At 34.7% G+C, this 144,179-nt stretch overlaps 2 protein-coding genes across 5 annotated transcripts in view; both read right to left on the reverse strand.

Moving 5' to 3' along the window:
• Nucleotides 1-452: 452 nt before the first annotated feature.
• On the reverse strand, nucleotides 453-64,102 carry POLD3 (DNA-directed DNA polymerase). 4 transcript variants are annotated; one of them, XM_089819647.1, is made up of 11 exons: nucleotides 63,898-64,102; nucleotides 57,976-58,047; nucleotides 42,107-42,162; nucleotides 41,887-42,011; nucleotides 3,182-3,341; nucleotides 2,512-2,897; nucleotides 2,234-2,332; nucleotides 1,975-2,067; nucleotides 1,228-1,803; nucleotides 1,008-1,107; nucleotides 453-837 (listed from the first exon to the last, which is right to left on the reverse strand). In XM_089819647.1, exons 1-11 carry the CDS (start codon nucleotides 63,964-63,966, stop codon nucleotides 693-695), a joined length of 1,881 nt encoding a protein of 626 aa, XP_089675773.1. In that variant the 5' UTR covers nucleotides 63,967-64,102; the 3' UTR covers nucleotides 453-692. The 4 variants fall into 4 exon arrangements, with proteins under 4 accessions (XP_089675773.1, XP_089675774.1, XP_089675775.1 ...); XM_089819648.1 differs by lacking the exon at nucleotides 57,976-58,047; XM_089819649.1 differs by lacking the exons at nucleotides 1,975-2,067; nucleotides 2,234-2,332.
• Nucleotides 64,103-140,160: 76,058 nt separating this feature from the next.
• Nucleotides 140,161-144,179, reverse strand: part of LOC149566234 (protein SKU5 SIMILAR 14-like) — a 6,756-nt gene continuing 2,737 nt past the window's right edge. The window contains exons 5-8 of the mRNA XM_089819652.1: nucleotides 143,467-143,812; nucleotides 141,862-142,227; nucleotides 141,690-141,768; nucleotides 140,161-140,505 (exon numbers count right to left, since the gene is read on the reverse strand). Coding sequence (XP_089675778.1) covers nucleotides 140,302-140,505; nucleotides 141,690-141,768; nucleotides 141,862-142,227; nucleotides 143,467-143,812 — 995 coding nt within the window. The 3' untranslated portion in view covers nucleotides 140,161-140,301. The remainder of the gene's footprint in view (nucleotides 140,506-141,689; nucleotides 141,769-141,861; nucleotides 142,228-143,466; nucleotides 143,813-144,179) is intronic.

Here is a 144,179-nt window from a genome sequence, read left to right on the forward strand (position 1 = left end):
TACTTGATTTAGACATTTTATTCTAGGTTAATTTAAAAGTTATATACAATTCATTAAATATGGTAAATTTGCCTTCGCTTATCCCAATGCATAAACCAAAGGTAGTATTCTGGTGCAGGAGACCATTTGAAGCCATTAATTTAGGCCAGAAAGCTGATAGTTGAAATAGATTCATCCCATGATGGTAAGACTTGGTTGGCAGATGTACTTGTTTCAATAAATTGTCACAGAAACAGTTCTTGACCAAGTAATCTATGAGCCCAATCATAGATAAATTATATAATCTAAATAAATTTTAGTGCCACTGTCACAGGCTCTTCATGTTTGACCAAAAGTTCATGCAGCCATAAACCCATCCCTTGATAGAGATTGCAAGTGTCATCAGATAAAAGTAAATCATGGTTTAAATTTTAAAACGAGTATTTAAAGTCTAGAACAGTACAAATAAAAAGTAAAACATAAAAGGGAGTATTTTCCCTCAAACTTTAAACCTTCTTATTTTCACTAGTTAAAAACATCCTTCCAAGTGTTCGGTAGTTTCATTCTGCATTTATCTCAGTCCAGAAATCTCAATGAACAATATACACTGTTTTAACACCAAAGCTTTATATCAGGTAAATCAGCTTGTGTTACATAGCTCTAACAATTTACATGTCCACTGTGGTCAACTATGCATTCATGTTGAAAACCTTCTAACTCTTCTTGAAAAATGAGAGAATATTTCCTTGTCGTATGTCTTTCCCTGCACCCTTTTGTGTGTGTTTACTGCTAGGCTTTGTGGTTGGATTGGCCAAAAGAGAAGGATCTACAGATGGTACTTTGCCAGTTTCCTTTGGCCTGAAAATTTTTCAACATAATATGGTATTAAATACTATAGCACTTGCAAGCTTAATTATTGCAAAGGCTGTCCCATCAATGTTGTGGATTAGGCTTCAATACTAGAGACTGCATATAGAATTGTATGGTGTATAGGAAAAAGAAAAACAGAATAATAGAAGAGGACTAACTTGTTATTAGGATTCCTAAGCACAGAAGAATTTACTGTATCATGGACATCCTTCGCCTCTTCTTCTTCAAGACCATCAACCTCCCATGTTACCTCAGTAACTGACATAAAGCAATCAACAAGATACTTAGAAACATATTTATAGTTTGCAGTTTGCTAATAAAGGAAAAGCTTCAATAAGGAAACGAAGGACGCAGCAAAAAAACTTATGTTCAATCTACCTTCACGGCCTCGGCCATCAATATGTGTTTTGAGAACTTTCCTTTTCTTAACACCTGCCTTGGATACACATGCATCATCAGATGGGATGCACTCTGACTGGCAAGTTTTAGTTTCAGGACAAATATTTTTCTCTTCCATATCAGACCCAGGTTTAGTATCATTGTCAGCAGAATGATCAACTTTGCCTTCCATTTGATCATGTGTCTTTCTAGACGGCATACCTTTTGCAGACTTGCCAGACACCGTTGATTTACATGCAGAGGCAATCTTGACTTTTTCTTTTCCCTGTGCTCTGACATTTTTATTTTCTTGAACTGCATCTTTGTTTTGAAAATTCTTAGGCTCGTCTTTAGCTTTAGATGTTTGCTTTGGAAGCTCTGGAGAGCCCAAGCTTGCAGCAGGTTTGGAACCAATTACATCATCTTCATTTTCATCATCTGACATGTCAAAAACAAAGCGCCGCTTCCTTCCACTGCCATTGGCTGACTGTACTCTTCTTGTCCCAAGAAAATCTTCATCTTCATCACTGACATTGCCTGCATCTTCCCAAGCATTTATCTGGGCATCTGCATTCACTGATTTGAGAAAAAATATATGAGTATAATAATCAGAAGAAAGAAAACTCTGATTGCCAATACTCAACATGAAATCCAGGTGCTAGTTACGTAAGGAAAGCATGCTACCCAGAAGAAAGACACAAAAGGACAAAAAATTAAGCATAAAGCATGAAGGAAATCAATTCTTGCCATGATTTGTAGGAGGTTGAGGGGAGCTAGGCTTTGGCTTGCTTGATACTTTACTGGCATTGCCTGCATTGTCTGAAGCATTTATCTGGGCATCTGCTTTCACCAACTTATGATACTCAGAAAGGAAAAATCTTCGATTGACAACACTCAACATAAAGGCCAGGCATTAACTAAACAAGAAAAAGTATGCCATCCAGAAGAGACAAAAGTAATGCACTCAAATCTGACAAAGTAAAGCATGGAGGAAAAATATCCTTGCCATGATTTGTAGGATGTGGAGGGGAGCGAGGCTTTGGCTTGCTTGACGCATTACTAGCACACCCTGCAGCTTCCCAAGCATTTTTTTGGGCACCTGCGACTGATTTGTGATAAATGTATGATCATGATAATCAGAAAAGAGAAATCTGTGATTGCCAACACTCTACATAAGATCCAATCATTAGTTACACGGGTGTGCTATCCAGAAGGAACAGAGAAAGTGGAGCACTCAAATTTAACAAAAACTAAGATAAAATCATTAAGAAGAAATGTCCTTGCCATGATTTTCAGGAGCTGGAGAGGAGCTAGATTTTGGCTTGCTTGATGCACGACCCCACATACTTGCTAATGTACCTTCAGAAGTTTTACCATTCTGCCCCTTCTTTTTGTTTGTGGCAGCTGTTGGAGCGTTTACACTCTTCCCTGCCAAAGCCTCTTTCACATCTGTTGCTGACACAGATGACTGCGGTGCAGCTTTTGGAACTGTTTCCAAAGATTTCTCTGTAGTCGAAGGTACATGTACTTGAGGGAGAGACACATTTTGTTTGGGCAATCCATTTACAGCTGGTGCTGAGGCCAGTTGCGGTTGAGAGATGGGTGGGCTAATGCGTGTAGTTCTACCATTTAAGTTGCGCTTCACCAGTGGATACGACACTGCACTAAATCTGCACATTCAATAGGACACATGCAAAGACAGATTCAGGCTAGCTTTCTAAACTTATGCATGTTGTACTGATTGCCAATCATGTTCACATTCAGACATGTCTGAATCAATATCCACTTTGAAAAATGTATGTCATGCACGAACACAATTTGCCTCTCCTTCAACATACGTATATTATAGAATCAAAGCTGTATGGTATAATTAATAATTATTGAATAATACTCATTTATATATTCTAAACAGGACTGAACATGCCAAATTAAACCATTTTATATAACATTTTACCTATTATCCCAGAGACAGTTGTTCGCACTTGATGGCTGATTAAAGAATCCTTCTGCTTGTACAAACTCTGCACCCCACAGCTCTGCAGGATCCTTAGGAAGGCAAGATTGCACACTGTAGATATGTACCGAAAAGTTGTCCTTAAACTCTGCCTTCGCTTCTGCCAATCAATGGAGACATCAGGTTCATGTGCAGGGAATAATTCTATTGTACAAATCATATAACAAAGCTCAGTACAAGGATAAACATGGTCAATAGCTACATTTGTGGAGCTCAATTCATGTGAAAATTACTTCTGAAACACTGTTTCTTATACTTAATTATTCTTAAAACTTTAAGAAACTCTGAAAGCTAGGGAAAAGGGAAAAAAAAAACATTTATGAGGGAGAATGCATACTGCATAGATAGTCTAACTTTAAAGCTAACAGTTCCTCAGAAAACAATACAGAATTGCTTTTTGCAGATTTTTCCTTCTTACATTATAAATCTGAAATAAACCTGTACTATTTTCAAGATCAACTTGCTTGGTTAAACGATAGGAAGCTTGATCAGTACCCGGTTACCATTGACATTGTAAACCACAAACAAATGGCTAATATTTTCCCTTCAATTTTACTGCTACTAATGTTCTTTGATTTCAAATTCTTTGAATATTGTTTGATATGATTGAGCACGTTCACTGATTTCATAGCATTCAAGCATGATGAGAGCACAATAGAATGATGCTTTCAAGCTAATTCTAAAGATTTGCTACATTGTTTCAATATAGTTAATTGCCAACCTGTTACCACGTGCCAAACTGCTCTCAAAATGCTTCATGATATTAGAAATAAATGTGTTGATGCTAGTTAAATAGGCATCCTCACGTAAAATAGCCTGATACTTTGAAGCAAAATTAAAAAAGCAAATGTTCTTTGTAAAACTATAAGCAAATACAACATCAAAACAGTCTACATCTTCCTCTTCCCCTTCCTAGCAACTGATCTAGTAAAAACTGCCAGAGGGGTAGGGGGTCTAATCCTAGGAGTCTATTATGGTTGTTCATCGCTCAGCACAACTAGATGTGACTCGACTTTCATTCTGAATGTGGATGGTGCTAGCATTAGAAACAACCCATCCTCAACCTCTTCATCTTCCTCAATGCCATCCCGTCCTTATCCACCTCCCTCCACATATCTCATCCTCCGTAAACAAAGGAGGCTGTTTCTATGATGTCCAATCACTATAAGAATCTATGTCATCAAAATCAAATGGACTGGCTGGTATTTTGCCTACCTTCCCTTGAGTGCCAAGGTTATATTCCACGAAGACAAGGACATTGAGGCATTTCTATGCTAACTTGTTCCTCTTCTTTATGTGGATGGCCTCAAACAAGCTTAAATAGCACTCACAATTAGATGAACTACAAGGCTGGCATAACATTTGAAGGGCAAAATTTTGCAAATTTAGGGCATTTCTGTTAAGAATGTTAGCATTTAGTGTATTGAAACATCTGCTATTTAATCTTAATAGTTAACATTATATATATACAAATCTGTCATTAGATTTATACTGCAGAATACCAGTTTAAAGAGTCTTGATTCATCACTCTCACACATGATAAAAGGCATCAATCATTCTTACTGAAGATTATGTCTGAGATGATTTACTTCTCCACCGATAAGCAATCAGGTGTCATTGTTCTACACACCGATTGTTATCGGATGTCATCTTGCTCATACTGATTGATAATATCGGGAGTCTTTATCGAGTGTCCTTCACACCACTTGGTTATTGGTTTTAAGACTTATCTCATCCTCTGTAAACAAAGGAGGCTGTTCCTATAATGTTCAATCACTATAAGAATATATGTCATCGAAATCAAATGGACTGGCTGGTATTTTCCCTACCTTCCCTTGAGCGCCAAGGTTATATTGCACGAAGACAAGGACATTGAGGCATTTCTGTGCTAACTTGTTCCTCTTCTTTATGTGGATGGCCTCAAATAAGCTTAAATAGCACTCACAATTAGATGAACTACAAGGCTGGCATAAGATTTGAATGGCAAAATTTTGCAAATTTAGGGCATTTCTGTTAAGAATGTTCGCATTTAGTGTATTGAAACATCTGCTTTTTAATCTTAATAGTTAACATTATATATATACACACACAAATCTGTCATTAGATTTATACTGCAGAATACCAGTTTCTAGAGTCTTGATTTGTCACTCACACATGATAAAAGGCATCGATCATTCTTATTGACGATTACGCCTCAGATGATTTACTTCTCCACCGATAAGCAATTGGTTGTCATTGTTCTACACACTAATTGTTATCGGGTGTCATCTTGCTCATACTGATTGATAATATCGGGAGTCTCCATCAAGTGTCCTTCACACCGCTTGGTTATTGGTTTTAAGACTTATCTCATCATCACTGATTAGCAATCGGGTGGGTTATGATTAATTATGAACAGGTGCAATTATATATATGTTAAGGCATGACCACATAGGGTCATGCCCCCACATGGTTATGTTTCAACATATATATACGTGTTCCATTTCCTATCTGCAGATCATATCAATAACACTGGCATATCGATCTCAGATTATATCAGAATACTACTTCAATAAATATATTGAATATGTATTAAAATACACATAAGAAGAAGTCAAGCAATCACATAAAGAACTCAAAGATCTCCAGAATTAAAATATCAAGACTGAAAATATAGTTGGTTAGTCTCCACCAATAAAGATCTATTAAAATTTACATGGTATCAAAGACAAATTGGTAGAGACAAATTGGTAGAGACTCTCAAATTTAAATCTTGAATCAAAAGTGACAATATCTCAAATAATGTTAGAGTAGAGGACAGACTTGAAGGAGCAGCATATGTTTTTTCTTGGAAAATTCAGATTACTGCAATTCTTGAAGAATTAGAACTAGAATCTTTTATTGAATCAGACATTTCGATACTTGAAGATGAGGCAGAAAAAGCCACTGAGAAAAGAAGAAATAATAAAGCCAAAAAAATCATTGTGGATTCAGTAAAAGATCATATTCTTCCATCCATCTTAAATCTTAAAAAGGCATTTGAAGTATTCAAAACAATTAAGGATACATTTGAAATCAACGACTCAAGTAGACTGATTACATTAAAAAATCAACTAATGAATACTAAAATGAATAAAGGTGAAACAATCTCATCCTATTTGGGAAAGATTTCTGAAATTAAAAATCATATATCTTCTATTGGAAGCAAAGTAGAAGACCAAGAACTATTGATAATAGCACTTAGAGGATTGCCCTTATCTTGGGAAGCATTCATCCAAGTCGTCAGTAGACCTTCAATACTAGCCTTTGATCAACTAAAAAATGATTGCACATCAGAAGAATCAAGACTAATCTCTAGAGGGATCATCTCAAATCAAGAGGGAGAAAATAAAGCTCTCTTCTCAATCTCTAACAACAAAGGAAAAAAAGAGGAAATTCGAAGGAAAGAAATATGACAGAAGGAAAGAATATTAGTTACAAAAGAAATGACTTCTCCAAAGTTAAATGTTATAAGTGTGAGAAATTCGAACATACTTTCAGAAATTGTCCAGAAAGGGAAAAAATCTTAGCTTCCTTAGCCGAAACAAAGAAAGATGAAAATCTATTATTCTACTCCGCCTTACCGAGTGAGATGAATTCAAATGAAAATGTGTGGATAATAGATAGTGGTGCTTCCCGACATATTATAGGATTCAAAGATAAGTTCGAAACTTTTGGAAATTATCTCACTGAAGAAGTCACCATTGGAGACAATTCCACCTATCCATTAAAGGAATTGGGACCTGTTCTATACAACCAAGAAATGGAGTCACACTAATATTAAAAAATGTTCTCTTTGTAGCAAGCATAAAAATAAATCTAATATCAATTTCTGGACTAGCTAATGAAGGGTTTCAAGTCACCTTAAATGAAGACAAAGTTTTGTACTCGCCTAAAAACTCATATCTAAAAAATGTTATCACCATAGGGACTAGAGATGGGACCCTATATAAACTATGCAACATTCAAAAGCAAGCTCTTAACCACAAAGTAACAATTTCTAATGAAGTATGGCATAGAAGACTTGGACAAATTGGATTTAGTTCACTTCCAAATGTAGAGAAAATCACCACTGGAACACCTAGCCTAAATTCAAAACATATAGGCACCTGTAAAGGATGTGCTCCAAGAAAAAACATTAAAAGACCTTTCTGGTGAAGACAAATCTAAATCAATTCTAGAACTAATTCACTCTAACTTATGTGGGCCTATGCCAACACTCTCTCTAGGAGGTTACTCTTACTACATAATATTCATTGATGATTACTCTAGGAAAACTTGGATTTATTTTCTAAAAGTCAAAGAATCAAATGAGGTTCTATCAAAATTTAAAGAATTCAAAGAAATTGTGGAAAATCAAACGTCAAAAAGAATTAAAACCATAAGATCTGACAATGAGGAAGAATAGACTTCTAGAAATTTTAAAGTTTTTTGTACCTCTGTTGGGATCAAGAGGGAGTGTATAGTTCCTTATAATCCTCAACAGAAAGGGGTAGCAGAAAGGAAAAATAGAACCATTGTTGAAGCAGCAAAAAACATGCTTCATTATCAAAACCTACACAACTCATTCTGGGCGGATGTCACCAATACTATTCTATACATTCAAAGCAAATGTCCACACTGAATACTAGAAAACACAACACCTGAAGAAGTCTTCACAGGAACTAAACCTGACTTAAGTCATCTTAGAATTTTTCGTTGCCCTATTCATATTCACATACCTAAAGAAAAAAGAACTAAGTTAGAATCATCTGGCAAGAAAGGGATATTTGTTGGGTACAGTGAAAACTCTAAAGGGTATAGAGTCTATGTACCTAGACAAAGATCAGTTGAAGTAAGCAGAGATGTCATATTCAAGGAAAACACTACGTTAAAACTATCAACAAATGCAAAAGATAAGCCCATTACAAAATTAGATGAAAATCTACAAACTGAAATTCAAAGGGAGAACATATCAAAAGAGAATGAACTATTACCAGATATAGAAGATAGAGACATCCCAACATCAAGAAAGGCCATTATGGGAAAGAAAAATGATTGAAGAAAATAATGTTGAGTGAGATGAAATTTCCAGGTAAAGCAAGAAAACCATGAACAAATCTTGTTATAGTGCATTTGTAACTGAGCTTACTAAATCTGAACCATTAATTGTTGAAGAAGCCCTAACTTGTCAAGCTTGGAAAGAAGCTATGGTTGAAGAATATCAATCCATATTGCAAAATGATGTTTGGGATATTGTAGCTAGACCTAAAGACAATCAGTTGTTTCTTCAAAGTGGTTATATAAAATCAAATATACTTCTAATGGCAGTATTGAAAAACATAAAGCAAGGTTTGTTGCTCAAGGTTTTTCTTAATAGACAGGTATTGACTATGAAAAAACTTTTTCGCTTGTTGCTCGAGACACTTCAGTGAGAACAATTATTGCGATTATAGCAATCAAAGGATGGAAGATACATCAAATGAATGTCAAGACCGCATTCCTAAATGGGGTCATTAATGAAGAAATATATATTGAACAATCTGAAGGTTTTGTTATAAAAGATAAGAATCTATATGTGTGTAAACTCAAGAAAGCTCTTTATGGCCTCAAACAAGCACCTCAAGCTTGGTATGAAAGGATACATAGCTACCTCACCAAATTAGGATACTTAAAGAACAAAGCTGATCCTAACATATATTTCAAAATCTCTAACGATAATATGTTAATACTTTTTTTATATGTTGATGATCTATTGATTACAGGAAATGATCACCTAATTGAAAGATGCTAACAAGATCTCGTAGCTGAATTTGAGATGAAGGATCTAGGCCTACTACACTATTTTTTGAGTCTAGAAGTATGTCAAAAGAAAGATCATATATTTCTAAGTCATAGAAAATACACTCAAGGCGTCTTGACTAGATTTGGAATGATGGACAACAAACCACTTGCAACTCCTATGGAAACAAATTTACACAAACTAAAAGAAGAAGCAGTACATTCAAAATCTATTGATCCTACCCTCTACAGACAAATCGTTAGTTCCCTCATGTATTTGGTAAATACTAGGCCTGATATCTGCTATGCCACAAATGTCTTAGGTCACTTAATGTGTAAGCCAAAGAAGATTCATTTAATGGCTGCAAAACATATCTTGAGATATCTACATGGCACTATTAGTCTTGGATTAAAAAAAAGAAATGTTGAAATCAAACTTGAAGGTTATATTGATTCTGATTGGGTTGGTTGTTCCATAAACTGCAAGAGTACAACAGGATGTTGCTTCAGTCTTGAGTCAGTGATGATATCATGGTTCAGTGGAAAACAACCTACAGTTGCCTTGAGCTCTACTAAAGCTGAATACATGGCAACTTCCATGGGAGCACATGAAGCAGTATGGCTCAAAAAGCTATTATTTGGATTATTTGGAAAGAAATTAGATCCCATAGTGATTCATTGTGATAACTAGAGCTGCATCAAGCTTTCCGCTAATCCGATGTTTCACAATCGCTCAAAGCACATCGAAACTCCATACCATAATATCAGAGACATGGTTAACAAGAATGTGATCAAGCTGATCTACATCAGCACTAATGATCAAAATGCTGATATTTCCACCAAGCCTCTTGCAAAGATGAAAATAGAGTACTTCAGAGGTAAACTTGGTATGACAAAATTGTAGATACATTTGTAAATTTATATATATTCGTGAATATTGAAAATTAGATTGTTTGCAAACTTGTAAAATGAAAGGTGGCAATCTTTCATGTGTTTAAAGTCACTATTGTAAGGTGACAATCTTATCAATAGTTGATCAACCTTTTGACACCAAAAGTGTTGAAGGCAAGTGTTATCATTGTTCTTCGGGCCGGATTTTGCTAGACACATTGATAACCATCATGGTTCTTTGGGCTAGATTTTTCCAGACACCATGAAAATTATTGTTATGGTTCTTTGGGCCGGATTTTGCCAGACACCATGAAAATTATTATTATGGTTCTTCGAGCCAGATTTTGCCGGACACCATAATTGTTAAGCCGCAGTTGAGTGGTATTTAAACTTGTATATATATTTGTTTCAAACCCTCATTGCTAAAGAGGGAGTGTTAAGAATGTTAGCATTTACTGTATTGAAACATCTATTGTTTAATCTTAATAGTTAACATTTTATATACGCACACACACACACACACACAAATCTGTCATTAGATTTATATTGCAGAATACCAATTTCAAGAGTCTTGATTCATCACTCTCACACATGATAAAAGGCATCAATCGTTCTTATTGAAGATTATGTCTAAGATGATTTACTTCTCCATCGATAAGCAATTGGGTGTCATCTTGCTCATACTGATTGATAATATCGAGAGTCTCCATCGAGTGTCCTTCGCACTACTTGGTTATTGGTTTTAAGACTTATCTCATCATCACAGATTAGCAATCAGGTGAGTGATGATTGATTATGATAAATTATGAACAGGTGCAATTATATATGTTGAGGCATGACCACGTCGGGTCATGCCCCTACATGGTTATGTTTCGTCATATATATACTTGTTCCATTTCTTATCTACAGATCATATCAATAACACTGGCATATCAATCTCAGATTATATCTGAATACTACTTCAATAAATATATTGAATATATATTAAAGTACACATAAGAAGAAGTCAAGCAATCACATAAAGAACTCAAATATCTCCAAAATTAAAATATCAAGACTGAAAATATAGATGCTTAGTCTCCACTAATAAAGATCTATTAAAATTTACAATTTCTACCCTAATTTCACCACCAGACATCTACAAAATAAGATATTGAAGATTTCGAAAGCAAGGTGAAAACATAATTTAATTCTTATCTACTTATCATGCATGTGAAAAACTCCACATTTCCAAATTGCAAACTTGCAATTTGAGTGGATCTTCCTCTCTTGCCCAAGTTTGAAGAGAATAGCTAGCCCCTTGCATTCTAGTACATGTCCAATTCAAACACAATAAGGTCTTTCACCTCAACCTCAAGTATCATCCTCTAAATACATCGAGTGAGGCCCTCTATGACTTCTCCATTGGGATCCAACAAGGATGGTGAGAAGCGAAAACAATGGTTGAGGAAGTACCTTGTTGCACGAATGGGTTGGTGGAGCCGATTGTTCCACTTCTCAATAATTTCCCATATGGCGTCAAATTTGAGGTTGTCTCCCTTGTAGTAATTTCTAATAGACTCCTTGGCCCTATCCATGGCCTCATAAAAATACCCCATTGGGGTTTGATCCCCATCTACCAAGCAGAGAACTCTAACCAAGGCTCTCACAACCACAATTGAAAAATATTAAAAACAAAATCATTAAAGTTACAAATTAATAAGGAAAGACTAAAATACAAAAAAAATATATTCAAGTTTTCAACTACCTTCATGATCTTTGTAACTCCTAGTGCAAATTGGTTGTCAAAGACAATGAGTGCAACACTCTCTCTACTAGGCTTTGACTAACTTGAGTCTAGCCATGCTTGACTCCCAAACATTTGCTTTAAAGCCAGCAAAGAACTAAACATACTTCGCAACATTAAGAAACCCTTGCAAACCTTGTATGACACCCACTCTTACCAACACCTTCCCTAAGATGTGTTCTCCCTTCAGCCGAAGAACCAAAGGGTGATTGTAGATGTATTTTGTGATCTTCCTTCTATCTTCTACAACTGGTGTCACCCAATCTAGTTTCCTTATGTCCTTCAAAAGGAGGCCAAGGACATGTGTTGTACAAGGTGTCCAAAACAGTGTACTATGTTTGTCCTTGAGGCTCTTACCGGCTGCCACATATTTTGTTGCATCATCAGTTATTATTTGCATCACATTCTTAACTACCATCTCCATGACAACTAGCTTTAACAAAAGAGACGAATTTTCACCAGATTTCACCTTGTTGGAGACAATCATGGATTTCAAGGACACCACATCATCCTTGCAAGAAATCAAATTGTTTCCATTCTATTCTTTGCTCTTCCACCACTTCTTTTGCTCTAATAACTGCATTGTGAGCAGCCTACAAGTATAAAGCTAGGTAGAATGGGCAGATGTACCCACAACCTTGGTATGTGTATCCAAGTACCGGTGCATGTACCCAAAGTACCGGGTACTCAATGGAGAGCATCATAGCTAAGGACCTTAATTAGAATTTCTGATTTTTTATTTCAGTTTTTTGTTTGCGTATCAGCTTGTTCTTTATCAAGCTTAATTCAATACGTAATCAGTTTAAAACTTTGATACAATACTGATTAACAGTAATCTTTTAACACTGTTCAAGTTAGAGGCTCATCGTTTGCAATATGTTAATGTTATATGATTTATCATCTTCTTGTCCATGTTGCCCTCTCCGTTTATCACTGGTCTTGTTTTGAAAATCTGTAACTGAAAACTGATACATTACATTCACAAACATTATCACTGGTCTTGTTTTGAAAAACCATTGACATGACTCATAATTTCAAATTTTCTATAAATATTAAATTATAATAAAAAATAAGTTTGAAATAGCCAAGTACCCTCATCCCCCATTGAAAAAATAGTCGAACCCATACTTGCACTCATAAACTAAGTACCCAATTACCCTCGTCCTCATGCAACCTTGGTATAAAGTAAAATGAGCATTGAACATGCAATTTTGATAAAAAGATAAATTAACTAGTAATCAATCTAAATAAATATAAAGAACATAAAATTACTCTACACTCTAAAAAACAAAACTCAACATAAGTTATCAAGATTCAAAACTAAAATTTAAAATATTTTTAAAATGAAACAAGTGAACTCAACTTGGTTGCTTTTGTATGTGACTCAACTACTTAAGGCTATAGTTTCGGCTTTTGGCCAATGACAATGCATTCTACAGGAGACGCTATGGGTGAAAGGGTCAAAAAGTTGTCCTAAAGGAATGTTGACCGATAATTGACCCCCATTGCACCAATAATTATTCACTCAAATCAAGTAGTGGTGCACAAATGAGCCAATCATTGGTTACCAACTATTGGTATATAAATGATCACTATTGATGACTATATTGCCTGAAAATGAGTAAACCACTATTAGACCCCAATTCACTATTGGTTCCTTTCCCCTAGTTGAAACTTGAAAAAAATCAAAAAAAAAAAAGTTAGGATATGAAAGTTTTAGGAAAAGTTGAGACTGCTGAGAAACTAGTGAAATAAGCAAAAAAGAAAATTGTTAAAAAAAATTGCAAAGTCTTGTTTATTACACTCTAAAACAATTTAAAGTACTTAGAATGTGCCATTATTGAGTTTCTATAAACCTAGATGCAACAAAAAGGACACAAAGCTAATTCAAAATATATATATATCTGAAATCCCTAAGTCCAAAATCTTAGTTTCCAACATCTGAGTCTTGTTGATCTTCGACCAAAATGATGTATGAATGTTGATCTTCGACCAAAATGATGTATGAATGGGCCACTTCCCAAAGTGATCTCTTGGGGACTTGAGAATCTGATTTTGCTTCAAAATACTCTTCAAATCAAATGAAATTCTTGCAAATGACCTTGCAATACGTTCGACAAGGCAAGCAAGCAATTTCATCTGTTTCTCCAGCCATAAAGCATGCTTATATAAATTATAGAACCTTAACAAATAATGTTTGTGTTAAATAATTTAACTTTAGAGTTAACATGAGTGGAAATCAAGCAAATTATCAAAACCAAAACATTAATTTTATATGACAGCCAAGGGAAAGGTTCCGGAAGTTTCCGAGACATCCTAGAAACAAGGACAGGTCAAATTTTGTTGAAAACATGTCCCCAAGTAACACAAAAGATAGTCAACACATTCATTTCCTTCATATCACTGATCAAAAGCACATTATGTTGAATACTAATTATAAGACTTTCTTAACAATTTAATAACCATCCAATATCTTATTTAGCCTCATATAAAGATTTCAAAGAGGGAAACTTATATAAGTCAAGAACCCCAAATTCCTAGAGTTATCCTCCCTAGACTATCCCCCCTACGAACTTGAGGTAACAGGGGCATCCTTAATAGTTTAATTAATGTTTAACCTCGAGGAAATCATTGTTGATGGTGGTCTAGAAACCGTAACTAAACTCATCATTAGCAAACTATACTATAACAATTCCTTTACAAATATCGTCCTCGAATCAAACTTTGTCTTTTGTTATTCATTATTTACTTGAAAGTCATGTTGTGAGGTTTTCACACCATCGCCCCTTCAAAAATGGGGACCCCCTTCTTTTGTCCATAGTTGTTAGGTTTGTTAAGTTTTGGTTGTAAAGTTAGCAGTTCAATTATTTAAAAGATAGAGGAAGGACTAAAAATTTAAGTGGTCAAGTTACGGTTTTAAAGTGGGAATGCTAAAATTGAAGTTCTCCTAGGTCAAGTTATAGAGGGTTGGATCTTAAATCCTAAGTTACTTAAATTTTGGCTAGTCAAATAGTCCAAAATATATTATAAAGTCATAATTATTGCATAAGGACCTTAAATCCTTATAGAAATTGATTTTTCATACTTAAAATTGTCAAATCCTAAGAAAAAACATTTTTTCTTTATCAAATAAACAAATCCATACTTACTACGAATTTATCCACTTAAATTGATCAAAATCCGGACTAACCATGAATTGACCAAAATCTAGACATAGCATGAAATTTCGCCACTTTAAATGGCATTGACTTTAAAAAAATTCTAAGTGTTGGGGACAAGTCCAAACATAGGTGTCATTTTTCCCCACACGGGATCTAGATATAAGAATGAAGAATCCATATGCAAGCCAATTTTCTAGTTTTATACTAAGTAAAATTTTGGTATGCAAAGTGTGGCTTTGTCCTTTAATGGGTTGTTTCTCCCTTTGGATATGACTCGAAAGTTGAAAAATTTTCCAAGTTTAGAAGTAGAAACTACTTGTCCACATATAGGTTGAAATTCCCCCATTAGTGAGCAAACAAAGATGAAATAATCTTTACATGTGGGAAGTGAACTTATCCTTGCACAAATTGTTTTCTCAGCCTGGGATGAGAGGAAACAAGGTGTTGATATCCTCTTTCAAGTCCTTGAATGTCTTACTGATTTTGAGCTTTCTAGCAAGAATCATTTCCAGAACAAAAGTAGGGATAGTCGCAAGGAAGTGAGCAAAGGAAGGTCGAGGAAAAGTTCAAACTCAAGGCCAAGGATAGAAATGAAAGAGGACTAGTCTAAAGCAATCAAGATCTAAGGAAGACGACACTTCAGACAATGCACTTCAAAATTAGGACAAAGGGAAGAAAATTCAAGAATCAAGTTGAAGGAATTATTTCAAGGTCAAGCCTTCATCAACCAAGGGCATTGGGACAAGTTCAGATTTAAAGAAGTTCATCGACAAGTTCAAGGATTCAATTCATGGACATTCATGTGTCCCTATGCAAGTTAACTTTCACGTGATTAAATGTTGGAAGAATAAGGACTATCTTACAAGGAGATCAACGTATCCCTATTCACATTAATTTTCCACAAGGATCAAACAAATACACCACAAAATGTTCAAGGATGATTCGAACACCAAAGTTAGCATAGGAACAAAGACATATGGACAAGTTTGAGGTTGAGTGGATTAAGGAAGATTTGATATGCCAAGGAAGATGTTAATGTGTTAAAGGGATTACCCCAAGGATCAAGTACCCCGATGAAAAGGACAAAGAAGAATTCCAAACAACAAAGGTGAAAATACGAAGGGTTCAAGTATTACAAAGTTACAAAATCCAAGGGAAAGAATTCCAAGAATAATGAAGGATTCATAAGGATAAGGTAGTAGAATTAGGATAAAGATTGCAAGAGAAAAGAGGCATATATAATCATAATTATTTGTATGATGACTTGGCAACTTCCTTGCTTCCTATTGGTCCTCAAGCCTTTGAATTTTCTGATTGGCTAATTTATGGTGCTTCAATTCTATTGGCTATTTTGGTTGCCTTAATTAGGGTTTGTAATGGATTAATCTAGGTCATTGATTTCAAATCAATCTTGGTCGTTCATAACAATTAGGGCTCCTATATAAAGTTTAAACCACACCCCTCGGATTTGTAAAGCACAACTTATTGAAATTGTTTCTATGATACTGCCAAATCATTCTTAGTTCATTGTTGGGCTTCACAGTGAATTGTTTGTATTGTTTTGGAGTATTTCATGGTTTCTTCATTTTCCTCACTTAGATTGGGATTTTAATTCATGTTAATTAGAAGTAGATATAAATGGATGGAAGATATTATTGAATGGTGATTAATGGTTAAGCTAGTGTCCATACCTTTTGTTTCTTGTTGAATGTAAGTAAAGGTGTAAGGTCAGTTTGGGGCCTAAATTGCAACTGTTTAACTTCTACTTGAGATGTTCATTTAGAATGCACCTTCATAGGATATTTGGATTAGTATTGACAATATAAAAATAATTGTTGCATCCATAGAAGATAGTACCCTCCTATGCCTAGTTGGTTTGGCAAAGCAAGGGTTCGTTAAAGGCTTACCCCATCATCAACATTGTCTTACATTCTTATAGTTAGATAGCTTTTATTTCCTTGCAAATTATTTGATTGGAAGTGTTTGAAGAAGTTAGAGTTGAGTTGATATCAATTGAATGAATAATGTAAGTACCTTTGTGATAACCAACATATCACATCATAAAAATTGATGCAAAAGGCCACAATTAAGAAGGAACCTTGAGGTTGTCTCATTTGATCACACAATTCAGATACGTTGCTTAGCATACGAGCAACCTTATTCATGAGTGGATTTAATATTTGGTATTTCATCCCGAAATACCAAGTGACCTCACCCTATATGTTGTAGTGGAACAAAACTCACATCAACACATCCCAAATCTATTATAAGTTCATCTCATTATTTGTACCATCATTACCAACTTATGATAAATCCAACAGAATATCAAATTTCTCTATTACATCATTTCATACCAACTACTATTAACATAACTAGAACTAATATCAAGATGTGTGTTGAGGATTTCATCCACCAGATTAAAACATACCCTTTTCCGTGTTAATGAAAATCTATGTAGTTAATAGACACCAACATTTCTATCACTACATTGTGTGAGATATAGGCCTCAAGGTCTACCAACCTTGGAAAATAATTACCTCCAAAAAGAAAATCCAAAGCTAGTCTTAATAAAGGAAAATGTGTAAAGAAAATACGAAAGACATTATAATGAATTAGTTAAATGTGCAAATATGTGTATTACAAGGATCAAGGTCCCCAACCTTCCATATATTCAACGATCACAATTGTTAACCATCTTATAATTAGCCAAGTATTGAACCATCACATATCTTTAATGACATGCCTTACATGGTAGGCACTGATAAGGACAAATTGCTCCAATCAGATCTCTAAATATATATTAGGTATGACATCATCCTTAATATACAACAAATCTAGTTTAATTATAGTACCCTTGCCTTAGTTGACATGGTAATTCCTACATCCACGATTTCATATTTAAGGGGTTGATAGACCTTTCAAAACCAATGGGTTACATGTGTTACCAAGTTGTGACAATAATAATATATTTACAAAAGTGTGGTTATTGTACCACAAATAGAAATCACCCTTAAAATATTATACAATAATGAGCCAAAGCTCGTATAAACAATAGTTAACTTATCATGTTCTAACAAAACTATAAGCACTCAAGTTTAGTTATAATTTTATAAATATATAATAAGCTTTGTCTAATTTATACCAATTACCTTTATCTAATTTATACCATGCAATAGTAATCGAAGATGTAGTAGTCTTGCGAGAATAAGTCCAATTTCTCATATTTAATTAACCTACATTCAGTATACTTCAATTTGGAGTTCAAATAGTAATAAAGAATCATACTGACACTTAGATAATGGAATGACACCTCATCATATGTCAATTCAAAACATTGATTATTAATTACAAACATATCCCAAGCAGATGTTAGATTGCATCCTTTAATAGAATATTATCAAGCAATTATCTGAGGTTGGACCCACTATTTCAGTATTTAATTAATGTGAAATAAATTACAATATGAGCTAACATTTAAGGTAGTATTTTTTTCTCATCTATCTAGCAAAGACACCATATTCACACTGAAAGATATCGTTTGTTTGGATTAATATTGTCTACAAAATATAGAATGAAGAGTTATATAGCATAAAACATCTATGTGACACTATTTCTTGTATTTATTACAAAGTAATTGGAAAAGATTTGCTTGTTATTAATAGTAATCAAGAGATCAATTTATACAAGAGATTGAACAATGTTTCCTTAAGAAACAATCGCAAAGAATAGAAACATTCTAAAATTTACAGAAGATTACAATAGATGTAACGTTCCTTCCGTGGGGGTAACTAGATTAATGAGTCACAACCACTGAAAGACAACAAGAAGACCTACAGGCCGGCCGTACAACAGAATAATGTGTGTTTGTACAAGTCTGAAGGAAGCACAGAGGGCAAATGATAAGGGTCGTACAACATGTAGTGTGCACTCTGTACGGCAAGAATGTGGGCACCGTACGGTGTAGGGAGGAGGGAAGGTGTACAGACACTGAGGCCGTACGGTGGGGGAAATGCAGACCATACGGATGGTGAGGAGGAAGTTGGTAAGTATGAAGTAAGATGCCAAAAGTGTGAAGGGGTGTTGGTAGGGATGGAGACAGGAGGTTTACGGATGATGGAGAGAGGTACGGAGATGTTGTAATGCCAAAGGGGCAAAGCCAACACAGAACCAACACACAAATACTACCAGCTTGAAGTAACCAAAACACAGTGAAAATATATATATCAGATAATAAATATCTTGCAACAAGAATAAAGCTTCGACTTGCCAGATCCGAGCGAAGCATTACAGGCGATGGAATAAGGTGAGGGGGAATCCCACCGAAACCAGAAATAGCCAAGTAGGGAAGATCTTTCACTTCCGAAATGGCGAATTACAGAGAATCCCAACAGGGATTTGCAGTACACAGAAATAATCCAAATAAAATGCATACCTAAAGACTACCTACAAACCGTGCTTAAATACCCATAGGGAAACTTTCCGAGGGTGTACAAAGATAGCCGACGGCGACACAAACTATAGAATCAAAAATAAAATGGGTCCGAGATATATTAAATCAATCGGCCCATTAACAATAGTTTGATAGTTCATTTATTTTATAACAGGAACATTACAGTCCTCCCGTCTCAAATTTTGCTTGTCCTCAAGAAAATGCAATGCCGGGTGCTGAAGAATGTGCTTGCCCTCCCACGTCGCGTCGTCCAATGATAAGTGTTTCCAATGTACCATGTATTCCTTCACTATGTAGTTCCGCAAAATCTTCTCACGTACTTCAATGATCTCGATTGGTTCCAATATGAGCTTTCTTTCTTCATTGAGTGGTGGGAGATCTGTGGCTACCGAGACGTTCTTCCCTACAGCCTTCTTTAGGCATGAAACATGAAAAACGTTATGTATATGACTTCCCTCCAAAAGTTCCAACTCGTACGCAACTTCACCAATGCAACGAACTACACAATAGGGGCCATAAAATCGTGGCTTCAATTTTTCTTTTCCCTTTTCTTTTAATGAGGATTGTCGATATGGTTAGAGCTGGAGATGGACCAAGTCCCCTACTTCAAAACTCCTTTCCATTCTGTGTCTATCGACGTACATCTTCTATTGATTTTGTGTCTGTTGTAAGTTTTCCTTCAAGCATCTCAGTATGTCTTGTCCTTCCTGAAGCTAGTCCCTCGCCCTTGGTGCGCGACTGTCACCTAGAACTGTGTTGATGAAGGAAAGGGGTTCGTACTCATACAGAGCTTTGAATGGTGTCATTCCGATGGACATGTGGTACATGGTATTGTAGCAATATTCCCTAAATGTATCCATTTGACCCACGCCCGTTGTTGTGCCGAAACGTAGTTCCGAAGGTAACCTTCGAGCCACTTGTTCACAATCTCCATTTGTCCATCTATCTACGAGTGGCAACTAGTACTTGGTGACAATTATGTCCTTGCCATCCAAAACAGTTTTGTCTAGAAGATACTATGAATCGGCCATCCCGATCACTGACAATGTTTCGGGGTAACCTGTGCAAGTGGAAGACTTCTCTAAAAAACAAATCGGCAACTTGTGCGGCCTAAAAATCTTAGGGGATGGCAAAGAAGTAAGCGTACTTTGTCAATCTGTCAACCACCACAAAAATGCAATCCTTATCGTTCACCTTGGGAAGCCCTATTATGAAATTCATTGAGAAACTTTCCCACTTATGTTCTAGAATCAGCAGAGGTTGCAGTAACCCAACAGGTAGAGTATGTTCGAATTTGTTCTACTGGCAGACCGCACACTCTCTTACATACTGCAACACATCCCCTTTGAGTCCTTTCCAAGAAAACCTCTCCCAGAGACTTTTGTAAGTTTTGAGGAAACTCGGGTGTCTTGCCAAGGGTGTCATGTATTTCCTTCAAAATTTTCTACTTCAATTTGGATTCCAACACTAAAAATATCTTATTCTTATAGTAGATGATGTCATCCACCATCCTGTATCGATCATCCTAGGTGTTGCCATCCATTAGCTCATAGGCAAATGTGTTTTTAGAGTATTCTACCAATAATTATGCCTTCTAGTCAGCTGAAATCTAGTTTAGTGAGCAGATGGCGGATTTCCTGGACAAGGCATTTGCAACTGCATTGTTCCTCCCTTTGACATATTCAATGTCAAAATCAAAAGCTTGAACCTTGCTTACCCATTTTTGTTGCCTTTCATTCAAGTCTCGTTGCTCCAAAAAATCTCAAACTATTGTGATCCATATGAACGACAAACTTGGCACCTACCAGATACTGTCGGAACTTGGTTAGCGCATGTACGATGGCCAACATCTCTTTGTCATAGATGGAATATAGACATTCTATCTATATAAGCTTCCTGCTCTCATAAGCTATGGGGTGTCTAACTTGCATCAGTATTGCGCCAATGCCTTCTCCGGATGCGTCGCACTCCAAAATGAACAATCAAGTGAAATCAAGTAATGCAAGTACAAGACAAGTGCTCATTGCCTCTTTCAACTTATCAAAAGTGAGTTGTGCCTTTTCATTCCACTGGAAAGACCCCTTCCTTGTCAGATCTGTTAAGGGTGCATTGAGCTAAGAGAATCCTTTAACGAACCTCCAGTAGTAACTGCATAGTCCAAAAAATCCTCGCAATTTCGAGAGTGATTTTGGGGGAGGCCAACCAAGGATAGCCTGAATCTTCTCCTAATGAACTTGAACTCTGTATTTACTGACAACATGCCCCAAGTACAATATTTTTGTCATACTGAATTCACACTTGGATTGCTTGGCAAACAAAGACTGCTCCTCCATGATCCTAAGGACTTCATTCAAATGCTTCAGGTGCTCCTCCCATGTCCTACTATAAATAAGATCATCAAAAGATACCAATAAGTACTTACACAATTGTTTGTTAAAGATGTGATTCATGCATGATTGGAATGTCGCAGGTGCATTTGTTAATCCGAACAGTATGACCAGAAACTCATAATGCTCTTAGTGACAACAGAAGGTCGTCTTTTCTACATCTTCCTCCCTCATGTGGATCTGATGGTATCCGGAACGGAGATCTATTTTTGAAAAATAGACTACGCCATGCAATTCATCCAGCAACTCATCTATCCTTGGAATGGGATATCTATTCTTTATTTTTTTTTGTTCAAAGCACGGTCCACACGCATGCACATCGTTTCGTCCTTCTTCTTGACCAAAACTACAGAGGATGTGAAAGGGCTAGAAATGGGATAGATCCATACTTTCTCCAATAGTTCCTAAATAGCCTTTTCGATCTCATCTTTGAATTTCTTGGGATGACGGTAGGGTGTACTTATGACCGGCTTGGCTCCAACTTCCAACTCGATAGTATGTTCAAACTCTCGATGAGGTGGTATACCCAAAGGAATGTCAATGAAAACTTTATCATGTTTACTCAAAATATCCTGGAGTTCATCATCTTGGGGAGGTGTTTGTTGCCCCTTTATAAGTTCCACCGAGATAAAACACTGTGTAGCCCACGCAACATCATCATACCAAAAAATTGCCTTCATCCAATGTGCAAAATCTTCCTTCGAACCGTCATTTGGCATTTTGCGGAGAACAACCTTCTTTCCATCAACAACAAAAGTGAAGTCCATCCGTTTCAAACTCTGAGTGTATTTATCAAGTGTCTCCATCCACTATATGCCTAGAAGAACCTCCATGTCATCAAGGTTCACTATGAAGAAATCTTCAGTCACCGTGTGATTCGCCATTGTGATACTTAGCTAAGGAACAAGGTGCGTACAGGGCAGAAGAGTCCCTCCGGCAACCTTGACCTGAAAGCCTACATGCGTCTCCGTAGGTAGACCTCTTTGCTTCACCAGAGATGAGTTAATGAAGTTTGGAGTGGCTCTGTTGTCAAGCATCACCATAACCCTTTGTCCTTGAAGGGTTCCCTGTACATGAAAAATTGTGCACCTCGGGCTACCGACTAGGGCGATAGTCCCTCCACGTTGTACCAACACTGCAATCCTTTCCATACGGTTCAGACTAACCATGTTGATGTCGTCATGATGTTGGTTGCCTTCGGTGAGTGTTTCTTCCTGTTCGTCCTCATCATCGGACACGACCTCAATGTAGTGTATTTTTCCTTTCCCGAGGCATTTGTGGCCAAGTTCCCACGGTCCCTTGTAGTTGAAACATAATTTCTTCCTTCGGAGTTCTTGTCTAGTAGCTTTGTCCAATGATGGCTTCCTAGGCAGAGGTTTATTATCTGTCCCTCGGAAACACTGACGGTTTGGGGTGTAACTTCGAGAGGATGATGTCGATGATGATGCCATGCTCTGTGCCTTCTTAATAGCCTCCGAAAGAGTGGCAGGATTGAACCCTTTGACCCAACCTTTCAGTGGTTCTGTCAATCCGTCCATGAAGAGCACTATTTGTCTTCTTTCAAAAATGTCTGTGACCAAAACAGAGAGTTTTTGAAATTCCGCAATGTACTGGTCGACCAATCCAATTTGTCTCAACTATGCCAAATCTTTGAAATTGAGTTTCGGATCTTTACCATCAAATCGCTCTATCAATCTCTCAGTGAATTTCGCGTAAGTAGTTATTTGATCATGCCCCAGTGTGATGGTACCATGATACCACCATTCATGCACAACTCCTTCCAAGTGCAACGCCGCAAATTTGATTGCTTCTTCTTCTGCAATAGGATTCAACTAGAAGTATCGGCCTTCATTACCCACGCTTACGAAGGATACTCAACTTTCTTCTGAGATCGTCATTAAAGTATCCTTAGTTTCTGCCTCTTGAATATCTCATTCTCAAATCCACGTAATCTTTGTAGGATATATCCTCCTCAAAATTCGCATTCTTCTAGTCTACTCTCAATTGTTCTTACATCTCTTCAAAGGTTGGTTGTTTCCCTCCATGTGGTGCCTGAAAAGATGGCATGGAAGGTCGAGAGCATGCTAGATGAGGGTTTGTTTTACCCGACACCAAGTCTGCGTTGTGACTATTTTGTTCTCTGGATATTTTATTGTCTGCTAACTTCTTGAGAGTCTCTTCCATGAGTCGTTGAGTATTGATGATCTATGATTGATTCTTTGCAAGTTCTCTTAGTAGTGTCACGAGTTTGACAGTTGTTGGTTCCGGTTTGGCTGCCATTCTATCAACAAAATGGGTTCTTTGTCTCTTTCGGCTATAAAGTCTCATTCATTGTTCACAGGCTAGCAGGATTGAAGCGCTCTAATACCACTGTAATGTTCCTTCCATGGGGGTAACCAGATTAACAATCACAACCACTGAAAGACCTAAGACCTACAGGTCAGTCGTACAATGGAATAATGTGTTTCTGTACGGATCTGAAGGAAGCACGGAGGGAAAATGATAAGGGTCCTACGACAAGGAGTGTGCACTCAATACGGTAGGAATGTGGGCACCATACAGTGTAGGGAGGAGGGAAGATGTACGGACACTGAGGATGTACGATGAAATGGAGGCCAAGTTGATGGTCGTACGGGGTATCCTAGAGAGTCATACAGTGGGAAAATGTAGGTCGTACACTTGGAAATTGCAGGCCGTACGAATGGTGAGGAGGAAGTTGGTAAGTATGAAGTAAGATGCCAAAAGTGTGGAGGGGTGATGGTACAGATGGAGACAGGAGGTTGTATGAATGATGGAGAGAGGTATAGAGATGTTGTGATGCCAGAGAGGGGTGAAGCCAACACAAAACCAACACACAGATATTGTCAGCTTGAAGTAACCAAAACACAACGAAAATATATATATCAGATAATAATTATCTTGCAACAAGAATGAAGCTCTGACTTGCCAGATCCGAGCGAAGCGTTACAGGCGACGAAATAGGGTGAGGGGGAATCCCACCGAAACTAGAAATAGCCAAGTAAGGAAGATCTTTCACTTCCGAAATGGCAAATTACAAAGAATCCCAACAAGAATTTGCAATACACAGAAATAATCCAAATAAAATGCATACCCAAAGACTACCTACAAACCGTGCTTAAATACTTGTTGGAAAACTTTCCGAGAGTGTACAAAGATAGCCGACGGTGACGCAAACTACAAAAACAAAAATAAAATGGATCCGAGATATATTAAATCAATCGGCCCATTAATAATAGTTTGATAATTCATTTATTTTATAATTGGAACATTACAATAGATAACCATTAGATACTAAATAGAGATAATAGAAACTATCTATTATCGTAATACCCTTCCTTAATGGTTAATCTATCCAGAGCACAAAGCTGTCAAAAAGTGTGTAAAGAGCCCCAACTATTTAACATTGCTGAATATAAGATTTCTCCAAAAAATTGAAGACAACCGTGAATTATCAAGTAGACTTCTTGCAACTAATTATGTCCACCAACATATTTAAATTTTCTTCCCAAATTCATTCTGCTAAAAAGATAGCATACATGACATATTGCGTTTTAATTTTCAATAACAGCTAGCAACAGAGTATTCTGATAAAGTTATTTCTTACTTCAATTATATGTCTCAGCTCATGCAATACCAGAATTTTGTAGAAAAAACAAGGAATGAGCAATCACTATTTTATCTAATTATTTTTTTTCCTTGCTTGTAAAACATATACTGAATAACCAAACAACCCAAGAACCTGATTTTGTAGCAGTTGTTCCAATACCAATTAATGCAAATCAATAATCTGTCCAGAATTCAATTAATTTGACCAAGAAAGGTTGCTTCCCTCAAACAGTCACAAGCCACCTTAGATTCTAACCTGTGCCTGCTATTATTAAGCCACCAGCAAAGACCAAATCCCCAATTGACTGTAAATTGATGCACAGCAGCAAACACCTGATGTGGCACCCAAAGATCAGACAATAGTGCCGCCAAAATGAAGAGAAGAGGGTACTCGATTCCAGGAATGTAGTCACCTGAACAAAGACTCCCAATGCCTGAATGCAGTTACAATACTGTCCAGTTTGCATTGAATTAATTTGGCACCGATTTGCTGCAGGAACTTAGTGTCTATAGACAAGGGTTTGGGCGCCCGATTTTGAAACCAAAATGCAGCTTGAAATCCACGCCCAGCTGCAAGTAATTTGGCATCTCAGTTGGCATGATACCCCTTATACAACCTTGGGTACCAATCGCACCAACAGATTTATATACTTTTCATAATAACAACTTAATGAGTCACCAATAATCAAACTTCTGAAATACCAATAATCAGTAATAAAATTACCAATTCCCTCGGCATACATTTACCTCTCAACCACAATCAATACAGTAAGAGAAGACATTGAGTTATTCCAACCAACAATCGCTCCTCGACCACAGGAAATACAGTATGAGAAGCCACCATGAAAATCTCAGAATTCACAAGAAACAAATCTCCACTATACATCAGCAATGCAGCAAAAACCTCAGAACAAACCCTTATACTTCAACAAGGGCACAAACTTCAGAACCTCAGAAAGCCACAAAGGCAACAAATGAAAATAAATATTCAAGCATGCTTTTCTTAACAAATGAGCTTGTATTTATAACCTCCAGATTCCCTTTTGTTGACAAAATGTAACTTCACTCAAGAAGCTTCACCACACAACATTAATTAAAAACTTCCATTAGATTCTCTCACTTGACTTGGCTTAACTAATTAATAAAAGGCTCTTTCCAATGATAACTCAACCCTCAAATGAAGTGAAATTATTAAATTAAATTATAACTTTATAATAAGCCATTTAATAATTTTAATTTTAATTTGGCCACTAAAAATATAATAACTCCCAAAATACTCATCATTTAACTATGTCATCTGAAATACGAGTCATACCTATTATTTCTCCATGTGACCAAATGCACTTTCCAAAAATAGAAAGGGTCCATCTCAATCAACACCAACTTATCACAAATAGTAAGTACACAAAACTAAGCCCAAACTGAGTCCAATCTGAGCCAAATGAGGACCAATTTGTAGCTTGCTGAATTGTGGAGGAGATAAGACCCTCCCAAGTCAAGCCACTGCCTCAGAAGACCCTCTATCCACAATAATTAGCGTACAAGGATCACAATAATAGGCTGATCTCTAAAACTCTAATGCTAGCAAAATGGGGACATTGCAATCCTCCCTCCTTGAGATTGCTTGTCCTTGAGCAATCCGACATCACACTAAAACCTCCACCAGGATCCCATAAGAAGCAAGTGACGTCCTTATCCTCACTAAACCAACTGCATATCGGTACCATCATCAGAACCAATAACATAACCTACAACATAGCATCGAACACCAGTGTTGATGATATAAAAGTCAGAACATCACTAGCAGACAAATCAATAGGAGATCTCAGCACACTCTCCTTCACTGTATCTACCCAATCATCTTGCAGACAATCCAACTTAGGCACAAACCAACTATGCACCCAATGCAAATCCTGAACATGCGAGTCAAATACCAAACTATAAATACTCATCACCATATAAACTCTATCACCATTATGATCATTTCTATCATCGTCATCATTTTGTTTTGATGACTCATCCTCAATCAAATCAGTGTAAACCCACATAGCATGATTCGTTGCTCCCTTCGGCCTCAACGCACAAGTATGACCTTTAGAGAAGGGCCCCTTGCACCAATAGCAAGGTTGTCGCCTCCTCAAATCCTCTCTAGAAGTGGCATTAAATCTCCCCACTAACTTGCCCTTGTCCTCAACAATTGGTGAGGACTCCTCATCCTCAGTCGGAAGAGCAGAAGATTTCAAAGCAACCTTGCTTCGAGAAGAGGATTCCAAGTCCTGTGCCTTCCTCATCATTGCCTATAGAGAAGATGGGTCCAATGACTTCACCCATCCACGAAGCGGCTCAATCAATCCAATCCATAAATAATATCATTTGACTGCGCTCTGAAATATCATAAACCATGACTGAAAGCCTCTGGAACTCACTAATGTAACTCTCCAATCCACCAAACTACTTCAGCTGAGCCAACTCACGAAAGTACACCTTTGGATCCTTCCTATCAAATCTCTGGATCAGGCGATCCACGAAATCCTGATAGGAAGTGATTTGATCATGTTGCAATGAAACTAACCCATGGTACCACCAATCATGGGCAGCTCCATCCAAATGCAACACTCCAAATCTAATAGTGTCCACCTCTGACATAGGACGCAAAGCCAAATATGTGTCAAGCTTATGAATCCAAGCTCAAGCTGTAACTCTCCCAATACCATCAAAGTGCTCCAACATCATCTTACTAGCAACTTGTTGTAACTCAGTTTGTCGAGGTCATTGTCTCTCAAGTGCCGACCTTGCTCTGGAATGCTCCCATTTTTTAGTCAGGAACCTATCAAGATTCAAATGATCTTTAATAGCCTGTGGTAAAGCATCCCACTTCGTAAAGTGTACCACCACGTCATCAGCAAAAGGAGTGGCCTCAAACTCAATATTGACTGCATCCACCTCAAGTCTAAGAAACGTGGGCATCTGCGGCCTATCATGAGTGCCAGAATGTATGTCAACTCTGTCAGCTAATCCACCATGATCCTCAACTCGAACCCGATCTGCATCTCTATACCTATCACCAACCTAGGTTGTATCCTTGACTCGAGATCTATGAGAACCAACAGTAACATCTCGAGCTCTCTCCCTACTCCGTCCTCAAGGAAGTGTTATCTACTGCAGAGTGTTAGACAACTGTTGCAGTACACCTATCATCTGTTGTTGTCCGATTGCCAGGTTCCTAAATGTTTGCATAGCCTCTCTGTCAACATCAGCATCTCTAACTCATGACCTGCCTATACTACCTGGACTACCAACAGAACCAAACTATATCTCAAGTTCACCTGCCCTAGGTGGAGTGGTACACCCTCTTCGGATATAGTGCATACCCGGCACAAATCTCCTATCATCGACCATGAAACTGAATAGAAAAAAATGAATTAAATACAGACTGCAATTCTAACCAAGCACTAACCACTATCAATTGATTCGAAGCCCGATTCCTGTAGGCTGGCAAAAAAATGCTCTGATACCACTGTAAAGAGCCTGACTATCTCACATTGTTGAGTATAAGGTTTCTCCAAAAAATTGAAGACAACACTGAAATAAGCAAGTAGACTGCTCGCAACTAATTATGCCCACCAACATATTTAAATTTTCTTCCCAAATTCATTCTGCGAAGGAGATAGCATACATGATATATTACATTTTTATTTTCAATAACAACTAGCAACAGAGTATTCTGCTAGAGTCATTTCTTACTTCAATTATATGTCTTAGCTCATGCAATACCAAAATTTTGTAGAAAAAACAAGGAACGAGCAATCACTAATTTATTTAATTATTATTTTTCCTTGCTTGTAAAACATATATTGAATACAACTGAATAACCAAATAACCCAAGAACCTACTTTTGTAGCAGTTGTTCCAATACCAATTAATGCAAATCAATAAGCTGCCCAGAATTCAGTTAACTTGACCAAGAAAGGTTGCTTCCCTCAAACAATCACAAGCTACCTTAGATTCTAACCCGTGTATGCTATTATTAAGCCACCAACAAAGACCAAATCCCCAATTGACTGTAAATCGATGCATAGCAGCAAACACCTGATGTGGCACCCAAAGATCAGACAAGAGTGTCGCCAAAATGCAGAGAAGAGGGTACTCGATTCCAAGAATGCAGTCGCCTGAACAAAGACTCCCAACACCTGAATGCAGTTACAATACTGTCCAATTTGCATTTAATTAATTTGGCACTGATTTGCTGCAAGAACTTAGTGACTACAGACAAGGGTTTGGGCGCCCAATTTTGAAACCAAAATGCAGCTTGAAATCCATGCCCAGCTGCAAGTAATTTGGCATCTCAATTGGCATGATACCCCATATATAACCTTGGATACCAATCGCACCAACAGATTTATATACTTTTCTTAATAACGACTTAATGAGTCACCAATAATCAGACATTTGAATTACCAATAATCAGTAATAAAATTACCAAATCCCTCAGCATACATTTGCCCTCTCAGCCACAGTCAATACAATAAGAGAAGACACTGAATTATTCCAACCAACAATTGCTCCTTAGCCACAGGAAATACAGTACGAGAAGCCACCATGAAAATCTCAGAATTCACAAGAAACAAATCTCCACTATACTTCAGCAATGGAGTAAAAACCTCAGAACAAACCCTTATACTTCAGCAAGGGCACAAACTTCAGAACCTCAAAAAGCCACAATGGCAACAAAAGCAAATAAATATTCAAGCATGCTTTTTCTCAACAAATGGGCTTGTATTTATAACCTTCAAATTCTCTTTTACTACCAACATGTAACTTCACTCAAGAAGCTTCACCACACAACATTAATTAGAAGCTTTTATTAGATTCTCACTTGGCTTAACCAATTAATAAATGGCTCTTTCCAATGATAACTCAACCCTCAACTCAAGTGAAATTATAAAATTAAATTATAACTTTATAATAAGTCATTTTATAATTTTATAATAATTTGGCCACAAAAAATGTAATAACTCCCAAAATACTCATCATTTAAATATGTCGCATGAAATACGAGTCATACCTATTATTTTTCCATGTGACCAAATGCACTTTCCAAAAATAGGAAGGGTTCATCTCAATCAACACCAACTTACCACAAATAGTAAGTACACAAAACTAAGCCCAAACGAAGTCCAATTTGAGCCAAACTAATTTGTGGAGAAGATAAGACCCTCCCAAGTCAAGCCACTACCTCAGAAGACCCTCTATGCACAATAATTAGCCTACAAGGATCACAATAATAGGCTAATCTCTGAAATTCTTAATGCTAGCAAAAATGGGAACATTACAAAGCGTAAAAGGTAGATTTTGTCTGCTCAAGGTGCTCTACACTATTCGTTGTGGGTTGTGAACCAGATTGCTTAAGATAGCGCAGCTAAGCGCTTCTGACATTTAACCTTCATGTGCCCATACTTGTAGCAATAGTTGCATTGAATGTTCTTTTTCCTGGAGCCTTTTGAATCTAGAGCAGAGGACGTCTGTTGAGAAGACTATTGTGAACCAGAACCAAATTATCACTGTCACGATATTCAAACATGGTTAGCATCCATTGTTTCCACATGCCATAATGGCAACCGTTGAACTTTTGATTTCCCTCAAGCAAAATATTAGTCAGAGATGTCATAGCACGTTTTTCAGTGAAAAAGAATGAAAATCTGTGTAGGCACATTCATCGACCCAAAAAAGTGGAAGACCTAGAAAATTTGAAGGGTGACCCAGAAGAGAGTTCGAAAAACCCAAAAAGAATATGTTGTCAATTTCTGAATCAATTGGCTCGAAAATCAAGACACCTAGAAAAAAAAGACAACACAATTGAGATCTGAAAAAATCTACCAAAAATCTAATAAAAAAAATTGATCCGGTACAGCAAATTAGGGTATTGAACTAAAACGGCCCTGCTGCAAAAAATACCACAAAAAATGACAAAAATGTGTAGGAAAAAACAGACGAATCTGGGCAGCAATGGATTATAGAACCTAACTAGAAGTTGACGGATTCAGATCTCTTAGAACAAAAACCCTGGTCGGATTATAGAGAGAGTTGGAAGCAAATATGCATGTAAATAATTTTGAAAATAAAATGCAGATAATTTTAACCAAGAAAATATAATTATTTTTGAAAAAATTTACAATATTGGCTCTGATAATATATTATGAAGTAATTGGAAAATATTTGTTTGTTATTAACAGTGATCAAGAAATCAATTTATACAAGAGACTGAACAATGTTTTCTTAAGAAACTTAAGGAAACAATCGTAAAGAATAGGAACATTCTATTAGAAACATAAAACTAAATATTAGAAACATTCTAATATTTATAGAAGATTACAATAGATAACCATTAGATGCTAAACAGAGATAATAGAAACTATCTATTATCGTAATAATATTTTCTAACCAAATTATACCATACCAATATTTAGAAAGCATAAAAAAATAAGAGTTAAGACCCAAGATTGTAGTATAAGAACATAAACATAGACACAGCAACATTTGATTGCATCTTCTTGTAAGTTTTTGTAGACCAACATAGTACGTGTTTAAAATGATGGTTGCCCAAAAGCTTATAGTTCTCTGCACTGTAATTACAGTCATAGCATCTAAGAAAAACTCCTTGATTCCTTATACTGATTTAATACCTTTATCATAACTTGGTAAACCCCTTGTACCCATGCACCACTCTATTTTTTTCCTCTAACGACCTTTGTAACTCCATTAAACTCTAGGACTCCAATCAAATCATAATCCTTGCTTGTTCTCCTCGCGTTTCTATCATTACTTCCTATGTGGTATTTGTATCTTCCAACTACCTCCTCTTCTCTCGTCTCTTCACATCATTCTGCCTTCTCAATTCTTCTCTCCTTTATAAGCCCAGCGGTGTCCTCCGCTTATTTGAAGTCTCACATTGAGGCACATGCAGTAATAATGAGGGAACTTTTTTTTTTAATTTTTTCTTTTCACTACCAATTGTATTTCTCTATAAGTTTCTACTAACCAAGCCTTTTCTTGCGCATCCAACCATCTACCTACCATCCTCATGGAATTGTCCCCAAATTGGAGTTTGCATGTTTTTACACAAACAACAATTCCAACAATAACACACAAAAATAAAATTTGTTAATTATAAACAATTTTGAGAAATAATGAGCTAAAAAATCAAAAAGTGACTAGCCAACTATCTCAAAAACAATTATAACTTAGTCTAGTAGGAAACTCACAAGGGCGCCAGTAAACTAACCAATCTAACTAAGCCCAAAAGCACACATATTCACATCACAGCGACTTCCCACAAGCAGTAGGAAAGTTCAACTATGACCAATTCCACCCCTTAGGGTTATCCATTCTCCTCTCAGACCACAAGACACAAGAATGTCCAACTAAGGCCAATTCCATCCCTTGTATTAATTTTGGGGGAGCCTGTAAGGCGCGTCTCCCTAACTTACTTCCTCCAACTTTGCATTTGATTGATTATGGGATATTTACATGTTTTTACATATAAACATATGGAGAAATATAGCATTAGTAACATAATCATTGTAACCAATATTTATACAAGCAAAATGTAATAAGTACTTAAAAATCAATATCTACAAATGAACATGGGCAGATTGATTCCATATAGTATAAATCATTATACCAAATTAGAGATATAGTATTCAGATTCTATATGTCTAAATAAGATTGTTGTAAGTCAGATCTGATTCCTTCGATCGTAAAATGTTGTTGAATGATTCATATCCATATGAGTGATTGATTGATTGAACGAATTCCTTCAATTTCATAATTTGAGGTCTCTGAGAGTTATGATTAAGTGATTGTTGATTATATAATTGCCAAGTGACAATAATAAGCTAGTTTGATATATTGGTGGATACTTACTAAATGAAAGTCGATTTAATAGAATGATGCTTGATTGCTGAATTGTATGTTTTCTTGATCCCAAGATTGTGTACTGATTGATGTGGATTTGATGATTGTTTGCTTGATCTTGTTGTTTGGTTGTTTGCTTGATTTCTTGAGGAATTGATGACTACTCAATGAATGATAATTGACAAGTGCTCCTTCAATGCTTGGAATGAAATCTCCCTTTTACTTTGTTAATGAAAGGAGCACAACCTTTCATAAGAATGGAGTCACCACCTTTCATTGTTGCCTTAAAGAATAATATATTATTCTCCAAATTGATCTCTCGTGGATGTCTTCCTCAAATGAACCTGTATCCCCTTTACATCTTCCAATGTGAGGACACCTCATCATCATGTCTGCCCCTTTGCAACGGTCACAACCTTTCATAAAAACACCTTCTTGAGTCGCAACATTTCATCATTTCTGCCTTTAAGAGAGTCGCAACCTTTCATAATTACCACCATTTGAAAGAAATGCAACTGTTCACAATTTCTGCCCTTTGGGAGAGTTGCTACCTATCATAACTACCACCTTTTGTAAGAATCGTGACCCTTCAGCATTTCTACCCTTTGAGAGAGTGACAACTTTTCATGATTACCACCCTTCGGAGGACTCACGGCACATTCACCATTTCTGCTCTTTAAAACAGTCATAACCTCACATAATTACAACACTTAAAAATAGTTACAACCCTTCACCATTGCTGCCCTTTGAAAGAGTTGCTTCCTTATTTCCTTCCCATTCCTTTCATCTTATCTTAATCTTCTTTTGATTCCTATGCTCCCCTCTTTCTTCCTTCCTCTTTATCTCCCTTCAAATGAACTCTCCTCCCTTTTCTATCTTGTGTTAAGGGAGTCACAAGTGTTTATTGCATATCTCTTGACTTTTCATTAAACTTAATTAACTTTTAATTATATTATTTTATTTTATTATTATTATTTAATCCTATTTCAAAAAGGGGACATTAAAAATTGGGATGTGTTGTGACTTTTTCACACATTGCCCCATTGCCAATGGGGGGGGGCCTCTTTTTGTTGTAGGTCTTGTCTTTGTTCTTGGTAGTTTTTGGCTAGTTCCCTAAGGCTCCCCATGTTTCAAATGAGAATTGGTGGAATTGGCTAAGGGTCCATTTGGTTGGTGGAAGATGACGGGATTGGCTAATTCATAATCCGGATTTGAAAAATTTTGCATTTGTTTCAAAATTGGCTTATTTTGAGTCAGGAAGTACTTATTATTTATAGCAGTATCTATTTTTAGTAAGTCTAATTTTAGTTTGTTTTAATGTGTCTTGAAATGGCCTTATTTTGAGTTTGGAACTACTTCTCGATTTTAGCAGTATCTATTTTTAGTAAGCTTATTTTAAGTGAGTTTCATTTTGTCCTAATTTGCCTTATTTTTGCATTTAAACAAACTTCTATTATAGTAAGTCTTATTTTGGCAGGTCAAATGAGCACTAGTTGAGGAAGAGGAAAACAGGTATCCAGGAAAATAGGCATTCGGTTTTATATCTGAAAAGTTGAACAGGTCTGGCAGTTGATCAAAAATTTATTGTCTGAAACAGCATCTTCTGGAAAGGGGCACCCAAAAAGCATCTCCTATAAAGGCAACTCTTGAGGAAAAGTAAAAAAACACCTAAGCAAGAAAAATGAAAAAAGGCATCCAATGCCAGATCTAACAAGACAATCAGAAAAGCATCCATCTTCAGAAGAATAAGCAAAAATGAATAAGTCTGAAGCATCAAAAGGTCAAAAAAACACGAAAAGTTGTGAAGATTTCTGATTTTAAGCCAAGAAAAAATATGAAAACTCTTGGAAAATCCTTGGTCCAATATAAAATTTATTAGAACCAATCAAATATATATATATATATATATATAATTTATTAGAATTCTTGAAAAAAAGTTATGAAAACAAACACTGATGGAAGCATTACTTATACCTAAATGTTATATTTTATATGCAAGCAAAGTTGATAAAATGACTAAGCCGTGAAAAAATACAACACATGCATGGATTCATGCCCAAAGGAAGAAATCCTCCACACTCAAGAATTGGTGCACAACGCATGAAATCCTTCACTAGGTCTAAAATGAGCCCAAAAGCACAAATCCATTAGAGACAAGGCATTTTGCTGAAAGTGAAAAATCCACTACTCAGTCTTGGATGCATGATCAACAATCAAGGGTTAGCATGGAATTATACTAAAAAATCTTACACTAGGTCCCATATGCGCCTAGTGGAATAAATTCCATGAGGCCAAAGAAAATGAATAAGGTAACGAAAAATCCTTCGTGGCCACTCAAATTTGCCAAGTTTGGGAGAAAGTAATGTGAAAAGTGATGTGCCCATTGGAATAAATTCCATGAGGCCAAAGTAAATGGCTAAGGTAATGAAAAATTCTTCACGGCCACTCAAGTGTGCCCAAGTTTGGAAGAAAGTAATGTAAAAAGTGATGCGCCCATGGGAATGAATTCCATGAGGCCAAAGAAAATGGCTAAGGTAATGAAAAATTCTTCATGGCCACTCAAATCCACCCAAGTGTGGGAGAAAGTTATGTGAAAGTGACAAAGTATAGACCAAAGGGATAAGACAATGCAAGAAATGGTTAAGTGTGGGTTAAGCGTGGATCCAAGGAACATGAAGTTGGTGAAAATGACAGTTACAAAAATTCCATGACATCCTTGAGAACGCTCAAAATTGGAAGTGTGAGGAAAATGGTGAATACAGATCAATATAGTTATCAAGATGACAAAAATTAAGCTATGGAAAATTCCATGATACCCAACGAAATGTGCCCAAAGTGGAAAATGGAAAATCAACCAAAATGATTTAAGTGTTGGATAAGAAAGAAGTCAAGAATAGGAAAAATGGTGAAGTCTGTAATAATTCCTTTACAAGCCTTAATGTGCATCCATGAGAGAAGGAAAGAAGAGGTATAAGTTTCTAGACGGAAAGGGTGTGAATTTTGAAGAGAGGAAAAATTTTAGAGAGAGGAGAGGCACAAGAATTTGATGAGAGAGAACATGTCTTTGGGGAAAGAGGGCTTGAGCTTTTAAGAAGAAAGAGGTAAAATCACAGAGAGTTGTAAAAGATATTCCAAAGAAGTAATATTGAAAGAATTTAAGAAAGAGGCGTGAGAATTTTGGAGAGAATTTCTTTTAGAAAGGATTTTAGAGAGAGAAATATGGAAGAGTTTTCATGTGTTATATTCCTTGCACAATTCTTATTTCAATTATTTTATTTTGCAGAAGGAAGAATTATAGTCATTAGTGTTCAGGGAAGACATTCAAGTCACAAAATTCCAATTCCAATTTTCAAATGAAGATCAAAGTTCAAGTACATTGTGAATTTCCTTTGGAAACCCAAGATCAAAGTTTAGAAGGTCCAATCTATCTCAAGAAGATGAACTCCCAAGAAAGTACATGGAAGGAAATAAATGATCAAAGGGAGAGATAATTTCAAAAGCAGCAATGAAAGTTGGATCCGAGTAATCAAAGGTCTCCTAATCAAACTTCATTGATTTAAGGAATGAAATCAAGAATAATCTATTCAAGGTTGACGACAGTTAACACATAGTGGGCATTCATTTCACTCCACTCTCTTGCTTAGTGGACTTACATAATAGGCACTTATTACCCCACTTTGATAGACGTGTATTTCTATCGGTCCTTGTAGACTCTTACCAATTGCAGATTATCTTTCCTTTCCGTAACACTAGTTAGGGATGAGATGGCCAAATCTTGGTTGTTTATTTTGATCGACTCATGGCCACTCATTGTAATCTGGGAGCTATATAAAGGCCTCATTTTTCATTTGTCAGGGGGCAAACTTTAAGAGTGCTGCTAAGAGCTACCAAGATAATAAATTTTTCATTGTTGGTTTAATGGTGATTACTTGAAATATTTTGGTGCTTGTATGGTTTCATTGTTCCCTCACTTTGAGTAGAATAGTTCGAAAAAGTGCTTTAATTCCAATAGAGAAATGTAGTGGTGCCTAATGAATTTTTTTGGCCCATGCTTTTGGTAGTTTGTTGATTGTAAGTTGTTGTGTAAAGTTAGCCTGAGCCTCTTTTTATAGATGCTTAACTTCTATCATTAAATGTGCATTGTTCATTATGATGGCGTTCGTTGTGATATGAAATTTTTTTGCATTGCCCTTAAAAGATTGTGCCAATTCTTGCAGAGTTATACTTGAACTTGGCAAAACAGAGCTTGGTTAGTGGGAGTTTGTCCATTGGAGCGTAATCCATTGATTTCATTGCCCTCAGAAGTAGCTTTCGATCCATCTAACCCTTTCCCCTTTAAATTCAGCTAATTTCACTTCTGCCTATTCAAAGATAAACATCACAAGGCTGCAATATCCAACATTGAATTCGAGCCAGCAAAGGTGAAGAACAATTCAAATGTTAAGTCCCTTCGTGATTCCGACATATCACATCAACCATTGAGCTTACCGACAAATCAAGACCTGGCAGAAAATAACCTTGGAGTCACCTGTATGATATTTTGCAATCTTAGTATACACAGGTGTATTATTCTGTTGTTGATGCGATCATAAGACAAACATCAACAGGATGTCATCAACCCTAATGGCAAGTTTGCCTTACTATCTGACTTGCACCATTCCTCCCGTTCTCTCCACTTTAATGCACAAAGACAATCCATATCATACCCCATGCCTCATTAAGTTGGCAATTCACTATGCTTTCTTATTTTTTAAATGTTTAGCATCTCTTTACAAAACTTATTTCCCCAGCACCCATGCTGGAGGAAACTAACAGAGATGTGACAGAGATACACCTTAGAATTTGTACTGTGACAGACCAAGTTGCTAATATTTTTAACAAGGATCCTTGGCAAGCCATATTTGTAAAATACAAATACATTTTAAGATTGAAAAAAAGTTGTCTATATCAGCTGTCAAAGTAATGTCCATATCAGCTGTTGGCTTAAATAGAACACAGAAAACTGCCTCTTTCATAAGGGTTGTCAATAGCATTTTCCAAGCTATGTCGAAAGTAGCTAGCAAAGAAGTTGGTAAAGATAGACCAACAATCACAGCAAGATAATTCCAACATAAAACACAAAACACTGCTAAGCCCCATCACGACCCATAGAAGTGTGAGAAGAGACTTATTCCAACTTATAGACCAACAATCACAGCAGGATAATTCCAACATATAACACAAAAAATACTGCTAAGCTCCATTACAACTCATAGAAGCGAGAGAAGAGACTTATTCCAACTTATGGTCTGTTGTATAACAGAAATGACTGTTGACCGGGTTAGTCCTTCATGCTAAATTAATTATTCATACAATCACAAAAATAAAGGCCTCCAAAGGCGGGTTGCCTAATGGTAAAACATGATGTTATGAGCCCATCAATCCAGGGTAATTCACAGTGGCTTCAATAGAAGTTGTTTGCTTTGGGTCTGCGAGAGAACTGGATGACTTTTGAGGCATGTATCCTTAGCTTTAAACCATTCATAAAACAAATAATTGTAATGTCATGACCCAATATTGGTATATGAACGATATAATTATACATATATTTAACGCATGTATAATAAGCAAAAAGAATTTTAGTCAATATTAATAATTATAAAAAGCATTAATATAATATAAATTAATAATATTAATCACCATAATATTCAATATTGCATATAGATAATAAATTATAATCAATATATAATATTAATTATATTGGTATTATAATCAATACTATAAATCAAATATAATATACTATATATATATATATATATATTTTTTTTTTTTTTTCTTTTTTTCGTTTTTTCTTTCAGTAAGAGGCCAAAGCCAAGATTAATTATCATGTGTTGTGATTAATTATTATTACTTATTAAGTGTGAATAGATTCGAAACCAAGACCTCTTCGATAAGAGGCTCACAATTTCCCATTGTGTTGTAGGCTCTTGCCTAAATATAATATATTATATATTGACATATAAGATTGATGTAATAATCAATATAATCTAATATCGTTTCTGTATGATCCTGATGATGGATGGATCACGTAGTGTGATCCGAAATGTTGATGTAAAAATCTGTTCACACAATCAAATCCAGAAATAAAATGCGCACAATAATCTAATATCATTTTTCAATATTAATAATATAATATTCAATAATTATAACAATTTTTAATATTATATTTATGTAAATTCTCGATATTAATATTCATTCCTAAATATATGCAGTTCTGAATTGACGTGGCTAAAGGCAACACTTAATAATAATTAATTCTAATACATATGCTAAAGGAAATTGATAATCTGAAAGGCATAAGGAATGGGCCATCGGTTCAAGACAGGAGACACGTCACTTGACTCTTGCAAATATAAAAAGAAAATAGGAGTACAGGAGTAAGGGTGGAGGATGGAGTAATGTACAAATAATATAGAGCCAACACAGGACAGCATAGTATGAACAGTCAGCACTGAATAGACAGTGCAGGAAACAGCAACTCAAAAATTAAAAAATTCAACCTTGTAGTAAACGATATCTATACCAATTCAAAGCATTGACATAGATACTAGTAAATATGGCTAATGAATAACGATATTCAATGTCTCTATTGCAGATAAATGGCATTCAAAGGAATAAGGTTCAGAATTATAATATTTAATGGATACAAAAGAAGGGGTCAGAGATTATTACAGATATTGATAGGAGGGATTATTAATTAAGCCATATTAATGGAACTCAATGTATAGTCCGAAATTGATGAGGCAATGAGGAGTGAGAGGAATAGAAATACAAGTTATATTTGGTCTTCATCGAATGGATTGGAGAATTATATAAATAGTATTCATATCTAATAATAACAGTGAACTCAGATTTTATATATATATAGGTATATAAGTGTATATAAATATTATTATTAATAAACAGAATTCTATATTATATTATTATTGATAATCAGAAATATATATATATATATATATAATGGATATTCTAAATAAGTCAGTGACTATTCTGTAAGCATAGTGTGACGGCAAATAACATAGCTACGGAAAGTATAATGAACTAGTATATGGTGAAATTTCATATCAGGCATATATAACTGAATTAAATAATTAAAAGATCAAACAATCTGAATGATCTGTAATCGATGCCTAAAGGATCTAATATATCTGAACTATAAGAATTTATCTAATACAAATAATCATGTTGAGATCAGAATCATAAATTCATAAAAATAGAACAGCAACAATTAATTAGTATATATGCTCATATATATATAGACACACACTCAGCACTATTACTATTTTAATTTGAGAAGGAAAGACAGAGGTGTGTCTAGGTAGGGTCTTGTCTAAATCCAAGCAATGGCTACAGTCCCAAAATAGGGTAGGGATCAGCAACCCTGAGTATCTTGTGGATAGTCCCATGCTAGGCTAAGGACTTGGATCTGTAAACTTTAAGGGAGCCCATTGCAGTTGGTCTCTAGGCACCTTAGTTATACACTTAATCCTTTCCTTCAGCAAGTTGGAATAGTAATAAGTTTAGTACAAACTTAAATAACTTAGTTAGATTAAATGAATGAATAATCCATTCTACTTGATTAAATTAATATATCTTTATCCATTTGGCTTGGACATAAATATTAGAATTGGGTTAAACTAGAAATGTCAAGTCTAAGCCTAATAGGGGACATTAAATGTAATGAGATGAGAAATGACCACCCATTCAATAGATATTCCATTAGGCAGGACATGTCCTTGCACATAATAAGAAATTAGGATAATTATTGGGATATTCTATACCATCTCACTTCAAATTTGGATATTGAAATAGAAAATTATCGTAATATTCAACTTTCTTACTGGCAGGAGGCACTCTTAGAAAATAAAAATCAACTTATAATCATTGGAACCCTAAGACACAAGGTAGTAATTGTTTCGTCCTGGGTTTTGAATCCCCAGACCCCTCCAGGATGCCTGGTAATGGAATATTCCCCAAATGAAACTGATGGAAAGAATGGGATTGGAATCATACGATGATATATAACCAGGCAAATTGTTATCTTACTTTAACAAGATATTGACATCAATTTCAAGCTTAACATTGTTTGTAAGTTTTCTTTATGCAACACATTTTGGTTTTGCCTTGGCCAAATTCAGGATATCTAACAACTTATCCTATACTCGAGAAGATTATTTTTCTAACCTATTATGTTTCAATCTACCTAGTAACATTTGATAAAAATACATCTTCCCTCCATGTCTTCTGTAACCAGCAGAATGTGATACAGATCAATAATAATATATCAAATTATTCAAAAATGAAAACAGAAGTTCCAGAAAAAAATCCATATGATTCATAAGATTTAAATCATAAATAGAAAAGGACACCAAAATTAGCAGAAAACAGACATTAGAATAATCTCCCAGTTTAGAAATCAGCAGTGATGAAACTCTTATAATTGTAGATATTTTTATGCTTCACTACTTGTTCTATGAAAGAATTTCCAGAACCTGCAAGGAAATCGTGAATGCATATAAATGACAGAATGTAAATCTCGTTCAAAAATTCCAATATTCTCTAATGCACATATGAGTGGCATGCACTTAAAAAGTTAAGGTCAGAATTTTAACCTTCGAGCTTAGATTTTTGAACAAGTTGTACAGAGTAGCACCCTGGTTCTGTTTTGGACCACCCAGATATAGCATATACAACTTCAAGACCATCGCCATGGTGCTCAACAAACTCCTGAAGCAGCCTACCCATATTGGCATTTACAATATTAAAGACAAAATTGTAGTTAAAAAACTACAACTAGAAATAAACAGTATGCTAACTATTTCTACCAACTACCTTTTGGCTGAATTTGAAGGAACTGAAAAGTTACGGCTGAGCCACTTGTAAGATACCTGAACACGAAGAGCGCAGAATTCAAACATTGCATGAAAATTAATCAGAATAGTATTTTGTAGGCAAATCACCTTAATCTTTGTCGCTCTACTCTCAATGCTAGTTAATCTGTTATAATCCAAGAAGACATTACAATGTAACTTCTACATCCAAGACCTGTGGACACACACACAGATTTTGACAGATTCTCTATTCGACTCAAAACTAGCAAATGCAAGGAACAGCATGCTGTAATAATAAGTAATCATTTAACAATTCTAAGACAAGGTGAATCCATAGCAAGATTGCAGGGGACCACATCTGACATCTTAAAACAGAAAGCCAAAATGTCTTCCTTGATTTTTTTGCATGAAACTTCTTCCTTTGGATATATTCTCTTCCACAATTATTTTTCCTTTTCCTGCAGATACAACCTAGTGATTTGTGTGTACATTGCAAGGGATCCAAATAACAAGCCATTTGATTTAAAAGGTGCTATGGCATGCAACTTTGAGTCTTTAAAGTCCAACACACAGTTTTACAGGAAATAAGAGGGTGTGCAACAGAGAACGTGGATGAGCTTATTCTAGACAGATTGTACTTGAAGAACATAACTCTACATTAATGATCTCATTTTCAAAATATAATCACTGGATAATTGTGGAGGAAACGGTCTGACAGGAAGAAAGCACAAATTGCTGAAAAAACTTTCCATGAAAAGTGTTAAAACGGTGACAGAATTAAAAAATGAGTTTACAAACATAAGTCAATCCAAAAATTTCTCAAAACTAGTATAACTCTTAATGCATGTATCAAGTAGCATATAACAATAACCAGATATGGTAGACCCATCTTTCAGGCGTATGAAGAGTTATATCCAGAGAGCAACAGAAGATTTAAGTTGATTCCAAAACCAATTGTAAATCACAATTCCAGAATAATTTTATTATTAGAGATTTCAAGCTTCTACAGTACATAATCATTTAAACGACAATTTGAGAAAAACTATGTCAGTGAATTTTCAGTATTTATATGAAAGAAAAAAACTTTCATGGATTTTCAAGAAAATCAAAATGTGATTTCAAATATTATTATTACTTCACATATTTTACTGCATCTCTGAAGTGATTTGTAATATTTTGGTTGTTATTTAAAATCATGCTAATCTTGAACAGGCACTTCAAACCACAATAATTTATTTACAATTTTTTTATTGATCATTTCTTCTCTTATCTTTCAAAGGCCTGTGTATAGTAGTAGAGTTTAAGGCTGCAAATGGTTTCTTGCCCCCCTGTTACAGATATCAGAATCCAGTTCTGCATATTTACATGTATATTAATTTGAAATATATGTTATAAACCTCCATTCGGTTATAGGTCTTGGTTATTACTTAGTATTATACAAGGTGCATATGCTTTGTAAGTCACCCCTTCGGTGAATTAGAATAAGATTATAAAATTATTTATACCACAAGCATGGCATAGTAGTAGTTGTAGTAAGACACTCATAGTTTCTTCCCAACTGAAGGCATCTTGATTATTGCAATTGAAGTCTATGCTCTATGAAAGTTCCCCCCTAGAAAGTAGCAATACAAAGATAACATAAAACTTCATTTTGCTCTCTTTTCTGCCTATATTTGTGTAAACTGTCTCCATATCTCTTGTAAGTTCCTTGTAAATAATTTTAAAGCTCTTTCCAGGGCCATTTTCCACAGTGACATTGCGAGTTTAGGGCTTTCTAAAACTGTCTGCTGTATGCTCTTGTAGTATGCTGCCCTGTTTGCTTTTGCATTTTTTATTTTTGTTTTGTGTTTTTGAGATTTATTGAGACAGAAGATAGAAGGGCAGAAATGTACTGCAATAGATTACAAATTTATATCAGCAAAATGACAATGAAATAACTTGCAATGTCTGGTCAACTTTCCTACCTTCTTTTGAAAGTTAGTTATGTCCTCTTCCACCAGTGCAAGATCTATGTTTCATTCTGCCATCAATGTAGTCTCTCAATAAGATAGCAGCCTAGAACAGAGGACCTCCACTCTCCTGATTATGTCAGAACTGATCCTGCAAATCTGTTATCTGCGGCTCACTGTCAACCTATGCTGGTACCCTAGTTAAGAAGATAGGCATGAGAGGCCTCAAAGTTGATGGTTCCTATTTGCCAACCTGTATTTCCACCATGAACTGAGACCTCTCCATTATTGCCTCCACTATTCCCTCCATTATTAATGTTTGCACTAACAGCATCTTTCGCACCAATGTTCACTCCCATTTGACAAGCCATTATTTCTATTAAAAGCTCTAGGAATCTAGATGCTGATTTGGGGCTCTTTGTTTTGCAGCTTGCTGCCCTCTAACCAAAGCATCCAACAAATTCATATTACCCTGGGTCTTGCATTCCTATGACCATATTTTGTTCCGTCTCTCTAATGCCCTTTGGTCTTTGGCAACAAAGTTTGGAGCAGACATGCTTCTGCATTAATCTAGTGGAAAAGATGATTGTTGCCAGCCTGAAATATCATTCCTCTGTCATATTGTACACTCCTGGACCACACACACTGCTATGATACCACTGCAGTATGTTGCACAATTTTCCTTAGTTTTTTGTTGTTTTGTTTTGTTTTGTGTTTTTGATAAATAATTTGTTTTGTTTTGTGTTTTTAAAAATGTATTGAGACAAAAGACAGAAGAGATAGAAGAGCAGAAATGTATTGCAAAAGACTGCAAATTTATAACAGCAAAGTGTGACAATGAAATAACTAGCAATATTCAAAGCTCAAACCAAGTATAATGTGAAAGTACAACGTAGATATAAAAGTGGAGAAATACAGAGCAGTGGAATCAAAAACCAGCAAATGAAGTTCTCAAAGACTCAAACCCTAGTTGCTCTAACCAAACAGCTCCAGAAAGGAAGGCTTACAACAAGAAAGGATAAACGAGAGAGATGAAGTGAAAAAGTGTGAGAAAATCCCCCTCAAACCCTAGTCAACTCCTCTAGTAACCGCCTTGAGAAAGTATGACCAACAAGAAATAGACTTAATTTATCCAATGAACTCTGAAAATCTCCTCAATCAGCCCTCATGAATAATCTCTAACACTCTACAACTCTGAAAAACTGAAAAAAAAAAAAGATCAAACACCATTGAAGCTCAATTATGAACTCTCTGTGCAATCACCAAGAGATTCTCTAGATTGTGTCTTTCAACAACATAAAGAATGTTGCATTTAAGGGATTTCATCCTCAGAAACCAAAGGAAGAACAATTCTTCCAAAACAAGAAGCAATATCAAATATACAGTTCAGCTACACAAATGAGCTCCCAATCTCTTTCTTAGAGTCTCCCTAGAAAGGGTTGGCTTCTTCTATTTTGTTTTTGAAAATATTTAAAATTAAAATCACCATATTAACTATAAAATATTAATTCATCATTATATTCTTCAAAATTACCAAACTATATTAAATAGAAAAATATTGATATCCACAACTCCCACCAACATATCTAAAATAGTAACCCTACGAGTTGGCTTAGTTAATGCCTGAAACTGACCAACTAAAATTACATAATGGAGAACTTGCCTAAATTCACTTCAGAAAAGAGCATTATGTTCATAATAATTGCCAGAACTCAACTAAACCTCTACTACTACCATTTCACTAGATAAATTGCCTCCAAAATCCCCCAACCCTAATACATCAGACTGCATAAACCCACTAAATAGGCTAACTGTCCACCACCAAACAGAACTCAATTTGAAGGCGAACATTACAATCCAAACTTCCCAAAATTGTTTGTCCTCAAGCAAACTCAACCCTAGATGTTGCAAAACATGCTCAATTTTTCCACGGTGCATCCTTTACTGGTAAGTTCTTCCATTTGACCAAAACCTCCTTAATGGCTCCGCTCTAGAGAGTATGCTCTCTAGTGTCTATAATAGTATAATGGCCTTTGGAATCAATCTCAACTTCGCCTGCTCATCCATTAATGGCAACTCAAATGAGGGAATTGTGTTGTATCTAAGTGCCTTCTTGAGACTAGATACATTAAAGATATTATGTGCCTTGCAGCTAGTTGGTAACTCAAGCTCATAGGCAACCTCTCCAACCCCCTTGGTCTATGGCAAGTGGGGCACTTTGTCCATTCTTAGTCCAGTGGCAAGTAGGACACTTTGTGACATACTTAAGGACATCATTCTTATGTTCTTTCCAAGTAAACCTCTCTCAAATTAGTGTAAAATTTCTGCAAATTCTAATGATCAGATCTGTGGTAGTACCTTTAATATACTTGCTGTTCTGATCTTCCTTATCTCTGATCTTGAAAATTGGATAACAATATTGATTGTCCTTTCTGAAATATATTTATTACAGCAAGTATCGATTTGTGGCAGAGTTGCTTATAGGAGCAGACTTGGTGTTCAATTGTGTGTCCATTAACTACAACTTCATCCCCCCCCCCCCTTATATACCATAACCAAAGGGCATGTCCCTTAAAGGGACATGACTCTATCTAGGTCGGCCCAAAACACCTTCTCATTATCGGCACCTAGAAAGAAGAAGTTAATGTTAACTAACATAACTAATCTAGTTAATGTTAGAGCTAACAGTCATTTACCAAGGATCGCCAATTATGCCTAATAAAGGTGCAAGGTATTAATAACCAATAAAATGGTATTCCATAAGAAGAAGAGGATTGTGTGATCTGCACATTCAGAACAATATGAGGATCCATGTTACAGTTTTAACAATTAGTTTGTAGGTTTTGAAGAAACCCGTATGACCAATCATAGATGTCCATGAAAAGTCTTTAGTATCTTCACCTTAGTTATGAATAAGGCACCAAAATCTCTCCTTGTAAATAATCAACTCATTAGTCATTGTATACCTATCATCATGAATTGTGCCTTCTGTTAATCCTGCTGCCCGTGAATCGTTAGCATACTTTGTTATTATAAACTCCATCCAATCAGTGAAAATCTCCACCAAAGAACACGTGTGAGGCCTCCTATTAAAGCCATCAGCGACTACATTATTTTTCTCTTGATATACACAATGTGAAAGTCATATGCTTGCAATCTACTAACCCACTTCTCATGCCTATCATTGACATTCTTACATCTCAAATTTTGCCCTAATTTTTAATCTAATCATAACTATTGGTTTAACGAATTATTTTTTTTCTTTCCTAATCATGTGAAATGAGTTAGTTATTTATATACATTGTATCAACTATTAACGAATTATTTCTTTTCCTGATCATGTGAAATGAGTTAGTTATTTATATACGTTGTATCAACTATTAACGAATTATTTCTTTTCCTGATCATGTGAAATGAATTAGTTATTTATATATGTTGTATCAACTATTAACGAATTATTTCTTTTCCTGATCATGTGAAATGAGTTAGTTATTTATATACGTTGATGAAATGACCGGTAATCTATAACTGTTATTAGATGATTAGCAATTGTTTGATTTGAATTAATGATCAATATATTTTGTTTTGAAATACTACGGAATTAATGTTTTGGCGAAAATGTTTTACATGGATGATTGCAGGACTGAAGAGAGGGGAAGCATTGCTAAGCAGGATCATCGGAATGGAATGTTCGTTTGGTTCAGTCATCAGGATCGACAGGTATGACCTAAGACTTCCTTGGAAAGGATACAAGGACTTGTCTACAAGTTACATTATGGGACCACATGAGCTATTAAGGAAACAATATAATAAAAACATATAATAATCTAAATTAAAGTATAATACATACCTTTAGAGATTGTTTATTAAATCTTATCTTATCATTATAATAAACACTTACATATGAACACATAAATATAAAAACGAAATGGCACCAATAAATTATAATAATATAATCTAATGATGTCACCTCATCAATATACTTATGTGAACGTATATAAGAACATATTATAATAATAAAATAAAGTTTATAACTCTTCAACTCCTCCTTGTTTCTTTTCCCTCTATATTTCTCTTCTTTTCAAATCAAATTAATGTTTGAATTCGAATGGTCATCTTCGAAACCGATAGAAGCCAAGGAGTCTCAGCTAAGTCTTTAAGAGAGCCGTGAATCAACCAAGCAACATCATTCTCTCCTTGTCTGATACGTTTCTCTTCTAAGCCGTGATACTCATTCCAAGCCAAGCCTTTTTAAATTTGTTCGCTCAATCGGCAATACATTGATCTATTCCTTATTCCGCCAAGAGACCAAGCTAGCAGGTGAAAAGAATTGCCCTATAGGAGTTCCGACCAAGGATGGGAGAAGCCACATCACGACCGACTTCAGGCCAAACTCAAGTCATGATTTTTATGCATTGCATTTCCATATAATTCCTTTCTTCCATGAATATAAGACCGACTGCAATCAGCTTTTACAATACTAGGTGTATGAATTGTAAAACATATGTATTTGATTTTCCTTCCTTTCTGGAGTAAAGGTCTGACTGCAACCGAACATAAATTGCTAAGATTGTGAATGAAACATTTCATGCAATTGAATATCATAAGTCTTCCTTACTTTAAGTAGCAGACCGAATGCAGCCAACATACTTATACCTCGTTGAAGGTCTTATGCAATTCATTGAATCATTGACATCTTTTAGTTTTATCTTTGTAAAATCGTAACGTCATTATGAAATCGAATTGTAGTTGTAATGAGTATTGAAATCAATATCAATAAACATGCTGCTATAATCTCCAAAACAAAGAACAAAATATCATGGATTCTAAAGACCGAGGAATTCACCGGCAAGAAGCCATGAAAAGGGCGAAGAGGTGTATACAATAATATCAAAATGTTCATAAACTTACAAACACCGAGGAATTCACCGACAAGAAGCCATGAAAAGGGTGAAGAGGTGTATACAATAATATCAGAATGCTCATAAACTTACAAACATCGAGGAATTCACCAGCAAAGAAGCCATGGAATGGTGAAGAGGTGTAACTAATAACAGAATGAGCATAATCTTTTAGGCCCTAGGATTCACCCGACATAGAAGCCATGGAATGGTGAAGAGGTGGAATTAACCTGCAAGAAACAATAATGAAATCAGATATGAATATCTAAATAATGAATAATGAATAGCTCATGCATGTTCTGGGAATGGAATTTGTTGTCAAGTCGAGTGGTGGTGATCGGGTCCATGAACCCACCTGAAATCCTTGGCCAAGGTAGTTTATAGGCATATGTGCCAATCTTGAAATCACTTGTTTGTATAACTAATCAGGCACTCAAACCACCCGGTAGCTCAGATGGCTGGACTGAAGAACATCCCAAGCCCGATCTCAAGGTAGGGAGGGTCGTTCTAATAAGTTAGGGTATATGGGGATAAGTATAGTCTGAGGTTGGGAGGTTAAGCCTATGTCAATGCTTCTCCTCTCACCAATGTCAAAGCTTGAACAACCAAATAAAGAATTCTTCCGTTAATACTGTATGTTTCTTTTACACTGTTACTTTTTAATCCTTTAGTAGAAATAACTAGTCATTTACATTGAATAAACTTTTATTTCAGTTGATATAAATTTAGTTAAGAAAGTTAGTCGTTACTTTATTTTTCAGCTGAATATATTATCAGTTAGAAATGGTTAAATTGTTAGCAATGTATATATATTTATTTTTCATTCTCGTTATATCAGCTGAACATGAAATACAGTTAGATTAGAAGCAATTACTTTTATCATACTTATATTCGGTTAATAGAAGTCATTGTCATGTGAAATGGAATCAACTACTTATAAAATCATATCATTAGGAGTTTTAAATTGGTTATGAAAAATCATTTGTTACAAACATCCTTCTCGTTCATGATAAACTTGGTATTATTATGTATGTACTATGAATTGTGTTGATGATAAACTTACCGTGAACTAGGTATGTTTTGAATTTAGCAAAGCATGCATAATGACCAACATCTCTTTAACACACACAAAGTAACTCCTCTCGCACCTCTTTGTTTCTTACTTTTAATGGGTGTTTCTCTTAAATTAATAATACTTCAATCCCCTCACCTGATGCATCACATTGTAACTCAAGGTTTGAGAAATTTGGAAGGCATGTGAACATCACCTTCTTGAAGTGCTCAAAACACTTATGCACTGAATCTAACCACTCAAAAGCTCACTTCTTGGTCAAATATGCAAGTGGGGTTGTAATCTATGTCGAGTCCCTAAAAAATGTCCTATAGAATCCACACAAACCAAAGAATTGCTTGAGCTGAGTGAGATTCATTGGAATTCTTACATAGGGATTTTTTGTAGTGAAATTTGCTTCTAGCAATAGAAGTCTCTATATCCCAAAAGATCAATAGCCACTCATACTTCAATTCATACACAAACTGAGAAGTGCAATGGATCCAGCAATAAAGAATACAATGTTTCATCTTGTACAAAAGAATGTGAAACCATAGCAAAAAGCATTAGCAAGGGTGTTGTGGGCAATATTAACATAGAAAGTAATGATAGATAAAGGAAATAGAATGCCTCTCGGGACAAGACGATGGAAGTTGGCCATTGTGCAAAAAGGAGAACTACGATAATTCATTCGAGTTTTTTAGGCAAAAAGTTGAGAGAGATAAAGAGAGAACTCCTTTTTAAAGTTTAAGAGGAAGCACAAGTTTAGGGGGAGCATTTACTACCTGCTACAAGAAGACCTCATAGTCTTGCAGAGTACATAATGTATTTGTGCATAAGATTATTTCTAATGAGTGCAGTGGAGAAAGAACATAAGTTCTTTAGAAAAAAAATTCGAAGTGTCCCTTTGTAATTGATGTCCAAAGGGGATAGAGAAATCTAATATGCTTGTTGAACAAGTTAACAAAGAGTATCAATCACACGAGGAGCATTTTGTAGTTTGTCATCGATGAAAATGGAAGAGATTTTTAATGTTTTTCATTGATGTTAAAGGTGTTCTCAATGTTGTCATTATATCAAGGCATCTAGAAGATTCAATAATATCCCCTTTTTTGTCAATGTTAAAGGATGAGTTGTTAGCTTGTTATTGTCTCTCTCATAGGCTAATTATTGTGGATAGAGGGACTTCTGAAGGAGAGGCTCAGTTATGGGAGGATCTTGTCTTCTCCACAATTCACTATACTCCAATTCTGTCTTCATTTGGCTCAAATTGAACTTTGTTAGGGATTAGTTTCATGTACTCACTATTTATGGTAAGTTTGGTGATGATTGAGAATAACCTTTTCTATTTTTGGAAAGTGTATTTGGTAACATGAGGAAATAACAGGTGTGACTCTTGTTACGGGCGGCATATTTAAAGGATAAGTATGTTGGGAGATTATTATTTTAGTGGCCAAATTATTATTAAAACATTTAATGGCTTATGCTTTTTTATTTGTGTGAAGAGAATTTGGAGACAAGAGTTTCTGAAGTTTCAGCTTGGAGAATTGAGAATTATTCATAGTTTCCAACACTTTGAATTGATATAATATCAAAAGAATTATGCACATGGCAATGGCTTTATTTAGAGGCCATGGTTGGTTTTATTGGTGAAGAAATATCAAGGGTTTGTGTTTATATTTGATGATTACTCATTGCAATCCTTTGGGTTATCATTGGCAACCCTTATTAATCAGGTTTCAAATACTTATGAGCAAATTTGTGAAGTTTATTCAAGGGTTTCGAGAATATTATAGGCGTATTGAAAGATACAAGGATCTAAGTGCAGATTTTTAAAGGGTATTTCTAGAATCAATTGTGGTAGCATTGCAATTATTACCAGCATTGAATATTCATTATCAGCGGTTATTACAAGTTCATACATTGCTGCTATACATTCCAGATTTTATAATAAAAGCTTGAGGACCTCCAAGTATTAAGTTAATGATAAACATTGTAAATATTTATATATTATAATATTATGCTCAATAAGAATCACTACAGCTCTATTTTATTTCCAGAATATTTTGTTAGGATTAAACCACAGACAAAAATAACAATTACATGCAAATATAACCAATATCAGAAAACAATAGATCGCATATAAGAGAACACAAGACACTAAGATTAATGTGGTTCACCCAATCCCTGGGCTATGTCCACCAATAGCAAGTCCAATATTATTATTATCCAATGATTGCAATCTGATTACAAAACGTAATCCCTTGCAACTCAATATTGCCGCAAAAACCAATTTTCGCATCACACCTTATGAAAATCCCTAACCCTAAGCTCTTTTATACAAGTATTTTTACCATTTTAGGGTTATAATTAATAATTACATGTCAGGCCAAAATCCTGAATTATGAAGTATGTACAATACTTCCCTGATCAGTCACCACAAACTAACAATCTCCCACTTGGGGACTGATCAGGCTCCACACTAGACAACAATATCCCACTTAGAGACTAATCCTATAGCTAGGCCGCTACTCCATGAGGCTCCCACTGGATCAAACCAGCCTGGACTCTGTTGTTCGTTTATTTTGTTCAGTCGAGAAGACCAACCGACGCTGAAGGAGTTCAGTTTCTCCCTTGTCACTACCTTTGTAAACATATCTGTTGGATTGTCATTTGTATGTATCTTGTCCAGCTTTAATTGTCCATCATCCAAAACTGACCAAATGAAATAGTACCACTGCTAAATGTGTTTTGTCTTTGAATGCAGAGATGAATTCTTTGCAAGATGGATGGCACTCTGGCTATCTGTAAACAAATAATTATCCCTCTATGGGTGTCCCAATTCTTCCATGAAGAACTGAAGCCATATCATCTCCTTGGTTGCCTCTGTAGCAGCAACATACTCTGCCTCTGTAGTGGATAAAGCATTAACCTTTTATAACCTAGAAACCCAACTCACAGCTGCCCCACCAACAGTAAATACATAACCTATGGTACTCTGCTTGGTATCAATATCCCCTACCAAATCTAAGTCACCATATCCTTGTAAATCAATAACAGAGCCCCCAAAGTGTAAACACTTATTGGATGTTCCTCTCAGATATCTAATAATCCATTTAACTAAATTCCAATGCTCAAGCCTTGGATGACCTATACAGCTGCTAACAACTCCCACTGCATGTGCAATATCTGGCCTTGTACATACAATAGCATACATTAAGCTTCTTAGAATTGAAGCATAAGGTACCTTGGACATCTTATCCTCCTCTTCTTGCGTCTTGGGACACATCTCCTTAGTCAACTTCAAATGACAAGGTAAAAGTGTGCTAACAGCTTTAACATTCTCCATAGAGAAATGTTACAACACCTTTGTAATATAATCAGCCTGAGATAATGTCAATTTCCTGTTCTTCCTATCTCTACAAATCTTCATACCAAAGATTTGTTTTCCTGCCCCCAAATCCTTCATAGCAAATGAATGTGCTAACTATTCCTTTAACCCCGTAATGTGATCCATGTTAGACCCAACTATAAGCATATTATCAACATATAAACATAAAACAATGTAATTGTCATTATCCAACCTTTTAAAATAAACACAATGATCTAAATGACACCTATTGTATCCATGCTCATGCATAAACCTGTCAAATTTCAACTACCATTGTCGAGCTGCTTACTTCAAGCCATATAAACTTTTCTTCAATCTGCACACTAAGTTCTCCTTACCTTTGACCTCAAATCCCTATGGTTGTGCCATATATATCTCTTCATTCAAATCACCATGAAGGAAAGTTGTTTTAACATCAAACTGCTCCAAATGCAAATCTTCAGTAGCCACAATACTTAAAACAATGCGAATAGAAGTCATTTTAACAATAGGAGAAAATATCTCATCAAAATCAATGCTCTTTTTCTGTGCAAATCGTTTGACAACTAACCTGGCTTTAAATCTTTTCTTACCTCCATCCTCTTTTTTTAACCTGTAAACCCATTTATTCTATAAAGTCTTTTTACCTGCAGCCAACTTGCATATATCCCATGTCTTATTTTTCAGTAAAGAGTCCATTGCAGACTCCCATTGAATCTTTGTATCCACCTGCACAGCTTCATCAAAACATTTAGGTTCACTAGCATCAGTAAGTAAAATAGAATACAAAGAAAGAGAAAATCTTTCTGGAGGTCTACTTAGCCTTCTTGACCATCTAACATTCACTGGGGTGTGTGGTATTTGTTGTTGCGGTTGTTGTAGATCATGAAGAATTGCTGGAACATCAGCTTTTGGAGTATCATCCAGTACTACATAATCATCTTCTTTTGTCTCATGTTGTTGCAACAGATCTTTGTACAACACTTTCTCATTGAATATGACATCCTTGCTTTTTACAATTTTATGATTTGCAAAATCCCAAAGCTTATAACCAAATTCATTAATGTCATATCTAACAAATACACATTTCTTTGACTTAGCTTCCAACTTGGTTCTATTTTCAAAATCTATCTAAGCAAATGCTTCACAACCGAAAGTTTTGAGAAAAAAATAACTCACCTTCTTACCAATCCATGCTTCCTTTGGAATACCACAACCCAAAAGAGTAGAGCGACCTCTATTAATCAAATATAAAGCAGTATTGATAGCCTCCGTCCACATGTTTAATGGCGACCCTGCATGCAACCTCATACTTCTTGCATGCTCCATTATAGTCTTGTTCATGTGTTCAACCACTCCATTTTCCTGTGGAGTACTTGGAACAATTTTTTATCTATGAATACCATTAGCAAAGCAATAATTTTCAAATTCATGACTGTAATACTCACCACCATTATCAGATCTGAGATATTTTAATTTCTTACCAGTCTCATTTTCAACCAAGCATTTCCATTTCTTAAAAGTTTGAAATACATCAAATTTCTATCTAAGGAAATAAACCCATACTTTTCTAGTTGCATCATCAGTAAATGTAACATAATAATGAGAGCCACCAAGGGAAGATACTTGAGCTGGTCCCCATACATCTGTATGCACAAGCTCTAATCTGTCACTTTTCTTTTCCTTCCCAGTCTTCACAAAACTCACTCTCTTTTGTTTTCCATACACACAACTTTCACAAAAATCCATATTGACACATCTCAAACCTAGTAAAACTTGCTTTGATTGAAGTACTTTCATACCTTTCTCACTCATGTGCCCAAGTCTGTTGTGCCACAGCATTGTATCAAAATCTACAGCAAGCTCAACTGCAGCAATTGTTCCTGAAAATTCATTTTTCTCTGAAACAATCAAAGTAGAAGGAACTATAACATCTGGTTTTTTCCAAGTCTAAACTAACATCTTTCATACTCAAAGAACACAATTATTACTTCGTTTCATAGGAAGACAATTATATCATTCAGGTTCATGTGAATAAGATTTACCGCTAAAATTTGTTAGACAAAATTTCTTAACTTAAAAACTTGAAATATCATCAAATGAAGTTATTACAAAAATTGAAAACTACATGCCTCGAAAATCTGAGATCGAATTCAAGCTAGGGTTGCTTCTGCAACCACCCAGGTTAGTCCACAAATACACTATAACAATTTCACATGAAAACTATCATCTAACAACCGCTATCTTATAATCAAAAGATAAATACAATTAAATACTTTTATTATTTTAAATTAGGGCATCACATACCACTGTATCAATTAGGGCATCATTTACCACAAATTCAATTTAGGGCTTCTGCGATGACGGATTCAATTTAGGGCTTCTGCAACCACAGATTCAACTAAGGCTTTCAATGCCAAGGATTCAATTAGGGCTTCCAATACCATTGTATCATTTAAGGTTCCAACTGTCACACAATCAATTAGGGCTTCAGATTTCTTTTCCTTCCAATTACTTATCTGTGACAGTAACTCAAGATTAGAAATATACTTATATTCGATATTCATATAAATGAAAAGTAATTTATGAATCTATCCCTTACATCTAGTTGTAAAATAATGGTAACAATGAAATAACTCAATTTAATCTTACCTCCTCATAAATAAAGGTGATATTACCTATTCCGATAAACAATTGAAAGCGTGGTTTATCTCTGTCTGACGCATATCCGACATCTTGAGAGAGGTGAAACATTGTCAAGGGCTTTACCACCCAACCTCGGACCACAACTTATCCCCACACGATCTCTAACGAGAAAGGCCCTCCCTACCCGAAATTGTCAAGGGTCATCTTGCCATCCACTGGGCTTCCTGATAATTTAACTCACCACACGACTTGACAACAAGAGATCACAGTAACAAGAATGTGCATGAGCTATTAATTAATTCATATTAAATGGTAAATATTGAAATGTCATAACTGATATTGATTCATACTATTAAGGATTCCTTTCTCACACTTCATCACCCATCTTCTTGGCTACACAGCCGAGTGAGTCCCAGGTAATCGGAATTTTCGGAGCATCGGCTCTATCAAGTATTCAAGATGATTACATACATCCATCATCTCACATTCTATGTTTACATAACTATGTTCTTTAAGATTTCAAATTGGAATGTTTAGTTTAATTAAATTAGTCATAACTGAATTCCTCTTAAAAGAAAATATCATATCAAGATCTCCTCTTTTTTAAAGGGTTGAGTTGAATCTCGTAGAAAGATTTGATTCAATCTACTTGAAGCTTCAAAAGATACTTCATTTACTTAAATGACTTCTTAATATTTATTTATTTTTAAATGAGTTAATGAGATATGGATGGTTGAAAGAACAATTAACATATTACATACTCCATGTATTTAATCAAGATAAATCACATTGAACAGTGCAGAAAGCATATGCATAAACTGGTGAAACCTAATCCAAACAACGTGAGTCCAATTTGACAATGATGAAGCCCATTCAAAATGTAGTAAGATCTATGACCTCATTCAATCAAGGAAAACTCAATTAATAACACAAACCGCAGAGTATTTTAATCGAACTACTAACTTACTCTTTGAGAAAAGAAAGAGAAATTCCTGATAATATATATACAATGGTGGAACCCCATACAAAATGAAGAACACAAATTCATGCATCGTGCAATAAATCTAAACATGGTGAAGCCCGATTTAAAAATCCCTAAGACACTGACTTCACTCATTCAAGGTAAAGCCCAATTGAACAAAATCCAAACCCGAGTCAATTATACTAACCCAGTAAATGAAAATGCAAACATACCTTTGCTTTGGTTTCAACACAGCATCCAGGAATTGAAAGCAAGTAGACAAGTGACGGTGAGCCATTCTCCCACATAGGGATTCACTAAGTGCAAGCCTAGCTCTGCAAGGTGATTCCTCTAAATGATACGAAAGTTCTGCACTTGAATAAATTTTGGTTCCTAAATTGTTACCCACGGCAAATATGATAGGGAAGTTCGGCTAACATGAATTCAATCTCTTGAGCTCTGTTATATTGGTTCCAGCGGTAATGGTTTGAAAGACTGAAGGAAAAGATCCAATATTGAAACGACTATGGGAGTCTAATAAATAATAGAGAGCTCGACTCTATGGCTTCTATCCGTTACAAGAAACTATATGAATTCCAATCATAATTTTGATGTAAAGCAAGAACATAAAGTTAAAAATATTATAATGGATTCTATTTTCCAATTACTTAATCGATTCAAAACAAGGAAGGCATAAAAGAATGGAAAGAAGGTTGAAAGATTATAACTCAAAAATAATAATTCAAATGTTGTTAAAATTTGAACATTATTAAAATCTTATAAGTAACATCACTTTATTAATTATTTAATTATAATTGTGCCAAATCAATTGTTTATAATTATTAATTAAAATATTGTGATGAGAGATATATATTAAAATCCTTTAAGATACATTTTATATTTTAACTCAATTATTTAAATTTAAATTATTTATTTAAATAACTCATGTACTTCCACAAATGTATCCTGTTTCAAATCACTAGATCCTCTACCTGTCTGCCCAATGATGGTGATGCCCTGCCTAATTCTTTTCTGACAATGCTTCCACCCCTTCGACATGCTTCCTGCAAGGAATTTCTCTGTAATTAAATTATTTAATCATAAATAATACAACAATTAACCTTTCATCTTAATTCCATGAATTCACAATTAATGATCAACTAACATGTCATCTTCACTTGAAATCATAACGACCAACTATCTTACCAATTCGCCAGATTATATCAAATTAAACTACCAACTGACTTCATGTGAACCTCAACGGCTATATTTCAAGCTAGATCAAAAATTGGGATGTAATAGGAATAGTATGACCTGTACAAAGATATAAGGTGCCTACTTTCACACCTTTTGAAACCTTCCAATTTTTATCATTAGAACTAACTACACAACCCTCATCATCAAGTTGCCCTGCTAAAATTAAATTCCTACTCAGCCTTGGAACATGTCTTACCTCATTTAGTAGTCAATGATTCCCATTCCGCAACTTAATCTTAACTTTTCCCTTTTCAACAATCTGACAGTGTTCATTATCCCCCAAATAAACAAGTCAAAAATCCCCTTGGACATAATCAATGTAGCATGAAATGAAGCACCAGAAACTAAAACCCATGAATCATCAAGACTTTCTAAAGATAGAAGCAAAGCATCCTCTTCGGATTTGTTACTTGCCACATTTGCCTCCTTATTCCCTTCTGGTTTATCTCCTTCATTATTCTTTCGAGTCAAGCAATCTTTCTTCTTATACCCTGGTTTCACAGTACCAACAATCTCTCAGTTCTTTGGATTGAGAACTCTTCCCCTTTGACTTTCCTCTTGATTTCCCATGATTTCCAAAGTTATTTCCTGTTTCAATCGTTCTACCTCTGCTTTGTGCGTTCAAAACACTTCTTGATGTAAATACACCTAAGATTTTCCTACGAGTTTCCTAACTCAAAATAACACTTATCACATCATCATATTTTACGGTATTCAATCCAAAAACATAATTACTCACAGCCCTTACCAATTCATTCCAACTTTGGGGCAAAGAACACAAAATCAAAAGAGCCCTAATTTCTTCATCAAAATTAATACCCACAGAAGATAACTGGCTAGTAATAGTATTAAACTCGTTTAAATGATCTGCAACAAATCCACCTTCTGTCATTTTCATATTAAATAAACGCTTCATAAGAAATACCTCTTTTGAAGTGGAGAGCTTCTCCTACAATTTCACTAGAGTTTCCATCAACTCTTTTGTTGTCTTCGCTTTTGTAATGTTAGATGTCACCAATGGTGTCAAGCATAGCCGAATGCTTCCAAGTGCGTTTCTGTCTAAAACCTCCCATTCCTCATTTGTCATAGTTCCCTAGTTTTTAGTTTTTCCTTCCAACGGCTTCCATAAATCCTTTTAATAGAGATAGTCCTGCATTTGCATCTTCCATAACTGGAAGTTCTACCCATTAAACTTGTCAACCCTCAACTTACCCTCGTCTGCCATCGCTCCCACTCAACTGTGAGACTCCCACTCAACTGTGAGACTTTCCTGCAGAGGATAACTGAAAAAAAATTTTAAAAAAAACCTCCCTCTAATACCACTTGTTAGGATTAAACCACAGACAAAAATAACAATTACATGCAAATATAACCAATATCAGAAAATAATAGATCACATATAAGATAACACAAAACACCAAGATTTAATGTGGTTCACCCAATCCGTAGAGTACGTCCACCAACAGCAAGTCCAATATTATCATTATCCAGTGATTACAACCTGATTACAATCCGTAATCCCTTACAGCTCAATAATGCCGCAAGAACCAATTTTCGCATCACACCTTATGAAAATCCCTAACCCTAAGCTCCTTCATACAAATATTTTTACCACTTTAAGGTTATAATTAATAATTATGAAGCATGTACAGTACTTCACTGATCAATCACCACAAACTAACATATTTTATATTTGCAAAGTTATTCTATCTTGTCGGGCAAAAGGTTTTTTTTTATTTTAAATTTCCAAATGAAACCAAACATTCAAAGACAAACATTTGCAAGTTGGAGGTTGATGAACCTGTAGGGGTTAATATAGTGGTATTAGAGCAGTTTACTGCCATCCTGTTGGGGGTTGGGGAAAAAAATTGGTCTTGTTGTTATTCGAGTGACAGCACTCTTGCTTCAATCATGGGAAAAAATAGAGAAGAAATTGAATTGGAAGTTGATATAAGTTTTAAAGAATACCACATAAGTCTAAAAATTTAGGGGTTATGAACCTGTAGGGATTATTATAGTGGTATTGGGGCAGTTTACTGCCATCCTGTTGGGGTTAGGGAAAAAAATTTGGTCTTGCTGTTGTAATTTGAGTGATAGCACTATTGTTTCAATCATGGGAAAAACTAGAGAAGAAATTGAATTGGAAGTTGATATAAGTTTTAAGGAATACCAGAACCTGTAGGGGTTATTACAGTGATATCAGAGCAGTTTACTGCCATCCTGTTGGGGGTTGTGGAAAAAAATTTGGTCGTGTTGTTGTTATTTGAGTGACAGCACTCTTGCTTCAATAATGGGCAAAACTAGAGAAGAAATTGAATTGGTAGTTGATATAAGTTATAAAGAATACCAGATAAGCTTCACAATTTAGATGGTTTTGATGGTTTCTTGGGTTGCTTGGCTTCAATTTGGAAGTGTCTAATACAATGAAATGTATTTGAGGGAAATATGCAGAAAAGATAAAGCAAGGTTTATTTGGCACTCCTTCACAGAAATCCATTGAATCAGTTTGGAATAACAAACAACTTAGGAGTGAAATCTAGAAGAAGTTCTTCAAATATGCAGAGATGTTTGAGGATAACAACAAAAATTCAGCTTTTTCAGCTTAGTTGCTGAATTGTGGGACTTTTCGAGCAATTACAAGCATGAAACGTACTGGAATTGGATTCTGAAACAAATCTCCTGTGGATATTCATCTGGGATTTGTGTTTCTAAATGTCAAAATGTTCAGTGCTTCTAGTTTTATTTTTAGATATTAATAAGACCTACATTGCTGATTAGCAAACTCAAAATTTATCTATCATGAGACTCTAGTTTGATCTTTTTGATACTGAACACTAAATTAAAATTAGAATGATATGTTTCAAAGTTTGAAAGTTGTAATGGTTTTGTTTAGCATATGTATTGGTATATGGCATTCTAGACTTAATTCTATTTTTTAGCTGCATGTCTATACATATGTATACACAGTTAAGTCTATGTGTATGTGTATGTGTATGAACATACCAAAAATGTACCCAACACCTCAAAAAAAATTGTTGTACCAGTGTTTCCTACCCACATACCCGTACTCATTCCCGTTTTTTATTCGGCAACTTAGGTTTTTTTCAACAGCAGTTTGAACTCTTCACATTATCACGAGGTAGCAATTGTTTCACTTAAAACATGAAATGAGATATGTGATGCAGGTGTCGGTCACAACAAATCTGATTTTATAGATCAGACCTGAGAAAATGATTAAAAGAATTCATCTATTGGTAATAAGTCCTAGGATCATGACTTGCAGGGACTTATTTATTAGATGGAAGCGGAAGGGTACAAAGAGATTGACAAAACAGCAGCTTCCACTTTATCGGATGAGTCATTTGTTAAGGTGCTTAGCAATAGTACCTCGGTTGATGTGTGAGATAATGATAGCACACATGATGTTGATCACAAAGTGAGCATTGCAGATACAACATCCTTTCATAGTGCAGATTTTCATTTTGCGAGCTTGCATGAGTGCCATGAATTCCACAGACATCAATTTAGGCAATTAAAGGTGAATGACAGTCAAATTGCCACAACCATTGAGCACTTCACCATTGCTTGCTAGATGTTAGCCCCCTATGGTTGGAGCACTCCTGCGATAGATGAGCAATATGATGGTAGTTTTTCTCTCATAGAGTTTCATACACTCTAAGAAGCTATCAGAATAATGTAACACGACTATTTGCAGTTATTGTTTGTCAAGGACTATCTTCTCGAGTGGAGTTGCAATTGTTATGATGTGTTGAGGGGAAAAGAGGATGAGGTAGATGAGCTCACTCATGAGCTAAAGGTGACTACAGATTCATTGGAGAGATCCCAATTGGTTTTATGGGACTCGCATTCATGGTTAGAGGAGTTTACCGAGGAGTTGGGTTGTACGCAGTCTTCACCAACTACAAGTACAATGTGATCCTCTACAATGGTAGTTGGAGATGATTTGTCATCCTCGAGTTGTGCTGATGTGGCTACATCCATTATAGTTACAAATGCAGATGATATAGTTGCGATGGGTGTATCTATAAAAGCCAGTAGAGAACTACATCTTGCATCAGGTTCTCCTATGGTTACATCCACTACAATTGTTGGTGGTGAGTCAATTGATAGAGGTTTTATTCAGTATTATGATAGTCAGTCCTTGATCGACGTAGGAGCCTTTTATCAAGACTGTATAGGGAGGAGTACTCATCACTACTTCTTATCCATACAGAGGTTTTGGTGAGGCATTGATGTGGATTAGCTTCGAGATTGTATCATCCTTTGGAGAATGAGTACTTGTCATCTATAATAGTTGGGATCAGTGGCTACGAGTTGGATTACTTGCAGAGTCAACACATCCGTGGGGACCTTGTAGAGGATGGAGATAGTGATTAGTGTTATAGATGCCTTTGAATGTTCTTATCTATTAAATTTGTATGGATGTGAGTTCAGTGAGCCTTGGGACCCTGGTGGAGACAGGGTTAGCACTGCAGTTTGGTTGGGTTTTGTTGATTGGCTTGACCACTTCAGACCAACCAACCTACCGTGGACTTCAGCCAGCCAACCTCATCTGCCTTCGGTAGAGAGGTTGGTTTGTGCCAGCCTTTGATTCCCTAGCATCAATCAAGTGCCTGGGCCCCCAAAAACAAGTCTTCAACTGATGTCAGCAGATTGGTGCCTTGTGGCCATGAACATCACTCTGATCAAGTCCTTGACCAATATCGGGCAATTCATTCCCTAGAACAACTTCAAGTTTAATGCCCTCAACTGAGCAGCCAACTGCACATTTCAATCGAACAGCCAACCTGTCCCTCTCTTTGGTAGAATAACTCCTATATACACGCTATTCAATTTTGCTTACATCAATAAGTGTCAATACCGTCCCTTCGGTGTGTCGCTTAAGAAAAGTAGTGCAATTCATATCCTTCGCCTTATATTATGTAAGCAATGAACCGATATTATGTAAAACAACCCACTACGTCTTTTCCATTACGCTGTCAACCAACACTATGCAGTCACAGGTTCCTCACTATCACTTCCACCAATTCCTCAACTAACATTAGTCAAATTATGTCCTCGACCACCTTCAGGTTACTTATGCCCTAGAGCGGCTGGCTGAGAATCTAAAGTCAAACAGCCTCTTTTCCGGTCCATAGAAATCTTACACTCTCTCTTCAGTTTACATTAAGTGGCTCTAGAACTTACAGGCACGCGCTTGGATCAGTCTCTCAACTTGCTCGAACAAAAGGATATTAATGCCCTTGACTAACTTCTGGACATTTACACCAACAAAAGGCTTGTCCTGAAAGCGGCCCATTACCACACCGAATATTCATCTATCCAGAAAATTATGAAAATAAAATAAATCCACCTAAAAACGCTACTTTGAGTGTCGACCCTCAACCTACTCGTCAAAAATTAGATGTTTTAAGCCCTGGCGCGAGTTCGGCTCGTTTACAATCTTAAGTCAATTGTTTAAAGGCAACTCATAATCTCACCCCACGTTTACCCAAGCAAAACAGAGCCCAAAACAATTGCTCAGATCCTGTCGGAACCCTACTACTTAGAATAAATGGAATTTAAACTACCTCAGAACTCGGGACCTGATAATCAGGAAAGAACGAAAAAACAATGATATGGATTAGGGATTGTACCACTTGCAATCGATCGAAAATAAGCACTTGGAGTTCAATGGCGATTTTAGCAGAATCTACCCCTGCCATTGATAGCTTCAGTTTCCCGCTAATTTCTTTTCTGTTTGTAATGTTATTTCATCTCTCTTTCCCGCGACTTAACGAAGAGCCCCGCAGACCTCCTCCTTCCCGCCCTCTGAAACCATACTATGTTTTACTGTCGTACAGGGAAAATATGAGTTCTTTAAATCTACTTAAATAAAATGAATACATAAATGTAAGCACAAATTAAGCCGAATAATGAGATGTAAGATTTATGGGAGAAAATCGTGAAAATTAAATGTAAAGATAGAAAAGAAATTGACTAAATAAGTTTTGAATTAGAATGAAAATGATTACAAAATCGTGAAAATTAGATGTAAGGATAAAAAATTAAATTAAATCAATAAGTTGTTAGTAGGATGAAAATGATTTTATTTAAGTGTTATGATTTTTATTTTTTAATAGATAATTACTTCTTATTAGGATGAAAATGATTTTATTTAAGTGTTTGATTTTTTTTAATAGATAATTACTTATTAAGCTAAGAGGATTTCTACATGGAAGCATTCATCAATGTAAAAAATTTGTCATTTTAAATAAATTATATGGTTGTTTTCTTGTCTTGCAACATGAAGTGATTATATAATAAAAAGAACTATTGTATTTTTTGGCAGTTAGAATTTAAACGAATAGTCACATTGAATTAGTGCATAAAAATAATAGCAATTACACTTAAATTCAAGAATTTAACGCATACAAATGGGGATAAAAGAGGCCTCGTACTGGTATTCCTAATCCTTCCATATAAGCATATGATTCCTCTCTCAAATAGCTTTAGGCGTGTCATCTGCAACATCAATGATTTATTCCTAGGATGAAGTGAGGAGACGACGGCCAAAGTGGGCATACCCACAACAATTTTCCTTCCATCAGGGGCATTTGATGTCTCTGTCATTGCCTCTCTCTAGGAATACATGTCGCACTTGGGCGGGGAGGGTGATGAGGATGAGGAGGATCAATTAGTAAAAAAGTGCATAATCAGGAGGTTATAGCCACTAATTCATATTTTGCATTGATATTGTTGTTCTAGTGGGCTATCGAAGCTATTACCCCCAAATTTTTGTTATGTTTGATTTTGTATATGGATTTTAGAAGGTCTACAAGTATTAATTGCATGATATTGTAATAGAGATTCTATGGCATAGTTGCAGATGTCTACATGTGTATTAGTACCCTGATATTATAGTTGCATTCATTTTTCTACCAGAGACTAAACATTTATATTTTAGGTTTGCATAAATTGTACAAGTCCATTAGAGACAACATGAATTTGAACCCGAAGGACTAAGGCACCCTCATCAACATTTTGTGTTCACTGGAGCCTATCTATGTTGACTGTCTTTGAACTATTTCAAGGCACCCTATTTAGCCAGTAGGTCCTTTGTCTTCCTATTGGTGTGAGGGGAAGCCCTGATAACGTAGAGGAAGATGAGTGGTTGGACTGGCTAAATGAACAAAAAGAGAGATATGTGGTGTATATGTTGGCTTAGGCAATGTGACAAGTTTACCAGAGAGGCAGAATGAATCAATTGCAGGGGGATTGGAGACAAGTGATGAGTTGTTCATTTGGGTGATGATATCCATATTTCTAATAATTCACTTAGATTATAGGATCAATCTGCACAATATAAGGAAATGATCAAATTTTATTTCCAAGGATAATCATTTCATGCTATTATAGACCCCAAGACAACCACGGTGATCTTGGTTGGATGTGATGCATGTAAATCATCTGTAGCATTTATGCTAGTATCATAATTCTTGCAGAAGAAGTAAGAGCAAGAATTCTAGCACCAACAACAAGGTGAAATATTGGGGCTTGCACTAGTGGGACCATTACGCATCTATTGTTTGAAAAAAAAAATGACAAATTGCTCCCTCATTAGCCTACTTCTTGTGTTTTGAACATTGTCTTTTCTTATTTTTATAGACAGGTTATTAGTTTTCGTTTCCTACACCAAGATTTGGATTTGTATTTGCAGGACCCCTAAATTTGTGAGACTTCATGGTTCAATCAGATCGATTTTTTAATTGATTCATTTATTTGATTCATGACATAAAAAAAAATTGCACGAGAACGTTTTAAAGATTTTGTAAGTCTTCTCTATGAAAAAAATATTTTGGAAAGACTTTAGATAGGTAATTTTTTTAGTTAGTAAATCATACTATTTAAATTTATAAATTATAAATTGCAAAAAAATAAACAATTTTATTTGAATAGACAAAATTTATTTTTTCAAGATTATATATTTTTATTTTAAGTTAATTATAGGCTTAAATTGTACTACAATCAATCAAAATTTGGATTTCATGATTTTAGTATTTATATAGACATTTAATTATTTTCAAATAATTGAATTAAAATTAAATAGTTAAATCAAAGTTATAGTTGATTAATATAATTAAGATTTGATAATATTATAGTTAACTATTGGGATTAGAATAATTTTTAAAAAGAAAAAAGAAAAAAAAATAGTTAGATATTACATCAAGCTTTAGAAATAATATTGAACTTTTATATATATCCAGACAACCTTTTAAAAATGAAGTAGAACTTTACAAGCTAAGTCAAACTTCTAAAGCTAAAATTAAAAGAATGTTTATTAGTAAAGCCAAACTTTCAAAGTTAAGACATGTGATAGAGAATGAGAAAAGAGAATGTGTGTGTGTGTGTGTGTGTGTGTGTGTGTGTGTGTGTGTGTGTGTGTGTGTGTGTGAGAGAGAGAGAGAGAGAGAGAGAGAGAGAGAGAGTTGATACACATGATGTAGAGATAAATGGTAACTATGGGAATGAGATGGTAAGAGGGGGTGGAATATATGAGAAAGGGAGAATATGAAGTAGACATGGGGTAGGAAAAAAAAATGTAGAGGAGAGACAAAGAAGGGGAGAAATAATAATTAGGGCATTGAATGGATGGAGCCAGAGAGAGAGAGAGAGAGAGAGAGAGAGAGAGAGAGAGAGAGAGATGTACGGCAATTTGGGGGAAGCAATATTTAGAGGGGGAGGGTGATGGAAGAAAGGTAGAGCTATTTAATGTAGATATATTAAATATTACATTTGATGATGTAGAAAGAGAAAAAGAATCATTAGTGCATACAATGCATGAACATAGTTTTTGGAGGGAGGAAGGGGGAGAGAGAGAGGGGGGGGGGGGGGGGGGGGGGGGGGGGGCAGGGAGGGAGGGAGGGAGAGATGGTAATTAGGGGAAGGATATGGTAAGAGGGAATGAGAAATAGGAGAAAAGAGAGAGGAGATAAGGTAGAAAGAGAAAACATGGAGGGATAAAGAGATGAGTAGAGAGAAAAAGAATAATTACAACATCAAATGGATAAAGCAAGTGATGGAGAGAGAGAGAGAGAGGGGGGGGGATGGTATATGTGAGAGAGAGTAAGACAAGGGGGTATAGGGCTAAAAATACATGAGACAGGCAGTTTATATTACAATAAAATAAGGAGACGTGATATAGAGAGACAATAAAACAATGGGGAGAGGGTGAGAGACATGAGTTAGACATATACAGAGAAATTGATAGAGAAAGAGACAAAAGGGAGGGAACTTGTGTAAAAGATATATATATATATATATATATATATATATATATATATATATATATATATATATATATATATATATATATATATATATATATATATATAGAGAGAGAGAGAGAGAGAGAGAGAGAGAGAGAGAGAGAGAGAGATGATAATTACAGGGAAAAGATTGTACTTTGTTTCTTTTCATAAGTTCTTTATCTTTGCTTCCAATAATCTGATCATCAGGGTGATTCTTTGTCAAATTTTTGTTTGGTGTTGGTGTCACTGACTCAATTCTTATTTCTTCTCTAGGTTCAAATCTTAGTTCCTCTTTTTGTTCTACAGCTTGAATGTCATTCTGCAATTCATTGCTAGTCTCATAGAAAGTCTCAACATTTTTTGGATAGGCTTAGGATTAGCTTCTTCGTCATCAAAATTATAATCAAACATTTTCTCTTTAACTCCAAACTTCTATTCCACTTTTACATTTACACTCCCAATAATAGTCTTATTTCTTTGATTAAAACATCTACAAGCTTTTCTTTTTAATGAATAACCAAGGAACATACCTTCATCACTTATTGTATCAAACTTACCAATTTCATTATCTCTCTTGATACAACATTTGCTTCCAAAAAATTTGAAATACTTCACTGATGGTTTATGTCCAAACCATAATTCATAGGGTGTCTTGTTTGTATCTTTTCTAAAATGTATTATGTTCATTGTGTATGATGTTGTATTAACTATTTATCTCCAAAATGTCTTTGATACATCATTCTCAAACATCATAGCTCTTGTTGTTTGTATTATAGACCTATTTCTTCTCTCAATAATTCCATTTTATTTAGGATTCTTAGATGGTGATAGACTCCTCTTAATGTGATTTATTTCACAAAATGTGTTAAAATCATTCGAGTAAATTCTCCACCTCTATCAGATCTTAAACATTTAATTTTCAATCCAGACTCATTCTCAACTCTATTCTTAAACAACTTAAAGTTCTCAAATAGTTTAAGCTTTTCTTTAAGGAGCGCTACCCACATCATCCTATTAAAGTCATCAACAAAAATTATGAAGTACAAAAATTTATTAACCTTATTAATCTTTAAACATGTGAGCAATATAATCAACAACCATAAGAAGATATACAAACATAATAAAACCAAATATGTTAATTAGGGAAACCCTTGATAAGATGAAAAATCCCAGTGGAGATGGTACCCAAAAAATGATGTACTAATATAAAAGTTCATTGTAAGAAGATGGACTCTATTAGGAGCCAATGAAATACATTCAGTACATATTAGCCCATGTTAAGAGACTTTGAATCCCTGTTAGGAGATTCTAACCCTCTTAGGAGATTCTAACCCTCTTAGGAGTTGTAGAAGGCAAAAGGACCCATTGTTCAAACAACTTCAGTGCAAGACCATCAAACACACTATCCAACTCATCTCTATATTATTCCTTATAGAATAATAGAATGAAATAACTTAAAATCCTTCTCTATCCTCTTGACCCAACCAAACCTCTTTAGATTCTGTAGTGCCTACCCCTAGTTCGCATTTCTGTTATCATTGTCAATTTGCTTTAGGTTGATTTTGTGCATTGATTAGTTTTAGAGATACTAGATTTGTAATATTATGATATTATTTCATGATTTTGATTACAAATGTATCAGTTATTATTGCTTAGTTGATTTCATTCATGTGTTGTTAATGATATTTTGATGATCCTAGTTAGTAAATGTGGTTTCTTTCATAAAAATATTAACATGATGTCTTTAATGATGATTATGTTGTATTGATAGAGATGCATTATTATATGTATGCATTTGATGTTAGACTTGTGATTTTTACGATACTTACCCCATACTTGCATGTGTATGGTGTGCGTGTTTATTTTATCTTTTTGTCTGACGTGTTTGATGTGGCTAAGGGAGGGAGTCGTAGTCACCTGCTAGTCGGGATCTACACGATGAACCACTCCCCACCATTGTCTGTTTAGTTTAGATATATTATATACATGTACATGCTCGTCTTTTATGCAGGATGCAGGTACCGGGCATCGACTTCCCTGAATTGCCAGGATGAGCGTGCCCTATTACAAATACTCAAATGGTGAGAATGGGAAGATAATGATCAGGTCCAATCCTAGCCATAAGCCTATAATACTTGTCTTGCAAGGACTCGTAACAGACTGTCTACCTTTTTAAAACCCGTTAGTATTTTTGTGCGTATGTTGTTTTGTGAGTCTTTGATGAATTTTCTATTAATTAAGTCTAATTTAAAGATTAAATTAATGATTTAATTTAATGGAGAATTATTATAACATTTTAATATTTAATTATATTTAATTAATTGAGAAATTAATTAAATAAAAAGAATGGAATTCGAAGATAAAAGTTTTAAGAATAAATTTAGAACGTGATAATATTTATTTAATTTAATAATAATATATTTAGAGTTCATTTTTAAATAAATGCTAAATATTATTGTTATTTAAGTTAATAAATATTTATCAAATTAAACATTCAAAAATATATTAAAAGGAGAAAGATATTAAATTATGAATATGTTTTAAGTTCGCATGAATGAGTTTTAAATATAAGAAATTAATTAAAAGATAAAATATGTGCACTTGATTAAGATATTTTAATAAAGTGCGCATGAGATTAAAATTAATAAATTAATTTAAAAGCAAAGTCAAGTGGAAAGTTAAATAAAGTAATTTAATGATTCACTTAACGTGCATGAAAGGAATAATAAAAGAATATCTTAATTAAAAAGAAAATTAATTGTGCATGAAAGAATTAATTAAATAAAATAATTATAATTTTAGAGTTGTGGAGATAGAAACCCTAAAAGGTAATTAGATTCTATATTAGAGGGTTTCGGGTCATTATTGGACACACAAGTTTATGGAGAGCAACTCGAAGGGTTTGGAAAGAAAAGAATTTTACATGGCTTGAAAGATTTTGCTTGCAGTAGAAATTTGCATCTAGTTGTCAGAGGTTAGCATCAGATCCAGGTAGGATCTCGTGGTTTAATTGTATAGTAGTTTTGCTCTTCAAATTTTTGTTTGCTCCGTGTCTTTTGCATTTGTTGTTTTTTCTGGTATGCAATATTGTTCTTGATTGAGAAATATCTCTACATGGCTTAGATGGATACTTCATTGGGTTTATTTTAGAGAATTGCATTTGAATAAGAAATTAATTAATTACATGAATCTATTGGACATTGAAATCAAACTTGAGATTTAAAAGATAAACGTCCTCTTTCAATAGATTTTAAGAACGCAAATTAATTTGGGAAAAAGTTTGAAAAGAAAAGAAAATTTTGAATTAGGATATTGAATGGTTAAATTTGGTTTTTCCTATCAGAATAATAACGTACATGTTATTTTTAAATATATATATATATATATATATATATATATATATATATATATATATATATATATATATATATATATATATATATTATCATGAAGTTAACTGAAATGAATATCATTAATTTTAATAAAATAAAAATTATAAAATTACAAACTACTTTTAAATATCTTATGTAATAATTTTAAAACATATATAATTAACTGTATTAAATTTTAAATGAAATTAAAAATTAAAAAAAAAAAAAAAATATATATATATATATATATATATATATATATATATATATTAAAAATTGGGGAGAGGCGGGTTTTACCCCACCCCCTACCCTCCTATCCTTTTTGGTAGGCGGCGTAGCTGCTGCCGCAGCAGGAATTGCTGTTGCGGCAGCAACCTGCTACGGCAAAGCTGCCGCTGGCTCAGCAAAGGCTGCGGCCAGCTTTGAAAAGTCGGCGGGCTTTAAACGTTTTTTTAATTTATGCATTTTTTTAATTGTAATTTAATTATAATTTAATAAATTTAAATTGTGTTAATTTTTTTTAAGTTATTACATTTAAATTATATAAAACTTTAATTATTAAATTTTAAAATTATATTATCATTAATTTTTATTAATAACTAAATTAATTATTAATAACTGAAAGATGTTTTTAAAAAAATTAATAATTGACTTAATTAAATTGGATCTAATTAAGGATTATTAATATCAAGAGCTATTGAACGAATGTGTAAACTTATTTATTATTGTTAATGATCATGATTTGATTAAAAGTAGTTAAGTGTTACTTTTATAACTTGAAGATACACTCAAACTATTCTTCTAGGAAAATTGACTTTTATCATGAGCATAACTTTATATATTTGAGTCGATTAGTTGAATGGGTTATTGGGTGGGATAAACTGAGAATCTTATACACTTAAACGTTCATTGAAATGCAAATTGAAAACGTTATTTTTGACTCTATTATGTCTTTTCAAATCAAACCCAACTATGAACTGTATTGTTTGTTTGTAATATCTATGCATTCGGATTTTGGAGTCGAGTAGGTGTTGACCAGTCTAGGATGTACACCAAAGGTTTTGTGAAATTTCTTGTATACTATTTATGGGACTAGATGTTGTGATGTGTTTTGTGATTCATATTGGAGATTATATTTATGAGGTTTATCTTGTGGAGAAGTTATGTGTACTTGGATGGGAGAACCATCTTGTTATCAGGTTGCCTGTTAAGGAACCGAGTTTGATCTTTATGGGTGTTGTGGTATGGGACACAACTGTGTTTTTATGTGCTTAGGAGAGGTTGTCTAGGTACGTGACTTGGGAGTGGCTTGCATAGGGGTTCGGGACCCAAAGTGGTCAGTGCCAGGGTAACCTAATGCAAGTTATTTAATAAGTGATAATCTAGTAATTAAAACTTTTGGGGGGAAAACACACTAAAAAGATAAGTTAGAGATTTTTGATCTACCCATGCCTTGAGTGCTTGTATAGACTAAGGATGGGAATGAGATGAGTGCCTCGTCTTCTGAGAGGGCTTTCTGGTTTTCACATGTGTGATGTTGAGGGTTCGGGGTTCAGAGTAACCAGTCCAAGGGTAACTCAACGCTTGAGGGTCCGGGGTCTATTAAGAGATCAGTCTAGGGTAACTCAAGCAGCCATGTGATGACACTCCCTAGTATGTAGCCTGAGTCTTCTCTGTAGATTTTGTGTACCTCTAGTGGTGTACTTATTGTTGGATGTGGTGTATCTATTATCGGATGTGTTTATTATGGTTATTTACTTTCATTGATGAAGATTGGTGATTCATGGATGATGTACTTTTGACATGTGACTTTTGACTTGAGGTGATTGTCTTTTGTTGACTTTATCTTGTGATTTTGGTATTTGGTTTATACTTGGTTTATGATTGATGTTTGATTATGAGGTGTCGGTATTGGATTGAGTGTTCTTTCTCTTTGGATTATTTTATCTTCTTGAGTAGCATGTGTTACCTTTGAGGTAGTTTTGGCTATTAGGGGTACCTTGCCTAGGAATGTTTTATGTTTGATTAGCCGTATGTGGATCGTTCATTATCTTCCCTGCACGGTGGGAGTGGAAGCCTGACTAAGTAACCACGCGGTTGGGAGGTAGTGTCTTCTTACCATTTGGGTCCCCCTTCACATTGCTAGCTATTGGATGTTCATTGCAGAAGATGTACCTTTATCATTCATATTTCTTATCTTGGAGACTTCTTTTCAGATGATGTATATATGCTATCATGTATTCTGATTTATTATATCTATTTTCACATACCCTGCGACATGTGCAGTGGATGTTATTTATTGGATGTACTTTCATTGTGTTAGATATACTTATGCATTTGCTTATGCGATTATGTATCTGTTATTTCTTTATGATCTTGAGACATTGTACTTGGAACTTAAACTAATTAATTTAAAATTATTAAATGTGACTCAACGTAAAGGAATCCTTGAGGAATTAAAACTGTATCTATATTTGCATATGTGTATTTGATGTGTATGTTCATAGTGCTTCCGCATTAATGTTATCTTGATGTTGTTTAAACTTTTTAAAAAAAAATAGTTTAGTAAACATTGTAACATATTAGGTTTATTTCTCTTGGGTTCCCGAGCGGGGCATTACAGATTCCAATACCAGATCTTCAAATCCGCATCCAATAATCCCTTGGATCACTTACATGTATTTACCAACTTCGTATATCACTTGTATAATTTGCACTTACACAAATTGATCACACTTGCATACACACTTTACCAAAAGGAAAATAATCTTCCTTTATACCATATCATCAAAATAATTCCTTGAATCAGCCTTAATTATGATAGGACCTCATTAAGATATTACAATCATTTTATAATTACACAACACAATCGACTCACAGTATATACAACTTCTCACACATGTGACTTCTAACCCTACACACTGACTAATTTCATCATTAGGCTATCTTCTATCACTCTCTAAATATGATCATCAGGATTCTACCTCTATTAAGAGATATAATCCAAACATCAGAAACCACTTATCAGGTACTTTGTATGCACACTGTCCTTTGTAAATCTTGAATAACTCTTACATGTATTCAAATTTCTATACACGCACTTTTCCATAGAACTAGGACATAATGTAGAATACATCCTCAAATGTGCTTGACTTGATCATCAATATACAATTTGTACAACCTCGTTCTCTCTCTACTACTTGCCAATCTTCACAAAAATAATACTATATTGACATTAATGACAAACACTGTCATGAATGCAACATGCTAATCATGATAGCTATCTCTCCAATGCTTAGGATACTCTCCCAAAGGAATACCATCAAAATTCATGCTAACAACTTCTTGCTAGGAAAGGGATCTTTCTTCTACTTAGCCATAACAAATTCCTTGCACATAACATTAGTAGGCTTCACATTTTTGGTAAATCTCTAACAACAAGTGTCATACTTGCTTCCATAATATTATCAAATTTATATGACAAAACCTTCTATACCACAACTAGTCACTATCAAATTTAGCAACCAAACATGTTAACCCTATAGGGTTCAGCTGAAAAACATTATCTCTGGATCTTTTACCAGTGCCAATCATCTTACCATTCTTGTCCTTAATAATGCATGTATTTTCTGTGAACTGTAACAGATATCTCTTATCAAACAACTGTCCAACACTCAATAGATTATGTTTTTATCCATCAACAAAGTAAACATCAACTATATTAGTTTTTCTATCAAGAGTAATAGATCTTATTCTCTTGATATGACAAATTGCATTGTTGCCAAATCTAACAATTCCTTCTGTGAGGCCTCACCCAATCCATCGTAGTATAGACGACATAATTGCATTGTGGTACTTTTAGTTTGATATTTTGATATAATTTTGAGACTATAGGGTTATGTCATTTTAATATCAACATTTTGATGATTCACACTTATTAGAACCTAATTTAATTATTTCATTTCATGTTCTAGGCTATTTCAATTGCTTTAATGGAAACTGAATTACATAAATACTTGAATGTCAAATTGTAATGTTCAAATGAAAATTAGCACCAAAGGATAGATTTAGATATGCAAATGAACCCAACTCACATGCCTTGTAACTTAATAGTCACAAATTTAATATTTCATCACTATGATAGAGAATATGTTATGAGGTTTTTCAGAATGTTAATTTGATCATGTTACATAAGAACCTGTTGTTTTGTATGAAATGATTGAGCACATATGGATACAGTTTTATGACCTGATACTATTAGATTTTGATGCGATGTGAAACGTTAATTATATTAAGATGATTTATGATTTATAGATAAACGTTAATTCAATTATGATGCTTTATAAGATGAAGGATTATGACATGCAGATAAATGTAATTTGATAATGAGGACAACAAGACATATGGTTACATTTGAAAATTGGTTTTATATTATGATGACATAATTATGGAAACATTCTAATAGTCTGCGGAATTAGCCCTAGGAACTCACACACAAACCCCTCGTTATGTGATGAAGGGATATTACTAGGAATGTCATTATCCTTAACCTAATTGAAAAGATACTAGTTAACAAGTCTACATATTAGTGATTTCCATTTAAATACATATCCTAGGATCCAATTATTTGCTTAAATGATTTAATAGATATGACCTTAGTGTTCATGGTTATGATAGACAAGTATTGTGATAGTGTATAGAATGGTAATTTCATTATGATAAGAAAGATAAATGTTGATACACATTTTTTTATATTGAAATGTTTTGAATAGTTTATGGAAATAATTAGATGGAAGTTACTTGAATAAGTTAGTGTGGATTAAATGATATTGGAATAATTTGCACTTATCTACATGTATTTTTATATTATTTCATTGGACTACTGACATTGAGCTAAGTGTGCAGGAAAGTGGAACCATGGAAATTCTTGGGGAAACAAGTTCCAAACCTCGTGAACATAGTTTAACCAAGGCGAATCTTTGGAAGATTCAAAAGCCTCGTTGTGAAAGTATTTTTCTTCATAATTGTATGGTTTCTTGCTTGTGAATATGTTTAATCATATATTAGATGCATTAAAGGCATGCCAAGGAAAATGTAATTTATTTTTATGTGTGTCACTTGACACTTGTATAATCTATGTGTTGATGACATGTCACCTATAGTATTGGTCTCAAGGTTACTCAATCTTGGTCCTCTTCCTTCTTTTCAAATCAATTCTTGAGTACACCCATTTGGGAGAGAGTGTTTGGATGGGTCACATCATGTTGGAATTCGAATTCAAACTTGACAAGGAGTTTAGGGGGTCTAGATGGGATCCTAAGGTGTTATTTTATTGTTAAAAAGCCACCCTAATGGTAGTATAGTAGGTTAGGGGCCTAAATTTAATTATTTTAATGTTTTCCTAGCTTTGGGAACCCCTTAAACAAAGCCAACTTGAACCAATTCGAAATTTGAGTTTTTCTATGATAGAACCCTCTCAACCCCACTTGGTCAACCTTCTTATTTTGGAGGAGCAACAATGTAAGATAGGGAGGCTTGATGTTTCTTACTAAAAAAAGGGTTAGTGGGGAGTCTTTTAAGGGGGGAGTGACAAGTTAGTGGGTTGTTCACCCACTCTCTAATTTTAGAGATAGCTAAGTTTTGGAGGGAGATTAAAGGGAGCTCTTCTACAACTATCCTTACCCTAGCTTGGACCAAGGTTGGTGACTTAAAACATGTTATTTTATTCCTTTCCTTTCGTATGAAAAGAAAAGAAAAAATCTGCAAGTGTGAAAGGTTATCAATGGAGTATGCATTGCATTGTCAATCTTGTGTTATGAGCTTGTCATTGTGTTGGGAAGAAGTGACTGTGTTTTGTGCTTTTGGAGATCCTTTCTTGGTTTTGTTTTGTGGTTCTTCATTTTTTTTGTTGTTGTTTCTTGTTTGAATGTGAGAGTTGATTGTGATTATGGGTGTGAAGGCTTCACTCACCCTTGGGAGGGCAGAGAAGCCTTGGGTGAAGGGCACAAGTTGGGCTTGACATTGCAGGTGAGAAAAGAAATCTTTTTTTTCACCTCATGATGAGGTTTGTTATTATCATGGAGCATGGGCTCCATCATGGCCATGAAATCTTGTTGTTTGGGAGTTATAAGGAGGTTTGGTGGATGAGGAGAAGATGGTTGTTTTTGAAGGCCGTGAGAGGCAATGCAGTGGCAATATGTTGTTTATGTTGTGGTGGCCTTGAGAGGCAAAATGCATTGGCAATATGATATTTATGTTGTTAGAATTTATCCTCCTTGAAGAGCCCACCTTCACCCAATGTTTTATGATTCCAATGGTGAATCATTGTGCAAGCCATGAAAGGGTGTTGATTTGTGTTTGTATTGTGTATTCATGCAAAATTTTGTGATGTAGATGTGTAACCTATTTGATTCTTGTCTCCCCTGCTTGGTGGGTGGCTTCAAAGAAGCCTAGGTTGGGAGGTGAGCCTCCATGGTTCCTATTTTGTGTGTGTTATGTGCAGGTTTTGTGAAGATGCATGCCATGAAGTATTAGGGTTCCACCATTGTCAAAGTGGAGAAGATCCCAATGTGTTAAAAAAAAAAAGGCTCAATGTTCATGTTTCTCAATGTTCATGATTTTGAAAGTCTCTTGTCTTGTTTCAATGTGATGTAAAAGAGATTGTGCTAGTGTTACCATGTGAGTAAGTAGAGAGAAGAAATTGAGAATGTTGTGCATATATGTCTGCTTGTAAAAAAATGATCATTTGAGGTTTTATGTGTTATGAAGCACTAGTGTGAGTTGGAGAATACACTGATATCATTGTTACCAAATTAAATATTATAGAAGGAAGGATGTAAGGCTATATGTTTAGATATTTTTATTTTATTTTATATGGAATACTCCATGTTAGATTTCATGTGTTATGAGATAAGGTTGTATGTGATTCTTCTCTCTTGGATGTATTTGTAGATATTAATTTCCTAATTGCCATATAGAATAATGTGATGTGATGATAGAGTTGATAAGATAGAAATATATCAGTTACATTGAAAGGATATATGTTGTGCATTTCATAACTTGGAATAGAATTATTAAGTTTATACTTCATTATCTATGTATAAACATCCATACATTGGACTCTTTAAGTTCTATTAATTCGCTAAGAAGACAAAACCATACTACTAACAAATATGTTCACTTTAAAAGAGGGAGGAAGTTTTGATGGAATGAAATGAAGTATTACATGAGTAGAGGAAAAAGGCATATTGCAACCTTCCTGTAGGACCCATTCTCCTCTCTGGAAAATGTATGGGATTTGGCAAAATGATCTTTCCTTATTACAGACCATAAAAAATAGTAATATCCATAAATATGCCCCAGTAGATGTAATAATGCCACACTACATATATCAAATCACCAATTTTAAACACTTAAACTAAAACCCAAATCATGAATTTAAATATTCATTTCATACAATGGATTGACCAACCCAGCGTTACCTTAAATGATGAACAAGCAAAATGTTTGCATAGAAAACAAAATGTGGTTCCCATTTAGGCGAGTTGTCTTGCTTCACCTTGGGGCCATACAAAAAGGTAGTCATGCGTGCTTTATTTGACTCGACATCCCTTTTTTTAAAACCTCTACCTAAGTAGCCGACATGGAGATTTGGTGCAGGTTATGTTGGTTTGAAATGCACTCCACCGTGCCTAGGGAATAGGGAGCCCATACGTATGGACAAGGTGAGGATAGATGGAAGTTATTGATAGGACTATGTCCTGTCACATTTGACTCCTAGGGACCAATTCTTGCATGCCTTGAGTTGGGAGAAACATAAGAGTCGATCATGCTCTTTAAAAGGGGAGAGTTGGGCACATGACCCTAGGATAGAAGGGGGTATGCCTAAAGGGAGATAGCCTCTTAAAAATAATAATAATAATAAATAAAATTAAGTAGTAGTTGGGGTACGTGCAGCTCATGTAGAGGCTAGGTGGATTTAGATTTTTTTTTTAAAGGATATATATATATATATATAATGTAGTGGGGTATCAGGTGGGAATGAGGCATAGTTTAGTTTATTATTGTTTAAAATTTTAAAAGGGTTAGTAATTAGGTAGTAGGATTATTTGAGTAGCCTAGTATTGCAATGTTGTGGTAGACAAGTAATGTTAGTTTAATTAGAATAATAAAACTCACTTAGGAATGTCATTACCAATAAGGTATATGGATAAGAGGATAACTAGTAATGTATATAATTAATCAAATAATAATAATAATATTAGAATTTAGATTTATAATGTATCTTTTTTTTTGAATTATTGAATAAATTATTTTTTAAAAATAAAAATAAGAACTTATAGGGTCGTAATTTAATAATGGAACAAACACCTTAGACATTTCACACATGGAATGGTAATTTAGTGCATTAAGATTTTAAATGTGAGTAAATCTAATATTTCCAAGGGGAGGTAAAAGTATGTTTGGAAATTAATATCATTAAATTACTGAGGTTAACAATGTTAGATCTTGTGACACGACATATTAACTCAAACTTAATTAAATGCATTGACTTACTCCCTCATTTGGAAATATAGATACTCAAAATTGGATGGATAATGAGTAAATAATTTATTTGGAGTAAGATCATTGAACGGTCAATAGTTAATTTATTTAATTTTTTGTATTAATTCAGAAAATGAATAACTAGCTTTAAAATATAAATTAATTAATTTAAGGAAAAAAAATTAAAATTAAAAAAAAAATTAAAAAAAATTTGGTTGTATTTTAGCTAGTAAATTTTAGGGCATGACACCTTCATCATGGCTATTAAGCTTAAAAAAATTATTCATATCACCAATCGTATGATGTGAACAACCATTGTCTGTGATCCAATATTTCTTCTCAACCATTGACACTAGGGATTTCTCTTCTCTCACTTCTTTTTTCGGGATTCTCTTCTTTTATAGCTACAAATTCTAACTTGTCATCACTTTCACTTTGAACTCTCTGATCAAACTCATCATCATCATTGACATAAAAACATTATCTAGGCCTTCTAGACTCAAAATTCATTTTGTACTATTTTACTCTTTTAGGACATTTAGAAGAACAATGACCAAATTCATCACAAGTCTAACATTTAAAGATTTTCTTACCATCTGGTTCTCTCCTTACAAGCAAGGCAATTCCCTCTTCAATGCTTCTATCTTCTTCAAATTTGGATATTGTTCTACTAGAATATTCTCCACTAGTGCTTGCACTTCTTGACAAGGAAGGGCAAACACTTAATGCACTAAAAGTAGCTTCCATTCTAGGCAAATCTCTAAATTGTTTCAAGCTTACTTTTGTTTTTTCTAATCTTCCAAGAAGAGCCTTTGCAATAAGTTTCTTAGTACAAGGTTTCACTTTCTCAATCATCTATGTCATCTGCTTGAAAGGTAGTGTCAAAGTTTTCGAGATATTCCATATGATCTCATCTTCATCTTTAGTTAAATTATAAGACTTGTATGGTTTCATAATAGTTGAAGATAATCACACCATTGTCTCTCTCAAAGATACTATATCTATCTGAAGACTAACTATTCCATTATAAAATACACTTGAATTGTCAACCCAGGGACGTAGGATTTGAAATGGATCAGCACGATATGTGCACAAAGTTCCTTTAAGAGTCTTAACACCTATGATGTAGGAAAGTAAGATGCATGAAAACAATCTATACTATTGTTACAAAATAATAAACATACTTGGGATAACAAAAAACAACCATAGAAAGCTTTGGAAAATGAACCTAAACTAGTTAACAACTCAAAACATCCACTATGGTCATTTTTTGCAAGTGCTACAGGAACTTTCATAGCAACAATGTTGTAGAACTAATACAGTAAATCTATCTTGAAAATAGGAAATTGCAAAGAATGAATCTACTCTATCTAAATCTATTCCACCTCCCAAGTGGGCCCCCTTGGTTGGTTTCAAATAACTATGAACACAACAAGTATTCCAAAATCACTCTTTCATTAAAATCCTTCTTTGATTACATCAACTGAATAATTCGTGAAGAATAGAAAAAGAGTAACTTCTAAATCTTAAACTAGCATTGTCTATTTTCTCATTAGCTTACCAAGACAATCCAAATCCATTATATATAGGATTGGATACTTATTAAAAACATGACATAAAAGTCTTGAACAAACATCACCAAAAAAGAAGGCAGAAGATCAACCATGACATAGTACATTTATTACTAAACAACAGAATAAAAACTTGCAGGAAATATAGTAAGTTGCGTCTCCTAGATTTTCTGGGACAGTAACTCCTCTGCAGGCACGGCTTATCCATAGGAATTGAACTGCACTTTCCTTGCCATGATTGGTCTCCATCATCCTCTTCCTTTAATGCAGTAATCACCACCCTTTGTGTCACTCTTTATTTTTCTAAAAAAAATCCAGAACATATATGCAAGATAACATTCCTACTCTTATTTAGATATTAGAACATAGCTTAAGATATTTATACAAAATACTACATTCAATGTATAATATTAAGCAAAGTATGTCATACACACTACCCATAGGTTTAGTAAGTTCTAGCTATCTCTGGCATAAGTTCACAAGATATTTACACAAGTATTTTGAAAATATTTTTGACAAAGCACAAAGAGTAAGTCCAAACTATGAAAACTATATCAAAATTAAGACATTAATATGCCTTATCATCTGCCCCCCACTATTCAAATGCTTGTCCTCAAGCATTATACTTCCTTGCCATAGCTCTAAAGTCTCCCACTATAGTTTTCCCTTTCTTGCCACTTCTAAAAGTGTAGAAGAATCCTTTGGTGTGCTTCCAATGTTCACCCATGTGTTCCTTAACCAACGGATTTGGTTTGGTAGCATCATTACCATAAAGAGGCCAAATAAGGGTAGGAGGATGAAAAGTCAATGACATCCATAGTTCCTTTCTAATTTGTCTTTCGAGTTGTATATACTTGACCACCCTATTAACAACTGCCTCATAATTGACATGGCTATGCGATTGCCTTTTTGAAAGCTTATGGTAGTCGGTTCCATCAGTTCCTAAGCCCTGCAATAGCTCTTTGTTGTGTAAAGTTTGGAAGTGTCTGGTAATCTCTATAAACCTTTTCTCTTTCTGCAAACACTTTCTCCTTGATTTCTGGTTTTAGTTTCCCATAGGTTAGTTTGAACCAGTCTCTTAGAACCTCAATAGGCTTGCATTATTCAACTCATAGTGGTAATGGTTCATATTTCTCAAGATCTCTAGAGGTATTTAGCTACCTATCATAGTTTGTCTCATTGTGCATCTAGGACATTAAAGCTTTGAGGTGAACATCCCCTATGTAAAGCAGAGGGTTCCACTCTGTCTCATGTGGAATTATGAAACTATGTACATAAAGTTCACACAAAAAATTCTTCTACCATGAAGGCAAAGTCTGATACACATTGTAGAAATCTTGAGCATTTTTAAATTCACAATCAACATCCCTTATTGTCATCATCAGTTGAAATAGCATAAGCTGCTCATTCAGACAAATGGAATACACCGTTGGTGGTGGCCTACATGCCATTACTTGGTCAACTAACTTCAAAGCTCTATTAATTTTTTGTTTATGTTTTTCAAGTTGCTCTTTCAATGATTCAATTTCCCCATCTTTGCCAAATATTACTTTATGCATTTGGTCTCTTTCTTGCCTCCACAAGGCTTTCTAAAAAAAGAAGTGATTGTACAAACCGAATAATATAAGATTGAACTATAAATAAAGGGAATTCTTGATCCATAGATTTCTTCTGTTGTTCCTTAGCAACTTGCTGGAAGTAATGGCTATATCAGGAGGATCTATAAGGCATGATAGAAACATTAGAATATATAGGGACTAGTGGCAAAGTAGGTTGATCTTTTTCTGGGGCTTTTTCTGAGACAACATCAGGGTTTGACTCACACATTTCCTAATTTCCCTATGGCATTTCATTAACAGGCTCATTTTAAATTGTTTCCACATTTTGGGGTTCCAACTGTACAGGAGATTCATCTAGAATATTCTCAACCACTGATTTTGTATGAGATTTTGAAATCAAAGCATTTAGGTTTTTAGTGGAAATTGGAGATACTTGACCTCGCATACGAGGGCTTTGACACATAGGAACCTCTTTAACTTCTACTATTTTGTGGGTCCGCTTTTGTTTAGGTACTACTGGGGTAGACACTGCAGGAGTGGTTGCTACAGGAATAGACCTTTTTCTCTTTGTCACATTAACAAAAGGGTTTTGGGCTTCCTTTTCAAGATTAGGGCTCTCTTTACCAACCTTATGCTTTCCTTTGTCTCTTGAAGATCTAGGTATATCACCCTCTAAAATAGGCTCAACAAGTTTATTAGGAGAGGGTAATGCTGGTTCTTTTTCAATTTCAGCCAGATTTTGATTAGGATCTGCAATTTCTTCATCATTCCCCAAGTTTTGCAAAATAGGGTTGGCTTGAGGCTGCAAGGTTTTAAATTCAACAAATTCTGCCCACGATACAGGGGAGGAATCCCTAAGAGACCTTTCAACTAAAATTTTGATGAGGGCATGATGAGAAATAGAAATTGCATTTCCTTTATGAGTTTCTTCAGCGCCAATACACAACATATTATAAAGGAAATTGGGGACATTAACTTGAATGTTATGTCTTACAGAACTGAGCAGCTTAAAATGGTAAGCATGTAAGTTTGAAAACCTACCTTCGCAAGTCAAATACCTGATGATATGGGTTGCCAATTTTGGATAGAGAACTAGGAAAGATAATCTTTTATACCCTTTCTTTGAAATTTCCAGTAAAGGGTCACCCGGCCGAGAGAACTATGCCCACGACGACCTGGCATCATGTTCATTCGGATAATGCTCCCCATTAGCTTGTAGTCCTATGACTTCTTCTATCCACTCCTCAGTAGAAATTACTGTTAATCCCCATATTGTGGTTTTCCCTTCATCAAATGTCCTCATAAACTCTATTGCTACTTCTTCATTGAGCTCGATTAACTGTAGGAAGTAGCCAAGCCATCCACATGCATTAAATTATCGAACTGCTTCCACTTCTACAAGTAGAATACTATAAACAACCGGCTCATGTCTCAGCAACTAGCATCCCATCTTCAAAATGCCTAGCCTCAAATTTCTCTATTCTAACCACCTTGATAAGTTTTACCCCTTTAACACTTCTGCAAATACCGTCTTCTCGAAATTTCAAATTGATTTATCTAAGAAATGTCAATACCACATTCTCTTAACAAGACTTTGTTATGTTTGACATGTAAAATAATGATGCAATTAATTGTGAAGGACATCAAGGTTTAACTGAAAGTGTTCTCAGAATAAATCATAGTCATTTTCTATCATGTCAAACACAAGAGATCTTTCCCAAAATTGCAATGAAAAGGTATGGCATATACAAAAAGATTTTAAATTAAAATTAGAATGCCACCAAAGTACAACCTATAACATGGACATGACTAGGATGATGTGGAGATGTCATTTGGAAATTAATACACTTTCTCAGCCCCCCATTAAATTTTGACAAGTGTCTAGACTTTAAAATTTAGCATACGAATGATAATTTGGCTTAAGGCTTATACAATACATTTAATACAGTAATATATATAAATATTGAAACCTATGCACTAAAAATGAATAAAGAGTCAAAATGTTGCACCTAAAATTTTTTGAGTGTACTTTCACATGCAAATTGATGACGTGGCAAAGTTTGGTGACTATAGAAAAGGTGCTGACAATATATTTTATTGAAAGCAGTAAAAATAGAATTTGTGGGTGATGTGGAGTGTGAGTGGATGATAGATAAAGAAATTAGATGACTTGATATGAAGAAAAAAGAAAAATGATTGAATGAATGGACCTCAGATTAAACGAGGTTTTACTATCAGTGCTCATTGAAAGTTTATCATGGTACGGCTACAGGAAGAAGGTTTGCACCCTCTGCTGCAGGAACTATGTCTGTAGGAGCTGGTAAACTGTGTGGTTGGAACTGCTGCAAGAACTCATCTTTGGTATGTAGTTTATGACAGGGGCACAACCTATGACCATTTACAAACAATTTGAACTAGACAGGATCAATGGTTGTTAGCTGGACTACTCCATTGTCAGATACATACTGAATTTCATAAGGCCCTAGCCACCGAGTCTGCAACTTTCCTCGATTCTCTTTGAAATGAGAATCGTATAGGAGAGCCCAATCTCCCACTTGGAATTATTTATTACTGACATGTGTGTCATGCCACTTCTTTTGCTACTGTTGAATGATCTTTGTTCTTTCTAAAGTTGTCTTTCTCATTTCATCAAGTTAGTTCAAGTGGAGAAGTCTCTCTTCTTGTGCTACAAGAAGACTGATGTTCAATTCCAATGTAGTGCACAATGTTTTATGTTCAAATTCAATAGGCAACATTGCTGCTTTTCCATACACAAGTTCAAATGGAGTGAATCCAATTGTTGTATTCCATGTAGTTTGGTATGCCCACACAACTTCAATTAAACTGGTGCTCCAATCCTTCCTATGTATTTGCACTGTCTTGGTTAGATGGCCTCAATTTCTCTGTTGGTGACCTCTACTTGCCCATTTGCCTAAGGGTGATAAGGAATGGATTTCTAGTGCCTTATGTTGTATTCTTTCATAAGTTCAATGATCAAGTTTGATGTGAACTAGGCGCTTTGATCTGTGACAAGTTCTCTGGGAACTCCGTAACATGTGAATATTTTTTCATATAAGAATTTAGCTACTTTCTCATCTCTTGCATTTTTCATTGCCCTGACTTCCACCCATTTAGTTAAATAATTCATGCATACTAAGATGTAGGATTTTCCATTTGATGGTGGGTCAATTGGACCTATGAAGTCCATACCCCACTTGTCAAAGGGTGTTACAACAATATGTGGATTGAGTGGCATCTCATCTAACTTGGTTAGCTGACCCATCCTCTGACATTTGTCACACTTGGTTGTATAATTTGTTGCATCCTTGTGTAATGTTGGCCAATAATATCCAGTTGCAAGTACCTTTAGTGCTATTCATTTTCCTGTAAAATGGCCTCCACATGGTTCATCATGATAGGCATATAGTATGTCATATATCTCATCCTCCCTAACACTTCTCCTCATGATCTGATTTGGTCCAGTATAGAAGAGATTGTTATCTATCCATGAATAATGAAAACTTTTCTCTGTTAGCTTCCTCCTGTCTTTGTGAGAGAAATGTGGGGGCATTCTATTTGCAACAAGATAGTTTCTATGTCTGCATACCATGGTGTATGAGTTGCTATGTAGAACAAATGCTCATCTGGAAAGGTATCTTCAATTGGATCAGATCTTCATCATTAATGTGTAATCTAGAAAAATAATCAGCAACTACGTTGGACTTACCTGGCTTATCAATAATGGTAATATCAAACTCCTACAACAACAAGAGCCATCTTGCCAATCTACCAGTTACAATAGGTTTGTTCATTAAGTACTTTATAGATGAGTGGTTAGTATAAACAAAAATAGGATATCCAGTTACATAATGTCTCAATTTGTTCAATGCATAAACTACACCTAAAAATTCTTTCTCAATTACTATGTAGTTTAGTTCAGGACCATGGAGGCTTTTACTAATATAATAGATTGCATTTTCAAGGTTATAAAGCTTTTGTCCTAATACAACACCTACAACATAGTTTGATGCATGAGTATGGATATGAAATGGACTTGCCCAATCTAGTCCCTTCAAAACTGGTGTTGTGGTGAGGAGTTTCTTAAGCTACAGGAAGACTTCATTACATGTGGGTGTCCAAATGAATCCAACTTCTTTAGTCAACAGTGTATGCAAAGGACTAGCTATTTTACTGGAATCTTTTATGAAATGCCTATAATAGCCAACATGACCTAAAAATGATCTTACATCCTTTGGTTTTGTAGGTATGGGCAATGTTAGAATTACCTCTATCTTAGTTGGGTCCACTTGTATCCCTGCAACTGATATAAAATGACCAAGCACCACTCCTTCCTGCATGAACATGAAACATTTCTCACTGTTGAGTGATAGATTATGTTCTTTACATCAAACAAGAATCATTTCAAGATTCATCAAGACTTCCTTAAATGTGACTCCAAACATTGTGAAATCATCCATGTATATTTCCATGCAGTCATGCGATATATCAGCAAAAATGTTGATTACAACTCTTTGAAATGTCATGGAAGCATTACACAGGCAAAATGGAAAGACAAAATATGCAAAAGTACCCCATGGGCATGTAAATGTGGTTTTATCCTGATCTTTTGGAGCTAGACTTATCTAATTATAACCATTGTACCCATCAAGAAAAGAAAAATATTTCTTACCAGCTAGAGTTTCCAGAACTTGCAGGTGGTGGCATTGGTGTAGGCATGTTTGTTGAAGGTGGTAAAGGTGGGTATCCAACATTGTTAGGCCATTGTTGAGGTCCTCTCCATTGGTTTGTAGATTACCAATTCCCTTGAGGTGGTTGCCATTGGTTTGGAAACTGCAACCATTGAGGTTGTTGTAGATTATTTTGCTAAGCACTATTCCAATTAGGTTGACTATATTGTGGATGACCTTAGAAACTACAATTTTTCCATTACTGGAGGTATTTGATTATGGGGTTGTTGCTAAAAAGGAGCATTGGCTATGGGATTGTTAACAACAGGTGGATTTGGACCAAAACTATCAAGGAAGCTAGCCAAAATTTCAGCAAAAGGCTAAAGACTGCTTGTGTCCAAGGTTTCTGCTCTAGAGGAAGATCCTATAGGAAAATTAGGGCTTGCATCCTCAAAAGGCAAATCAACTTCTTCTTCAATTTATTCATTCAAATTAACAGACTCCTATGGAATAAATCTACCATATTCATCTCGTTGTCTTCCTCTTCGATGCATGTAATTGAATTGGTGACTTGTTAATCAAGCCCACAACTTTGCGGTTTTTAGCTAACAAACTAATTTGAAAATAAAGGACTCATGAAGGTTCCTAGTTTGCCACCATCCTCGGCAATGGCACACAAAATGTACGATTTCATAATAGATGAAGATAATCACACCATTGTCTCTCTCAAAGATACTATATCTATATGAAGACTACCTATTCCATCATGAAATACACTTGAATTGTCAACCCAGGGACGTAGGACTTGAAATGGATCAGGATGGTATGTGCATTAAATTCATTTAAGGGTCTTAACACCTATGTTGCAGGAAAGTAAAATGCATGAAAATATTCTATACTACTATTAAAAAATACTAAACACACTTGGGCTAACAAAAGATAACTGTAGAAAGCTTTGGAAATGAACCTAAACTAGTTAACAATTCAAAACATCCACCATGATCATTTTCTACAAGTGTTGCAGGAACTTTCACAATAACAATGTTGTAGAACTAATACAGTAAATCTATCTTGAAAATAGAAAATTGTAAAGAATGAATCTACTCTACCTAAATCTATTCCACCTCCTAAGTGGGCCGCCTTGGTTGGTTTCAAATAACTATGAATACAACAAGTATTCCAAAATCACTATTTCATTAAATCCTTCTTTGATTACATCAATTGAATAATTCATGAAGAACAGAAAAATAGTAACTTTTGAATCTTAAACCAGCATTGTCTATTTTCTCATTAGCTTACTAAGTCGATCCAAATCTATTATATAGAGGATTGGATACTTATTAAAAACATAACATAAAAGTCTTCAACAAACATCGCCAGAAAATAAGGCAGAAGATCAACCATGACATAGTACATTTATTATTAAGCAACGAAATAATAACTTGCAGGAATATAGCAAGTTGTATCTCCTAGATTTTCTGGAGTAGTAACTCCTCTACAGGTGCAACTTATCCATAGGAACTAAACTGCACTTTCCTTGCCATGATCAATCTCCATCATCCTCTTCCTTTGCATCACTCTTCATTTTCCTAAAAGTTAGAAATATCCGGAACATATATGAAAGATAAAACTCCTACTCTTATTCTAATATTAGAACATAGCTTAAGATATTTATATGAAATACTACATTCTATGTATAATATTAAGCAAAGTATGTCATACACACTACCCATAGGTTTAGTAAGTTCTAGCTGTCTCTGGCATAAGTTCACAAGATATTTACACAAATGGTTTTGGAAATGTTTTTGACAAAGCACAAAGAGTAATTCCAAACTATGAAAACTATATCAACATTAAGATATTAATATGCCTCATCAAGACTTAATTCTTGCAACAATTTATGATATTATGCCAACATAACTTCTTACAAATTCATCTTCCATAATTTTAGCCTCTTGAAATAAACATATCCAATTTTATAATCTAATTTTCTTAGCATGCTTATCACCTTCAAAAGGATATTCCAAAGTTGTCCAAATTTCATGAGTTGTTGCTAAGGATTTTAGCTCACTGTATTCATTTTCAGGAAGATCTGACAAAAGTTCTTCTCTAACAAGAATGCTACACATGAATAGATCTCTCTCAGCTTAACTACATTCTTCAAATTTTCTTTCTTCCACAATGCTCTTCTCTTTCTTTTTCATCGACCAATATCCTAGACCCATGCATAGCAGATGTGTCTTCATCTTCTCTTTCCAACTGTCATAGATAACTCCATCAAAATTAGGACTTTATTTTTTTAAATGACCCATCACTGATATCCTTAAGTTGCTAAGCTTTTCCTTCAAGGACCTGATGCTCTAATACCAATTGTTAGAAAGTAAAGTCCACCAAGATAACTGATGGGGAGATTCTTCTTTTTAGAGCCTCTTTGATCTACCAAGGCTACCTCTTAGCCTTCCTAGGGTATCTAATCTAAACCTAACCTAGAGGATTCTCTCCTAATCCCCTTCTCCCAAGAAACTCACTAGTCAATTCAAGTTTCACTCCTCTAACTACCAAAACCCAAATTTAACAAATTTTGGCTTATCAAGCCAAAACTCCACCAAATGCTCAAAATAAGGTATGATGAATATTAGACCTTCCTCCTGAGGTTCTTGGCACATTTCAATCCATTGTGCACCTTATTGACATGTTTATCACACCCAAAACCCATTCTTTCTCTGTTTGACCTAGTAGCCCAAAAAGCCCCTATTAGCCCTCCTAGAAACAATGATTCCTCTATAACTTGCGAAAAATATTAACAAGGCATATAGTTATCTACTATAAATTGTCTCTTATTGAATATGGCTTAAGTATTTTCTTGGTATCAAGTCCTCAAAGTGTTTGTACAATGCATTTTTTAAAACCCTACTTTTAAGGGTTTCTAGGGCATAATAGCAACTACACTTCTAACATAAGAAAATATTCACTCCAAACTCTTCCTTTGGTCCATGAAAACTAGAAACACTTCTCCACAATTTACCAACCAAGATTGGCATGTGCCAATCCACTGTTCATGCTAGAACTCTCTTGCAAGTATCATTGTGCCTTACCAATCTTCCACTAGCTTGCCTAGGGCTCACTTGCAAAAATAGAAAATTGAATCCCAAAACTAAGAAAATCCATACGTACATATTATAAAAAGGCTAAAAATTAATCCCAAAGTCCATTGGATTTGAATCATGGGATGTCAAGCTTTGCCCATTTTTGTGTTGTTTGCCCATAACCAACCAACAGGAAGCCCAAAACTAACTAATTTTTAAAACTTGCCAAAATGGATACAAATGCTCACACCAAATGGTGCAAAGTTTCAATAAAATATTCAATTCAAAATGGTAAGAAAATATATGCAAGAAAACAAGCTTTCAATCCAAAATCTCATTCATGTCAGCAACTTCTTGTTATTTCACAAACTGCCTGTACATCTACACAACCAACCCCTAGAAATGAGTTGGATGATGCTTATATAGACTTACTCTAAATAATCAGACCCTTGGGTCAATTTACAAACTACCACCTTTCCTTTTCCTAGAAAAGTGCAAAAAAATTTCATTGCAACTTTGCAAAAATTGCAAAGTTGTTAATGAGCAATTTGGCAACTTTTGACAATTTTGCATTTTAGCCCCCAAAACTTATTCAGTTTGGGTTCAATCATCATAAAATGATCTTAAAACATCTAGGAACCTTTCCTAAACACTTCTTGCCCCATTTAAGGCATTTTTCCATATTTTCCATATTTTGTCATATTTGGCATTTATAGGCTTACTAGGACTTAGCTGCTAAAAACATGACTCATCCCTATCTCCAACCTAACCACACCTTCTAAACATACCTTGGGACTTCATCTATAGTCCTTATTCACCAAATAATTTTCTAGAACATTTACAAGCCAAAATTGCATTAGGGATTTTCCCTTCCCCAAGGTGCTCCTACACCATACTCCCCCTACAAGAAGTCTAAGGTACCTATGGTGAGAGGAACTCCTTGCTGATGCCATACTTCTTGAAGTCACTCTTATAAATCCAAGTTGCCTCAACTTCAGGTGTATCCTTTTATTTCACCAGATGTTCCTTGTAATCCTTATTTCTTGTACTCTTCTTCACCCTATAATCTAATATCTTCTCCACTTGTGGTTGCTCCCTTTTAGGTACTTGCAATTTTGATATGTCTTTGTGTAGCATTGTATGATACTTCTCTTCATTCATATCTGGACCCTTGTAAGGTATCAAGTCTTTGACATTAAAAATGAGAGAGATAAACATGTCTTTGGGTAGGTCGATCTTTTAAGCATTGGAACCATACTTCTCTAGCACCTTGCATGTCCCAATCCTCTTCATTTGTAATTTGCTTAGAATGCCCTTCTATAGCCTAGCTTTGTTCAAATAGACCATGACCAAATCTCCTATTTGGAACTGTATGTCTCTCCTCCCTTTATCCTTCTTTCCTTCAACCTCTGATTTGCTTCCATCAAGGTCTTCTTAACATAATCATGTATCTCCTTCATGGACTGAACAAAATCCTGAACATGTCCACTAACGGTGTCATGTGTTGGTGGTTCTCTCAACTCCATTATGCCCCTTGGATGTGACCTATACACTATTTGAAAAGGACTCAATCCAATTGTTCTATTCTTACTATCATTATAGGCAAAATCTGCCTGGGGGATGACTTGTTTCCAACTCTGCCCATATTATTTAGTAAGACATCTCAACAAGTTTCCTAGGACCTTGTTAATGACCTCCATCTTCCCATCAGTTTGGGGATGGTAGGAAGAACCATGAGCCAATTTATACCCAATCTCTTCCAAAAATGCCCCATGAACTTGGCATCTCTATCAGCAACAATGCTCATTAGTAACCCATGAATTCTAACCACCTCTTTGAAGAATAGAATGGTTATATTGCTAGCATCGTGTGTTGTTTTGCATGGGATGAAATGGCTCATCTTGCTAAATCTGTCAACTACCACAAATACAATGTCTAATCTTAACTTAATCCTAGGTAAGCCCACTATGAAACCATACTTATGCACTCCCAATTCCTATTAGGAATGGGTAGTGGTTGGTAAAGTCCTACATTGGATGAAGTTCCCTTTGCCTTCTGACATATAGCATATTGCTCCACATATCTTCTCACATCTCTTTGCATCTTGTGCTAATAGTAAAACCTTTCCACTAGGTCTAGGGTCTTGTTAAGACCAAAATGACCACTCATGCTTCCATTTTGTTTTTCCCGAATGAGATTCTCCCTCATTTGACCACCTCTTTGAAGAATAGAATGGTTATATTGCTAGCATCGTGTGTTGTTTTGCATGGGATGAAATGGCTCATCTTGCTAAATCTGTCAACTACCACAAATACAATGTCTAATCTTAACTTAATCCTAGGTAAGCCCACTATGAAACCATACTTATGCACTCCCAATTCCTATTAGGAATGGGTAGTGGTTGGTAAAGTCCTACATTGGATGAAGTTCCCTTTGCCTTCTGACATATAGCATATTGCTCCACATATCTTCTCACATCTCTTTGCATCTTGTGCTAATAGTAAAACCTTTCCACTAGGTCTAGGGTCTTGTTAAGACCAAAATGACCACTCATGCTTCCATTTTGTTTTTCCCGAATGAGATTCTCCCTCATGGATCCCCTTGGGATACACAACTGCTGACCCTTGAAAAACAAACCATTCTGCAATGTATTTTTAGAAAATTGACTATGGAAATGATTTTCAAAATTTGTACATACCTTGTATGCCTCTGACAAATCAATATTCTTACCATACATGTCCTTGAATCCCTCTATCCCCATTCTCTACAACTTGACTTCTTGAACTATCAACAATCTCCTACTTAGAGCATCTGCCACCTTGTTATTAGTGCCCTTCTTATGTTTGATTGTAAAAGTGTAGGATTGTAGGAATTCCATCTGTTTAATATGTCTAAGACTAAGTTTCTCCTATGAAGTTATGAAACTTAGTGCTTGGTTGTCAGTGAAGACAATAAACTCTTTAGGTAATAGGTAGTGCCTCCATTTCTTAAGGGCTTGAAATAAGACATATAGCTCCAAGTTATATGTTGAGTACCTTTTTTTGGCTTCATTAAGCCTCTCACTGAAGAATGCCACAACCTTTCCCTCTTGGCTTAATGTTTCTCCCACTGCTATGTTACCAACATCACACTCTACCACAAATGGTTTCTCAAAAATTGGCAAAACCAATACTGGTTGGATTGCTACCTCCTTCTTCAACCTTTCAAAACTCTTATTTATTTCTTTGGTCCATGTGAATTTTGTCTTCACATCTCCTTTGATGGTGTCATTCATTGGTGCACAGATTTTGCTAAACTTCCTCACAAACTTCCTATAGATTTGTGCTAGGCCACGAAAAAATATGAACTCAGTAGCAGATCTAGGAGTAGGCCAACTCAAGATTTCCTTTGCCTTACTCTTATCCATTTTCAAACTTCCTTGAGAAACTACAAAAATTGAGTATACTAGCTCTTCTCTCATGAATTCACTCTTCTCAAGATTCACTATGACCTTCTCCTCTTGAAGTTTCCTCAACACCATTTCTAAGTGTTTTATATGCTCCTCTCTTGTCTTTCTGAATATGAGGATGTTGTCTAGGTACACTACAAAGAACACTCCTATGTAATCCTTTAACACATCATTCATAATTCTCATGAAGGTGCTCAGTGCATTAGTAAGACCAAATGACATTACCAATCACTCATAGAGACCCTTAGTAGTTGTAAATACAAATTTCCATTCATCACCCTCCTTCATCCCAATCTAATAATAGCCACTCTTAAGATCAATTTAAGAAAAGTAACTAGCTCCACCAAGATAGTCCATTAGATCCTCTATCCTAGGAATAGGGAATCTATATCTAATTGTAATTCTATTGATTTCCCTAGAATCTATAGACATTCTCCACTTACCTCCCTTTTTAGGGGGTGGGACAACTAGGACTACACATGGATTAATGCTCTTCCTGATCAAGCCTTAATCAAGCAATTCTTGGACTTTCCTTGCTATCTCCTTTTTCTTCTCTAGTGTCATCTTGTATGCAACCTTATTTGGTAAAGATGCCCCTGGTATGAAGTCAAATTGATGACTTATGGCTCTCTTTTGGGGTAATATTGGTGGTGCTCCATCACATATGATATCCTTGAATTGACCTAGTAGTTTTTGTACTTCTGCAGGTATAGGTGCTTGTGTTGATGCCTCCTCTTCCTTTGGTTCCACAATGATAGCATATCCGACTCCTTCACCTTCCTTTAGGTCCTTAAGAAACTCTTTTTGACTCATCAATAATGTCTTAGCAGTAGCCTTCTCTACCTTGTCTTCTTCCAACAATGATAGTATCCTATAGGTGATTCCGTCCTTCTTGAAGGAATATTTATTTTCCTTTCCATGATGTACTACCTCTCTGTCATACTACCAAGGTCTTCCTAGCAGTAGATGACAAGCATCCATATGAAGTACATCACATAGGATTTTGCCTTAGTACTTGCAAATGGTGATGTCCACCCATACTTGTTCATTCATCAATATATTCTACCCTTTATTCAACAAAGTTACCTTATAAGTACACACATGTGGAATTTTTGTCAAACCAAGCTTATGCACTACTTCTTCTAATATTACATTATTAGTAGACCCTAATTCTATGATCACCTTACATACCTTTCCAAGTACTTTACATGTAGTCCTGAAAAGTGCCCTCCTTTGTTTATCTTCTTCCTTCACTGGCTCCTTGACCAAAACTCTCCTCAACATTAGGTTCTCTCCTTTCTCCAATTCAAGGTCCACCTCATTTGACTTTTGACTCTCATATTCTTGTATCTAAGTTATTCTTTTCTCACCATAGGATGTTGATGCCTTCTCTAGACACCTATAGGCAGGATGCCCTAACTTTCCACATTTGTAACATTTCATGTTGCTAAAATGTGATCCCCTATGATTATGCCCATATATTCCTTTGTCACCATTATTGTGACCTCTTCCTTTGTTGGTACCTCCCCTTTGACTAGTCTCACTAGTCTACTAAGTCCATTTGGATTCTCCATATCTCCTTTGATCATTGGTTCTTCCACTAGAACCTCTTCTTAAGTTACCTCTAAAATTGTTACCCCTGTCTCTACCTTTAGAGCTTGAGTCATTCTTCTTTCTCAACTTCTCTTCCACCTTTCTAGCCAATTTGAAATAACTATGTAAGGTAGTTAGGCTAAACAAACCTAGTTCATCTTGTATATCCCACTTAAGGGTATTTAGATATCTTTCCACCTTGATGTTTTATGCCTCTTGTACCTATTGTGGTTTTCACAATGCACGCCCCATTTTTCCTAGAAATGAGGACCCCCTACTTTATTTTTTTTAGCTTTCTAGATCCCTAGTTTGGGATCAGAGTCTTTTTAGGGTTTTATCTAGCGTGTTTTGACCCAATCCAAGTCTCGATTCAAAAATCAAAATTTGAAAATAATATGAAAGGCTAAGACATTTTTGCAAAGAAAAATGGCGCACTAGCGCACCTTTGTAGGTGCACTAGTGTGCCAAAAAAATAGAGAAGGCATCACCCTTGGTGATGCACAACAACATAGCACTAAGGGGTGCACTGGGTCTCAGGTCTATAAAACTTAGGGACCCCCCTATCTCCCCAGTTGACACTATTTTCTCCTCAGCTCCAGCATTACAGTAGCACAACTACTTAGATGCATGCCTCCGCCCCTTGCTCCCACCTGCACACTATAATCAAACTTAAAGGCACTAAGTTAAGGTGAGCAACTGTGTACCTTTTACCATACAAAAAAACTTTAAAAACTATAAAAAAAACTTGGAAAAACTCAATGCATTAAATGTGCGTAGCAGTGCACCTTTAGTAAAGACAACAACCTTTATAACTCAACCTTGAGCAAGGTGCACATTTGGCGTAGCTTAGAGGTGCGCCAAATGTGGACTTTGATGTTTAGGTTAAGGCACACCTAACACACCTCATAGGTGCACCAGATGCACCTTTTTTTGCATAAAAGGGATAAAATCAAGGTTTTTTGATGTTTTTTGACAGTTAGGGTATTTTGGTTTTTTTGAGTCATTGTTAGGGTTTGAATTAATTGATTTTTTTTCAACTCTAGACTAATCGACATTGTTTTTGTGTAGATTCAATGGCCTCTTCATCATCCTCCCTTGCTATAAAGATGGTTCCCAAACTCGTGGTATTCAAGTTTCAAGGTGTTCCAGCCAAATCACATTTCCAAGATGATTATTTAGAGATCCAAGACACTGAACTCGGTCATACAGACTTGAGTGTATTCTTGACATTGTGCAACAAACCCACCAAAAGATCCTTGATGATATCCACTCTAACCCGATTAGGACTGGTTAACACAACATCACATCTAGTATCAATGCAATCTTCAAAGTTGATAATGACATTAGCAGAGAACTATGTCTCTAGAGAAAGGGTCGTACAAGGAATAACTAGAGAGGTCATTGTGGATCTCCGACCCAAGAACATAGAAAAGGTGTTCCATCTTTTGAGGGTAGATTAGTTCATTAGATTGACCTATCACCAAGCAAAGAGATGGTATAGGGAACATGTTAGGAAGCTTTCGAAATCATTCAGTCCTCCTACCTCATTGAGAAGATTCATTTGGGGCATAAAGCAAGTAAAGTCGACATGACAAGAGATTGCATGAAGGATGATATTGGACATTCTATCATACTCTTGAGTAGAGTCAAATAACTATAAGTTTTATATGACATCATATTTGGTATACTTGTTAGTTGTAAGGGAAAAAAAAATTATCTAGGACTCTACAAAAAGAGTAGCATGCAAGATAAAAAGACATGGCCCTATATAGTGTATCCTCAATTAGTGAAAAAGAAGCTTGTAGAGCACATTAAAGAATACAAAATAGTGAATGATGCATTTATATTCACAATAATCTGATTCATTGAGGGAGATTATGCGAAGAGGATGTCAAAGGAGGCAATGAATAAGATATCAAAGGTTGGAGCCTACTACTTCCAGTTTTGAATATTCACCTATTTAAGGGTAACTAGTACCACTATTAACCCCAAGAAGCTCCCTAAGTATCCCAGTGACAAACTAATTCTACTAGAGATCACTCAACAAATCTTTTCGACAAATAATAAAGTTAGGAAACAACATAAAATAACATGGGTATGGCCTATTAGTATAGGACCATTTACTGTGGTCAGGAGACAAGACATTCCATCTTTTGAGCCTGAATGGGATTAGTATCCCTTGGAGGAATATAACTCTCCTTGCCCTTATTTTGATAACATTGGAGGGGTAAAATATTTGGTTGGAAAGACATTTTAGCATAAAGATGTAATCGAGTATCACTGGATGAAGGCAGTAGACGACTACGATATCCATATAAGGGATTATCGTAGGATGAATCTATATCTAGCAAGTAGTGCCTTGAAACTAAAGATCCCTTTGAAGATTATGCAATAGGATATGGAGGATGTTCTTGATCTGTTGTTCAATAGGGATAAGATTGGTGATCAACCTATCATGAATGCTAAGATTAACAAAGAAGAAAACTCATACATCAATCATAAGGCTAGGTATGTCATCAAATTGACAAAGGATTGGATCAAAAGATCTTTCAAGTTGGATCCAATTCCTCAAGTGGTGGTCTTCCATGCTTAAGCCTACCCACCAAGAGGTTGAGGAGCTAAGGTCATAGTGCCTACATTTACAACTCAATCCTTAGTGAGGCCAAAAATAATGCATCAACTTGATAGACAAGTTGGATATTACAGGGCTCAAAAAGGTAAAGGTAAGAGGAAGAGGACTTCTCCTCAACAAGCTGAGCCAGAATTAGAAGTAACCCAAGCACCTCCATAGCCAAGGGAAGAAAATGTACAAGGATCATAAGATATTGAAGTTACATAGACCTAGGACAATCCTCAAGTGCCACCAATGGAGGAAGATCAAGGAGGAGTTGAAATGGAAGCACAAGAGGTGTCTCCACCTCAGTAAGAGGTACAAGCCTCTCCATCTACTATTAAGAGAAGAAAGATTAAGACTCCAATCAAGAGGAAGGAGAGTGATTCATTTCCCATTAGTCCCAGAAGTTAACCCCAAGGAAGAAGAAGAAGAGGATAATGAGGATGAAGAGGATAACCTTCCTTTGAATTGGAGGATTAGTCTTATAAGAACTATGGAGTTAGAATGGAGAAGAAGCTCCACACTTACACTACCATCCATTCCTGAGTAGCCTATTTAGTCTACTACATTAGAAGATGAGCTGCAACAATGGATCAATGAGTAGGAGGGCGATGGTACTGATGTCTTTTAGATGTCAGATTTTGATTTCATGCCCGTCAGTACTGAATTGGTGAGAGACAAAATAAGGGATACTCCAACTAATCAACCTCAATAGGAAGATTGGATTTAGTTGCCACTTGAACCACAAGGACCCCAAGTAGCTCCACCATCACCTATTCAAGTCACATTTTGTGTAGATAAAGGATCAACTACCCCTCTACCTACAAACACTGAAGAAGAATAAATTCAAGGAGAACAAGGAGAAGAACCACAACAAGTATTTGATGATGACATGTCAGAGGAAGGGAAAATAAGTGAGCAACCTTAGCAAACTTCCTAAGACACAGAGGTGAGAATAGTGGACTCCACAAATACAGAGGCTCCCGATGTAGATCCCTCACAGAAGGAGAAGACTTTAGAGAGGATGGATAAAGGGAAGAGCATAGCAGAGAAAACTCTGTCATCTTCAAAAAGAAAATCCTTGATAGAGCATGTACCAAGATGGTTGAGGAAGGAAGTCATTAGAAACAAAAGGCAACAACACACTACCATGGAAGAAGATAGGATGGAATTGATTGAAGTTCTTAGGAAACCTGAGTTACCACCAAAGGATTCATGGGTATTAGCCTTTATCACAAGTGATAAGAACCAAGACTTATTTACTCATGTGGCTATCCCTCCTCCACAGGCAGATGTTGAAGAATTGACTCCATCAGATTATCAGATCAAGGAGGTCATGCTTGAGAAACCTACGTTGGATACAACTAAGTTGATGGTGACAACACGAATTAAAGAAGTGTTTAGGCACTTATAATAGGATGGGGTAGAATTGATAACACTTCAGAGATAAAATAAAATCCTAAAAGGATATCTGAACGAAGTCATTGGTCCTGTAGATCCTACAAATCTCAAGGAAACTTTGAACGTAACATTGGAGAGAAAAGATAAGGGGATAGTCCAATTAGACCCATTTTTGAAAGCTTGTCAGCAATGATGAGAAAGTTTTGAAGAAAAATGTGTACAAATTATACAAGGAAATCTTAAGCTACTACAACATATGCAAGATAATGCGGATAGGCTGGTGGCAATTTTGAGTCAAGATTTTGGTTTGATGGATGAAGTACATACATGGGGCAAGGACTTACATGCACTACATGCAATCAAAGGCCAAAGGTATCAAATGTTAATGGAGGTGTATATAGTGGAAGAGTTAGATAAGATTGATGATTGGATAGAGAAGATTGGGGATGGCAATAAAGTAAAGGAAATATTACATGCAAAGATTCACAAGCTTAAGGATCAAACCCAAGAGTAATTTTTGGAGGTAGAGAAACATTATAGTGATGTGTGTTTATACATTTTTGAAGATGATTCTAGGGATAAGTTAATAGCTATAGAGGTATTAGTTGAGCAATTTCGGAAGACTTTTAAGGAAGCTACTAATGATGATGACATTAGACAAGCATCACCTAGATCCAATTAGTGCTAAGTGTTTCATTTATTCTCATGAGAGATGAATTCATGTTGAATCACTACTCATGAAACATGGGTCAATGAGTTGACTCAAAAATCATATAGTTAAATCCTAATAGCAATATCACAATTTGACTTGTTGTGGAAATTATCTCCTACTTATCAACTGATGAGCTTAAGGGGCTTTCTAATGAATGGTTCATAAGGAACAACACTTGGTGAAGGTTTTGAAAATGGGGTTGGAAGCTTTGGGTTTAACCATGGAGGAAACTCTGTAGTTAAGCATGCTCAGGCTGGAGTAGTACTGGGAAGGGTAACCTCCTGGGAAGTCTTGGTGCTTCACCCCTGTGAGTATCACCTAGATCCAATGAATGCTAAGTGTTCCATTTATTCTCATGAGAGATGGATTCATGTTGAATCACTAATCATGAAACATGAGTCAATGAGTTTGACTCAAAAATCACACAGTTAAATCCTGATAGCAATATCACAATTTGACTTGTTGTGGAAATTATCTCCTCCTTATCAATTGATGAGCTTAAGGGGCTTTCTAATGAATGGTTCATAAGGCACAACACTTGGTGAAGGTTTTGCAAATGGGCTTGGAATCTTTGGTTTTAACCATGGAGGAAACTCTATAGTTAAGTGTACTTAGGCTGGAGTAGTACTGGGATGGGTGACCTCTCGAGAAGTCTCGGTGCTTCACCCCTGTGAGCATCGCCTAGATCCAATGAGTGCTAAGTGTTCCTTTTATTCTCATGAGATATGGATTCACGTTGAATCACTACTCATGAAACATGGGTCAATGAGTTTGACTCAAAAATCACACGGTTAAATCTAGATAGTGATATCACAATTTGACTTGCTGTGGAAATTATCTACTACTTATCAATTGATGAGCTTAAGGGACTTTCTAATGAATCGTTCATAAGGCACAATACTTGGTGAAGGTTTTGAAAATGGGGTTGGAAGCTTTGGGTTTAACCATGGAGGAAACTCTGTAGTTAAGTGCGCTCAGGTTGGAGTAGTACTGGGATGGGTGACCTCCCAGGAAGTCCCAATGCTTCACCCTTGTGAGCATCACCTAGATCCAATGAGTGCTAAGTGTTCCATTTATTCTCATGAGAGATGGATTCATGTTGAATCACTTCTCATGAAACGGGTCAATGAGTTTGACTCAAAAATCACATAGTTAAATCTTGATAGTAATATCACAAGTAGACAAGCATTTAGGACGGAGGAAGCATTATTAGAGTTGGATGTAAAAATCAAAGATTTTGTAGAGACTCAAATTGAGGTAGGCACCTATAGGCAAAAATTAAAAGACAAGTATGAAGCCTTAGATTTTCCAGATGCAGCTCAAGTCATTAAGATTATTGAGAAATTCAAGGGCAAATACCTAGACATAGATTTCGTATAAAGAGGGACAAAACCCAAACGGCAAAATTTCAGTTTTGAACCTTAGTGAAATTTTGCATTTTTTGAACCCACTTTTGAGGTGCATAGGTGTCCAAGTGCACTGCTTCTGAGGTGCACTTTTTTAGAGATGTGCCAGAAGATTTTGAATTTAGAGGTGCATTGATAGTTATCTGCCAGTTCTAAATTTAGGACTTTCCATGCATTGGAAACGCATTCTAACGACAGTTCAACTCCTATATATGCCTAGGTAAAGATGGAGCTTCCATTTTTGGCACTTCCAGACACTCCCACATCGTCTAATGGCTTTCTCTTTCTTATTTTCTCATGTTTTCTTTATTTTAAGACACATAAAGGCACATGCATCCATTTAATAATGTAAATATGGATGAAGTCCTACTAAGCACCAGTTATAGAGTTAGTTTAAATATAGATAGATTTGTTTATTAGTTTAGAAGTATATGTTTGCATAAAGGTATCTCTTGCTCTCAACACAAATTGAGGAGAAGATTTCTTATAAATTCAAGAATGTAATATGTATTCCAAGTCGCCATTATTTTGATGCAATAATATCGCATTTGGAGTGTAGTGTTTCTTTCCTAAGTGTGTTATATTTTGTGGATTTATGTTCATGAAGTGTAATTGAGCCAATAGTTTTATTTGTTATTTTAGTTGTGCGATCTTTTAATTCTGGTGTTTTCTATGGGTCTACAAATTTCGCTAACTTACTTAGTTCGAGAAGTGATCACCATATTGTTCCTGCATAGCTTTTCATCTCACATGAGCGCACTTTCCGTGGCCTTGCAATTTGATGAAAAGTGAAACATCTTATGGTTATTGAATTCCCATCGACGATTGCATTAGTGGAATTAAGGAAGCACTGCTCCTATTTTCATTGGTTACCCATCGATCTTTTTGAAGGCTAAACTCATAGACACGTTGTTTTCGTGGTTTATGTCCATTAGGATTTTATTTTCATGTTATTTTCTTAAAATTCTTATTACCATATCTTAATTAATTGCTTTACTAACCCCCTGGTTAAATTAATAATTCATATAGTTGCATTGTTAGAATTGTATTAATTTAAAAAATAGAAAAATATATTTCTTTTTGTGTGTTTTATTTTTTTGAAATAGCAAGCATATTCTACATCTTATCTGAATTGTTCGAACTAGCAAAGGCCTCCTTGTGAACACTCACATTTATCTTCAACTGAGTGGATTCCAGTAGGTCGCAAGATCACCTGAAACCTTGGAGTTGATCCCAGATCAACTTTTCAAGAGAGGAGTTTGAAAGGATTCATGTTGTTAAGCATCATGCAAAATGATAGCTCAAAAATATGCAATATATAATGAAAAAACTACAAGGTTCTTCTTAAGGACCATGTGGGCTTTGAAAGTTGTTGATGCATTGATGACATCAATAACTCAATGTCTTGATTTTGACATTTTCATGGATGTTGCAAGAAAAAAATACCCTTTCCATGTGGCATTGATTGGGTATTGATGTATTGGTTGATTGTGTATGCTAAGGTGGCATTGATACAGACACTAACATGAGCGTTCAACACACATGATTATGTGTTGACATAACACATGTGGCACTTAAGTTTGACCGCATAGGGCATGTGATGATGTATGGCCTACGTGGGACCTATGCATCATTTTAAAAAGGGGTAGTCCAAAAATTCTTCAAAAATAAGAACAAGATGCACCAAGTCAATGCTTTGATATCATGTAGAAGTTGTCAATCCAACTTCATGAAGCAAAAAATAACCTACCTATAAAGATAACCTATCACTAGGAAGAATGGAATAACAAAGCAAGGGTTTGTGCTCTAAAAGTATGAAATATTATATTATCGAATCACACAAATTTAATAAAGTGTACAATGATAAATCCTTATATAGAAGATAGAGATTTCAATATAAGAATCTTTAAGAAAGGAAGAAAATTAATAATTAATCTAATTATTAAATGTTACTAATGCATAAAGTTAAATCTTAAGAGAGAAGTAAAGGTAACTTAATGATCAAGTCAAGATGACTTAATAATTAAATTATTTCTTTATTCTAAAAATTAATACTTGGTACTTGCAATCTTACATAAAAGATGAACTTGTACAAACATATATCTATGCATAATAGACAATGGCAGGGAGCAATACATCGTGTAGATTCTAATTTGCAGGTGACTACGATTCCCTCCCTAAACTACATCAAATACGTCCAACAAAAATGTGAAACATACAAGATAACCATATACATGAAAGTGTGAGGTCATTAAATAATAGTGTCAACTACACTAACTCGTGATATATATATATATATATATATATATATATATATATATATATATATATATGAATCTAACATGAAGGAGTGTGAGACAACTATGCAATAAAGTATCACCAAATCAACCAACATATGCATCAATACTAGCCTAGAATAGTTCAACAATATAAACTTAAAAAAAAAGTACAAGTGTAGGTATGGATGGGAAAACTAAGGCCAAAGGTACAGCTAACAATCTAGACACCCTACAAAGTAATCACAATGCCAAGGAGAGGAGAAACAACAATAACTTTATATATTCATCAAATTATCAACAAACATGCCCAGTTGTAAGGCCTTCTAGGTTATGACCAATACAAGAAGATTAAAACTTCAAGATCTATGATCTCTACCAAATCTAACTCTAGACTTGCTCCTCTATGAGCATTCACATCTCCTTTCAAATTCTTCAAGTCCTACCTAACCTAAGCCTAGACACCTCTACTTATACTTGCTAGAATGGCTTATAGAAGACTCTAGATCTTTACCTAAGAGAAGGTCAACCTTAAAATGGTTTGCAGACATCCCAATGCATGATCCTTACATTTCCTATTTCTAATTAAATAAACAAGTTGACTCATACTAAGAACCAATCATAAAAAAATTCAACCAAAGAAAGAGCCAAGCATCAACAAACTAGAAAGCTCATTGGACACATGAAAGAACTTAGCAAAAACAAGACTTGGCCAATGAAGAAAATCGGCCAATACTATAGGAACTCAACCAATATAAGGAACTCAGTCAATATTGTAGGAACTCAACCATTACTATAGGAACTTGGTAGAAACTACAACTCGACAATAACTAGAAGAATGCACAAAAATGATCAGAATAGCAAGATAACCGATGATTCTCCTACATCAGACAACCGGGGTTAAAAGAAATGATTCTCTTGAATCACTAAGATGTCACAACCATAGTTGAATCTAACTCAGATTGAGAAATCCATGTAGCATCTTCTACTCGTCTATTCTTCCACTTAACCAAATATTCATAGTAATCTTTTCCTCTTGTGCTTTTACCAACTCTCTTATCCAATATCTTTTCAACCTCTTCAATCTTCTTCTTAGGATAATCATCTGGTATAATAAATTCATCATTTGACATGTGATACTTAAGTAAATTATCAACATTGAATATAGGAAATATATCCATGTCATCAAGTAACTCAACTTCATAAGCATTACCATTGTCAAACTTTCGCAAGATTCTACAAGGACCAAACTTCTTCATTTTTAGCTTACAATATGTTCCAAAAAGAAATCTACCCTTCTTCAAATGAACCATTACCTCATCACCAACTTAAAAAACATGATGTTTTCTAGACTTTTTTTCATTCTCCTTATACTTTTGATTACTTTTTTCCAACCTCAACTTCACTTCCTCATTCAAAGAATTCATAAAAGAGAAAATACTTCCCTCTCAACCATTTTCTTCTCTTCACCAACAACATCCCTCAAATCTGATATACCTCTAGGCCGCATTTTAGTAACAATCTCAAAAGGTGTTTTTCCTGTACTCCTATTCATATAATTATTATATAAAAACTCAACTTGTTCTAATACCATATCTCAATTACTTGGATTATCTCCAACTAAACATCTCAACGAATTACCCAAGCTTCTATTCACAACCTCTATATGTCCATCTATTTGTGGATGAAACTTAGAACTAAACCTCAATTCAATATCCATCTTCTTCCAGAAATTCCTCCAAAAGTAACCAACCATTTTTTTTGTATCTGTTAGAGATAATACTTCTTGGCAATCCATGCAATCTAACAACATCTTTGAATAAAATCTCCACAACATGAACTGCATTTGATGTATTCTTACATGGTATGCAACATGTCATTTTATAAAATTGACCCACAACAACAAGTATGGAATCATACCCTCTTGTTGTCTTAGGTAATCCAAGAACAAAATCCATACTGATATCACTCCAAGGTTTCTCAGGAACAAAATAGGTGTATATAGTCTAGTATTTTGACTTACTCCTTTTGCAACTTGAAAAATTTGATAACTCCTTACAAACTTCTGAACATCCTTATACATCTATGGCCAATAATAAGTGTCCTTAAGAAAACTCAATGTCTTATCAATTCCCAAATATCTAGCCAATCCACCACAAAGCTTTTCCTTTATCAAATTAACTTTCATAGAACTTATTGGTACAAACAATTGAATTCGTTTGAACAACATAACTTCTTGAATGAAATACTCATCATACTTGCTCGATTGATATGATATATTTGGTGTTCTACACTCTCTTTATGCCTCAGAAAAATTAGGGTTAGTATCATACAACTCCATCTCATCAAAACCAAGAACTTCAACCGGATGTCTTTTACTCAATACATCTACAACTCGGTTAGTAACTCCACTTTTATGCTTTATCACAAATGTGAAACTTTGCAAGCACTCAACTCACTTCATATGTCTTTGATTCAACTTATGTTGACTTCCTAAATATTTTATAGCTTTATGATTAACGTACAACAAAAACTCCTTAGGAATTAAATAATGTCTCTACTTCTTCAAGGCTTGAACAATAGCATAGAACTCTTGATTATACACATAATACTTCTTTTTAGCATCATTCAGTTTCTCACTAAAGAAAGAAACATGTTTACCTTCTAGCTCCTATTGCATTACCACTTGCATCACATTCAACTTGAAATACCTCATTGAAATAAAACAAAGCTAATATAGGTAACTCAACAAATTTTTGTTTCAAAGTCTCAAAAATCTTGTCATCTCCATGTGTCTACTTGAAATCATTTTGATCTCCTCTCATGGTCTTAGTCATAGCATTACAAATAGAACTAAAATTCTTTATAAACTTCCTGTAGAAACTAGCCAAAACATGATATTATCTTACCTCACCCATATTCTCACGTGTAGGATACTCTAGAATTGCTTTAGCCTTCATAAGATTCATTCTCAAACCATCAACTGAAATCACAAATCCCAAATGCACAATCTCCTGTTGCATAAAGGAACACGTTTTCAAATTAATTAGAAAATTGTACTTATTTAACCTCTACAATACATGCCTACTATGCTCAAGGTGTTCTTCCTTAGTATTATTGAATGTCAAAATATCATCCAAATAAAATATCACAAACTTATCCAAAAATCTCTTGAGAACTCATTGATCAACCTTATGAAAGTACTTGGTTCATTAGTCAAACCAAAAGGCACTACCAACCACTCATACAAACCATCTTTTGTCTTGAAAGTAGTCTTCCACTGATGACCTTCTCAATTCTAATCTAATGATAACAACTCTTCAAATAAATCTTGGTAAAATACTTGTTCCACTCAAACAATCCATTATGTCATCCATCCTTGGCATAAGTTACCTATATTTTAATGTTATCTTGTTAATATCTCTAGAATCATTACACATTATCCATTCTCCACTCTTCTTAGGTACCAATACAATAGGTAAAACACATGGACTCAAGCTTTATTTGATCAAAACTTCTTGCACTTGTCCATTAAGTTTTTCATTCTCAGTAGGTGTCAATCTATATGGTCCTTTATTTGAGAAACTAGCTCCAAGAATTAGATCCATACAATGAATTATACTTCTTATTGGTGGTAAACCATTAGGTATATCCTTTATAACAATCTCCTTGTACTCTTTCAACAAGTTTTCAATTTCTGTCTGCACTTGACTAACACTATTAATTTGTATTGTTACTTAGCCTCTACTGTATTTTGTTTCTTAGAAATCACTATTTTTTGTCACCCAACTATTATTATTTTCTATCACTTGGCCATTAATTATCATAACTCTCCTCTAGTGAATTACAAAAAAATAAACTTGGTTCTTCTTCAACTCCTTCTCAAATTGTTTACCATTGACCATACAAACTCTGACAGTAGTATAATTCACCTCATCTAGAACTTCAATAAAGGGAAATAATGTTTTCTTCATTACATTTACCCAAAGAGTGTATTGGTTCAGTCTACCATCATGTACAACATGTTGATCATACTGCCAAGTTCTACACAACAATCCATAGGCATAATAGCATGCAAAACTTCATCAATGTAGTTTCTAATGTTGAATTTCATAACCTATTGCACACTTACCAAAACTTATGCTCATCCTTGATCCATGAAACATGATAGCATTTAGGGTGTCTCAACCTCTATAGTTGTAACTTTGCAACCAACTCCTTTGATGCCAAATTTTTTGAACTACCACTTTCAACAATCACTTTGCAACATTTTATTCTATCTTACATCTGGTCTTGAAAAGAATTCTCCTCAGGATAGCTTCTTCATCAACTCTTTTATTACAAAAAGTTCTCCTTACCATAAGGTTTTCTTTAAACTCAAGTCCATTTGGTGAACCCTTGAGATCTCCTTGAATCTCAAAATTTCTATTACCTTGTTCATTTTCACCAGAGTACCTAGCCTCAAAGGATCTATGCCCTTGCTTTCCACATTTGTAACAATTACCATGAAAATCACATATAGAATAAGAATTACCTCTTCTTCAACAAGAACTAGTACCTCCTTAGTAGAATTACAACCCTCCCACCTAGTCTTGCCTTTATCCTCACTTTTCCATTCAGATTTTTCCTTATCTTGAACAAAGTTATTAGATATGTCACTATCTCCATAAGGTCTACCTCTGCCTCTCTGGAATCTACCACCTCTACCTCTCTATCCTTTTTTTATTATTCTTTGTGAAGATCTCTTTAGCTTTGAAGGCATATTTATATTATTCAAATGCGATTGTTGAAGTGAAGAAGATTGATGCAACTATAATGGAACAATCATTATTTTGTCATTGATATCAAACCTACTAATTTTTGGTGAGATAATTTATTACTTTGGTCTAAATGCTATCATTTTTTTGATTGATGAAAATGATTTGAAAATAAATGATAACAAGAGAACCTAGAGAAAGGTTGAGTTATTTGTTGTATAAAAGGTGCACTGAGACCAAGCAAGACATTGATGATACTACATATTGTTGATCTAACAAGGCTCACTCTTAATAGGGTGACTGAAATCCTTTAACCAGGTCATATTTAACAATGTGTTTTGTAACCTTTAACAAGATTGGCTCCTCACAGAGCTCACTTTAGAAGAGTGAAAATTGGTAGCATGTTACTAGTGGTTTTTCCTAAATTGGTTTTTCACGTAAAATCCTTGTGTCAAAATGTGTGATTGATTTTGTTGTTTTGCATGTTAACATTGCTACAAAGTTATTTTGACATAGAACAATAATATACATATGTTAAATGTATTGAATGATCAATGGATGCATAAGGATAACTTGCAGTACCAAAAAGTTTTATTTGTACATTTAGACCTTGGATAACTGATTCACCCCCCTTCCCCCCTCTTACTTATTCTAAAGCATTCCAACAATTGGTATCAGAGCACCAAGTGCTTGTGAAGAGAAAGTTTAAAGGTACTTAAAGCTAAAGATCAAGATGTACAAAAAGGAGGTGTCCAAGTTAAAAAAGGAAAAATTTCTTGTATGGAAAAGTTTGATGAAGCTACATCTAGGAGGTCTTGGAGATTATGCACAATCAACTATCGCCACTAAGCATGTTGATCCAGCTGGAGCTGCAATTGTTGATCAATTGAAACAAAGAAAGAACACAATCAAACAATGTTAGAGATTGTATCTGTCCTAAGCTACTCAAAGTTTGATGACATCAAAGGATGTGATACTTCTAAGAATATGTGGGATGCCTTATAGGTGATCTATGGAAGAGACAAGAATGTACTGAGAGCCAAAGCTGAAATCCTTAGAGGAAAATTTGATGAAATGAGAATGCAAGAGGGTGATATTATAGTCTAGTATTGTGAAAGGATCAAAGATGTTGTTAATGCTATTCAAGGATCTGATGAAAAGATTGAAGATGAGACTGCGATCAACAAAGTATTAAGAACCCTACTGCCTATCTATGCTATTAGAGTCTTTGCTAAGAGGTGTACCCCTGGTAACAACCTAACCCTTGAAGGACTAGTTGGTAGATTCATTGCTTTTGAGCTTTGAAATTTTGATAATTTTAAAAATTAAAATATTGAATCTACCTTTAAAGCTAAGCTGGAACTAAAAGAGCCTAAAGATAAGAAAAAGAAAAAGGCCAAACTTGCTGCTAGTGACAGTGATGCAAATGATGAAGAGCTAGAAGAGCTGGAAGCATTGCTGGCTAGAAAGTTTCATAGAGGCAAATGAAAATACAAAGGTAAGTTACCTATCATATGCTTTAATTGTCATGAGGTCATTCATATTGCAACAAGATGTCCTAATAAGTCAAAGAACAAGAATGAAGAAAAATTCAGAGGTAGAAAATATGACAGTAACAAAGGCCACATAGACAAGGGAAAAAAAGCTTGTTACATTACTGAAGAAGAATCCAATGATGAAATTGAATATCATGATGATGAAGTTGTCTACATTTCTATAAAGGATGATTCTAATGAAGATGAGGCAACTACATTGATATCTTATGTGAAAAAAAGTGATAGATGGATCATTGATAGTGGATGTTCACATCACATGATTGGAGACAAAAGTAAGTTCATTACCCTTGAGGATTACAATGAAAATAGTGTTAGATTTGGTAATGATGCACCCTGTCTGATTAAAGGAAAAGGATCAATAAGATTGACAGATAAGATCATGTGTGACAATTCTTACTATGTAAAAGGACTTAACTATAATCTGTTAAGTGTGTCACAATTGAATAATTCAGGATGTGATCTTGAATTTGATAACAGAAAGGCTAAGATCTATGACACTAAGGGGAAACTAATTGGAAGTGGAGATCAAACTAGAGGTAATATATTTTATCTTGATATGAATGATTCTACTTGTCTTGTTTTACAATTTGATGATGTGTGACTATGGCACAAGAGGTTATAACATGTAAATTTTGATAATTTGGTCAATATTAGTATGATGAAAAGAGTCACAGGTTTGCTAAAACTGAAGAAACCTAATAATATAATTTGCAAATAATGTCAGTTAGGCAAGATGACAATGTTTAGTTTTAAAAGTAAGGCTCACACTTTAAAAGAAATTCTTGAATTAGTTCATACTCATTTATGTGGACCAATTGATGTGCAAAGCTACAAAGATGTCAAGTTCATTATCCTATTTATTGATGATTACTTAAGAATGATGACAATAATTTTCTTAAAAGAAAAAACTGATGCTTTTCAAAATTTTAAGTGGTATCTGGAAAGAGTTGTAAAGGAAATTGGCAAGAGCTTAAAATGTTTGAGATTTGATAGAGGTGGAGAGTTTACATCAAATGAGTTTGAAAACTTCTTTAGTGACAGAGGAATCAAGAGACAAACTTCTACACCTAGGTGCCCCCCACAAAATGGGATTGCTGAAAGGAGGAAAAAGTTAGTAATGGATTGTGCTAGAACTAATGATGGAGAAGAATGTTTCTTTGAAATGTTGGAGAGAAGATATCAATACAACTATCTATACCTTGAGCCGAGTATAAGTCAAGAAAGGTACAAACTCCACAACTTTTGATTTATGGTATGGATACTCACCCAATGTCAAATATTTTGAGGTATTTAGAAGAAAGAGTTACATTCTTAAGGAAAAAATAAATGGTAAAGTTGATGATAAAAGTGAAGAAGGTATATTCCTAGGTTATTCCACAAGAAGTAAGGCTTATAAGTCTCTAAATACTAACACTATCAAAGTTGTGGAAAGTGCAAATGTGAAGTTTGATGAATATACAAAAGTGCATGAAGATGAACCAAAGACGGAACCTAAAAAATACAAAACCTTTATGTACTATTATGAAGACATGTCTACTACTGATGATAATTCTACAAACCAAGTTGCTAATCAACAAGAATTAGTGACTATCGAGTCACATACAATGGATGTTGAATTACAGTCAGGAGCCTAGTTGCATTCAAGAGTCGAGTTGTAGACAGAAGATGAGGTACATTTTGGTACTAAGATTAGTGTACGTGAAAGGAATGCCAAGTTAGTTGATAAAGAAGTGCATAGTGACTTTGAAGTTGATAGACCCATTGTAGAAAGAAGAGTAGAACCGAGATTGTCAAATTATGTCAGAAGACATCACCCTACTGGACAAATTATTGGAGATAAAGAAGCTAGACCAATGTCAAGGAAAAGGTTGAGAAATGATACATGTTTGTTAAGCATACATGAGCCTAAGTCAGTGAAGGATGCATTCAAGAATGAAGATTGCAGTAAAGCCATAAAAGAAGATATTGATCAGATTGAGAGGAACAAAACATGGACTCTAGTACCCAGCCTAGAGAACAATAATATAATTGGAACCAAGTGGGTGTACAAAAACAAACTAGATGAGAATAGTGAAGTCACAAGGAATAAGGCAAGATTAGTTTACAAGGGATATGCACAAGAAGAAGGAATTGACTTTGGAGAGACATTTTCCCCAATTGCAAGATTAGAAGTAGTAAGAACTCTTCTTGCTTACTCTGTATAGAAAGGTTTTAAATTTTATCAAATGGATGTAAAGTCAAATTTTTTGAATGGTATACTAGAAGAGGAGGTTTACATATAACAACAAGAACATGGTATGTAGATTGCACAAATATTTATATGCTTTGAAGCAATCTCCAAGAGCATGGTATGAGAGGCTTCACAACTATCTTGTGAAGATTAGTTTTGAGAAGATTGATGTTAACAACAATCTATATTCGAAGACATGAGGAGGTAAAGGGATTTCACTAGCTAAAATATTTGTTGATGATATCATATTTGGAGGACAAAATACATGGGTAAGACATTTGTAAATGAAATGAAGAAATAGTTTGAGATATAAATTTCTTTGTTGCATTGTAAGTATATTTGATGAAATATGTTATTTACATCACTCAGTCCAAGTATGTGAAAGAAATATTTAAAACTTTTGGTATGGAGGATTTAAAACCTGTTAGTACTCCTATAGTGACAAGACACAAATTATCCAAAATAGATGCTTCTGCTGAAGTAAATCAAACATTGTATAGGTCTATGATTGGAAAAATGCAATATGTAGTTCGGCTATTGAGATTTTTGAAAATCCTAAGGAGAATTATTTCTGTTAAAAGGGTCATGAAATACTTGAAAGGAACATAAGACTATGGTTTGTACTACAAGAAAAATGACAAGTTTGAATTGAGAACCTATACTGATGCTGATTGTGCTATAAATATTGATGACATAAAAAGTACAAGTGGAGGAGCATTTTTCTTAGGAAAGAGACTGGTTACCTAGACTAGTAAGAAACAAAATTGTATATCACAATATACTGTTGAAGCTGAATATGTGCCTGATGTAGTGAATTGCACAAATGTGGTATGGATAAAACTGTTACTCAAAGGAATGAAGTAGAAAATTACTAAACCTATGGTACTTTATTGTGACAATACAATTTCTATAAACATATCAAAGAACCCTGTGATTCACATAGAGACAAAGCACATTGCAATCAAGTATCATTACTTGAGAGAGTCGGTTCAAGATACAGAAGTGAGAATGAAATATGTGAATACAAAAGAACAAATAACTAATATATTCACAAAAGCTTTACCTAAAGATGCACATGATATCTTAGAGGTAAACTAGGGGTGATACCCCTATCCAAATCTACTTAAGAAGCAATATTAGTGATGAAACACAAGGTAGGAGAATTCCCAAAGGATATTACCTAGCCCCCAACAAATAAGCACATAGGGGAAACATAATAATAATGCAAGATCTAATACCAAATTACAATAATTTATTCATAAAATAACTGTTTACATGCAATCTGCCGAGCTGTAAGGCCTTCTCGGTTATGGCCAAATACAAAGAAATTACAATAATAGTTTTGCAAGATCCCTCAAGATCCAACCCAAACACTATCCCAAATAGCTAGTCTAGATTCACACTTTGGTAGAAACCTCCAAGAAAGATCTCAACTTGTGCTCGCAAGACCACCAAACAATCACCTTATTTTCTAGTTGTAGCCTTAGCTCTGCTCCAACTTCATCCAAGATCCAAGTGTAAACTTCCTCAAATTTGGTGTTCTGTCCACACATTCACAACTCCATCACAATCCTATTGTAAACTACCTCACATTCGGTGCTATGTCCACAGACTCAAGAAAACTCGCTCTTCAGCTACTCTCCACATGCACTCCTCCTTTGAATGAGTGAATCATTCCTCCATAATGAATGAATGAAATAAAAGACTCCACAAGACCCCCTAATTATACCCCTAAGCCACAAGTTGGCCACAAAACAAATTAAATACCCATACATAAATTAAATGCCAAAAGATGGCCTCTAACAACAATTAAATGTCCAAAAATTGATATTTGAGTAAAATCACGATATCTCCTAGCTTTGATTGAATTATAACTCACACTTCAAAGTAAAGGTAGTATTTTAGGTCCTCTACAACCCTTGAAATTTGAAAAGGCTGATTCATTAAGGATATCTGTAGAATCATCTCGAAAGTCATGCACAAAAACCTGTTGTGCAAACTTCCAAAAATTGATACTCCAAGAGAATTTGCCATATCTCCCAACTGATAAAGAATTAGGACATGCACCTTTAACCAGAGATATTACTCTAGGCCCTCTTCAATCCTTGAAATTTTAATCCTCTAACTCATTACACAAAATTAGTTACATGGCTCACAATAGGCACTTAAAAACCAAAAAAATACAGTTCTAACAACAAGGTAAAAACAACTCAAACTTTAACATGATAACTCCAATCTCTATGCGCATATAGGAAAAGGTTCCCCAATGTGTCTTCAACACATCCCTAACTATGAAAATCATAAATCCACCAAATCCAAGCTTGATGCTCCTGCATCAAACTCCTAGGTAAATAGAAAAGTATGTCCCATACTTTGATGCCCAAAGAAAGATCTGCAACGAACCTCATCTTTACTAAATGCTTCCACTTCATCAAAGTCAATAGAACAAATCTAAAAATAAACCATATATGATTCATCCATTGAAACATCAAAATAAAATACATATCATCAACCCAATCAGCATGCTCACACTTGAGAACAAATTGAACATAATGCTTCAACATCAAACCCTCTTCCACGTTAGCAACTAGTGAACCCACACCAACAAAAAAAAAACTCCACATCAACAACAATATGAAGATCTCCATCAAAACATGCCAAAATAACAACATCAAAAATCTTATTGCTCACAACAAGATGCTTTGTAACATACAAATCACCACCAACAACAACCGGATCATCCATGACCAAGTGCTCTGCAGTTTCCATGTCAGACTCAACCAACTGATCATGAAAACCAATGTCCATCACAACATCAACAAGGTTAGGAATATCCTTAGCAACAAGCTCTAGTTTCTCTATAGGTTCTATATCAAATTCCACAAACTGATCAGCAAAACCAACCTCTTCCACCTTGACCTTGCTATGCCATCTTCTCTCTTGAATAGTCTCTTAACTGGCTAGACAACTCTCTTCCAGATTGGTAGACTCTAGCTCCATAAACATCTACGGAATGCCTTCCTCATCCTGTCCTTATATTGATCATCCAAAATAGTTTCAAACTGAGCAACCTCCTTCTTAGCTCGATTAGCCAAACTAGCTTCAACTTGAGCAGACATCTCAGAAAAACTCCTTTCCAGCACATCACAAAGATTTGCAACCATCTCAGGGTCCAATCTTGTTAGAGCCATTTCCCAAGGTCTTAGTAAACCCTCTGCAATAAATCCTTCCCATGCTCCTTATGACAACCTTGAATTGTTTACAAGTCAAATCGCAACCTGCTACCTTGTATGAACAATCAAGAACCACATCACAAGTTTAGGACCACAGATCTGCAATCCACAAACTTTCTACGATCATGCCTCAACAAGATCAGTCTTCCATCTTTGCATCCATCGATCCATCTACAAGACCTCTACAATTTAAAGTTAGAACCATGATCTGCCACCTTGCAACCAAGAGATCTAGGACTCTAGAAAGAAAATCCACCACTAGATCAAGATCAACTCGCATCTACTTCTCCAACCCAAGTCCTGGTGCAAAGGGCCACAACTTCAACAATCTATCTACACACTTAGGAACAACTATGCTTTGATACTATCTGACATAGCATAAGGTAGGAGAATACCTAAAGGAGATGTCCTAGCCCCCAAGAAAAAACCACATAGCAAAAACAAAATAACAATGCAAGATCTGATACCAAATTATAATCATTTATTTATAAAATAACTGTTTACATGCAATGTGCTAGACTATAAGGCCTTTCCGGTTATAGCCAAATACAAAGAAATTACAATAATAGTTCTGCAAGATCCATCAAGATCCAACCCAAACACTATACTAGCTAGCTATTTTAGATACACACTTTGGTAGAAACCTCCAAGGAAGATCTTAACTTATGCTCGTAAGCCCACCAAGCAATCTTCTTATTTTCTAGCCACAACCCTAGCCCTGATCCAACTTCATCGAGGATCCAAGTGTAAATTGCCTCACATTTGGTGCTCTTTCCACACATTCACAACTCCATCAAAATATTGTTGTAAACTGCCTCACATTGGACACTTTGTCCACAAACTCAGGAAAACTCGCTCTTCAACTACTCTCCACACTCCTCCTTCGAATGAGTGAATCATTTCTCCATAATGAATGAATGAAATAAAAGACTCTACAAGACCCCCTACTTATACCCAACTAAGCCACAATTTGGCCACAACACAAATTAAATACCAAAAGTTGGCCTCCAACAGTAATTAAATGTCCAAAAATTGATACCTGAGTAAAATAATGATATCTCATAGCTCCGATTGAATTAGAACTCACACTTCAAACTAAAGGTATTGCTTTAGGCCCTCTAAATCTCTTGAAATGAGTAAAGGCTGATTCATTAAGGATATATGTGCATCCATCCTAAAAGTCATGCACAAAAACCTGTTGTGCAAACTGCCAAAAATTGATACTAAGGAGAATTTCCATATCTCCCAACTTATAAAGTATTAGGACTTGTTCCTTTAACTAGAGATAGTAATCTAGGCTATTTTCAATCCTTGAAATTTTAATCCTCTAAATTATTGCACACAATTATCTACATGACCCACAATACACACCCAGAAACCAAAAAATACAGTTCTACTAGCAAGGTAAAAACAACTCAAACTTTAACATGATAACTCCAATTTCTATGCGCACATAGGACAAGGTTCCCTAATGTGTCTCCAATACATCCCTAACCATGAAAAGCATAAATCCACTAAATCCAAGCTCGATGCTCTTGCATCAGACTCCCAAGTAAATAGAAAAGTATGTCCCATATTGTGATGCCCAAAGAAAGATCTGCAACCAACTTCATCTTTACTAAAGGCTTCTAATTCATAAAAGTCAATAGAGAAAATCTAAAAATAAACCATCTATACTGCATCCAATGAAACATCATAATAAAATACATATTAGCAACCCAATCAACATGCTCACAATCAAGAACAAATTGAACATAATGCTTCAATATCAAACCCTCGTCCACATCAACAACTAGTGAATCCACACCAACAACAACAAACTCCACATTAGCAGTAGTATGAATATCTCCATCAACACATGCCAAACTCACAAAACCAAAAATCTCATTTCTTACAACAAGATGCTTTGCAACATACAAATCACCACCAACAACAACTAGATCATCTATGACCAAGTGCTCTACAATTTCCATGTTAGACTCAACCGACTGATCATAAAAACTAATGTCCATCCCAACATCAACAAGGTTAAGAATATCCTTAGTAACAACCTCTAGTTTCTTTGTAGGTTCTGTATCAGACTCCACAAATTGATCAGCAAAACCAACCTCTTCCACCTCGACCTTGCTATGCCCTCTTCTCTCTCGAACAAGTCTCTTAGCCGACCAAACAACTTTGTTCCAGATCGGTAGATTCCAACTCTGAAAACATCTATGAAATGCCTTCCTCATCCTATCCTTATCTTGATCATCCAAAATAGTTTCAAACTGAGTAACCTTCTTCTTAGCTCAATCAACCAAACTAGCTTCAACCCAAACAGACATCTCAAAAAACCTCCTTTCCAATACATCACAGAGATTCACAATCATCTCAGGGTCCAATCCCCTCAGAGCCATCTCCCAAGATCTTCGTAAACCCTCTACAAAAAATCCTTCCCATGCTCCTTGTGAAAACCTCAAATTTTTTGCAAGTTAGATCACAACTTGCTACCTAGCATAAACAATCAAGAACCACATCACAAGTCTAGGACCATAGATTTGCAATCCACAAACTTGCTATGATCATGCTTCAACAAGATCAATCTTCCATCTTTGCATCCATCGATCCATTTGCAAGCCCTCTACAATTGCAACTTAGAACCATGATCTGCCACCTTGCAACCAAGAGATCTAGGACTCTAGAAATAAAATCCACCACCAGATCAAGATCAACTCAAATCTACTTCTCCAACCCAAGTCCTGGTGCAAACTACAACAACTTTGGTGATCTGTCTACACACTAAGAAAAAACTATTCTTTGATACCATCTAATGCAACACAAGGTAGGAGAATCCTCAAAGGAGATGTCCTAGCCTCAAAAAAAAATCACATAGTGGAAACATAATAATAACACAAGATTTGATACCAAATTATAATAATTTATTTATAAAATAATTATTTACATGCAATGTGCTGGGCTGTAAGGTCTTCCCAATTACAACCAAATACAAAGAAATTACAATAACAGTTCTGAAATATCCCTCCAAATCCAACCCAAACACTATCCAAACTAGCTAGTCTAGATACACACTCTGGTAGAAACCTCCAAGGAAGATTTCAACTTGTACTCACAAGCCCACAAAGAAATCTCCTTGTTTTCCAACTGCAATCCTAGCTATACTCCAACTTCATCCAAGATCCAAGTGTAAGCTACCTCCAATTTGACACTCTTTCCACACATTCACAACTCAATCTTGCTATAAATTGCCTCACATTCGATGCTCCATCCATAGACTCAGGAAAACTCTCTCTTTAGCTACTCTCCACACTCACTCCTCCTTCAAATAAGTGAATCATTTGTCCATAATGAATGAATGAAATAAAAGACTCCACAAGACCCCCTACATACACCTAACTAAGCCACAAGTTGGCCATAACACAAATTAAATACCCATACATAAATTAAATTCCAAAAATTAAATGTCCAAAACTTGATACCCGAGTAAAATCGCGATATCTCCTAGCTCCAATTGAATTAGAACTCGTGCTTCAAACTAAAGGCAGTTCTTTAGGTCCTCTACAACCCATAAAATATGAAAAGGCTGATTCATTAAGGATATTTGTGCATCCATCCCAAAATTCATGCACAAAAACCTATTATGGAAACTGCTAGAAATTGATACTCTAGGAGAATTACCATATCTCCCAACTTATAAAGAATTAGGACTTGTTCCTTTAATAAAAGATAGTACTCTAGGCCCTCTTCAATCCTCAAAATTAATATCCTCTAACTCATTGCACAAAATAAGTTACACAACCAGTAACAATACCCAGAAACCAGAAAAACACAGTTCTAGTAGTGAGGTAAAAATAACTGAAATTTTAACATGATAACTCCAATCTCTATGTGCACATAGGACAAGGTTCCCCAATGTGCCTCCAACACATCTCTAACCATGAAAACCATGAAAACCACCAAATCCAAGATTGATGCTCCAGTATCAATTAATACCCTACATCAACTGAGTTGAATGACATATTTTACAACTTGATGCAATGGATCTTATTTTAGGACCTACTTGAAGTACAAAGGGAGCTGAAATAAAAGATTTATAGTCACATGTAAGGTGATAGAGGGATAACCTAAATTGATTATATCTTTATGTATAGATGACAAGTCTTTGACATTGTTGTCAAAGAGGGAGATAGAAGAAAGAAGGAGATGCAAGATATAAAGATAAGGGAGATATCATAGAAAGAGGGAGAGCTTACTAAGAATATATTGACAGAGAAATCAGAGGAAGAGATTAAAGATCAAATGAAGCCACACATATTAATAAAGGGAGAGATTTTCATACAAGGTACAAAGCTTCTTTTTGGTATTGTAGTTGGTATTTGTTTGCCATAAATGCCAAAGAGGGAGATTGTTGAAGTGAAGAAGATTGATGCAAATATAATGGAACAATCATTATTTTGTCACTAATGTCAAACTTACTACTTTTTGGTGACATAATTGTTTACTTTGATCTAAATGTTATCATTTGTTTGATTGATGAAGAGGATTTGAAAAGAAAGGATAACAAGAGAACCTAGAGAAAGGTTGAGTTATTTGGTGTTGTAGACACTTAAAATTGTCCTAAACACTATATTAATTTATTTAATATCTCCTATGACATTATAATTATTAATTAATTAATTAATTATATTTTTCATATTCTTCTACTTATTTAATTAAATTTATTTAATTAAATAAGTTCATTTCCCTAATGTATTTAAATCTAATTTAAATACGTCCCCCTAATGTATTAAATTCATTTAATGCATAAGTACTCCATAAATCCCCTTTTAAATAAATTTTATTTATTTAATTCCCTCCATTCCATTAAAATTCTATGATCCTATGATTAAGTTAAATCTTATTTAATTTAATCCTAATCCTATTCTAAAACCTAGTCTACACCCATCACTTTTATCCTTCTAAGCCTACCCACTACTTAATCCCACTTATTTATCCTAAACACCTTGCTAAATCCCTTTTAGCTCCTAAGTGTTTTCTCACACGTGTGAGAAACCCTTCACACCTTTCACACCTCTTACACCTTTGTTCCCCACTCCTTCCCTTAAGGTTGCTCACACATGTGTGTGCAAACTTTGAATGTTGACCTTTACATGACTTGTTTCCATGTCTCCCTTGTGGCACCTATGTGGATGCCACATAGATGCCACCTCCCCAAGGCCCCTCTCAAGCCTATAAATAGAGCCCTTGTCTCAAACATTTTCCATCTCCCTCATTTGCATTGTTATCATGCTAGTTTGTTGCTAAAGTTTTTTAGAGATTTTCATGCCTAGAGCTAACCCTTGGTAGTTGTTTTCATTACTTAAATTTCTAGCTTACATTCAGCTTTCATGGTAGTATGATGTTATAGGTTTCTTTCTTGCATTGCACTTCCATTTCATATCTTAGAATCCTTTGGGGATTGGCTCACTCATAGCCATTTTCTCAAGGTTTTCTCCACTCATTTATTCTTAGAATCATATAATTTTGCATATAATTTTTTCATTCAAGGGATTCAATAGTTGTGTTTTGGGAGAGCACATCTACATCCCTCACACTTGAGCACACCAATAAGGCCTCTTATGGGTGCCCTTGTTGAGCTGCTTTGAAGTTATGTGAGGACTTTATTTGTTGATTGCATAGTTGTTTTAAAACTCAATTAGACTTAGTGGTTTTATCAATCTTATTTGAATCTTGAATGCATATGCTACTAATGTTTTCTCATTTACGTGTGCTCCCGACAGGTTAGGTTTTTCCATATACATTTTGGCACATTGGGTGGGACCCACGTCACTTATCCCATTTTAAAAATTGGTCAAAAAATGCAAATTTTTAGGTTAAAAACTATGTACTGTCATGAATCTCCGTTAGGACGTAGTGTCGTATGTGTAGATGTTTTATCATCTCCACATATTGTCGTCTCCATGTTTTGGCGTCTTTGCTAGACTCAACTCACAAAATTACAATTTTTTTGTTCTGTCGTCTCCAATATTTTATCGTTTGCACCTACTAAATTGTCATCTCTGATGTTTTGTCGTCTTCGCCCACCAAACTATTGTCTCTTTTGTTTAAATTTTTTTTGTCGTCTACATTGTGGGTAGCCAAAAATGAAAGTCTCCATTTTTTATACTCTTTCATCTCCGATTTCTGGTGTCTCCGATCTATACTTTGTCATCTGTGACTTGCAAGTGTAAGTATCAGGTATATCACACTTCTTTTTATTCTGTCATCTCTAAGTTTTGTCGTCTCTACTTTTTGTCATCTTTGCTTGCATTATGTCATCTATGATTTTTTTAAATTTTAAAAAAGAGTACAAATCAAAATTTGACTTTTAGTGGTTTCGTAGGATTGGAGTCATTCTAAGCTTATTTATGTATAGAAAAAATAACAAAAAAAGTTAAAATATTTTTTTCCCATAGTTAGCTTTCATTTTTTGGAGATTTTGTTGAAGCTAATCAACTTGTTTATTGTAGCATTGCATATGGGAGCATTTTAGAAACACCTAACCATGTATTTCTTGCAGATTTTTCTTAATATTCTATTGCTCTTGGGAATGAATTTGAATGCTTAATCATTTGTCTTTAAATGAATATTACACTTAATGAGATAAATCAAACACACTCTTGAATGACTAAACATAAAACAAACAAATCCAATCTTGAATGCATAATCAATTGAATAAAACTTTTCATTTGGATGAATGTTGTTAAAAAATAATCTTGAATGCCTTAAGGAAATTCACAAACATTTTTTGGAATGAATGCTTAGAAGGAAAATACACTCTTGAATGCATATAGGTCAAAGGACAATGCTATGATACACATTTCAACTTGAGTTTTAAAATGAATCTCATCAAATCTTGAATGCTTAAGGATCAAAGAACCTTTGGATTTGGCGCTTAAAACAAAAACACACTCAATCTTGAATGCATAAAGGAATTGACTCTTTCCTTATCAAATTTCTCATGTTGACGATGCTCTATTTCCTTATGTTGGAAAACTCTTAATTTTAATTATGTTGAAGATGTTGTTAAGTTGGAAAGAACATCGTATGGTATAAACGTGAGTGTCTTCAAGAATAGCTTACAAAACTTAAAGCTTCGTTGAAAAAGAACAAGTGTCTTTTAAACCCAAGACCACTTACATATTCACTCCTCTCGCACCTTTGGGTGATCTTGAGTGCACAAGAAATAAGTGGTCTTGTTTTACACTTTTTAGGCGGCCTGCTTGGGGATTTCATCACCCCTTGGGATGACCTCAACTCTAGCATTCTGGTGGAGTATAAATATTGGGAGGTAAATTGAAAGACACCTCTCTTGGAAGCATAATATTGTCACTCTTGGCTAAGCCCCAAAGAACATTATACCTTTGGGAAGTGAAGGTGGAGATTTGGGTTACCGTCTCCTCCCAGCTGTGTGACATTATTTTCTTTCATCTACAAATTTGGGCCTTACGTACCTTGCGTATATCGAGGATGCCCTCTAGTTGATCCTTGTACATCCTAGTTGAAACCTTATAAGATTGTGGTGTATTTGATGTTCTTGAGTGTTTGAAACCCTCCCCAGTTGAAGGGGACACACCATCTACATTTGTCTTGTATATATTTCATTGTTTGATTTTGCATTCCAAATTTGAAAAACTAAAAACATCATACAACATAAAAATCCAAAAAACATCGTAAAAGTTCAAAAATCAAAAAAATCTCAAAAACAACAAAACAAGTCTCCTTTTAAGTCCTCTTAATCAAGTTTTCCACATCAATTCCACATCACTTCTTTTATCTATCAATTTCATCACCATCATGCATCTCTTGTCTTAATCATTCAAACCATTCCTTGAAGTCTTAATCATCTTTGTTTGTCCAAATTATTTCCTTGTCTTCCTAATCATTCGATCTAATTCCTAATCTTCGTTCTAGTCATGGTTCATAATCCACATAAAACTCCAATTCCCTCATCCAATGTTTCATACTCATGATTCTTAATCCAATTTCTTGTCAAATTCATTCTTTTCTAATCAAATCCTAAGTCAATCCATTTGCATCTTCAATCCAAAATCAATCAATCTTTCTTCATCTATTCAAATGTTCTTCTAATTCAATTTTCATAAAATCTTCCACTTTGGACATAGGAGCACCATCATAATCCTTGGACTTCAATCCTAGATATCTTTAATGACCCGAATCTTATCAAGGTTATCTCAAACCTTCATCCAATATCAAACCAAATCAAATCAATATCAATATCAAGTCAAATCCAATCCAAATCAAATCAAACACAAAGTCCAAAATTGCTCCTAGTCCCAAGTTCATATTTCATCCATCATCAAATCTCTCACTACTTCTTGTCTAATCTCAATGGATAACAATTGGCTTAATCAAATGGTTGAAGATCTTCAAAGAAAATCTGGAGTTATACCTCTCTTTCAACCTACGTATCAAATCAATCCTCAAAACTTCATATCCAATTCTAATCCATCTCATGTTCATTATTCTTCTACCTTTGACAAGGGAAATCCACCTCGTTATCCTTCAACCACATACGATTCTATTCATAGCCCACACAATTCCTCAAATAGAAAGGTTATTGCCAAAGAAATTGAGGAATCAAGAATTCTATCTTGAGCCTAGCAAATCAAAAGCAAAATCCTACCTTCCATGACATATGTCCTCTTCCCCCATGTTTCGAAGATCATAATCCTCATGTCCCATCCAACCCAAATCCTCTATGTAATTCCACATACTTTGCGCTTAGTGTCCAAAAACATCATCCCAATCCCCTACCCATGCCTCCACCTCCACATAGTCCTAATCCTCCAAAATCAACATTATCTCCACCTTGTAATAAGTATGTCTTTGTCCCACAATCATTGGTAGAAAGTTTGTTTAAATACAAAACTAAAAATGAAGCAATCCAATCACCCAAAGTCATACATCCAATGCCATCTCAAGAATTTGTTCCAAAGCATGTCATTATAGATTCCTCTTCTCCTCTAGATCCAAGCATTTCTCCATCCCATTATTCCCTTATTTCTCAAGATCCATTTATCCCTCTTAGTCCATCTCATAATTCCTTTCCTAATCAAGATCAAGACATTCCATGTACCACATACATTACTGATTCCATTCCATCTCAAGAGTTAGCATCCATAGATCCTTCACTTCATGAAGATGCTCCTTCCACTTCATCCAATAATAATCCTCCATGTCAAGATCAAAATGTTCCATCTCATAATTCCATTCCATCTGCTCCATTATATGATTCTATTCTATTATTCCTTCCATTCCACTACATGATCCTCTTTTAAGTCAAGATCAAAGTACCCCTTCATTTGCCTTTCATGATCCCACTCCATCTCAAGATCCTATTATCCCTCATAATCCCCCTTGTGATCCTAATCCTCCACATGATCCTATCACACCTATCCAATCCACTCATGAACCCTATATACATGGACTCACATCTTGTATTGAAAATGATAAGTATCCCATCGAAGAAATAATGTCTCAAGATGTTGGTACACCTTCCACTCCTTCCAAACCTAAAATTCATCCATCCAAACCTAAATATTCCCATCAACTATATTCCAAGTCAATTTTGGGCCCTTATATCCATATTCTCATTCCTTCATCATTTCCATCCATTTTGGGTCCTTATGTTCCAAAGCCAAATCCTTCATCCCTTCCATCCATTTTGGGTCCTTACATACATCCATCCACCATATCCATGTTTTCCACTTCATCCCCTCATGCTCCTAATAAAGATTAACAAAGACACACATCCTTGAATTCCTTCCAATATTCACCATCCATAAGCTCTCCATACCATTTATCCTCATACACCCCTACCATGGCCAATGGAAGAAAATGGGATGCCAAAGATAAAGTGAATCAAGCCAAATATCCACAAAAATCCAAGGATCAACATGTCCCCTCTAAAAGACATGTTCAAGAAAAGAAAAATATGATCCAAAACAAAATCAGAAGGCCACAAAGGCTAAAAATAAAAAACACAAAAGTTATGTGGATCCCAAAGCTACTTAATGAAGCAATGAATCTCAAAAAAAGGTCCAACATGGCATCCAATTTTGCTAATCCAAAGGCTTCCCTCATTTATAAATCATCAAAGCTTCCATTTTCCAAATCCATTTTGGGTCCTTATATACCCAAATCTACCATCCTAAATCTATTGTCTCCTTCGTCCATTTTGGGTCCCTATATCCCAAAATTCAAACTTTCTCCTACATATCCTCCAAAATTTCCTCCTTTCTATCACCCTTCAAGGTGTGTGTCAATGATGATCTTTCCACCTCCTCCATCCACTCATTCACAAATCTTCCAACCTATCATTCATCAACCATGTCTTCTTCTCAACCACTACACCCCATTAATCCAAACTTTTTCATAAGTCATTATCCTCCATTCATTATCCTACCAACATCTTTGATAAAATAGTCAAAAATCCTTCAAAATAACAAAGAAAAAAAGAAAGAAAAGGAAAAGATATCAAGGGATCGCATCTATATATCTTGATGCTTAAGTCCTCCCTTTATTTTCCTATCATGTATCCAATGTCTTCCAATTCTACTTATCCATCCATTCACTTTTACTCTTCCACTTGCACTCAACACCGGGGGCAAGCTTCAGCCATACCACACTACCTTATATATCTTCCATATTCCTATCTACCATTCATCATTCTTTTCCATCTTTGATCTTGACTATTATTTCTTTCCATCCATCCATATGCTCACTTGACATATCCCTTGTGCATTATCCATAAACTATCCTACATACTTCCATAATCCTTTGATATATTTGATCTTGACATCCATATCTCGCATCCCATAGTCCTTGTCATGTTCATTTCATCCATTTTCTATCCATACTCCTATATACTTCCATCCTTCTTTCATATGTCCTTGATCTTGGTTATCCCATCCATCTCATCCATTTCATATCCCACATTTCATCCATACCCTTCATATCATTATCCCTATTTCATACCCTCTCTCCCATATCCCTTATTCATTCCACTTTCTAGCCTATGCTCGTGATCAATACTAGAGGCCCAACAAAAAAATGTTCATAAATGCTTTGGAAATACACATGCCTTCCCTTCCTCCATACAATAGTCTTCACACCATCTATCCATTTCCACACATCCTTTCCCACCATATTTTCTTCCATTTTCCTATCCTCGGTATGGGGCATTTGAACTACTTTGAAACATGGTCCTTGGTTTCCCATTGTCTGATACCATATCCTTTGGTCCTCCATATTATTCCTCCATTTAGGTTTCTCCACCCTTCCCATCCATTTACCATTCCTTGGTTATCCCTTGTCATTGGTTCTAATCTATTCCACCTTCCATCAATTTTTATTTCTTCCAATCCATTCAATCAATTCATTTCTCCTCTAATCTAATCATATTCACTTCTTCTAATCATTTAATTCAAATAATTTCCATATTCAATTCCTTCATTCTTTGATCTATTTGCATGTACCTTGATCAAATTTCTAGTCTTCCATTAAACACACTTTCCTTTAGAGAACATTTATCACTTTCTCTCTTGCATCCCCCTTCCATTCCAATTCAATTCATCCATTATATTATCACATCTCCAAATTCTTCTATTTATCTCATGACACTGAGCTTCACCCATCAAATTGAGCTTATCAAAACAATGATTGCAAACAAAACTTACACAAATTCACACTGAGACTAAATGATTTAAGAACCTTGTTCCTTTCACACAATTGCCAGCAAACAATCACAAACATAACATTTCAATAAAATTCAATCAAACAATCAATTTTTTCCTTATAGGATGAATCCTTCCTACATAGGTTTAACAAATTTCACTATCCGAATAAAGTTTATGGCAAGAACAGTGGATTGAATGACTACTTGGTCATAGGGTCTTTTTGTTGATTTTATCTTTGTGTGTTAGTGATAGCCTTCCCAAGTGTGCCTCGATCTTCAATATCTTGGTATCATTTGAATGGTTTAAGCTGATTACACGTGTCATTTTGTGATATGATCTATTTTCATGGTTCTTTAGCACATCTTTGTCGATTTTTGAGTTATGGTTATGCATTGCTCACTGGGGGCAATGAGTTAGCACACTTTCCACCAAGATCCCTAAAAAGACTTTGGGTGTGCCCAGACCTCTCTAGTGTGTATATGTCATTTATTCCATCATGACTCTAAAACCTACATCTATTGTGTTGAGAGTCTAGTCCACACAAAGGAATCTTGTCATCTATGCTACTATAGCATTTGATGCATAACTCCTCTTGCAATATCAAACTAGGGTGTGCTCTTCCTATGAACACAACTGAATCCCATGCATTCATTTAGTTAAGATGCATTTAGATTAATCATTATCCCATTCACCTTGCTTCATTCCACTCTTACCAACAAGTCATGCAGGGTCATCTTTTGAGCCTCTTTTCTTTCTCTTTTCCTTCCCATGTCTATTTTTGAGAAAATGGGGTAAAATATATTCATTTTCCCTCCATTTCGTCAAGGGGGCACCCTCCTCCTCTGTCGTTGCTTTGACACCACTCCTAGCACTCCTATCCTCTCTGGGGCAACTTGTATTTTCTTTTCTTTGATATAATATCATTCTGACATCACATCAAAGAGAGGCAAAATGTAGACACCTAAAATTGTCCTAAACACTATATTAATTTATTTAATATCTCCTGTGACATTATAATTAATTAATTATTAATTAATTATATTTGTCATATTCTTCTACTTATTTAATTAAATTTATTTCATTAAATAAGTTCATTTCCCTAATGTATTAAATTCATTTAATGCATAAGTACTCCATAAATCCCCTTTTAAATAAATTCTATTTATTTAATTCCCTCCATTCCATCAAAATTCTATGATCCTATGATTAAGTTAAATCAAGTATTTAATTTAATCCTAATCCTATCCTAAAACCTAGTCTACACCCATTACTTTCATCCTTCTAAGCCTACCCACTACTTAATCCCACTTATTTATCCTAAACACCTTGCTAAACGCCTTTTAGCTCCTAAGTGTTTGCTCACACATGTGTGAGAAACCCTTCACACCTTTCACACCTCTTACACCTTTGTCCCCCACTCCTTCCCTTAAGGTTGCTCACACATGTGTGAGCAAACTTTGAATGTTGACCTTTGCATGACTTGTCTCCATGTCTCCCTTGTGGCACCTATGTGGATGCCACATAGATGCCACCTCCCCAAGGCCCCTCTCAAGCCTATAAATAGAGCCCTTGTCTCAAGCATTATCCATCTCCCTCATTTGCATTGTTATCATGCTAGTTTGTTGCTAGAGCTTTTTAGAGATTTTCATGCTTAGAGTTAACCCTTGGTAGTTGTTTGCATTACTTAGGTTTCTAGCTTGCATTTAGCTTTCATGGTAGTATGATGTTATAGGTTTATTTCTTGCATTGCACTTCCATCTCATATCTTAGAATCCTTTGGGGATTGGCTCACTCATAGCCATTTTCTCAAGGTTTTTTTCCACTCATTTATTCTTAGAATCAATTAAATGTTGCATATAATTTTGTCATTCAAGGGATTCAACAGTTATGTTTTGGGAGAGCACATCTACATCCCTCACACTTGAGCACACCAATAAGGCCGCTTATGGGTGGCCTTATTAAGTTGCTTTGAGGTTATGTGAGGACTTTATTTGTTGGTTGCATACTTGTTTTAAAATTCAAGTAGACTTAGTGGTTTTATCAATCTTATTTGAATCTTAAATGCATATGCTACTAACGTTTGCTTGTTTACGCGTGCTCCTGACAGGTTAGGTTTTTCCATATACAGGTGTATAAAAGGTGCACTAAGACCAAGCAAGACATTGATGATATTATGTATTGTTGATCTACTTAAGGATAAAGTGAATAATTACTTTAGCTAAGCCTAGAAGAAGTGTTATCATAAAAAGTGGCTACCAACCCTAGTTGAGAAAATAGTGCAAGCTGAGAAAACTTAGTTCAGGTCGATTAGAATTCAGTATGTGCCAAGTGTCAAAAATATAGTATAGGTCGAGCGTCAGAAAAATGGTATATGTTGTGCATTAGAAAAAGAGTATGTGCCGAGCATTAGGGAAATGAAAGTAGCAACCAAGAAAGGAAGACTTAGTTGATGCAGAGAAATATAGTGTTGGTTGAGCATTAGAAGATTGTTATTGTTGAGTGAATAGTGTGTATACTGAGTGATAGTAAAAAGAGTTTAATAAAAAAATTAATGAATTAGAGCCGACAAAGTTGATTTCTTGAATTGTGTGAAGTGTGTGAAAGATTTCTTTGATGAGTTGGTGACACAAAATTCAAGATAAACAATTTGAGGTGAATTCAAAGAGGATTATAGAAGATTTTTCTAGAAGGGACTAAAATGGGAAAGTGGGTAGATTCATTGAATCTTACCTAACCCTAGAATGAATGATTGTGGTTAAGCGACAAAAGACCTAAATTCTCTATTTATAGAGATAGAAAGCCAAAAGCAACAATTTTCGTGTTTAGAACCTAAGGAAGACAAGAAGTCTATGGTATTGCTTCATACGATGGTTGAATAGAAGAATCTACAATTGGCATGCAAAGAAAGAAGGCTTGAAGGTTGAACAAGCAATCAAAGATGAAGGGTATTAATGCCAAGCAGAATGGAGGACTGAATGTGAGATCTGTAATCTACTAGTGAGTTGTGTTTTATTATCAGATCAAGTCTTAATGCTACTTTCTAATCGATGTATTAGTTTGGATAAATCCTTTGGATTAAATTTGACCTAATAATTATTTGTAAATCCTTTAATAATACACGAAAAAGTAACCTAATTCAGTTTGTCATTAAGCTTTCTCTAGAACAATTTTCTAAGAAATATGTGTGTGTGTGTGTATTTATATATACATATATACACACACATATGTATGTATACATATATACATATGTATATATATATGTATATATACATATGTATATATGTATGTATATGTTTGTATATATATACATATATATATATATATACATATATATATACATATATATATATATATATACACATATATATACACACACACATACACATGTATATATATGTATGTATGTGTGTGTATATGTACATTATATGTATGTATGTGATGTATATATACATCACATACATACATATAATGTACATATACACACACATACATACATATATATACATGTGTATGTGTGTGTATATATACATGTATATATGTATATATACATATACATACATATATATACACATACATGTACATCTATACATATATGTATATATGTAGATACATATAGATACATATATACATACATATATGTATAGATGTACATATATGTATATATATGTATTATATATACCTATATACATCTGTATATATGAATGTATAATACATATATATATATATGAATGTATAATACATATATATATATACATATAAATATATATTTATATTTATATACATATACATATGTATACGTACATGTATGTATATGTACATAAATGTACATATACATATGTATATATATGTACATAAATGTACATATACATATGTATATATATGTACATAAATGTACATATACATATGTATATATATGTATGTATACATACATTTATATACATATGTATATCTACATGTATGTATATGTATATGTATGCATATGTACATATATGTATACATATATATACACATATGTATATATACATGCATGTTTATATACATATGTGTATATATATGTATACATATATGTACATATGCATACATGTACATGTATGTATATGTGCGTACATGTATATACATATATGTATACATACATATGTATACATGTACATATACATACACATATGTATATACATATATATACATATGTATATGTACATATATACATACATATACATATGCATATGTATATGTACATATATGTACATATACATATTCATATGTATATACATATATGTACGTATACATATGTATATGTACATGTCATGTACATATGTATAAATACACACACACACACACACACACATATATATATATATTTGTTTCTTTATTTATTTACATATGTATATATGTATGTATATATACATATATATGTATATGTATATATATGTGTATATACATATATATGTACATGTACATATGTATATACATATGTACATGTATGTATATGTATTTACAGATATGTATACCTATACATATATACATATATGTATATATACATACATATATAAATAAATAAACAAACAAACAAATAAATATATGTATGTATACATATGTACATGACATGTACATATACATATGTATACGTACATATATGTATATACATATGCATATGTATATGTACATATACATATGTATATATATGTACATATATGTACATATACATATGTGTATGTATATGTACATATATGTACATATACATATGTGTATGTATATGTACATGTATACATATGTATGTATACATGTATGTATATACATGTATGCACATATACATACATGTACATATGTACATGTATGTATATGTATATGTACATGTATGCATATGTACATATATGTATACATATACATACACATATGTATATAAATGTATGTATATGTACATATATATACATACATGTACGTATACATATGTATATGTATATAAACATAAATATAAATATATATATATATATATATATATATGTGTGTGTGTGTGTGTGTGTGTGTGTGTGTGTGTGTGTGTTATACAAACATATATACATATGTATATATGTATGTACACACACAAACACACATATAATTTCTCAATAGTGCTAAATGCTAGTTCTATAGGAAGTGTTATATATGTTGTGACATGCAAGACTTAATATTGTATAGTCAATAGGATTTCTTTGTAGATTAATGAAAAATCTTGGTAAAGAATATTTAACTTATGAGAAAAATATTTTAAGATACTTATGTGGGACTTATAACCATTTCATTTTTTTAATCATGGATATTATGATATGAACCAAGTGATTGATTTGCATGACTTTGTTGATGTAGATTTATATTTTGTTAGTGATCTAGATTAAAAAAGGCTCACTAGTGGCTATCTATTCACTTTGTTCGAAGAAACATTTTATTGATGAGTAAATGATAACCCATAATTGCACCATCCACTACCACATGCATAGTATGTGAATATAAGTGTTACATCCCAAATTTTGCCCTAATTTTTAAAAATTTGGTCATAACCATTGGTTTAACGAAATAATTTTTTTTCCTGATCATGTGAAACAAGTTAGTTAATTATATACATTGTATCAATTGTTAACAGATTATTTCTTTTCCTATCTCTGTGAAGCGAGTTAGTTAATTATATACATTGTACCAACTGATAACAAATTATTTCTTTCATGATCATGTGGAACGAGTTAGTTATTATATACGTTGATGAAAATAATCAAGTAACCTCTAACTGTCATTAGATGATTGACAATTGTTTGATTGGAATTAACGATTAATATATTTTTGAATTAATGTCTTGGCGAGAATTTTTTGCTTGGGTGATTGTAGGAAGAAGAATGAAGAGAGGAGAAGCATTGCTAAATGGGATCATTGGAAGGGGATGGTCGATTGGTTCAGTCATCAGGACCGGTAGGTATGACCTAAGATTACCTTGGAAAAGATACGAAGACTTGACCACAGGTTACATTATGAGACGACATGAGCTATTAGGAAAATAATAATAATAATTTTTTTGAAAAATAATATAAATTAAATATGATTCATACCTTTGAATATTTATTATTGAATTTTCTTATTTAATCATTATTATAAAGCCTTAAATACGAACACATATAAAAATGAAGTGGCACCAATAAATTATAATTATATAATCTAATGATGTCACCTCATCAATATACATACATGAATATACATAAGAGAATATAATAATAATAAAATAAAATTTAAACTCTTCAACTTTTTATTTTCTTTTCCTTCTTTGTTCTTTCCTTTTTAAATTCAAATTTATGAAGTATCCAAATAGCTTTCTTGATAACCGATGGTAGCCAAAAGGTCACTGTTGAGCATTAAAAACAACATCTTGAATTGATTTGAGACACCCCTTCTTCCCTTCTACATTTTCTCTATTCTTCCCCCAATCTGCTACATCTTGATATTGAGCCCAGTGAACAAAGTTTTCAACATATAACCATTCCTAGCTCCAAAACCTGATTCATTTATGATTTTCCTCTAAGTCCAACTACGTTAGGATTTTTGAACATAACAATATACAATGGGAGGTCAAGAATAACGGCTAGCAAAAAGAGGAACCCAATCCAACATTTAAGTCATGTGATTCCTTGCTGTCCAAATTCAATCGGCTTTCAGACTTTTCATTTCTGAATATCAGCAGTGCTTTGTAGGAATCGTTTACCATTAAATTACTTGTTGATGTTGAATATTATGAACAAAGAATTGTATAGAAGGTGTAATCGAATACATAACTCCCATCCATAATCAGTTATATAAACAAACTGATATCTTTCTTTGATTTAAATTGAATAACTTTGAGATTACTTCATTTTTGGATTTAGAAGGTAGTGAACTCATTTGAATTGCATGAATCAATATATATGCATGTGAATATCATCTTTTTTTTTCCAAACATTCTTCAAAGATGAAAATAATATCATAATGATAAAACACTGCAGAATTCATAGACCAAGAAGCCATGGAGGGTGAAGATGTGTAAATAAAATAGAAAGGTTAAGAGCTTTCAAGCACCTAGGATTCACTAGCAAAGAAGCCATGAATAGTGAAGAGGTGGAAATAACCTGCAAGAACCAAGAATGAAATAAAATATATATAAATATGTAATGAAAAGACATAATAGTTCATGCATGTCCTGATAATGAAATCTATTGTCAAGTCGAGTGGTGGAGATTGGGTTTACGAACCCAATTTGAAATCCTTGGCCAAGGTAGTTATAGGCATATGTGCCAATCATGAGATCTTTTTGTTTGTCCATAAGTTTCAATTATTTAGGAATAACTGATGGGGCACTCAAACCACTGAGTAGCTCATATGGCTAGACTTAAGCACATCCCAAGCCTGATCCCGAGGTAGGGAGGGTTGTTCTATTAAGTTAAGACGTGTGGGGATAAGTATGGTTTGAGGTTGGGAGATTAAGCCTATGTCAATGCTTCTCCTCTCACCAGTACTGGGGCTTGAACAACATGACAAAGGGATTCCTCCATTAGTTTTGTATGTTCTTTTGCACTTTTACCTTTAGATTCATAGAAGAATAAATAGATAGTTTAGATTTCTAAATTCAATGAATATATTAGTTGATATAGAAGCTAGTTGTTACTTTACTTTTAGCTGAACATGTTATCAGTTAGAAATGGTTAAAATGTTAGCAATGTATAATTCATTTATTTATTTCATTATAAATTAGTTGATTATAAATTGCAAATAGAATAGAAAATAGTTACTTCTTTCAAGTTAAATTTAGTTAATGGATGTCATTGTCATGTGAAATGGAATCAGTTATTTGATAATTAGGTGTTTTAAACTGGTTAGAAAAATTCGTTTGTTATAATAAGACATGCTTGTAAGAAGGAAGTGTGGATGAAGAGATTATGTTTTCATTGGCTTTTAGGCGAAAAAGTAAGAATTAGATGTGAGAGTTGAAGTTTCATCCATTTGGCTAAGAGCATAGGTATCATGTCCACATGAAATACATAAGTTTTAAAAATTACTTTGTACAGAGAATGGTTGAGGGTGAAAAAATAATATTAGATTTTTTTTTTAGATATAATGTTGTTGATTATCTTACTAAAACAAGAAGCAAACAAAAATAATAATTTGTAAAAGGTCCACAGGGCTTCTCTCTTCTATAGCTTGATTTATTCAATTTTCATTTATGCTTTTTGTGAGGCATTTGAAAAGTGAGAAAATGATGAGTAAATACCTCAACCTTTATTTGATTAGGTTTAAATCTACCTATTTTAATTGACAATATACAATAATATATTAATTATCATGAAAGTGGTTAAATACAACTATGAAAAAGTTTATAAGGTATTTTTAGAGAATGAATACCACAAAAGTAAGAGATAATAAAAAATAAATAAATAATTTTTTTTCTCATCAAGATGCAATATGATCAATTGGGTACAATGTACATGTGCCTTGTTATATAGGCATGACAATACGACAAGAGAGCACACAATGATGACATGTGGATCAATGAGATGTAAGGTTAGGTAGGAGAAAATAATAGATATTTCCACTAAAGGTATATCACCGAGTAATTGTGGAATTTATCCTACAACCATATTCGGGCTAGATATGAGATTCTCTAAGTTTCTCCTATGTAAATTAATATGAAATGCATTATCCTAAGTAAGCTTAAGTAAAGTGTAATTATGAGAAATTAATTACACCACCATTTCTCTAATGCATATATATATTTAGTGCAAGTTAGTTTGGGAAAAAAAAAAACAAGTTCGTTCATACGATCTTAAAGCAATGAAGTGTTGAAGTGATTTAGAGAGAGAGGTTGCACTAATGTAAAATCAATTGATGGATTAACACAAATATTGGATATCATTGGATGTCGGTTTTTTTTTTCTTTTTTCTTTTCTTTTTTATTTAAAGATTTATCCACATAAAACTTGAGTTGTGATTTGCATTTATATTGTAAGCTACTTCTATATTTTATTTATTTCTATCTATTTATTTGAATGCATTAAACTATCAACATATTTTTACAATAAAGTTTTAGGTTATTTTTGATAATCTTCCCAAGCCACTTATGTATTATCAACTCTTTCATTTTTTATTTTTAACACTCTTGATTAACTACATGAGATGCGACACACGCTTTCCTAACCATGTTTTACAATTATTGGGTAGAAGCAAGAAATTGGGTCTCAATTTCATAGAAGTCTACGAATTGAGATTGTGCCCTTTTAGAAATGGGTAACCATTTAAAAAAAAATGGGTACCTGTTTTAGGCTCGGGTATACAATCCAAAATTAAAAAAAATGGGCATCCATTTTTTTAAAAATCAGGTACCCATTTTTTTTTTTTTTTAATTAGTATTTTTCATAAATGGGTACCCGTTTTTGAAAAGTAAAAAATGGGTACTTGTTTTTTACTTTTAAAAAACAATTATCCATTTCTAAAAATTCAAAAAAAAATTTGGGGGTTTTAAAATGCCGATTTTACTTTTTCAAAATGGGTAGCTATTTTTTGAATTTCAAATAATGGGTGCCTGTTTCTTACAATATGGGGCGGGATTTTTCTCTCCTACCTCAGATTTTGGTTCAGGATAGGCTTGGTGAGACCAAGCCTATGCCTTGACCTCTCAAGATTTGGCTAAGGCATTGAGCTGACAAATTCACGCTTTGTCATAATTTTTAGAGGGTCTTCTCGATCAAATTTTTTTACGAAACAAAAACCCATTAGAGCTCTCACTATCTTGATTTCAGAAATATAATTTTTTATAATGCTATGATTTTTCTTAAATTAATTTATATATCATCAATCTACATACAATTCTTTTGAGGTTAAAAAGAGATTTTTTGAAAAACTGAAATTTTGATCAAATTATGGTGTTCGTACACAAGAGGTTTTAAAATTTACCTTTATAGCCAATTAATAATTAATAATAAAAATTATTCACTAAAAAATTAAGGAAAAATATTATTATCAATCTTAGGTGTATTAGGTAACTCCTTTTAAAAGGATTTACAAAAAATCATTTATTTGCGTCAAATTATGATGTCTGTACACAATTGTGGTATGGTCCTGAAACATGCATTTTGAAAAAGTGGTTTTTAAAGATCCATACAAAAAAATCTATCATATGGGTACACAAATAAATTACATATTCAGAAAAAAGATTTCGAACATTACAATTTTTTATTTTTGAAGTTTTTCTTTTATATATCCGATCTCTAACTGCCTTAAATTTTGACATCAATTGACAAGAAATTTCAAAAATAGGAAAAACACTTCCACTTTTTGCCCAAAAGTGAGACCCAACTTCTTGCACTTACCTCGTTAGCAGTAGCCTTTCTTACAAAAGAAGATTATCAAATACACAAATATTCGAGCTATTAACACACAATATTTATTAAAATAAAAAATTTCAAATTAGAGTAAATCATAAGGGAAAATGGTGAAAATATTATCTTAGGGTCATAATAAAGACAAAGACTAAACTTATAGTTGTGGAGTGGTTCACACCATCTTAGGTGTGAGACAAGGAGATGAGCAATTGTGAAAGAAGATTAAGAAAATATGATTTCTATTTTCTGGAATGAAGGGTTGGTTGCCTAGAAATGGTTTTAAAAACTATTTGTAATTTGTGTTTTCTCTCATACATATATATTTAGTACTAGAGACAAGTTAATTCACAAGTTCTTAAAGCAATGAAGTGTTCAAGTGTAAAAAGAGAAGTTGTATTAATGTAACTCATAAAAGAGAAGTTGTATTAATGTAACTCATTTAAAAATTAACAAAATATCATAGGGTTTCTTCACATAAATCTTGAGTTGATTTATTTGAATGCATTAAATAATTAACATATTTTTATTATAAAGTTAAAACATATTTTCAATAATCTTCCTAGACCACTTATATTATTTTCTTGCTTGATCAAGTATGTGGGATGTGACACATGCTTGACTAACCATATTGTAAAATGCCATTAATTCTAGTCTTGTGTACGAAAGAAGATTCGTTGCACAAGAATATTTAAGCTCTTAACAAACAACGCATATTAAAAGAAAAGCTCACGTTCAAGTAAGAGTAAAGCACAAGCGAACATAATGAAAAATATTATCTTAGCACCAAAATCAAGGGAAAGACTAACCTTTTGGTTGTGTAGCCGCTCACACCATTTTAGGTCTCTTATCTTACGTGTGAGACAGGAGATGGACAATCCCCAAAGAAGAGTGGGAATATATATAATTCCTTTTTTTTTTCAAAGGAAGGCTGATTGCTGAAATGGTTTTAAAAACTACTTGTAATCTGTGATATCTCTCCTCCAAATATATCTAGTGCTCAAGGGAAAAGACAAGCTAACTCATAAACTCATAAAGCAATGTAGGTGTGAAGTGATTTGGAGAGGAAAGTTGTATTGATAAATCTTGGACCTGTCATATGTAGCTTTTTCATGGAAGGATTTATGTGCAAAAATCTCAAGTTATGATATGACATTTATATTGTAAGATACTTTCACATGTGATTTTGTGTACTTTTATGAATGTACAAAATTATTAACACATTTTTACTTTAAAGCTTTAACCCATTTCGAGTAATCTTCCCAAGCCACCTTTGTAGTATCAAGCCCTTTATTATTTTATTTTCTTACTTTCTTGATCAACAATGTCCGATGTGAGACATGCTTCCCAAACCATATTCTTTATTGCTATCTATACATTTGAATGTACTAAATTATCAACACATTTTTACTTTAAAGCTTTAACCCGTTTTCAGTAATCTTCCCAAGCCACCTTTGTAGTATCAAACCTTTTATTATTTTATTTTCTTACTTTCCCAAGTCACCTTTGTAGTATCAAGTCTTTTATTATTTTATTTTCTTACTTTCCCAAGCCAGCTTTGTAGTATCAAGTTATTTTATTTCCATCTTTGTAGTATCAAATTATTTTATTTTCGTACTTTCTTGAACCATTTTTTACAACTATTAATTGTATTCTTGCATACAAAACAAGATTTGTTGAACATGGTGGATACGATTATCTTAGGGTCACAATCAAAGGAAAGAGTAGACTTCTACTTACGTAGCAATTTGCACCATCTTAGACCTCTCATCCTAGATGTGTGTGAGAGAGATGGACAATCTCCAAAAAAAAGTGAAAAGATAAAATTTTAATTTTCGACATTGTAGGGGTGGTTGAATTATTATGACATTTTAACATAGAATATACTTTCTATGAAAATATCCATGTTTAATATAAAAATGAGTCGGAGGTTATAATCGAAATGCTCTATATAAGAAGGATTCGATTTGACTTAAAAAATAATCTTAAAAATAATTAAAAAAAAATCTTAAAAGGAATTTAAAAATTATTAAGAGTTTTTTCAAGTCTTGATTTGGATGATTTCATCCAATTTAATTTGTGAAAAAGCAAAAACAGATTAAACTGGCTAAAGATAGATAGAAATTTAATTCTGTTAATATAATCCCACGAATTCAAATAGAAACCTGAGCTCGTCTGATGGTAGCAATAGTGGAATTTGTTTCATTATATCTTGTCCTAATTACACCACTTCAGTAGGTGTATTCATGGATATGTTTAAGATTTTAGCAAAATAAATAAAATAATAATAAAAAGAATTCACTTCGACTCGAGAACAAAACATTTGTACTCGAGCACAATCCATTTTTATTTCTTTGTGTGCCCATTGATTCAGTGACTTTATACGCTGATTAACTTAAATTGGACTTCGGAAGCAAATATTTCAGGACACAAGCAGCTCAATATTCCCAAAGAGTAGGGGATTTAGGATGAAATGCACAACAGCAAAGTGTGCTATGAAACTTTCATTTAACAGGAAAGATCATGAAGCAATGGCAATTACACTTTCGTTTATTCGATTATAAAAATTAGAAGAATTGCATTGAATGAACAATGGGGATTTCTCAGGGATTGTGATGTCCGATAGCTTTCCCACATAAGAGGGCATTTTGAGGAGGAGGTAACTCGTCTCTTGGGTCTGTTCCTCCATATATTTTTATGTAAAATTCCTGCCCAAGATATCGCCTTTCCCATAATGCCGATCTCACATTCCACAATCCGGCATTGTCAAGCGACATTAAGATTGCAGTCCACGAGTTTGGATATACCTGTAAGCACCAGTACAAATCTCAATATAGCAAACAACAATTCAGATCAAGAAGAGCAAAATCATGTGTATGAGTCTCAATAAAATAAATAAATCTTGGAATAAAAGGAACATTGAATCTGAACAAGGTGTAATTCAGGTGACCATTTTTGTCTCGAAAAGAAAATTTCACCTACAATGTGGTCTGAACTCACATAATCATAATGACAATTCTCCTGCTTTGGTACACACAACAAGGTTTGAATTTGGATCACAACAATGCCTGGAAATTAAGATTACCATGATAGCAATTGACCAACTGCGACAAGCCCAACAGGTTCGAACACAGGTCATGATAATTATGAATATGTATGATGCGTTCGGGTCAAGATCGTTATTGGCAATCAAGCTGTTTCAAAAAAAACTCCAGGATTTGAACTTCGGTTGTGTTAATTTTGGGGTATGCGAAGCAGGATTTGAACCTATATCATCTTCATGGTAATTCTTCTACCCCACAAAGTTACCCACTACTCAATTCATGATAATTGAAAGACATACATAGTTGGATGCGAACCTAGATCATTGCAATTGAAATAACATAAGAGTGTTTGAACCTATATTGTTTCAATGGCAATAGAAAGAAAATTAGAATACGGGGTATGAATCTAGACATTGTAATACCAGTGGTGTAGTGGGTGTTGAACCCTAATTGCTCTATCCCAACAAGCCCGGTAAGGCTCAAATTTTAAATCCAGATTTGATGATTGTTTGACAAGCACACTTAGATTTGAGCTTCGATCTTCAAGATGGCATTTTTACTGCAGGGTTCAAAACCAAATTGTGACAATTGTGCCCTCTTTAAATTATAATCTGCACTATCTTAATTTCTTCGCCCTATCAATAGAAATCAATCATAAACCTGAGTAATGTTATAATCTGCACAACCATAATTTCTTCGCCTTATCAATAGAAACCAATCATAAACCCGAGTAATGGTAATTGTTCAATCTTACTGCTAGAAACCCGGTTCATGGCAATTTTTCTACCCGACTTTTATCTAGAGTATTAATACCCAAGTAAGAAAACTATCATAATATCTTCGCCTTATCAGTAGAAATTAATCATAAATCTGAGTAATGATAATAGTTCATTATTATTAGAGTGATACCACAGTAAGAAAAATGTAAAATTATAAACACCATCTACCTGTGTGGTAGATCGAGAAACTGCATCAAACAAGTTGTAGACTTTCCTACTTGAAGGAGTCCATTGCTTGCGATCCATACTGCACACCAGTTTTATTTGTTTAGTTAAACAATCTGACCAACAGAAACCACGGTGCAGAAAATGTTATTATTTTTATCAAAATGAAACATACCCAACAACAAAGAAATTATAGCCATCGAAATGCCATGACTGAGTGGTGTTCTCATTGTTCTGGAAGATGATTTCAATGAATGACTTGTACTCGCCGGATATTACAGCGGTCTGGATGCTGCTCGCTCCTTCTTTAGGGCTATCTTGAAGGGCATCCAAACTGAAAACTCCAGGAATTTTGTAGTAATCGGCCAGTTTCAGGGGAGTGTCAGGATAGACGAAAGAAACTCCATTGACTGCATATCGCTGTTTTCCGTTGATTTGAGGGGCTGAGTTTTCTAAAATGATTGTTCGTGATGGTTTTATTGTCCCATAGTGATACGATCCTTGTGGGTTTGGGCGAGCTGCACCAGCTGTTAAATTCCATCTGCAAGATGCAAACACACAAATTTTTTTTTCAGAGCATGAACAATTCAGAGCATGAAGCAGTACAGTTTGTGATCCATCATGCTTTCTTTGATGTTTATCTTAATGAATGATAGATCACAGAATGTGATCTGAAATGTTTTTGTAATTTTTTTAATAAAATTGAATTCAGAAACAAGAAGCCGCAAAACATGAAGCAATACAGTTAAATTAACCAAAAGGTTCAAATAGGAAAAGGAAACCGTCAGTTTGATTGATTCGGATGTGTAAGAAATAGAACAATGTAGTTGTTTCTGATGAATGCAGTTGTTTAGGATAATCGTATATGAATTTCATCTGCTTAATTATAAGTGGCTGGAAAGTCTTGGATATGAAGGTTGTGCCACTGGTGTCTAGGAATACCAAAGTCCATATGGAAAACATAAAAGCTGTAATTAAGATTAATAATTTAGCTGGGATGATAGAAAATATAGGACTTGGAAAATAGGCAAGGGGTGATTAAGATGGAATTTGTGAACTTGATCATAGGAGCACCCGAAGTACCCTAGGCTGGAAATGCTGCATTCTCAATGTTTGGGATCAACAAAGTTAGCTTGATGATTAAAAATCAGATGTTTGATATCCAGGAACGGCAGAGTGAATTTGGATTCAATAAGAAAGCCGTGAGAGCATGAAATTTGTGAGTTAGATGTTTAGGGATGACAAAGCTAGTTTGGATATTAGTGTTCGCAGTGGATCAACAGGGGGTTTGCAATGTGGCTTAACGGCTTCTTTTGGTTCTATAAGACTAGACTATTGGTTGTTTTAGGCATTGACACATTGATCTTTTGGTGCAATGACAACTCTGACTATTCTAACAAGTGGTATCAAAGCTTTATCACAGGTTCAAATCAAACAGATGCTGAGAGGAGGATTGTTGGTACAATGACAACTCTAACCATTCTAACAATTGGAATAGCTGTGAATTGAATCTCTAAGATGGCAGAATGGTTTTAGGGGACGTGAATTCTCTGGTTCTGATGTTTAGGAATAAAAGAAGTTTATTCTGATGGAGAGAAAATAATCAATAGACATTTGCAAGACTATTTGGCAGGCAGAGGAAGTAATCATTAGACTAAGTATTTATGTGCTGCTGCCAATGGTGATTTTTTTGAAAGATTAACAGACTTTTAACTTTTGTGACACGATGTCATATTCTTTCCCATTTCTAGTGAAAAAGAAAATCCTTCCAAAGCCAAACCTGATAGATTTTGCTTGGTTGATAGACCATTGGAGCTGAGTAGTGGGACCCCGGGGCATTGGGCCTGAAACAGGCTGCTTTGAATTGCTGTATTGAAGGATACCTACTCCAGCAAGAACTTGCTTCGTGAAGCGAGTGGACGCCACCATGTAATAGTCCTTTTGCTTCCAATGTGTTCTCAGGAGAACTGTACATGACTGACCCACATGAAGGTCTATGGATCTATACAAGTTTTGAACCGTGTGGGATCCTTCCACTTCTACCAGCTGCAACTGGTGTCCCTGAATCCTAAAATTTAACGTGTTTGACAGGCCCACGTTTGAAATCCTAAGCCTGTAAGTTTTACCTGTCAAATATAAAGAAAATGCCCATCAATCAACCCATAAAAGGGAGAGCAAAGCTGTTCTGCACTAGACCGGACTTTGTCAGCTTTGAAAAATCAAAACAACTGTACCATGTTTAGTAGGTAGTTGGTAATCCAGAAGATCTTATGTAGGATGACATTAAAACAAAATCAATAACTGTACTATGTTTAGTAGGCAGTTGGTGGCTCTGATCTAAAAGATCTAATGTAGGATGACGTCAATTCCCCTCATTGTGGGCAGTCATCAATCAAAGAAATCTTCCTTCAAATAGGTCACTAACCGTACCCTATGCATATAATGAATTACTAAAATTGATAGAGTAGAAATATGTTCTACAGTGAGTCAGAC

Source organism: Cupressus sempervirens, chromosome 3, assembly GCF_028749045.1.
Source record: "Cupressus sempervirens isolate cs-2001-9-10 chromosome 3, ASM2874904v1, whole genome shotgun sequence".
Taxonomy (NCBI): Eukaryota; Viridiplantae; Streptophyta; class Pinopsida; order Cupressales; family Cupressaceae; genus Cupressus; species Cupressus sempervirens.

Coding starts and splice junctions, on each gene's coding strand:
- POLD3 (XM_089819647.1), bottom strand. CDS start 63,966: ATGGCAGGGGTAGATTCTGCTAAAATCGCCATTGAACTCCAAGTGCTT. Junction 58,048..63,897: donor TTTTCGATCGATTGCAAGTG/GTACAATCCCTA, acceptor AATTCCTTGCAG/GAAGCATGTCGAAGGGGTGG. Junction 838..1,007: donor CTTAGGAATCCTAATAACAA/GTTAGTCCTCTT, acceptor AAAAATTTTCAG/GCCAAAGGAAACTGGCAAAG.